Here is a 121,896-nt window from a genome sequence, read left to right on the forward strand (position 1 = left end):
AGTTGTAGGTTTGTGTGTTGGAAAGTCCAAATTAATTAAGGCCAATTGTAGCCCCAGCAATTCTGGGTAGGGTTTAGCCAGGGATGCAAAGCAAACAATGCAGGGGCCAGCCAGGCGTGCTCACCTCTGCAGCAGTGCAGAAGAAAGGACTTGGCATCTGGGAACTGGCTTTTAAAAACGGCCAGGGTGCACTCGCTACAATGATCCACCGAAACAACAGCCGTCTAAAAATAAGGTTGTTTTCTGTACTAAGCTCCTTTTAACTTCGTTAGTCATCACCATCTCCCAAAATAAGCTGCGTGTAACAGTCTCTCCTAGTAGCAGCTGTAAACAAACTTGGGGAGGCGGGAAGGAGGCGCAGGGGAATGGGAAGAGCAGCAGCGGGCGGAGGCGGGGCGGCGGCGGGCGGCCCCAGGGCGGCAGAGCGGGGCGACGGGGTTGGAGAAGCGGCGGGGCCGGGACCGGGACCGGGACCGGGGCTGGGGCTGGGGGCGAGGGGCGGCCGCGGGCCCCGCGCTGCGCCGCCGCCGCCGCCGCCGTCTGCCTGTGCCGGCTGGCGGGGCCTTGGAGCGGCGCCACGGTGGTCCGGGCAACGGCATTAAACAGGAGGAAACAGACGGGGGATTCCGTCATTTCAGCGGGGAGCGGGGGGGCGGGCAGGAAAGGAGAGTCCCGCCGGGGGGAGCGCGGCTCCCGCCCGCCCGCCCCGCGCCTCACCCCCACTCCGGCCTCCCGGGAAGGTGCCGGGATCTCCCCCGCCCCCAACCTCCGTCGGGTCGCGGGAAACGGCCCCGCGCAACCCCCGCCCCGCCGGTAGCGCCGAGCGCCGCCGCGCCGCACCGGGGCCGCGCCGTCGGGGGGGGGCGCTGCTGTGCCGCCCCGCGCCCGCCCCGCCCCGCAGCGCCCCCTGGCGGAGCCCGGGCCCATCCCTTTCCGCGACGACGGTCGCTCCGCGTTCGCCACGTCCAGGCGCGCCTTCCCCTGGTGCCTTAGGGGAGGCTTCAAGGTTGGGGACGATAGCGCTGGGGGCTGAGGGGTTTTCCCTCTTCTTTCCCACTCGATTTTCCTTGAAGGAAAAGCATCTCCCTTTTGGTTTTGGTTTTTCCCCACCCGAAGGAGCGGCAGGGTCCGGCAGCGTCGGGGGAATGGCTGAGCTCCTGGCTAAGTGCACTCTTTGGTGAGGACTGTCTTCCACCATGATTTAGTGGAGGAGCTCACCCCGAAGAATCAACCGCGGCCTCCTGTTCCCCAGGAGCAGACAGTATTTCGTTTATATTGGGTTTATTTTCAACCACATATGGGTGTCAGGCACTAGATTTATGATTTTATTATTTTTTTCTTCATACACACCAGATACGCAGAAACCCACCCCAGCGCTCCGCACGCCGCCGTCCAATTCCAACAGGAAAACACGGTCCCCTCCTGCTAGCTGTGGGGGCAGAGGGACGGCGAACAGGGAGCGCAGGGAATAAGGCTCGAAGCGGCGAGGCCCCTCCAGCATCCTTCACCCGGGCGGTTCCGGCCCGTGCCGGGGTGTCACGGCCGCGGCGGGGGCCGGGACGGGGCATCCCGGAGGTGGGAGGCGGGAGGAGGAGCCGCTGTGGGTTGGAAACCTCTCCTTTCCCCCGCTACGAAGTGATGAGATACAAGTGGGTTGCTGAGATATTTACAGAATAATAATAAATAAAACAATAATAATAAATCTGGAGCGACTGAAACCGAGTCCACCGGGTCTGTTAGTAATTTAGCGGAATGGGATTTTCCTTTCTCTCGCCTGCCAGTTGATGCTCTTTTCCAAATTTCCACAGCGGGGGAAGCCTGCGATTTTTTACATAATGATTTCAGCATGCGAGGCTGCCTCGCTTTTCTTTTTTTTTCCCTCCTTCCCTCCCTGCCTCCCTCTCCCCCCCGTCTCCCCTCCATTCCCTCCTTCACTTCACGACCCCGGCGCGCCGCCCGCTCCCCCGCAGGAGGGCACCCGGCTCCCGCGGGCTGCGGGGACCCCGCAGGCGGCGGCGGGGCCGGGACCGGGGCTGGGCGGGCCGGGGGCCGGGCGGCCGCCGTGTCCCCACGGAGAGGCGGGTGGCGCGGCGTCCGGGACCCGTCGGTGCCCGCCGGTGCCCGCCTCCCGCTGGCCGCCAGCCGGCGGCGGGGCCGGGGCCCAGCTGACATCACGGGGCCTGGGCGGGGAGAGGGGCCGGGAGGGGAAGGGAGGTGGGGGGGTGTTTTCCAGCTTTAAAAAGGCGGCGCCGGGCGCGCAGCCCTGCGTCAGAGCGAGACTTCCCCGCTCCGCACACTCACTCACCCCCGTCCCCCGCCTGCGGCACCCGGCGGGCGGGCAGCGCCCGCCGCCCCGTCCCGCCGCCGCGGCGCGGGCAGTGCCTCCGAAGTCCCCACGCACACCCGCCCTCCTCTCCATGCCCCGGCCCCGGGGGGGCGGCGGCGGCGAGCTCCTGTGCCTCCGCGGGCGCGGCTAGCACGCCGGGGGCGGCGCGGCCCCGGCCCCCGGGGCGTGAAGGAGGGCGGGGGGGAGCGGGTGCGGGGCGAGGCGGCGAGGGGTCGGCAGCTGCCCGGGACGCGGCGCCGGGGTTCCGCCGCCCCGCCGGGTGAATGCCAAGCGCTGCCCCGCCGGCTGCCGCCGCGCCGCCGTCGCGGGACCCAGGCAGCGGGAGAGAGAGGCCGGCGGCGGCCCCGCAGCGCGGAGCCCGCCCGCTCGGCAGCACCATGAAGGCGGCGGAGGAAGGTAACGGGTGGCGCTGCGGGCGGGTGGCGGGCGGGCGGCGGGCGGGCGGCGGTGTCCCCCGGTGTTTCCCCGCGGCGGCCGGAGGTTTGCTGGCGGCCGGTTGCCAATAGGTGTCTCCTTCGCCTCTCGCACGGCGCCGCGTCGGCCGCGCCGCCGCTCCCGGCAGACTCCCGCCGGGCCCGGGCCCGCTCCCGATACAGATGCCGGTGCCAGCCCGGTCCGGCCCAGCGGGGCAGCGCGGCGGCGGCGTGGCATCGCTCCTCGCCGCCAGCGCGGGGCTGCGAGGAAGCCTGGGGTCCGGTCAGGGGGAATCTCTGGGAGCCGGCTCGGGGATTCCCTCCGCAGCCCCGGGTTTCATTTTGGAGGAGGTCAGAAGACACCCTGTAACTGCAGCCATCCCTGGCTCTTGAGAAATGAGGGAGCCTCCTAAAAAAAGCCGGTCCCGGGCAGTGCTAGGCGCTGTACCAGCGGCCAGCCCTCCCCAGCGCACCGAAACAGGAGGGCACGCCGCGGCTGTATTGCAGAGCTCCGCCGCCCCGTGTCCCCCGCACCCCTGGGGGACCGGAGGAGCGATTGCTCCGCCACCCCGGCTGCCCGTAACGACTTCTTTCGATGCCCCCTAGTAATCCTGCTGCGAAAAGTGCCCTGAAAACACAGCGGCAAAGTTTACAGAGAGAAAGAAGGTGGCGGGCGCGGGACTTGGGAAGCGCTTTGCGGGTTCCAGACTGAGCTTGGTCCTGCCAGGGGCAGCATTTGGCGTTTGGAGCCGGGGCCGGCTTCAGCCTCTCGTATGCCAGTCGGGACAGTTTTCTGTCCCCGGAGCATCGTTTCCCAGCACCGCTGTGCCCACCGGCGAAACTTTCGCTCTTCGCTTTCCCTTTCGGCAGCACCGCGCCCCGGGAGCGGGACCCCGGAGGCGGCTGCCCCGTATCACCTCCGCGCCGCTGCTTCAGGTGCGGGGCAGCTCCCGGCCCCCGCTGCGGGATCGGGGGGCACCCCCTAGCCTTCCTCTTCCCTCCCCCCACCGACCCCCCTTCCGGCTGCTCCCGGGGTCCCAAGTTTCCTTCCGATGTGGCGGTGCCGCCGCTTTGGTCCTGCTGCTGGTGGTGATGTAGAGCGAGTTTTGGGACACCAGTAGGGCTACCATGGCCTGCCGGGCTCGGGCAGGACACAGCGAGCCCCCACAGCGCGGAAGGAGGAAGGCGTGAAGAAGTGGGGCGGGGGTCGCGTCCATGTCCGCGGTGTTTGTTCCGCAGCGTGGGACAACGGGCTCCCTTCCCTGGGTTTGTCCCCGGAAAGCTGGACGGGCGCTCAGGACCATCTTTTAACACAGATGTTTCCATTCCAGGGGTTCATTTCAGTTGACAGGACCCTGACAGTGCAAAAGCTACAAGCGCGGCTGTGAGTGCGGCTCCGCTTTTGAAGCACGCGAGCGCCTTTTGGGATGAAAGTTAATTAAGTTTTATTTAATAGCATTGGCTTGCGTGCCTTTCGCACGCTCGGACCTCCGAGGGCTGCACGCACGGTGTTTCCAGCGCTCTGGGCTTCAAGGGCACTGAATGCACTAACTTGTAAAAATTACACCCAGAGGCAGCTGACACAAAAAGAGTGCGGGAGCCTTTTGTCAAAAGGGGGGGAGGGAATCCCCCCTCTTCTGTGGCATTTCTGATGCCCGTGTTAAAATGTCGCCAGCCCTCGTCGATAGTTCTCTTCCCTGTTGATGTATTTTGTAAGAGACTAAGAAAATGAGGCCAGCCAGAAAGTGTGACCCAATCCAGGAAACACGTAGGGGAGCCCTGCAAGTCAGGATTGCTGCCTGCAAATTAAGGTGCCCCTTGATTGCCAAACTACGACAATCAAAGAAAATACTCCATTGCTTGCTGAACCTGGGAAGACATTATTACAAAGCGTCCCGGAGGGAGGACCCCGCTTTCATCCATGGGTCGTAGTGAGGTGCAGAATCCTTTGCCTCTGAGAATACACGTTCGAGTTAAATTCTCCCTCAGGCTGCTAGGTCCCTCGTCGGACCTCTGTGGCGACCAGGAGATCCGGGCAACTCAGGTTAACCACGGGGTTGGCTGGTGGGTCTATCAGTGGGTAGCACAAGAGCACCTGGAGGCACAGGGATGGACTCGTCGGGGTACATCCCCTTCCTCCCCACCCCACTCTTTTCGCTTTCCACAGTTTAATGGCACTCTCCCAGTTCTAAACTGGATTATTAACTGGCGGGACGCTGATATTCCATCTCCACATGTGGCATCACTTCGGTTTTGCCTTTCCGTAGTACATCTTTCCTCTTTCTCCAAGGGAAGGGTGCCAGTCGAAATATTTCATTGACAGCACTAACATTTATAGCCCTGGCAAATCAAGCTGTCCGTAAATAGTTTGGACAATTCGTCCCTCTCGCAGGTACCAGACGCGGGAGAGGCAAAGGAGCGAGAGCACGGGGTATCAGGGAGCTCCTCCTCACCTCCCCGCTGAGGTGCCCCGGCAGGAGATGGGGAGCAGAGAGCAGTCCAGCGCGGAGGGGTCGAAGGGGAGTGACCCCGCTGCAACTGGGGGTCCCGAGGTCCGGGGCGAGGCGGCTGTCCCTCCCGCAGGCCCGGGCAGGCAGCGGGAGGCGCAGCAGTCCCCGCCGTCGGGGCAGAGCGTGCGGGCGAACCGGGATGCTCGGCCTCTCTCCGAGGCCGGGGCGGGCCGCCGCTGGCCTGCTCCGGCATCCCGGGCGGGCAGGGCCCCGGCAGTCACATGCGGAGGGGTTTCACTGCTGCCAAGGCCTTTCGCACACTATGGTGACTCTGCGCCGGCACATCGGGGAAGCGGCTGCGAGCGGGGGACCGAGGGCAGCCCCACGGGTGCCTCACCGCCGCCACAAAGCAGACCCGGTCCCCGCCGGGGCAGCACCTCGGGGTCGAGCGGTCCTGCGTGCCTCGGGGCTGCCCCGTCGGCCCCGGGCGCTGCCGGTGCCCGCCGGCTCCTGCGGGAGGCGAGACTGCAGCGTGCCTCGTCCCGGCGAGGGCGGGGGGGGGGAACGCATAACGGGCTCTGATGGAAAAAAAATGTGTTTTCCTGGCACTTTGTAACGGAGATTTCAGCCATACGCCTGGAAAATGGTATTCCCTGAGTTTATAAGGGAATACCGTTTCCATAACCGCTTAAAAAACCCCTATTCCTTTTGAAATATGGCCTGAAGCTCAGGGAGCTCAAGGTCGAGGCGAGGAGCTCCTTTGCCTGGCAAACACTTTCAAAGCTGGCAGAAGTGCTTTTCTGAACAGAAACAGAGTCCAATTTAGTTTTTCCTAATTTACTTTTAACCTGTAAAAGCGGGACAGGCAGCGGGCCAGGGGAGCACGGTGCCAGCCCCGTCGCATCTCACTGTCCGCAGGGCCCTTTGGAACCCCCCCGTCCTCGGTGTGCGGCCTCGGCCCGAAGACCTTTCGCTCCCCGGCACACGGAGGCAGCCGGTAACGTTACGAGTCCCACTTTAATGCGCTTTTTATAGCAGCTGGCACTAGTGGGTGCTGCAACTAAATAAAATAAATAATAAATGAAAGCGAAGCCTCCTGGCTCGCAGACGCGGCGCGGTGGGTAGCCCCGGAGGAAGCCTTAGCAGCCCTCAGCGAAGAGGGGGGACAAGCCGGTGCCCCGGCCGGGCGGGCAGAGCCCCTCCCCTCCCTTTCCCCTTCGAAGCCCCCAGGCCGAGGGCGGAAAGAGGCGCTCCTGCCCCGCTCCGTTTAGCGGGAGCCGGGCACCTGCGGCAGTTAGTTACCACTGGGCAGGAGCAGGTGAAGTCCCACTGCCCGACTACCCCCGGCCTCCCCATCCCCACCTCGGCGAGCCAGCGGTCCGGGGTCCCCCCCGGTGGTGCCCCCCCCGTCTCGGAGGGGCTCCCCGAGGCGCGCAGGCTGCGCTGCAAGGTCAGAGCCCAACGGGAGGGTGCGGGGCGGGGGGGGCCGGGCACCGCGGTTGTTTGCATCGACCCGGAAACATCAACAGCGGCAGGGAGGGCGGATCAGAGGCGGCGGCGGCGGCGAGATAGGCCGCCCGTCGGGGCCGGGGTCACGTTACCGCCCGCAGCGGCCGCCGTCCTGCGCCTTGCTGGGGCTTGGCAGCCCGCCGCCGCCGCCGAGGGGGAGCTCGGCCCGGCCCTCCGGCAGCAGGTGTCCGGGCGCGACGGGGCGGACCCGACGGGGTGGGTCGGGGGCTGCGCCGCCGCCTGAGTGCCAGAGTGTGGCGGGGGTCGCGGCGGGCGGCGGGAGCCATGACGGGCGTGGAGGCCGAGCAGGAGTTTGACTTCGATTTCCTCTTCGAGTTCAAACACAGCGATGAGGGCAGCAGCGGAGGTGGGTCGCGGCGCGGCATGCGGGGCACCTCCGGGGATGCTGGCGGAGGGATTCCGTGCGCAGCCCGGTTCGGGACGGGGAGGGTTATCGCCCCTGCTGGGGCGGGGGAGCTGGCAGTCCCGCCCGGCCCGGCCCCGGGCGGCGCTTGTCTTCGCCGCCGCGCTGGGAAGCGGCGAGCGGGATCGCGGCGGCCGGCGCTGTCTCCCGCGGTGCTCTGGCAGCACCCGGGCGAGCCTTCAAGAGAGAACAACTCCGGAGGCGGCCGGTGCCTGATCTGTGAAACTTGAGGACTGTTTGAGCTCTTCTAACCCCCGCGATGCCCGCTCGCAGGGCGGCCCGGCTGCCGGACGCTGGCGGCGGGCGAACCCCTCGCACCGTCCTCACCACTCCCCGAACCCCGGAGGGGTGGACGGGAGGTTCTGGGTCGTGCCCGTTACAGAGATGGGCCAGTTCAAACACCACTTCTCCCCCCCTTCCCGTTCCCCCGGGAGCTGGAGCTAGTTAGGCTCCAGGGTTTAGCTTGAAGGTCATCCATAAATAAAAATAACGGGCCTGGAAACGAGTCAAACCGTTTCCAACTCTGGTGTCTCGTCCCGGCTGCCTTTTTTTTTTCTCTTTTTTATGACTTTTAAGAGTACTTGAGGTGGGAATGAGGCACACAAGTCTGGAATTGACACACACACATAGAAAGTTGTTTCCTGGCACCAGGTTGTGTGCTACAGCGTCGGAGATAGCTGCTCACCATAAAAAGCTCTCATACAAGTATGTGATTTAACACAGCCTCAGAGCAAGCCTCCCTCTGTGTCTGTGCTTTATTCTTTGACTAAATCGAAGCAGGTTCCCAAATCCTTGCTTGTGTACCGCAGAATGCCAGGATGCAGGTGAAGGCGTAGTGCCCCCCTTGGAAATGCTCCCCAATTGCCCAGCTTTCTGGCATGTTGTCAGTGTCCAGATAGTTGTTAGGAGCTTCCCGGGTTTCAGAAAAATGCTGTTTTAAGAGTTTCGCACCAAGCTTCTCAGGTGAGTGTCTTGGTAATTAGACACCTGGAAAGTGGAGGAGCCTAAGCAAATTGAGTGTCAAAGTCCTAGTGAGAAAGGTACCAAACTCCATTAGGCAATTTTGAAAGCATGAATTTAACACAGACCTGGATGTGCCTTCATCTTTAGAAATGTAAAGTAGCCCTCCCCTTTTCTGAAGCCCCTCTGAGCTGCAGGTGTTCAGCATTCCTATTTAAAGAATGTAAATAAAAGTTGATGGTGCCCCGTGCCTTGCAGGATCAGCCCTTTAATGATAGAAAGGAGTAAAACCTTTGTTCTGTGAAATTAACTAGAGGAAAAAAAAAAGTCTGAATTTTTCATGTTGTCACAAAGTGAAATGTAATATGTGAAGAGGTGCTCACAAATCAAGGGGTCCAATTTCCTGTCCTAGTTATACTTAATGTAAGAGGATTTGTTGGAACAGAACTGTTGCAGGCCTCTACCAGTCTAACTGATAGTGGGGTTTGGCTCAAGATATCAACATACACTGTTGAAAGTGCCTTGGTAGTAAGTGCACTGATCCTGGGGGCTTCTATGGGTCATGGTCATGACAGCAACTCCATGTTACATTACATCCTTTTGTCCCTATCAGCACTGTTGAAATTCCTTACACAGCTGCATTATGTGATGCAGTTTCATGCCTTTGTAGCCACCTCCATCTCCCATCCATCAAGATGGGCATTTTATTTTTACAAGTCTAATTCACCCTGGTGAGGAAAAGATCAGCATGTAACGAATGCTGACCATGAATGTGCGTTGGATGAATTTTGTATATCTGGAGATTTTGGAGAAGAATATGCTTTTTCAGAAATTGTAGCTGGTGTTTTTTAGCTCACAAACCAAGGACTCAGTCCTGTTCCTAGTTCTGGCTTTAGGGCTTTTATATTTGGTGGGCATACTTTTTACATGCTGCCTGAAAATTTAAGATAGCTAAATATATTTGCAGGGCTTTGGATCTTGCTTCTTTCAGTGTTGAGTACAATTGTGTGAGAAGTTGTATCACATGTTATTTTTCTTGGCCCTTTAAAAGTTGACTTTTTGAAAATACGCATAATAGTTCTAAAAGAGGCTATTCCTTAACATGTGCATTAGGCAGACTTGCTGCTTGGAGCACTTGAGGCTGTCTTTTAATTTAATTTTTTCAAACTGGATTCTGAATGCTGGTTTTCAGCCTTTATACTGCCTCTTCAGCCTGGGCTGCAGATGTCCAGCAGACTTCAGTGTTTGAATTTCACCCTAGTCGTGCATTAGATTTTAAGAGAACTGCTATGTTCACAGTACTTTTCACACAGGTAATAATTACCCCTATTTATTTTTAATAAAAGATCTAAAGACACTGGTGCTGCAGTCAGCAGATGCTGCTGTTGCACCCGTCGGCAAAGCCTACCTGATGGGCACAGAGCCGGGGCAGCCTGTGGAGCCTGTGGTCCCCGTGCAAAGGATGTCTGGCTCCGTGGTGGGGACAGGCTGGGGGCAGCACCCGGCTGTGCTGTGTCACCAGTGCCATCCCCTACATGCCAGGCCAGCAGGCAGTGGAAGGGCCCATGGGGCATCCGTGGAAGAGCCTGGCCAGGCAGCAGTGCGGTGCCAGAGACATCATCTTCGTTTAGAGCTGGAGGAGCAGAGAAGAGGTTGAAGCTGCCTTGAAAGTGCTGCTTAGACCCTTTCTCTGAGCTAATTTCTGAAACAGAGGAGGTCTTACCATGGTTGTACCACTTCGGGTTTTTGTTTCCATGAAAAGTGAAAGAGAATGAAGTGACTCCATGTAGAGTGTCACTACAAACACCACATGGTGGTGGTTGTAGTGACACTGAGCGGAGTGGCCTTGTGGCAGGGCAGCAATGAAAGGGGACTAATTTTGGAAGGAGGGGGACTCTGATTCCCCAGGCAGGTCTGTGCCTTGCTGTGACCACCACTGTCAGATTATTCTTGTCAAAGTATCACCTCTTTCTCCATAGTTCCTGCCTGCCTTGGTGCTGGAATAGAGTGTGAAGCTGCAGCATGTTTTGAATAATCCAGTTTTATTTTTGGCACACTCTGGTGTAATTTAATGACCCTTCTTCAGTAAACGGCTGGTCTCTGAAGGCAGACTATAGAGTGAGTTCAAAAGGTGGTGTTGCTCATCGTTCCTGACTGTTACCTGACATGACATACATCAGCTGGAACATTGCAGAGTTGCTGTGGAACTGCGACAGCACATTAATTTTTCCTAAGTACCGTTTGCCTTGGAGTTGTTGCCAGCGAGAAAGGCATCGCTGGAGGATGACACCAGAGAGGGCTGAGCTGATAAACAAAAGAAAGAGAATAGCCGGCTGGGCTAGCATTGCCAGCTCAGAGGCTCGTTTGCATTTGCAGCACCCGTTGGGAATAACAGCTGCAGTAATTACCACAGCTTTTCCTTATCTCCCTGGGGAAGGTGGGCAAGAGTGACTGACAAGGGAGCTTGCCTCCTGGGAGGGAAGGGGACTGGCTGTGGGCAGGGGGTATGCAGAGTTTCCCTCTGTCCTGCAGGAAAAGTGCCACTGCTGTGATAAACCTGAGGGAAGGCTGATGCGCTGCAAGCACAGCTTGGGGCTGGAGTTGGGTGCATTTCCAACCTTCTGAGAGGAACCTGCAGAACAGCATTACCCACACTCAAAAGTTCAGTGGCTGTTGTCCCTGGTAGAAAGGTTTTGCTCTCTTTCCTCAGTAAGGCTTTTTTGGAAAAAAAGTCTTCATTATGAGAGTGATGAGGCACTGGCACAGGTTGTCCAGAGAAGTTGTGAATGCCTCATGCAGGAAGTATTCAAGCCCAGGTTGGATGGGGCTTGGAGCAACCTTGTCTCATGGTTGGAGCTAGATGATTGAGCAACCATGGCAGGGTGGTTGGAACCGGATGATCATTAAGGTCTCTTCCAGCCCAAACCATTCTATGATTTTATGACTAGGGCCTCATGCTCATGTGTGCTGGTGATGCATCCATATCTCAGAAAGCATGGGTTGGATGACGACTCATCCCACCACTGCTCAGAGCGCCAGAGATGTTGCCCTGGTTGAGGGCTGCCCGTCTGCTTGCACGTGGCCCACTGTTGTCTCCAGGTGGCAGAGAGACACATACGCAGCCCTCTGGAGGGGGAGCAGAGCTGAAGGAATCCCTTCAGCAGGCCAGCAGTGAGGCAAGGCAGCAAATATCAGCTTCGAGATGCTGGTCCCCGCAGCGCAGCAGGGGTGGAGGCATGCAAAGGTGGGGTTGTTCCCCTGCGCTGGGTCAAGGACCCCATCAGCACAAGTCTGTGTGTGATCCGTCACCTTCCAGGTTTTCCACGCTGGCTGTGCAGCTCTGCTATTGATTTTATATATACCTGCAGCTGTTAAATGGTTAGACCATTGGCCAAGAGCGCGCTGCTGGCAGCACTCAACATGGTGTGTGCAGTAACCAGCAATTTCAGTGGAATTTCGGCTGTCGTGGAGTAGTGAGACATCCGTGTTTATCCTTCACCTGGCCTCTGCCAGTTGGGCTGGAGGATAAGTGGTCCCAGAAACCAGAGCAGGTCAATAGATCCATCTTGTTCCAAAATCCTAGTTAACTGGAACCAGTTGGAAACTTGCTGTAATGGAAATTTTGGTTGTGTATAATTTTTGTAACAAAATGCAGTTGATCGTGATTTTTGCTTTAGTCTGCCTCCACTTTCGTGTTTTGTTGGCTGTTTTTTGTGTATTCCAACTTTTCAGGGAGGAAATTAGGCTCACTTACATAAAAGCACATCTCTTGGGCAGCGTTGCAGTCTCTGAATGCTGAAACAATGTTGTCTGAAGAATCAATTTTTTGCTCTGAAGATTCACATAAGAAGAGTGTCCTTGAGACAAATTCGGTCCGTGTACATCCTATTCCCAAGATAGCTTGTCTTGCATGGTTCAATTAGTGGCATTTTCAAGGAAGCTAGTCTGTAGCTTCTCCCCGGCATAGCATGACTGTGGGCTGGGTTGTTAAGGAGAGCTGTGCTTTTGTGTGTTGTGACATGTCCCTCCATTCCAGCTGGGTATACTAAGTATACAGCTGGTTACTAAGTGACTGTATTTGTGCAGCACCTCATATCATTCTTGTTTGTTTGTTTGTTTTTTTCCAGAACACTATAATTATACATCTTCAAATGTAAATGCTGTCATGCCTCTAAATGTGGCACATTCTTCATTGTCAACTCCATGTCATGGCCTTCAGACATCAAATCCCGTCATTTCAGTTGTCCCATCGACAAACCATCCTTCCGGATATGGAGGACACATCGACAGTGGGGCCTCCGACTATTACCTGCCACCAAACATCAGACCTAATGGAGCTCCAGCGCTGGAGAGCCCTAGAATTGAGATCACTTCTTACATGGGACTTCACCATAACAACAACCAGTTTTTCCATGATGAGGTTGAGGAGGCCATCCCAAACGCCAAGCGGTCACCTTCCACTGCCACTTTGAACTTACCAAACATTGAGGCATACAGAGACCCATCCTGCCTGAGTCCAGCGAGTAGCTTGTCTTCCAGAAGCTGCAACTCTGAAGCGTCTTCCTACGAGTCCAACTACTCATATCCATACACTTCACCCCAGACCTCTCCATGGCAGTCCCCGTGTGTCTCTCCGAAGACCACCGACACAGAGGAGGGCTACCAGCGCAGCATGGTGGCCTGCACCTTGCTCAGTTCCCCAAGGCACTCTCCGTCAACGTCTCCCAGGACCAGCATCACAGAGGAGAACTGGCTAGGGGCTCGCAACTCCAGGCCTCCGTCTCCCTGCAACAAGAGAAAGTACAGCCTCAACGGCCGGCAGACCTCCTACTCCCCGCACCACTCCCCAACACCTTCTCCGCAGAACTCACCGCGGGTGAGCGTCACGGATGAGACATGGCTGGGGAACACCAACCAGTACACCAGCTCTGCCATCGTCGCCGCCATCAACGCCCTCACCACCGACAGCACCATCGACATGAACGATGGGATTCCCATCAAGTCGAGGAAGACCGCCATTGACCACACCCCATCCATGACTCTCAAAACTGAACCGGCTGGCGAGGATCACGGGACCATATCGCCAACTGCCGATTTGTCACCAGAAGACTTCTCCAGCTTTCAGCACATCAGGAAAGGAAACTTCTGCGAGCAGTACCTGTCTGTGCCACAGCATCCCTACCAGTGGGCCAAACCAAAGTCTCTGTCTCCGACATCCTACTTGAGGTAAGGAACCCCGACTTAGAGGGCAATCCTGATAGTATCTTTATTGCATGCTTTTTTTTTTCTCCTCCTTCCCCTTCCTGTCTCTGCTTCCTGCCAAATCTGCCCATCCACTCATTCCGCTTAGCCATATCTTGTGACTTTGCCTCTGTTGTTGGTGTGGTGTGACCATGAGTAAAGCCTTGAAGGATTAAAGAGGCTGTTCTAGGAGCTGGCCGTGCATGGGTTGTAACTGGTTACTGCTTCCCAGGGGATGAGCCACAGTCCTGGCGGTCTGGAGATGGGGTATTCAGAAACTCATCAGGTGGCAGGATAACTCAGTGCCATCAAACCTGGGGCTTTGCTTAAATGGTTCGTCATATCTTGGTATGTTTTTCTTGCAGAAGAAGGAGATGGTTTCATTATTGTGGCTGTTAGAGGGTCTTTTACATTTACGCTTTATAGATAGTGAATACAAACAAAATAGGAATATGGTTCTTTTGTGAACTATTTCAGCTTTTACTTCACTTCATCTAAAAGCTTCTTATCAGTCTTCTTTTCCTATCTGTGTTGGACAGTGATTTTCTTTTTTCTCCCTTCCCCACGATTTTTATGTTTGAAATAGAAAACCTTATTTGTCATCTGATAATACTCAATATAATGGTCACATTTGTTTGTCACAAGAGGACGATGGGTAGGAAGCACCACAGAATAGCCAGAATTTGAGTTACATCATTGCTTTTTTCTTTCAGTCTCAGTTATGGTCTTTATTTTGAAGTCTCCTGAAGGCTGGATACACAGAAGCATATGGTGCATGAAAAGAGTTTGGCTTTCCAAAAGTTTGCAGGCTGTTCCCAGACCCTGTCTGTGATGGCCACCCCCTCTCCTCTTCTACCTCAAAAGCACACTTGGCTTCTTGCTTTTGACAGCAAAGCTGTCTTTCTCAAAATGGAATAAGTGGGCACCGAGCTGAAATGTTTTAATTATTGGTAACATTCCCTGGCTCTCAACTTGCCGGTCTCACTTTTCTCCAGCCAGCACTTCTCTGCCACGTGCCATCTCCTAAAACTGAGATTGAGCAGTGCATGGCCCTTCGTGTCATGTAGTGCTGTGGTCCCCTTCCTCATCCTTCAGAGCCTTCCTGCATCCTTAAAAAAGCCTTTTATGTTCTCCCACTGAAGCGCCGAGTAGCCCGCGTTCGTCAGAGAGGCCAGCCGTTGGCTTTTGAGTCACAGGGGGGTTGCTTTTTGCCGAAGACTTCAAGGGCAATAATAGGAGAGTTTGACCAAACAGGCTTTTATCTTTCCATTGCAGCGAGCGGCCCATAGGCACTCTGCTGCAGTCCGTCAGGAGGCACCCGGCATGTCTGTGTGCTAACACAAACAAGAAAGGTGAAGCGTACAAAACGGAGCCCCTCTACGTTGTGTATTTAACACTTTTTTCCACTGTTTTGGTCTTGTATAAAATATGTTTCCTGGTTCACAATATGTTTCCATGTGATCTCATTAACTTGTGCTCTGGGGCAGTTGGAAGTAACTGTTGAAACGTGATTTTAAGTTATTTTACCAATCAGATACACTGACCGTGCTTCCTTCCACCAAAAATACCTCTCGTTTTATGTATATGAAAGTGCTGGGCAAATGAGCACGGACGTCAACAGGATCACAGCCTACGCAACAGAAACTGTTATTTTAAATCTTTCCAAAAAAATTGGTTAAGAATTTGTCACAACAGAGCTGGATTTTTTTCCTGTTATGTTACACATCTGTTCTATTTCAAACACGAGGGCTGGAGGGGTGGATTCCAACAAACAACTCGGGCTCCAAAATCTACCCGGTCATAATGATTTCGAGATAACCAGATTTGATTACCTCCTCTGTCTCTTCCTGAATATGTGGTTCAATTTTCGTCAAAAGCCAGCGTGCCTTGGAAAATCACTGAAACCTTTCCCTCCCTCTCTTGCATTCCCATCTCTTTGGGGGCAGGGGGAGGAGGCTCAGGCAGGCCATCGGCTGCGTGCTATCTCTCTTCCTGGGGTTTTATAGCAGGCATCACCCTAAAAGGGAAACTACCTTTTTGTGTTGTTTCTAAAATTGATGATGTTTTTCATTTGTTGTAATTAAAGTATAATCTGCTTTAGGGTTTTCAAGTCCCAGAGCAAGGGAATGAGTATATATAATGATATATATTATATATACTATTTATATAATAAAAGTATGATGATGCCTGCTTTAAAAGAAACACAGTCTTTCTGTGCCTCATGCTTCTCTTGGTTACTCGTGAGGATTGTGAGCTCAGAGCCTCAGCCTGGTCCCCAGGCTGTGGGCTCCTTGGAGCAGGTTTGGGCTCACACATCCCCCTCAAGGGCTATGAACAAGTGGCTCTATTCCTGAATGGGACTCATGGGACGAGTGTGGGAGAGTAGAACCTGACCCCGCAGCCGCGGCTGAGGCTGCACAGGGTAACCCAGGGCTGCTGGGGATTTGTCTGTGGTGCTTCGGTAGCAGCCCAGGGCCTCGCGTCAAATCTTTGGATGTAGAAAATACCTAGAGAACAAGCAGAGATTTCCAGGGGAAGCTTTGGAACAAACGCTGAGGTAGCAATGGGAATCATACCTTTCCAGACCAAAACGAGTTACCTAAATACGCCGATCTACCTCAAAAACTACTGAAGGTAAATCATTATGCAGAGAGTCAAGCAATGGTCTTTGTGAAATTCTGCTTTAGCTTTTAGCTCTGAGGTGTTTTATTTTTATTACAGTATTTATGCATTGCGCTCAAAATGCAAATGCAAGAAGTTTCCATCTTAGTCCCTCTTTTACAATTAATGTAGCTAATAGTTCAAAAAGAAGCATTCTACCAGGCAGTTACTGTACAAGCAGGTGATGCTCTGTGTTCTCAAGCTCTTGCTGCCTCAGTTGTGTTCCTTTCTGTGACATTTCTCCATTGTTCCTCAGTGCTGTGTAATGCACAATCTCCCATGGGCAAAAATGTCAAAGATAAAATGGAAGTACAAGACATCTGCCCTCGGTATGGAGGCAGGATTAGTGACTATTCCCAAAACTAAAATCCCATTTTTATTTTTTACCCACTCATTAGCGTGTCCCAAATCATCCTATATTACAACAAAAAGTATAGGCACCCACAAAAGTGAGGGATTTCTGAGTATCTTGCACATTTTTTAAGACTTCCTCTTTAACTGCTGTATTTGACTAAATACAACCTGAAATTTCCTGGAGACGTTTCCTTACTCATTGAAAAGTAACACACTGTAGTTATTTCAGGTGTCATCAGTTTAATCCAAGAAGTATGTTTGCTTGTAACACTTGAGTTTACATTAAATGTAGTGTTTTTTGGAGAGGAGGAGGAAGAGAAATGATTGGGTTTGTTGGTCAGGCATATGGCATGTATGAGGTCTACCACACCAAAAGGAGCTTCCAGGAATAGACACCCAGTCCCAGGTGGCTTATAAAAGCTCTCTACTGTATATTCTTGTATAGTTTGTTTTTTTTTAACCGTCAAAAGCCACATTTTCTTTAGCTGCAGTCTCTTCAACCTCAAAAATATAAATGTATGTTCTTGACCTCACAGGTGAGGGTTCATGTAGTTTTACACATAGAGGCTGTAGTTTTCACCTAGAGTATGTATGGCTGGATACCTGTCTACTCGTTGCAAAAGCACATTTGGCTTTTACCTGCATCAGTGGGCTAGTTTATTTTTTGTGGATTTTTTGGATTCCACTTTTGTGACTGTGACAGTATTAAACTCAAGCATGCAAAAATTGTTCATTGAGGCCCTGAAACATATGATTTCCTTTAAAATTGTGATTTTAAAATGTTGCACACTTTTTCTTCTTTCTTTTGATTTGTGGACCTTCCAGATGCTCTGATGCTCTTGATGCCTTTTTTTTTTCTTTTTTTTTTTTTTAATAATTAAATAGATGTTTTGTTCCAGATCATGACATAGAGGACAGCCTTACCTGGGAGAAGTTGGTTTCTCGAGAAATGGGGGTTTTCTGAAGGTGGAAAAAGGCACCAGCTATCTTAAGATGAGATAGTCACCAGCTCAGCAGCACCGGATTTGCTGACCTGTGCGTTCATGGCAAACTTGTGTGTTTATGGCAAGCCAGAGGAAGTTCCTCAGACAAAGCAAAGGCAGGACTGTCTGAGCAAGACCCAGTGAAATGGGGACTTGTGGCTTTGTGTCGGTGACCATCTCCTGAGACTTGTTAGTGTTAACTGGGGGGCATGGGGAGGAAGAGTCTGCAATGCCTCTAACCTTTTTCTCTCTCCTGCTATATTTATGCTGGATGGGAATATTTAGATACTTCAACAGGTTTAGTTCACCACCACATAGCAGCAGCTTTTGATTACGTTAGGTTGCTGTACCATAAGGCTGAACACTGCTTGGAAGCCTGTCTCAGTTATCTGATTTGTTTGTTTGTTTGATTGATTTAATCCTCCCCACGCTTTGTCCTGCCTGTTTTCCAGTTCATTCATATGCCCCTGTGAGCATGTTATTAATGGCCTTCCTTCACCAGCTTGTTTTAGCACCATGTGATTCTAAATTCAGAGTGAGCAGAGATGCGATGCCAGCTGCTTGTTATCTCCATTCCCACACCAATAGTTCCTTGTTCTCTCTCTGAGCTAACAAACACAAAATTTCCCATGCAAATCAATCTCTGAATGTGAAATTTTCGGACAGTGGTGTTAAGTATTATCTGGGAGTATGATGACGACTCACGTTTTCAAGACTTCAACGTGAGGAATTCCAGTGCACTGCATGCACTCCATAGAGGAGCTACTTGCTCGGCATGCCAGCAAAATACAGCCAAGTCTGGGGTGGGATGCAGCATCAATTTTAACAGCTCACAGCCAGATTGCTCAATTGTCATACAGGAAATTAAAATAAGAAAAAAGAAGAGAGCAAAATCTCTATGAGTTAACTCATAGGTGAAATATAAAACAGGTATATTTTTTCTGACCACTGTCAAGTTGGTGGACATGTAGGTATCATCGTTGTTTTCTTACTCTTCCAAAAAACACACAAGGATCTTTAACAGGCATCCGCTTCAATGTGAGACATGGGTGATAAATAATAAATTATAATCGTATTTGCATTTGGCACACAGTTGGGCAGGGGCAAGCTAGCACCCTAGTAAAAGTTTCAGCAGCCCTGTGGTTTCTCTAGTTTATGTTTTTGTTTCTAAAGGAACACTCCCTCATAGAAATAATAAGTTCAGTGCAGGGCACCCAGTCTCAGCCACACTCCTTCTAAGTTGCTTGCTTTACTTTGAGTGCTGAAGCACACTTACCGTCCTGCTCTTCCAGGCAGTGGCTTATGCCGCTGTCAGGCAGCTATCTGGGGTACATGACCCCATGCTGTGGTAGTTGGCCAACGAGCAGGGTTAGTCCCTGTGTGAGACTGGCACTTGTTCTGACACCTTTTGCACAGCAGCCTAGCTAAGGACACAGATACTTGCAAATCTCTTTTTCAAGTGGCCTTGGCTGTCTGGTAGCTTAGAAAGTGTAATGGTAGTTTAATTCCCAGATGCATAGCAGTCACGTGAAAATGGGGCTTAAACACCTTTGCAAAGTTTAGTAGAAATGTTTGGCTTTGTTTCCTCCCTGTCTATTTTCCAGTGTGCTGCTTAGTGTCTTTCTTTTTCTTTTTTTTTTTTTTGGTAACTTGATAAATCTTTCTGCTAAAGGCAGAAGTCAGCCAGACTGGATAATCTGTTTTTGATTTAATCATATTGTGTATCTGGTGTATGCAAAATAATCACTATTCATCTGGTTTGTAATCTGATTTACATAGGGCAGAGGAGTTACATTGAGCGAGTTTCCTATAGCCTAACACCAGGTTTTGTGAACCCACCTTGAAACAACCAACCCTCACTACGGCATTTAGGAAGACTGCAGTTAGATTTATTATGGTGTTGAAAGGAATGGGACAGGTTTTCAGTCGGTGGAAAATTTGATCTGAGGGAAATACACCGATGTATATTTGATAGGAAGACTGCGTGAAGACCTTTTTATTTCTCTTCTTGACCCCTGTGGAGGGGCTCTTCTCCCCTCTCTGTGATGCTGGCTAGATGAGGTAGTTTGGGCCTTTTCAAATTGATAAGGCTTATTTGCAGCAACCAGATTTGATTTTGCCACTACACCATTTGCTTGGTGACTTTTTCCTTTAACCACGTTTAGCTGCAGGAAATTAAGTGCATGATGAAGATAACCGAACATAGGAAATAGCTCTGACAGCCACAGCCCGTGACACTGTTAAATGCATCACTCTGCTTCCTTTATCAGGAAAACTGCCATTAATTGTCAATTTATAATTGGGCAGGTGGTATTTTGGAATTTCAATAATAGATTGCAAGCTAACAGCAAATCGTATTTTTATTTACAGGCTTTATTTGAGAACATGAATTTTACAACACAACTACACTGACATTTTCAGGTTCTGATTTGAAAGAATTTTGGTTTTGGTTTGGTTTGGTTTGGGTCTTTTTTAAGGAGATATAATTAGTTATGAAACTCCTACTTGCTTCCATGTGTCCTAAAAAAAAAAAATCCCTCTTCACTTAAGGGCTACATGCTGCTGGTCAGAGTTGTCCTGTTTAATTAGGTTTTTAAAATTTCTAATCTGATAGATGTTGTGTCCTCAGAAAAAAAAAGAGATCCATCAAGTGAAAATTTACTTAAAACCAGAAACATATGTTTAAAAATGTGTGCCGATCATCACCAGGGGAGACACAGCTGTTTTGCTCTGCTCTTTGTCATTTATCATCAGTCAAATTTGGTTTATCCAGATTTTTTTTTTTGCTTTGACTTTTTCAGACCAGAGTATGTGTACCTAACATGCTAAGCAAAGAATAGTGGCTATATACAATGTCCAGTTGCCTGTAGTTTTTTTCGCCATCCCTTCATTCTTTATTGTGTCTAGTAGTGGAATAGCTTCTCCTTGCCCCCTGGGCGGGTGCTGGCCATTTTTGGGGAAAGGCTTTCACAGGAGCTCAGAACATGTAGCTTCCTGCCTGTAGCAAAGACTGGGGCTCCCGTGCTTGAGGGGGGCTGCAGACAAATTCATATTTGTCCCTGGCAAGATCTTGCCTCTACAGAGAGTGCCCCACTGGCTCCTGCTGGATCCAGATGTTCATGGGAGCTGGGAGCCCTCACAGAGGCAACATCTTTCTTTTGCATGAGCTCACATTTGGGCTGAGCTGGGAGCTATATGGCTACTTTCTTCTCTCTCCCTATTATTTTTGAGGGTGCTCCATGTCCTGAGGACCGTAGAGTGGAGTAGTTGGAAGTTTGGATCCTGTGACACGCCAGCAAGCTGTGCTGGGGTAGCAATGGGTGCCCAGGCAGTGAGGGTGGCCCTGGTCCTCACCCAGGGCTGGGACTTAGTGGCTGCAGCTGATCTCTGTAATGCATGTAGTGTGTGTCCGTAGGTGTTCAAATCACATGGCTCAGATTTTTAAGCAGTGAAGAAAGATAATGTAGAGAAACTTGGCACCACCTGAAGTTGCATCAGCGTACATGCACATGTGCAGTTGGCAGATATGAGTTAAATATTCAATGATAAAGGGCAGGATAAGCACTTAGAAGAAAAACAAAACCAAAAGTCCCCGCTGGTGCAAGTGGTTAAAGTCTCCGTCCTGCAGTGGGAGATAGCAAGGATGCTTTGGGGAATGTGAGAACTGTAATACCTGAGGAGCTACAAGAGTGCTGGGTTAGCGTGTGGATCACTGGGATATTAAAATGAAGTATCAATTCTCCAGCTGAATATGTGCTTGTAATATACTCATCCAGTGTGGAAGCTCTTGTGCATCCTTTCCCTCCCAGCCACCTCATTTCAGCTGTAATTCACACTGCTCAGGCTGTCCTTGCACCAGTGCTATAGCAGTGAGGAGGAGAACTAGTAAATCCCCAGTGGCCAGCCTCCTTGCAGTCTGGGCAAGAGCTAATTAGCTCTTCAGCTTCATCTGCATGCTGCAGGTAGCCCTGGTCTGTAGCGACAACAAAGGGCCAGAGACCCTTACTTGCTGGTTGTCTTCTCTGGGTTGATGGGAGAGAGAATAAAGTTTGATGTAAGAAGGCAGGGTAGTATGTTGCGGTTGTGCCATTTAACTACTTGTAAAGGCTTTTGAAGGACACCTGGTGAGGAGAATCCACCAAAGTAAAGAATATACACTAGACATAAAATCAGTCTTTTCATCTTGAAGCTTTTTGCTTCGATTTGAAGATCAATAAATTTGTCTGTTTCTACAGTCCTTTTTTCCTTTTTCTGCTTTTTTCAACCCAAAGCATCAACTTGGCATTTCTTACAGCTGAGCTCTCCTGACTGTTTTCAAGTGTGGTTTTACACTGGAAGCGGGTTTCTAAGAATGACACTTCCCCACCATCGCATGCTGTCAGGCCTGCTTGCTTGTGTGATGGTAATGAGTCCTTAATATTTCAGTTAATTGCAGAGTCAATACAGGGCCGGAAGAGTGAGCTGGATTTTCTTCAGGCTTGTGCGTCATCGTTAGTAGGATTTGTAAGCAAGTTCTGACTTCAGAGCTTGCTCCCTTGTAGCGCATGAACCAGAAGGAGATCGGCTTCGCTTTGAGACTGACGTGTTTTGTGTTGGGAAGGAAGCTGGGTAAAAGCTTTTTTTCTTCTTCCCGCCCCCTGTAAACTGAGCAGATTTGTTGAAACCCATTAAATTCATTAAATGCAGAACTCCCCCAGAGCTGGTTTGGCATTCAATTTCACAGCAGAAATCCTCTTCCTTAAATTCCTCTGCATCTTTCCTGCCTATCTTTCTCCTTTTGGTTCACAAATCAATATATTAAGATATTTCTAAGCTGTGTCTTAACATTTTTCCATTTTGGTTACAAATTGGATAGCATCTGGGCCATCAGATATGCTCGACCCATAAATCTTCATAAAATAACCATTACCTTCTGAATTACTTATGTCATGGCGTTATCCACATTGATGAAATTTTAAATGTAAGATGGTGAAGGATGAACTGTGGAACACGGTCTCTAAAGTAATAGCGCTGGATGCTTGTGGTTTGTGATAGTGTACTTGATGTTAATTTTTAATATGTTTTCCTTTCCCTTATAGCCCATCCCTGCCTGCCCTTGATTGGCAGCTGCCATCTCACTCAGGACCTTATGAACTGCGTATTGAAGTGCAGCCGAAATCCCACCACCGAGCTCATTATGAGACAGAAGGCAGTCGAGGGGCTGTGAAGGCATCTGCGGGGGGCCACCCTATTGTGCAGGTACCAAAATGTGTAACGAGCAGCATAAGTTGTTTATCTCAGCGCTCTGTGGTGAGCAACCTTTCTTCTCCAGAAGTGGGAAGTATCAGGAGATTTTTCCTCAAAGATTCCTGTGCGTGAGTGTGCCTTGGAGCATATTTAAAACCAGATGGACCAAGCCTTTATTAAAAACAAGGCAAGAGCATCCACTTGCTCTTAGCAATGTGAATATGGCGCAAGTGGGTTGCTGCTCTGTCCGTGTACAACTAAGCAAGTGTTCAGCTGGCAAGCTGGCAAGCAGTGACCGTGGACCTATCTGTGCAGTCAGATTCCAGACATGCAGTTTATACTGAAATCAGCTGGGGACGTGCCTCAGTACATTTAGTCCTTAACTTGCAGTTGGATCTAATCAGAGCTGTGAACGCATGTTGGAGGGCAGAGCTGTAGCAGTAATGTGGAAGTATGTTGCTGGTTTGGATGTTGCAGTGAATGCTGAGCAAAGCGAGGCTTTTTGGGTTTCTTCTGTTTAGTTCTGTAAACCCTTCCAGCCGCTCTGGAAAGCATCTGAGGTCTGAATCTAGTTTCATGAATTCTACTGAACTCTTCAGTTACTGTATAGAAAGCATTTTAATTTAATAACACTGTAAACTGACCCTTAATTCATTTATATGACTAGTCTCATTTATCTTTAAAGGACTTTTCTAGGGAGTGGGAAGAACAAGATTTAGTTGTTTAAAACAAAGCTGTAGTAGGAGAGAGCCAACTGTGCCTGTCCCTCAGCTACTTCTTTCTAACCTAGAAGTTAAAGTTTAAGTGGCTTTTGTCAGGGTGGTGACACCCTGTGCAGTGCAGCCCAGGTTTTATCAGTGCCTGGACGCCACAGCACCCATGGGTGTCAGGGCACAGTCTGTGGGAAGAAGGCAGGCGCTGCCGCCCCACTCACACTGCTTGGGTTTATGCCACAATTCTTCCCATAGGAGCAGCGGCTTGTCCAAAATCTGGATGGCTGAAGATGATGTACAGGCCACACGTGCAGGGCTCATGTATGTTTGTTTATTTGCTGTAAAACCCTGTTAGCAAACATGTCGTTTGAAGGAACGATGTGAGTCTGAGATGACACTGGGCAGGGAATGCTGCTACAGAGTTTGTGTGTTCCTGCGGCAGCTGAAAAAGGAAAGTGAGGGGAGTTGTCAGCAGCAAACGGTTTGCTCTTCAGCTCTGCCAAAGCTCATCAGTGACATAGGACTGTGGAAGTCATCTGCTGAAAGACTAAAGGTTTTAGCAGAATGTTTGTGAACAATATTAAAGAGGGATCTGTGGCAGACACACTTGATGACAATTCATACCTACTCTGTTTGTGGCTAAATGCAAGAAAATGTAAATGGGGATGCATTAATTCGCAGTGGCCAGCCTGGTGTTTAAAGTTTCCTACGTGCTTTTTGGAAAGACTGAATGTAATGCCAGCATTTAATTGGACTAAATGTGTCCAGACGTTTCCCTTCTCATCCCCTGTTGGGATTGAGCGTGCTGCTTCCAAATACAAACAAGTGTCAGAAAAGAGGAGAGGAAACTGCGGAAAGGCATGAAGGGAAAGGGGAGGAAGCAGCCAGTCCTAGTCCTGTCAGTTGGCTCTACCGGTTTAATAAGGATTAATGTATTTTTCAGTCCTTTTATTACAAGCTGAACATCCTTTTCTTCCAAAAGAACCAAAGAACAGAAACATAAAGGGCCAGAAAAAGCTTCTCCATGCTGACATTGCCATCCCAGGCAGAGTTATCTGAGGAAATACTTGAGAGCTTCTGACTTCGACCAGAGATGGGAGGATGGCTGGATGGATGGGTGGATGGATGGCTGAATGGGCAGATGGGGGAAAAGTACTTCCAAAAAGAAAGAAAGTACTTAAAAATACTTTTCATAAAAGAAATACTAAGTATTTATAAATAAAGAACTTAAAAACTAAGAGTACTTATGAATAAATGAAAGGAGGAGGAGGAAATCTAGGGAGTAACTTCTGATAAATTGGTGGCTGACGAAAGCTGTAAAGTGCACCTCTGAACCAACATATTTCCAGATGTTGCAGGTCTTTGAGTCAGGTTTGATTCAGTCCACTATGTTGCATAGAAAGAAGCCCAAGCTTCAAAGTTCACACCCAGATGTAGGCTTGAATAGTATCTGAGTGTCTCCAGGTGAGAAATTTTAGCTCAAGCTTTTCCCTCTAATATGTCTCTGTTTTCAATTGTGTTGACTCAGGGAAACCTGTCATAAAACTGCTCTGACCTCTTTCACTACCCTTTTGTGTAGTGTTATTTTTTTGCCCCATGTGGGCAGTCAGGTCTTTCCTATGTCATTGCTTTGGGAGAGCTTGTTAAAACTCTTACCTTTTACCTTCAACAAGAGGAGAATGAAGAGCAGGTCTCTTCCTCCCTTCTCCATTTCAACCCTCCTCTTACAGCGTCCTGCTTTCTAAGCCAGGAGATTTTCTTACACTAATACCTCCACATATCTGTAGGGCATGCTAAGGCAGAGGAGAAGTAAATCCAAACATCATACACGGCTCATGGCACGGTTCCCCAGGAAAATTGCCAGGAGGTTACCTTCTCTGCAGCTGGAGTCTGTTTATCTTTTTGTTCCAGGCAACATCAGCTTCTTTGCTGCTGCTCCATGTCCTCTGGTAGGAGGTGGAAGGTCTGAGAATCAAAGGTTTCCGAGGCAAGCATGCTGGATGAGGAGAGCAGTGGTGTAGGAGGGCAGGAGTCTCTTGTGGGTGTGACGTAAGTCCAGGGTTGGAGGCTAATTTTTTCCTTGGCTCTAGCAGCTCCTCCAGGCTGGTGGCTTTTCTCTGGAGCTGGAGAGGGACACATGGAAAGCTGAAGAGCTTTGCACTGGGGCCCAGGAGCATGCTGAATGCCACTCGTGTACAAGATTCCTCTCTTCTTCCAAACCTAACCCTGGGAAAGGGCAGGCAGTGCTGAGTGTGGCAGGCTACTGGGGTGGTTTATGCTGATGTGTGGAAGGGGCAAACCTGGTGGGTACTGACAGCTGCCCACAGCAGCAGAGTCTTGCCCCACCTCGGTGCTGGAAGGTGCCACTCGTTCCTTATGATCTCTCCATCATCTGCATGGGGCTTGCTCACTGGAGGCTCCTGCAGGCTGCCTCCCAGGAGTATTTCATGCCAGAAGGATTTCCTATGGATTTTCTTCTGTGGGATGGCTGCACCTTCCCTTCTGCACTTGGGAACAATACAGTTTCGAGCGCTTCAGGTTGCCAGTGAGGGCTGATGAGCCTGGTAACGTAATATTCCTCTCTCTTGCATTTTGCCTTTGCCTGTTTGGGTGTTTGGCTGCTATGCAAGCCCCAAGCCATTGCTGTTCTCGATTGCTAAACCCATTGCTCACTCCAGTTGAGAGTGGGATGAGCTGGCACACCTAGCGAGCTAAAAATGCTGCAGAAGATTGGCAAGCGAGCGGTGCTGGGGAGTGGTGCTGGTGAGCTCACGGCTGGCACTGGCTTTTACCCCTTGGCTTGGGGAAGTATTTTCTGAGTTGTCGTTGCCTTTGGTGATTTCAGACCAGGATACTCCTGCCTCTGAGTCAGAATGGGGCCAGTGCCCCAGATGGCATTGGGTGTTAAGAAGCTGCATGCCCTGCCAGGTGAGAGTGAAACCTGTGACCACTTCGGGGAGCAAAATCATGCCTGTTAGTTTCCTGCTAGCACAGCCGTGTTTGCAGGGGTTCGCAACTAGGGTGAGGATTCCTCTGAATGAAGCAGGATGAAGTGAATAGGGACTTTAGAAGACTCATGGAGTTGGATAGCCGCAGCCATATTTTAAGTGAAGTGAATTTAATTCAAAGGGTTTACATCTTTAAAAAGGTCCTCCTTTTGTACCTATCTCCCATTCTTCATTTTGAGAGTGGTGGTGGTGAGTTGCACAAGATGGGGTTTACATTCCAGCCAGTAATGGCTCTTTTTCAGCTGCAGGTAAGTAATCTGGCAGATAAAAGTTTGGGCTCCCTGGGGAAGGATGGCACCAGGTTATAAATATATGGTCTGTAGATATTCTAATTAATAACTCATCTTTGGAATAAGTCAAGCACTTTGGCTGACTGAGATGGAATTTTTACAAGCAGGGTGCGGTGTATGTGTGAGATAAAATCCAAATACTCAAGAATGTTTAATTAAAGGGTATGATGTACTCCCATAGAAGGCTGGACTAAATGGTGAAAGTAAATAGTCAAATACACAGAATAGTCTAGCAAGCACTTTAGAAAGTCACGATTATTACTCATTCTTTTTACGCAAAATATGCTAGGAATTTTCTTTTAAGATCACTCTTAATGTGAGGTAGACAAATTGGTTAGGAAAAGGGAAGAAAAGAGTTTGTAGGGGTTTTCTGTTTTTATGTAGGTAACTGGTACTAGCCAGAGTTTGTTTTCCTCTTGGAAAAATAAGTTAATATTGAAGAAGTGAATGCTGCTTTGCCTTTCACAGTATCACTTTACGGTGAGGTGTAGAGGTTGTGTGTGGCTTGTGTGCACCAATAGAGAATTTGATCTGAGCCTCTAAACAGATGAATAGTCTGAACTCTCTCATTTTGCAGGCAAAACACAATGATTTGTCTGCTGCTGATTTACATAGCCAAAGTGTTGTCTGTGCCAGCAGACTTGCTCACAAGAGTTGGTTGTGTCGTACTTGACAAGATCTCAAGTACGCTCTTTGGGTCTGATTGTCAAAGGCCTTGAGGCATATGTTGGGATTTTAAAATCCCCTTATGACTAACAAGGTTCAAACTCTTCTCTAAAGCAATTGTTTTCTCAGTATTTTTGTACATCTCCACATCACCATAATTTGGCACCAACATGCCTCTGAGCTATTTGTGCACCCCGGTAACACATGTTATCATTTGCTTCCCATGAATCAGCTGGTTTTGTTGCTTTTGGATAACAAACTCAAGTAGTCTACATCCAGGTGCTGGGCACTGCAGGTACCTATCAGAGTCCTTTCTCTTTTCATCATCTGGACTCGAGAGCTGTGAATACTTTTGCAAACCCCCCAGGGAATAGAAACCCTTGCGATCAAACTATTGTAACTTCAGGGGCAGCAGGCAGTACAGCAAGCTGCAAATGCGTTCAGGTTGGGGCTTTATGTTTTACATCACAGCCTCATATAGCACTTCTCATATAGCACTTCTCATACACCTGGCTTCACAAACAGTTAACAGTGTGAGGTAGTAAGGTCGTGCAGTTAGACAGAAGGCAAGATGGGAAGAAATGGAGAGCTAAAGGAAAAGACTGGAAAGAGGTGTTCACCATTGATGACAGGAAGGAGATGAAAAGGTAACGAAGCTGAGAGGAAGGCTCTTCCAGACAGAGTAGGGCAAGTCCTTCACAGCAATGCTCTGGTGCTTCACAACAAGAGTGAACCCATGATTAATTTAAGTACATAGTATGGGACTTCTCGTATACGTGCAGTGTGTGCATAAGTGTTTTTCTTGGTAGGGGTCCCCCAGTGCTGCTAGTTTGTTTTAAACAATGGCTGCCATCATTGCTAAGTGAGTCAAGGGAACTGGAAGGAAAACAGTCCTTAGTGGGTCCAGCTCATAGCCAAATGACACCTGACACAGCAAGAGGAGTGAATGTGGTAAAAATCATGTTAGCCACTTTCCCCTTATCTCTCTGGGTCTATCAGAGCTGAGAAAAGAGCATATTCTTGTTAGTAAGCAGTGATTCAGTTTGTCATGCTGTAGTGGGCTTCCACTCTGTGCTGCTCTCAAGTTCTTTGACAGCATCATCCTTTTATCCAGATGGAAATATAATCCTTTCTTATGGTGAGGTTATTAAGACATTGGCAAGCACCTGTTAGCCAGGTTGCAATTCATAGCACAAAGTCATGCAACCATACAACAAACCAGACAGGGAGCCTACATTTTATAGCTTGTTTTAGACAGCCTGTACTTCTTAAGAATAAATCTAAGCTGAATGGCTTTCTCACTTCTTGCATCTGTATAGTTAAAGCTAACCTCAAACTAACAGACAGATAATCAAAACTGAAAAGTAGAATGATTTGGCAGATGTTTTAAGGCTGCTATTGCTTCTATAAATCCAACAAATGGAACAAAGCCCATTGAAAGCTTTTTATCACAGTTTTTCATCATTAGAAAATTGTATTTTGGGAAGGGGAGAGTTTCTCTGTTTTGGTATTTCACATAAGTTGGTCCCACAGGGTAGCTCCACAAGCACAGCCATATAGGTAGCTTATGGCTTCCCTGAGAAGGGTCAAGTCCAGAAGGGAGCCATTCTGGAAAGTGTACTGCTGTCAGATGGTGAAGATTTCATGACCCTGAAACGCAACTTCATCTCTGACCTATGAGCAGTCCTGGGGACAGGCCTCTGCTGTTTGGCGCAACAGCCGTCTCCAAATGAAAAATGAATATTCCACCAGCCAGCGCTTGGGGGATGCACTCTGCACTCCTTTAAAAGTGATACCTCTCCCACGCTCAGCCTGACGGATGCTACAGTACAGATCCCGGCTGTTAGGATGCTGAGATACTCAATCTGGCTTTCCAGCCTGAAGGATTTAGCCCAACACCCTAGCTTTCCCTTCAGTTTGGACTTGCTGGCTGCTGGCAAAGCAGAAGTTAGTGGTGGCCTTGAGGGACAAGGGAATGGAAACTGTTCCCACTCCACCACTGTTGCTGTCTCTGTTCCCTTGGGAAAGGGGATGATGATATCAGCTCCTCACTTTCCCTTTCCTTGGCCTCTCGTGGTTTCGTTTCTGCTGCGTCCTTTGCCACAAGGTAGTTGGTGGCATTGCTCTCACTCTGTGAGGTATCTTCTAGCTGTCCTCTGGTGGTGGTGGATAAGGCAAAGACCTTCTAGGTTAGACCTAGGAAGGAAGCAAAGGAATCCTTCACTGCTCGCAGAGACATCTTTCTGCTTCCCTTGTTGGGCTGGTTTTGGTGACTAGCAGCACATGCACCCTGAGTGTCTTGAAACAACATGATGGAAGTCTCTGCAAGACCCAGAAAGACAGAACATACATGTAGAAGCCTTTTTTCTCTTATTCCTCATTTACTTTGTCCTCAGGTCTCATGCTGCATCCTATACTTGGTGAACTGTTTGCAGTGTGGACAGAATTTTTTCTGTACATTGTCTAAAAGGGCGATTCATCATTATTTTGGAAGTGTACCTCGGAAATGTGTATCACTGCTCTACAGGGAGGAATCAGGACTCATTCTTGAGTGTTTGATTGCCATGCTTTTTTTGTTTTTTCCATGGCTTTTGTTCCCTGCTTAATAATGCATCACCTCTGCTAAAAGTTGCAGATGCCATGTCTCTTGCTCTGTCTCTAAATTTTCTTTCTAGAAGTTGCCATTCCCCTATCCTCCAAGCAAGATAAGACAAATGCTTCTTTCCTTGTTTTTTCTACTTAACTAAATAAAGTGCAAGTGTATCTGTGGGCCTGGGGAGTATCTGTCAGTGGATGGTGTTCAGTGAAGATGGAAACAACAAAATTAATGTAATCAGCAGTTGAAATGGGTGATTTCTTTGCAGTGGTGTGCTAGGAAAATACCTGCACAAGCCGCAGCAGCCCAGCAAAGGCATTTGTGGTACTGCTAGTGAGGCTGCTGCAGATGTGGTTATGGAGCTGAATGTCCCCAGTTCCTTCCTTTATACTCTCTGTCAAGATCTGCTAGAGCTCAGGAACCTGTAGTGTGATCTGTTCTCTCTTATAATTCTTTTTTAAAAAGGTATTAGAAAGAAACAGTTCAGCTTAAGTGATACAAGAAGAGAAGTAACAACAGCCACTGAGATTCCTTAGGTTTTGGCACATTTGAGAGCTTAAAAAATTGTCATAATGTAAAAACAAAACCTGGCAGTTGCTTATTCATGCTCTAATAGATCTTTGTCTTTTGGAACATTATTCAAATGCCTGATCTAGTCATGTTAAAAAGTGGCCCTTCGGCTGCATAGTGATTGCTTCTCTCACAAGGACAATTGGTGGTAGTGGTGGTTTTTTTCTCAGTAAATCTGTGATAGAAGTACACTTCCACTGAAAATGCACACATCAGGGGTGATGAGAGGTGGTGAGAGTCACAGAATCAGAAGACCTCAGTTCTGCAGACCTCTCTGAGCTTAAGGACCTCTTCTTCCTCCCTCCCAGTGTTTGAGAAGGAGCTGCAGATGCTTCTGGTTAGCCAAAAGAGGCTACCAGTAGTGCTACAAATGGGTACTCATTTTTCTAAGGAAAAATACAACATGGGTAGACCTTTTGTTTGCCTCAAATTACGAGACCTCAGTTACAGAAAAAACCCAACGCCAAGCCAAACCACATTCAAAGCAGTATTGGGGTGCTCCTGAAGTCAGTGAGCTTAGTCTGTTTAATTCAAGCACACTCTGAGGAGTTTGTTGACTCTTTGTCAATTTAGCTGTTTTCAAGAAAAGAAGATGGGTAATATGTTGAGGACTGGGTTCAAAAGGGATTGATAGGAAGGTTCACATGATAAGTGAGGCTGTGGTCTGGGCATGAACCACGGTTGTTACTTGAGTTAGTTTTGGTTGCAGTTGAGAAGACCTACTCCAAAGTTACCAATCAGCAAATCTGCCCCAGACTTGTCAGATTATTACACGTTGACATGCACCCAAAAGCTGAAATGAAACATGGTTAAAATTAAAATGCAGCTTTACCAGAAGCCAGATGCTTCATTATGAGCTGAGCTAACCTACCTGCCAAATACTGCTAACCTGCATGAGGCAGGTGATTAATTTTTTACAAGTCTGCTTTGGCAAATAGACATCTGTCCTCTATTCCTAAAAGTAATATCTCAAGGCAAATGATTTTTTTTTTTTCCTTCTTGGTAGTCCAAATTGCATAAAACATACATAGCATGAAAATGATATCGTGTGCATTCTGTATGAAGATATACTGGGGATTAGTTCATATTTCAGATCACTTTCACGTCACTAACTCCATTGGAATAATTTCTGGTTTTATACTTTATAATTTTTATGTGTAAGAAGAGTAAAAAATTACATCCGTAACATACCTTGTAATCTGGAATGTCAGTATACGTGGTTATAGTATAGATTTTCCATTTTAATCAGTCATTGTTCCAACTAACAGGCTGAATCAGTGGAAAATATGGCGTCAAATTACTCAGTTGCTCTCTTGAAGTACGTTGCAGCTTTCATTATGAGCAGGGCTTTATCATTTCTTTCCTTGTGAAGAATAGCTCGAGATCTTCTTTGATATGTGCCGCAAAAGGGAGATGATCCCTTAACAGCATCTGCTATATACATACACATAAGTAAAATATGTTTCATGCTGTCAGTGCAGTGAAATCAAATAAACTTTCTCCTCCCTCCACATGTTTAAGAAATAATTTAGCAGGAGTTGCATATTTTCACTGAAACAGTTGAAGCATGCTAGTGATCAATTTACTCGCACATGGTAAAAATAATACAGGTTGCAGACAGATTTTTAATACAGTTTTTAAACACCTGTTTTTAATGTTTCAGTACCCAATAAAGTAGAGGAACTCCTGCTTTTGGTTTGCATGCAGACATTAGGTACATTATGTACATTGGGATTTAAAAGTCTACTGCCTAGGTTTCAAATGCAGCCCTGTTCAAAGCAGTAAACAACACTTGCAGGCACAGTGTGAGTATGTTCTTGGGAGTTCCTCGGCACTTCAGTTACAGACACCAAAGTCCCCCTCAATGAGTTTTGCCCTTTGAGACACTGATAACACGGTGTTAATGCCAAGTGTGAATCCTGGCAAAAAACCCCTCATCCTCACCAGAAAGGGAGTTCTTCCTCTTGCCACTTGCAATCCTACTTGTGTAAAAATATTGCTGGTCTAGTTCTGTATAATGTAAGGGGAAAAACATAAAAGAGATTGAGAAAAGTGATCTATTACAGTGCAGCAGAGCACTTAAGTACGTCTTTAAATTTTCATAAAGTGGGACTAAATATTGAACATGTGCTTAAGTTTTCTACCAAGCAAGGATACATTGATCAACTGGCAATTTATTGTGTCACTTACTGTCTCTCAGGTTACTCAGCTGCAAAATCTGGATTAAGACACTTTCACTGCCTTGCACGGGTGTTATAAGAGATTGGGTGTCACACGTGAGCATGTGGGGCTGCCAGCTGCTCAAAAATAGCATGAAGAAGGGGAGCAAGTAGCAAAATCTGTGCTCTGTTCTTGTAGGCCTCATTACAGCTTTTCAGGAGATCCATTAAGTTTTCCATCTTGAAAATCTGATGCACTTTGGGCATTGGCTGCAGGTTGCCCATGTGTTGCTGCTTCCTTCTGATGGTTTTTAGATGAATGCTGTTAACTGGATCCTCCTTTGCCTCTGCCTTCTGTCCCTTTGGTTTTGGGATCCCTTAAGATGACTGCGTGTTCTTTTTGTCCCGTCACCATTATGCATGCCTACATCTAATGGGAATGAAGTCCCTGTGTCTCTGAAACTTTTACTGGATGTCTTGGTAGCAAGTCGAGTGTAACGATACTAGAGCCAAGCTTCCCATCACCATCCGAAATCCTCTCATTACTTTCCTCTTTCTTTGGGCAAACTGTACCTTTCTTCATGTCATTTAGATCTGCAATTTAGACCGGTCACTGAAGTCTGCTATATTTAGCTGATTCCTGTGCCTGCATCAAAATAGCAGTATCAGCATATCATGTGTGTTCTGTGTAGGACATGGATACCCATATTTGCTGTACTTAATGAGGTGCACATTCCCGTCTCCTTGGCTCTCTGTCTGTGAAAGGACAGTGGCTAGTGTTTGGGAAGCCCACAGCACATCATGGCTATACAGACAGACAAAGAGCTAGAAGGGAGTGGATTGGAAGAGAGATCACGTTTTGTTTCTGGAGAGCTGCTCAGAGCTGAGCTGTGCATGAAACCTGGGCATAGCTTGGACACAAAGGGTTAGTCCCGAGTTTTCATCCCCCTCTTAGCGTCTTCAGTGAGGCCACTGCTTGCTTTAGCACTGCAAGGAGAGAGACCTGAGCCCGAGGTGATTGCAACATGTCAGGATAAAGAAGCTTGAGCAGGTCTTGTACAAGGCTGCCTGTGCTTGCTTGGGGCCAGGACTACCAGCCCCATGGCTCTCCCGTGTGTGTGCACTGGGATGTAATGCTTTGCTCATGAGCACAGGGCAGAGAAGGGATGCAAGTGCCTGTTTCGGATGAGGCCAACAGTTGCCAAAGCGAGCACCAGTGCATGGGGCACTGGATACAGCTGTGGGGTGCTGGATATGGGCATGCTCCCACCATCACCTCAGATCCTGCAGATCCTGGCCTGGCATGTTGTTGTTGTGATTGCTATGGAAATAATTTCAATATGTTTTGTACTTTTGAGATGCTGTGTCTTGCATTGTTTGGCTGGAAAGCTGCTTGACTGGTTTTAGAGGGTGGCTGTACATGCACAAACACTAGCTGATTTTTTTTTTGTGGTGGAAAGTAGGAGATTCACAGCATGGTTTTAATTAGAATCGCTCATTTAGTCTTTCACTGCAGTGTGTTCTTTAGTTGAAAGATAATTTAATTTTCTTTGTTTTGGAAGATTTTCGTGCTTGTCTGTGTGAAATGTCTTTATTTACTGTGCCTCATTGTGCTTTGTGCATAGCTTTGATTGTGAGGAGAGTCAAAAACAAAAACTTCCCTGGGCTGTATTATTTTCCACCTGCTGTGGCTTTTAATACAGTCTCACTGCTATATATGTACCAAATGCCTGCATTTCTAGGAGAAAAACACCAGAGAAAATTGGCGAAGCATGCAGGGTTAGATTTAGCCGTAAAACTCATTGACTTGAAGAGGAATAGAATGTGTGGAAATGTGAAGTGCTGACGAACTGTAATTGATATGGGTCAGTTTGGATTTTAGTCTTGGAGAAGTCCACAGATAACACTCGTTGAAAAAAAGGCAAAACTCCCAAAAATCGTGCTGTTCTTCACAGAACTCTCTATTAGGATCTTGTAACACCTCCTGTGCTATGGAGAGTATTTTATCTGGTTGAAACACAAAGCAGCATGGGGAAGTCGTGTTTGTATGTATAAAAACACCTAGGTAGTGCTCGTCAAATCAGAATTAAAAAAACCTACATCAAATGTGTAAATCTCTCTCCCCATATATGCAGGAATTCATAAAATGGCTTGAAATGTGCAGGTTTTTTTTTTTTTTTTTAAAAGTACAGATGGCGTTTATTCATCAATAATCGTTAATAATCATGCAATAATTTTCCAAACGGCTTTCAAATTAATTTCCACTTCACTTGTAATGATGTTGTTTTCATTATGTGGGCCTTATAGCTCTTACTGTGCAGTAATACAGTATTCCTCAATAGAGATTCAAATATTGTTACTGAATATAGATTATAGAGTATTATTGACTACAAAATGTAGTTACAGAATTTTACACAAACTCCATCCATAGCTGCAAACATGAGCTGCCAGGGACAAACAAATTTAGACCACAACTTGCAGGCACATGTGCTAGCATCTAGGTACACAAGTAATCTCAAGCACATGTCCTGAACACATCAAAGCCTCATTTTCTAATCCCTCCCGGTTGTGAGGAAAACCTTAAAATATGTGAACTGACATAGCCCCACTGCTGGCTGCAAGAGACCTAGTTGAAATGGAGGCAAGTTGGAGAGGTTTTGCAAAGAGCAACACAGTACAGTGGCAATGCTGGCGCTGGGCTATGGCTCTGCAGTTCTGCTAACATAAATGAAGCCCCTGAAACTCTCAGCCCAAATAGATTTTACACTGGTAGTCGCTCTAATCACAGGGCAGCATTAATCTAGAAGCCATAATAGCAGATGTTTTTAGGAAAATCATCTGATAAATAAAAGCATTCTTTGGTTCCTCCAGTGTGGAGTAAAATAGTGTAATTTATTTATAAAGAAAAATGTGATGGAATTTGGCCTTTAGTCTTTCATATCTCCAGTTATTAGTGGGTGCTCTTTTCTCTTTTTGTGTTACAAAAGTATGCAGTACATGTTTGAATTTAATACAGAAATGAACATTAGCAGGAATAGTGCTTAGGATTGTATTTTTATTACAGTTTTAACTTGCACTTAAATTTTGAAAGAACAGCGACAGCAGTGCCATCAAACATGTACCTGATGCTGCTCCAGAATTTCCAGTGTGCTCCAGAGCTGTGGTCTGGAGTGCGGCTGGGACCGGGGTGCGTTGCTGCAGTCTTTGCATGTCAGTGAGTTGCTCCTTACTGCACCTCTCTTCTGAGGGAGGGAAGGGATTTTAATCCCATTTCAGGCATCAGGAGGAAGGCTGCAAGTGGAGCTGGTTAAGTGTCTGCCTCCCAGCTGTGACCACCGCTGCCCACCCTGGGATGGGGCTGGCTCTAGGTCCAGGGTACAGGAGGCCCCCAAAATCAGGGTAGAGAAGCTGAAGCACTGAAGTTAAGCACTGGTAGAATTGGCTTTGACCTCTCCCTCTAGGAGAGAAAAGGGCTGCAAATTACAGCCGCTGAGGTTGATGGTCTCGTACCCCTGCTGTGAAAAGCTGTGAGTGACTGCCCAAAATGCATGATGGTGAAGTGCAAAACATGGTGCCTGTAGTGGGTTCTGCCACGGTGGGGGGCTTCTGACGGAAGCACTGCTCTGTGCCTCTTCAGTGAAGTGCAATGTGCCTTTCTTGCAGCACTGCCCTGGGTTTGTGGAACACTCATGCTTTGAACTGTGGCCTGTGCTGGTTACAGGGACAAGTCTACCTTTTAAGTTTATTTGGCTAACCATAGATGCCTGCAACTGAACTAGTTGCCTTAGTTTCTCTCTGTAATCAGGGGAAGGCTTGTTGGTATAGCATTTGGGGAGCTATTAATTTTATTCTGATGTGAACATCTGAAGCAGCTCAGGTAAGTCACACCTTCAGAGTGCATGTCTCATTTTGCTGGCTGTGAAAACAGCCAAGGTGACTAGACCCTGTTGTTGCCCAGCCTGCATGTGTTAAAGTTAGGTGGTGTGAATCACTTGGCTTTTCCTTGTTTCTTTTTGACTTGATGTGTTGTGTGTAATTATGTGTAACTGGGGCCATCAGGCTTTAAGATCTTACCAGTTCACCAGGACCAAGGTTTACTTCTTAGGCTAGATACCCAAGTAAGGCTTGAGTATGATGGCGAGGAGCCGTGCCCTTTAAGACTTTAGCGTTCCTATCTCTGGCTTGGGACTTGACCCATGCCAGGCCCTTGTGTTTGAAGTCAGCAGGTTGATACAGATGCTGTCTTGATTTGGGTGTAAAAACACAGGTCTTGATCACCGGTACTCATTGTACCTCCCTTAGGAGAAAGTGTTGCCCTCAGTGTCCTCCTCAAATCATGCACTGACATCCTGCTACACTGGCCACAGCAAGGCATCATTCGTTTGCAGCAGCAGATAAGCTACTCTATAAAGCTTTTATTGGCAAGTTCTGCCATTAGTATTTGCAACATTTTATTTGGCTTTAAACGGTGTTGTGGTATTAGCTCGTCAGTATTTGGATGGAATTCTAGTGCAACAGCTGTTGCTAAATAATGTTACTCAACATGACAATATTTAGAATAATTAATTGAAAATAGTGCATATATGTTGAGAAAGTTTATCTAAGAGTCTTTCCTGCTTATTTTATTTAGTTGCTGTTGGAGATCACAGATCTTTCTGTTGATTTTAGCCATTGTAGCCTGTTATGCTCCTTGGTCAGAGAGTCTGGTCTGTTGCATCTGTTTTATTTTGGTAAAACAAGTGACATCAACCAGTGTGGAATTGAGGCTCTCTGGATTTTTCACAGGTTAATCAGACTGTCTTGGAGGTTAGAAGCTTGAAGTTGAGCTATCAGATATACCTGACCTATTTTTATTGCTGCATTAAGATGCTTTCCGTGGCAGGCATGCTCTCAGATAAAACTGCAGCATAATCAGAGCTGTAGGACCAGGTGGATCAAAGGTGGCTTGTGGAGGGAGAGCAGGACCAGAAGTGTGTAGTGACTTAGCAAAACAACACTACCCTTTTCTGCTCTGACACAGGAGGCACAAATAGCATGTTTATGAATCTTGTGCATGTGATGACAACACTTTTTGGGTGTTGAAAAATGGAAGCAGAAACTGTCCTGAGGAACATACCCATGTAGACAGCACATTCTGACTCTGAAGAGCAAGGGGCTTGCATTAATCTGCTTTAATCTGGGGGTTGGAACTAGATGATCTTAAGGTCCTTTCCAACCCTAACTATTCTATAATTCTATGATTCCCAAAAGAACGTGGATGTAAATCACATGAGGATTGGAAGCAGAGGGCTGGGCAGCGCTGCATTTTCCATAGTGAAGAAAGGGTTACCCAGCCACATGACATGGTTACTGGCTTTTATTTTATAAGAAGACTGAAGCACAAATTGATTAAACATAGAGCAGGCTGGAAGTACGTAAAAACTTGTTATGAAATTTTCTCTGCTCTAATCAAGTCATGTATCTGTGATGAAGCAAAAACTATCTGGCAGAGCTAGAGATGGGAACTCGATCACCCTGTGCTCAGCTTGCTGCTCCTTCAGCCGCAAAGCCATCCTTGCTCTACGCTTTTATAAAATGCCTTCAAATGCATTCCTTTTAATTCATTTCTACATTAAAAAAAAAACCCCAAAAGACAGAGGTACTGTGAAATTTGGAAGCCATCAGTACTCATGTGACCTGAAAAAGAAGCAAGAAGGTTTATTTCAGACCCTCAGACAGCCTTCCCTCCTGCTCCCTCTTTCCCAAACAGAAAGCAGTCAGAGCTTGACTCATGGACTCTCTGATTATAATAAGTCCCACTTGGGATACACAGCTATATAGCATGCTAGCGCAGTACGTGCTTTGTCTGCCTCTGTCATTTCATTTTCAGTTCCTGCTCTGTGATGTGACCTTTGACTCCAATGGCTAATTAAATAGCAAGATGTCCTACATAAGAATTTTTTTGTCTTTTTTAAGGGGTTCTTGGCAAAGAAAAATCAGAGAAATTAAGAATTGGAAGTGTATTTATAGCAATTTTCATGGCAACAGAACAGTAAGTCCAATATTCATGTTGTGAATACGGCTCAGTATTTATAGCTCTCCAAATATTTACAGAGATAAAGCCTTTAAACATAGCCTCAGCTTTCTGTCTTCAGTAGCAGTTTACATAAATGTCATTTGGATAGGAGTTAAAATTTAGGGGGAAAGCGAACATTTCTGATCTAATACTGTCTCAATGGTGCCTACAAACCCCAGAGGAATTTTGCCTGGAACTGTGTTGCCCCAGTCCCGTGTGAGCCAGTGTTCATATTCATGTGCAGGAAAAGCATCTCAACAGCATTGCCCCTAAGCAGGTAACCCCTGGACATAGCTGAGCACCCCATTGCCCTTGAATTTGCAGGGGTGGGAATTTACAGTCATGCAGTTACTGCAGTAGTGAATCTGCATGCAGTAATGAGCCAGCGAGTGATAATGCAGCATGTGGGGCCGGGGGGCATCTCAGTTTGGGGAAGTTGCCGATCGATACTGGCAGTGGTGCTGTGCTGTGGGTGGGATGGGCATGGGGAGGGCATCACGCCCATCCTGCTTGCGCTGATGGCACCTGACACACACCTGAGAATCCCGGGCCAGCCTGTGCTTACCCACAAATGGGAGCTTGCTGGGTGCAAGCAGTGCGTCAGTGGCATGACGAAAGGCAGGATCACAAGTATAAGCTTGCCCAGGGTATCTGCCTAAGAATACGTAGTAAATTCCTGTTGCAGTGCTGCTGTGATTTTTTTTTTTTTTTAACTCTTACGTGTCCATGGATATGACTGCCCAAACTGAAAGCTGTTATGGATGCTGAAGGCAACTGTTCGAGTGGAAACTGAGTAGATTGAGGGGTTAGGTAGTAGGTTGGTGGTAGGGAGGGCACTATTGCATTGGATTTACCCCCAGACCTGGATTTTTAATCTGCAGTTTACAGACCCCCTCTCTCCATTGTCAGCCTCCATTTACTCAACAGCAATTTGAAAGCCTCCCGTGCTTCAGCTTCATATTGCTAGGGATCCCATCCAAATGCAGGCTGCTAGGGTGGAGAACCCCAAAAGGTCACCCATAGTGGCCATGCTGTAGGACAAGCTATGCAGGGGAAAGGTGGTCCTACCACATGAGGGTCAGTGGTGACCCCCCTGGGAGAAGTGTGGGGCTGTTCACAAAGAGGAGAATTTCATTTCATGAGCAGACTGCCTCGTGTGGGTGCTGTCTTCGTCCTTCTATAGGGGAATGACTCTCACCATCCCTGTCCTGCAAGAAGGTATTGGAAGCTCCCATGGCTGTACTTTTAGAGATGGGCCGTTCTGCGGAGAGGGCTGGCTGCCTCTGGTCACCTGAAAGTGGGGTTAAGGAGTGTGATGAGGAAACAAGGATTAGGGGAAGGACATCCCTTTGGTCTCATGGTAAAAGATGGCACAAGAGCAGTAATGATTTCCCAGTGAAATAAGGTCCCAGTGAATAAGGTGCCCAGGACCTACAAATTCATTCTGTTAGTAACTCCGTTTCTGATGGGCATCCCTCTTGTGAGACTAACAGTTTTAGGAGGAATGTGACTTGGGTTGGTTTCTAGGTACGTGTATTTTTGGGGAGGAAAATCCTTCCTAGAAATAGGGAGCAGCGTCTTGCGGCTGTTTAGACAAGGAGATTTCATGGCTCTGCTGAGAGCCAACAGCCACGAAGGCTGTTTTTCCCTGGATAGAAACTGAAATTACTTGTGAGCCAGTGACTGAGTGTCCAGCATCATTATTACATTAAGATTAATAATTCCTCACAGCGTATTTGCAGCTGGAAGTTTTATATAGATCTTTATTCATCATGATGTGAACAGCTGCTCTTTTGCTGCACTGTTGAGTTAAAGTCCAAGTGGCAGCACTGGAAAGTGCCACATAAAACACACTCCTGCTGTTTTCCATTCACTCCTTCTCCTGTCCGGCTCTCACCCTCCGCCCACATTTAGCCTTTTGCAGGAGCAAGCCATCTTATTTTTATTTGTGGACCAGCTCTGACTACATTTGAATCTTAAAACAGAGTTTGAGTGAATCCAAGGAAAATTAGTTCTAGAAAGGAAAAATAAATCTTGAAAGTAGCACAGAAAAACATAGGAATTCCTGTTACATTTTTATTGGAAATAAGTGAAGGACTAAAGGGTAGTAGCATGTACGTTAAGTTGCATGGGGCATAAATTATACACTTTTTTTTGTTAACTGTGTCAGATAGAATTTAGCAAAATCTGTCACAGCCAGAGGGGCACCTCAGCTCCTGAAGAGGTGTTTTATTTTCTAGGGTTTTGTTTGTTTGTTTTTGGTGGGTTTTTTGTGTGTTTTGTTGTTGCTGCTGTTGTTAGTTGGCTCGGTTTTGTTTGTTCCGGTATTATTTATTTACCTGTCCATTTATTTATTTATTAATTCTGAAGTCTCCTCTGCTGTTTTGAATAGGACGCTCCATGGTTTTTTTGGTTTGTGCTTTCACCAGAGAACAGATTGTACAGGAGCATCCCAGTGGCCCACATTTAGCACCTCTGTTTTGAATCCACACTGACAAGTGGTCTAGAGCTGAGCTTTGCACTTCATCCAAAAACTGGCATCCCCTATTGCATGCCTTGTTGCTGGCAAAGGGAAGAGGTACCAGGTCAGGATGATGTGCCTCTCACAGTCCTAGGTACGCTGTGGACTGCAGAAGCTTCCATCCTTAGAGGTCAGAGACCTAAAAAGCACAAAGGGCATGTGGGTAGTACAGCAGTGGCTGAAACGTGTACAGCTGCAGAGTGTGATGCTGAAGGAGAGAGGAACAGGTGGAAAGAGACAGGGATGCTGCAAGACCAGGCAGCGAGGTGGGTGCTGCAAACAAGTAGTTTGAGCCATGATTAGTCAATAAGCACTTGGTGTTAAGTCCTTTGTTTTGGGAGAGGAGGCTGAGTGGAGAGCTTTTACAATGCCTTATCTGAGTATCCCTGAGGTGTGTTTTTCCCTCAAGCCTCCCATAGCAAAGGAGTTCAGAGCCAAAATGGGGTGATATAGGTGGAGGGAATTTTGTGATGAGGGGTGCAGACTTTTCATGGAATCATAGAATGGTTTGGGTTGGAAGGAAACTTAAAGATCATCCAAGTCCAACCCCCTGCCATGACACCTTCCACTAGACCAGGTTGCTCAAAGCCCCATCCAACCTGGCCTTGAACACTGCCAGGGCTGGGGCAGCCACAGCTTCTCTGGGCAACCTGTTTCAGGGCCTCACCACCCTCACAGGGAAGAACGTCCTCATATCTAATGTAAATCTCTCCTCTGTCAGTTTAAAAGCCATTCCCCCTTGTCCTGTCACTACACGTCCTTGTAAAAAGTCCCTCTCCAGATTTCTCAGTTTCTTTTTGTGTCTTTTTTTTGCAGAGCCATAGGTTGCAGGCTCCCTGAACCTTCAGCAGCAGGTCTCTGGGCATTTTCAGCCCAGAGGCACAGAGGCAGGGAAGTTCAATGGCTGCGCAGGCAAAGGTCAGCCTCTGATCTTTGCAGTGCACTCGAGGATAGATGCCCGGGTCTCCTGACCTCTCTCCCAGTACCTTCACTTCACATGACAGTCATAGCCCACAAGACCAACTTTTCCCCCTTCCCATTTAAACCCATGGTGCAATGGCTTACATCTCCCAGTGCTTCTACCTGGTAACTAAAAGTAAATTCTTCTTGTTAAAAATCAGATTGATGACCCTATTTTTATGCACGCTTGGTGCTTGCAGCTAAAATCGATACCCAAAATGTTTGTGCACTTTCTTTATAGTTTGATCTTCAATTTGTTTTTAATAAATCAGGACACTGAGCACTCACTGATGTTACTTTTTGAGTCTGTATATTAGTTACATTTTTAAAACATGGTAATTTGTTTCATTTTGTCATTCACCATGAACAGTTACTGTAACAAGAAAAAAGACCTACTGCTTGAGAAAGTTCGCAGTAAAGCTGTTTGGTGTGTAGCTCCTCAGTCTCTGGCTTAAAGAGACAAACAGCAATTACTGTAAAAAGTTCACTATTTTATAGGTTTTATCCTGTTTGACATTTTCGAAAGCACTGGAATTACATTCCAAAACACTAATGGGAAAAAAAGGGAAAGAAGCCCCCTTTTCCCAGACTGGGTGTTTGGCCTCGTTAATGATTCTTTCCAGACTGACTCAGGCTATTCCGTGAACAGTTCTAGAAATGCAAGTGGGACAGACAGTTGCATGTTTGGGTGAGAAAATGTAGATATTGTTCTTAGTATTTTTAGAGGAATAAATGGGTGTATTTACTTGTTTTCTTTATTATGCACTGAACATACGAAGAGCAGGCACACACACTTGTAAATGCATCACTGACATGGACATTACCTATGGTTGTTTTCGCACATCATTATTGGTAAGGATGCAGCCCATAGTAGCCTGCAGAGTCTCAGGCACAAACTGCTGATGAATTTAGAGGATGAATATTAAGTCCCTGGAAGTGCCCCAGTTTGCTATTAGTGGGAGCTCTGTCCTGAATGCACTGGGACAGGCTAAGCCCTAAATCAGCCACTATGGTCATTTAACATATTTACAGAGTCAGTGTCTGGAAGAATGCACAGCTGTAGAGTTTTCTCAGTCTTTTCCTGGAACTCCCAATAAGTACATTTAAAAGCTATTAGGTGGTGTAGCTCCCTTTTTTCCTGATGGCACGGGTGGTACCTGGCTGCTGTGTTCTGTCAGAACAGGACCATTCTTTCAGTGGCCTCCAGGAGCCTCTCCAGGCACAGAGGGCTCCTTGTTATGACAGGTAGCTTTCTGAGCATTTCAACAGATACTTTGGCATGCCAAAAGCATAAAGCGCTTGGAAGGGAGCATCCAGAATATTTCAGCTGCATTTCTTAAAATAAATGCTGTGGCTTAAATAATAGAAGTTTTCCTCACAGACTCTAGAATAACCACCAATGCTGAAACAGTGTTTGAATTACTGGATGTGTCATTTGCAAAAATTCCTCAAAATCTGGTAATTATAGTGGAGGTTTGGGGAGGTTTTGCTTCCCCCCGCTCCCCAATGCTCTTCTTAAAAGCACCTCACCTGCTTCTGCTCATCGTTTTTTAAGTTTGTTTAATTCTGATTGCCAAATTTCATAGATATGCACCAGGTGTGTGGTTGGAATCCGGGCAGGCTGTGTATACTCAAATCTGTGATAAACCTCAGGTTATTGTTGCCGTGGGACTGAATTAGTACCTGGCAGTTGGACGTTGGCTGTGAGGGGTGAAACAGCGCTGTTTCTCTTACGCTTTGCTGACCACCAGAGGAATCATAGAATAGTTTGGGTTTGAAGGGATCTTTTAGGGCATCTAGTCCAGCCCCCCTGCAATGAGCAGGGACATCTTCAACTAGATCAGGTTGCTGAGAACCACATCCAGCCTGGCCTTGAATGTCTCCAGGGATGGCGCATCCACCACCTCTCCGGGCAACCCGTGCCGGTGTTTTACCACCCTCATTGTAAAAAAAAATCTTCCTCACATCCAGCCTGAATCTCCCCTATTTTACTTTGAAACCATTACCCTGTGTCCTGTCACAACAGATCCTGCTAAAAAGTGTCTCCCTGTATTTCTTACAGGCCCCTTTTAGGTACTGAAAGGCCGCCATAAGGTCTTCACAGACCCTTCTCTTCTCCAGGCTGAACAAGCCCAACTCTCTCAGCCTTTCCTCATAGGAGAGGTGCTCCAGCCCTCTAATTTATTGTGACCTTCCTCTGGACCCTCTCCAACAGGCCCATGTTTTTACTGTAGTGAGGACTCCAGAGCTGGACACAGTACTGCAGGTGTGGTCTCACCAGAGCAGAAGACGCCTGGTGTTCAGTGCTGCAGCATCTGGATGCCCAAAAACATTCAGCCCCAGTGCATGGTGCACAGCACATCTCCCCAGGGAAAGGCTGGGATTTGCTTTGGCACCCTGTGCTGAGATGAGCAGGAATCTACTGGTGAGAATCAGGACATGTTGGTGGGAGAGAGCGTTGTGAAAGCGATGACAGAGAGGTGTAGGAATCCCAGGGTAAGCTTGGTGCAGTGAGAAGTCACCTGGCCGGTGCAGTTTTTCCCTCGCACTTGCGTAAGATGATGTAAGGTGACACAGAGCTTAACTGTGATCGGTCCTGTTCTGGTGTTAATTACCAGTGACTGCATCGCTTTTGATAGAATTAGAGGAGTGTAAAACAGGCCCACAATTAAGTCTGATTTTGATCTTAGCAGCTTCAAACAATATAAATGCAAATATCATTTGAGACCAGTTCGAGTATTTTTAACAGTGTTGCTCAAAAAGGAGAGCAGAGTAGTCAGTGGTCAGTCAGAACAAGAGAATATGACCTACTTTCATTTCAAAACCAAAACACTGGTCACAGAGGTCTTACTGCATACTTAAGTTTAGTCTGCATCTTTCCTTTGTACTAAATCAGGTGACTGCTGTATCCTCACCTTTATTTGGGAAGGAAAACTCATGCACCTGATCCTTATTTGAAGCTAAATCCTTTTGCACTTTCACAGCAGGGGAAAGTACAGCTCTTTCCACTTGGATCTACCTATTGCCAAGCAAAGCATTGCTTGATAGGAAAGGCATATCGTTTATTATAAAGGTTGTAGCGAAGAGCAGCCTTTGTCACCCGCACTCAGCCACTGAGTTATTAAGAGAACTTCGGACTGTGTTACACAGAGAAAAAGATAAAAATAGGGTGTCTGACGCATGCATCCCATGTCACATGCCAGGAAACGGAATCATTATACCACCAAGTACAGTATTCCAGAGCATTCGTGGAAAATACGCATGGATGTGAATGTGCAAGATCTTTCCTCACCAAGAAAAATACTCAGTTCCCCTTTCCACCTGTCCCATTTTACGTGTCTTGCTGGATATTCCCCTTAACTTGTTGACAAGTCAACAGCCTAGAGTACCGCAGCTCTGCCTTTACTGCCACTGCTCCCCTCATCTTGCTGAACAATGTGACAGCAATACCACTGTCCTATATTTTGAGGGAGCCACAGAATATTCTTGATGTTCCAGCTGAGTGTAAGCAAAAACATGTTTTCCAGACACCTACAGCATGCTGAAAACTCCCAAGGCTCAACACTGTCTGTCACAGAAATCGTGGGCTGGGTGCATATTCTAAAATCAGTCATCCACAGTAGGTGCCCCTTTAAATGGTAATCCTTGCATCGTTTTCTTTTATTGCTTCTGTTGGCATACCTGATTATGTGACACAATATAAAAGTAAATAGTGTAATGCAATGGGTAAAAGTGAAAGGGAAATACATGTCAGAAATCAGATACCTCCTACTGCAGAATGCAACATAAAACTTGAGGTGATATGAATGTGGATTTTGCCTGTTTTGAGGGTGGTAAAAGCCACCATATAGTGATTACATTAGTCTTTCTGGACGTTTTTGACAGTTCCCAGCTCTTGAAAACTCATGTTTGTTCAGTGCTGTAGTCACTACTTGTCTTCAGGCGCAGAAGTAGCTGTCAGGGAGTAACTGTGCACAATGGATCCAAAGCAAAGCCCAGCACAACTGTATCATAGAATCGTAGACCGGTTTGGGTTGGAAGGGACCTAAAGCTCATCCAGTTCCAACCCCCTGCTACGGGCAGGGGCACCTTCCACCACACCAGGTTGTTCAAAGCCCCGTCCAACCTGGCCTTGTATGTATGCCAAGGCCTTTAAAAAAAAAACAAACATGAATTTAGTTTAAAGATCACAGCCCTTAAAAACCAATGCAAAACATGCATCTAAGATCTTAGTATTTATTTTCCAGCATGTGAACACTAATCGTGGAAGGGCAGGTGTGCAAAGCAGAGGACTTTGGGTGTTCGATTGCCTCCTGGTAGGAAACCTGTGGGAAAAGCACAAGCTGAGACTCAATAGTAGGTTATGAGATACAGCAGCAGCTGAGTTCAGATTTAAAGATAAAGCCTGAAATAGCAGAACCCAATGCAAGACCAACATTTATTGACCCCTTTGCCTGGATTCAGTAAAACATATGGGTACCTCGGTGTGCAATTTTGCGTTTGCTGAATTGGGGTTTGAGTTACTCGCTAGTCTATTTTTACTTTTTAAGCAGCCTTGTAATTCAATATGTGTTTTTTTTAATTTTACACTCTCCATAAAAAGCACCGTCCATGACAAGTTGGAGAAGTGACCGCTGTTAATACATAGAAATTTAATCGTCTGGTGTGTCACACTGTCTTACTTTTCCCCCCTGCAAACCTGCATGCCGCCCTCGATCAAAAATACCCCACGATACCTTGTGTCTTCTCCATCACCTCAGCTTTGCCATTGAGGGTATGGAGATGCCAAGGCGGACTGAGATCAGCCCAGGCTGAATCCAGGTCACTTCGCCAACCCCCAGGGCTGCGAGGGTGGGGGGACAGGGTGGTGACGAGTAGGACAGTGGCTTCCCTGTGCTGCTGGCTGTGCCAGGAGTGCGCCTGTGATCACCCACCGGCTGTGATCACCCTATGGGGGTTAAAACCAGAAAACCCTCTTTTTGCAGCGTAGCGCTGATGTTGGTGCCAAGGGTCATAGGAGGCAGCTGTTCTGCGTGGGGCTGAACTGAGGCGTGCAGCCCACAGCACCCTGCTGAAGGCAGCGTGCACGCTTGGCTCTGCTTTTCTCTCCCCACTGTTTTGCCAATACTGCAGATTTTCAAATTGCCTCTAATGTGTTTCAAATTTGACAATGCTGATTTGGAACACACACACCCCACCCCCCATATCATATCACAACCCCCGGGCTCTGAGCTGCCTTCGTGTGGTAGCTCAGCAATGCAGAGCTGATAAAATGCTGTAGTGCTGGAAATGAGCCTCCTCTTTCTGTCCCTGCATCCTGCCAGCATCCATGTGCTCTACGTAAGGACGTAAAACTTGCTACACCAAATCAAACAAATTAAATCACTTCTGTTTTTCTCCCTGCTGTTCTGACCAAGGTGTGGGGTGAAAAATCTGCCGTGTGCCCAATTAGTGATGGAAGATGTGTCTACATCCTTCCTTGCTCATTCATTGGTCACTGTGGTACCTGAAACATTGCCTTTAGGCATTCCTGTTGCCATCAGCATGTTTGATAGCAGTGGGAAGGCTTCGTGCCTGTGTTTGCACTCACCAGAATCTTGCAGTGCTCAAGGAGCAAAAGTGACTTGAGATTTTTTTTGATGTCAGATGGTAGAACACCCTGGACAGATAGTTCTTAAGTTACTATGAAGCCACAAATTACTTTATAAGATTTAAGGAGAGTGAAAGCAAGCAAAACGCAAATGCCAACAGCATATGATATGGGTTTCACCACTTGCTTTCAGCTTTATTTAGCTTTGAACTTGCATGCACCATAAATCAAAAATGTTGCTCCTCATCAAATTATGGTCAGTGGTCTAATTTTGATCTATCAGATTTAGTGATGGTGCAGCGATAGTGGTTAACTCATGCCCAAATCCATGTGAACTATTCACAAACTAAGCCTGCAACACAGTGAGCAGGTTTGCTATATGATGGTGCATCTGCTGGGACAGACACTGTTCCTGTGCTCCCCTCTCCTGTAGCTGCTGCATCCTCCCTTCCCTTCCCTTGAGATGAGGCTTTGTAGCTAACTATTGCAAGATAACTGTTTCCGTGAGACTCATTTCCCAGCGTCAGACAGCAGCGTTAAGCAGAGGTTGGAGCTGTCCCCAGACAACTCCACCCGTGGTCTCCTTTGCAGCAGCGTGAACCCAGAGCAGCTTCTTCAGAAGATCGTGGGGATGAGGTCAGACTCTGCTACTGCTCCATCCCCAGCCTGTGGCAGAAATAACTCTTGTTGTCATCAGCACGGTCACTGTAACATGGATGAGGTTCAAGTCAGGCCCAGTAGCTTCAATGAGATTTTTGTGCGACTATAACAAGAATTTGACACACATGGTGAGCTACTAGTTGTGTATATGTGATCTGTCTCTACACTGTCCCAGGAGGTATTTACCAGCATAAAAATCAGTTAATGAGGGGACGTGTCATGAGCAGCAGCCTGGTGCTACATGAGGGATGACCCAGGAAGCTCGGGGGTGGATGAGCTGTGTGTCCTTTCCACTTGCAAACTCCGTTGGTTTTGCGACCCTTGGTACCGGGAGGGAACATAGAGTTCATTGTGGTTTTTGTGCTGAACACCACAGCAGAATTTATGCGGAGTGTTCTGTGGATGTGGCAGGAATGCTCACAAGCTCACCCCATCTAAAATGCCTCAGGTCCTTTAGGATAATGAGACATTTTCTGAGTGCGCCTTTTTATTGTACCAATATTACATTACAGGAAAAATGGGAGGGGGGAACTTAACACATAGCACCTGTCACAAGTTCTCTCCTTGAATTAGGCTCTCCTGCTTATAAAAATTTAATTGATTCCTAGCAGTTTATGTGCATGGTGCTCAGTGGGCGTTTTCTGTTCTCTTGCCAGCTACATGGTTACTTAGAGAGCGAGCCGCTCACGCTACAGCTGTTCATTGGGACTGCAGACGACCGCCTGCTGCGACCCCATGCTTTCTACCAGGTTCATCGAATCACCGGGAAGACCGTTTCCACCACCAGCCACGAAACAATACTTTCCAACACCAAAGTCCTGGAAATTCCTCTTCTTCCAGAGAACAACATGAGAGCAATGTAAGACCCAGGCACCGTATCTGACTCCTAGCAGTTTTCTCTTGGTCGCCTCACTTGACTTCTTCTGTGTTGTTTTGAGGTTTTTTGTACACAGTTTTCCTTTTCCTATAATTTTTTATTTATTTTTTAAAGTTCTTTCATTAATAGTAGGTTTTCACAACTTTGCCAGGACAAATTGCCCCTAATCAGCTTAACAACTAAAAGAAGTTCACAAATATTTATGACAACTGATTGCTTTCATTCTAAAGTTTCAGCCAATGTGCCTATTTGCCATTTAAAATAAGTATCTCAGTTACCAAGCTGTAAATATCTTCTACCTCAGCTCCTGCATTTGGTTTCTAAATATGACACCTCTTGCTCCTATGCGCACTAGCACAAGGAACAGGGCCTATTAAAATTTATCTTTGGATGTCAGAGGAAACTCTTAGAGAGCATTTCCAAATACCCTAGAGTATTTGTTTAGACTAATAAATCCCCTCTTATTTCTTACGTAATAAAAATCAGCAGTATTTTTCATTACATCTGTTTAGAAGCAAAGTTTCTAGAACTAAGAAGACGAGTAAAGGTGATTCATTTTATGGACTGAAGTTATTAAACTGGGGTAAGTTTAGTCCTATGCAGAAAAACAGGCAGGGATGTCTTAGGATCTCTGAATTAGTAGGAGTCTGAATGATAGTAAGGGTCCTGTAGATCCATTACACACAGGTATTTTTCATTATAGGATTGTGTATAAAGGTTCAAATATCCCTCTGTGTATATGACATACATGAAACCCTCCACATTGTTTAATCCCATCCTTTCTGCCTGCTTTGTTCAGATGCTCACAGCCCTTATCTGAGTTGTCTTCCCCCTCACTGAAATGATCCTAATGCTTATCTGAGGTGTCCACCTTGGGAGGAATTTGCATGTGCTTGAATGCATGTATGACTCTCAGTGCATGTATAAATGGGAATGTATTCATACTTATATATAGATACATTCACCTTTGTGTGCATATATAGGGAGATAGAAAGATAAGTAGGCAGATAGACAGAAGGCAAGCAAGAAATTCTGGCCCCACGAAACCGAATACCACAGGAAAATCCCAGGGAGCTTGCTAAAATCACAATTTCACTCCTTGTTATTCATACAGTTTTCCACACCTTAACGAAGTGAAAAATGGTGTCAGACACCTGAAGTCCTTCCACACATAGTGGTTATTAGAAGCTGGTTTGCAGTGTCATGTACGACATGCCCTGGAGCGCCTCATGTAAACGGAAGAGCTGTGTTTAGCTGCATTGCCAGCTGGGCTTAGGGTGATCACTCAAGACCAGAGGACCTCTTGTCAGTGCATTGTGTTAAAAGTCATGACAAGCCTGCAGAATTATTGGCCTCATTTGTTGTTATTGTAAGCTGGCACAACTCTATTGAGGTTATTGAAATTTCACTAATTTGTACCCACGCAATATTTATTTGTCCTTTTTATTTATCCAGTTTGAATCACATTTTTGGCCATCTAGGAACTTTATTACTGGTTCAATCATTTTTCTCCCTAGAATAAAGGTAGTTACACAGTTTGGGAGCCAAGCTGAATATTTTTGTGATATGCGTGCCAGATCGTAGTAGAGCTCTCTCAAGAACCACAAACAATGCTTTGGCATATATAAGCCTTACACGTCAGTAGTCTAAAACCTCGTGTAGCACTAACAATGAATTGAAATTTGGAGCCAAGGACTTTTCTCACGCATGCTTTGTGTATTCAGGCCTTGATTCAGTGAAACACTGAAGCTCGTCTGCACATTTAAACCTTTGTACATTTAGCTACTCCCATTGACTTTAGATTTTAATGTCCATGACTTTACAAGCCTGAATTTAAATGCTCCTTCTCTTCTGAACTTTACTGGCTCTGAACTAGTTGTCATTAAGTATTTTTTTTATTTTACAAGTGTTGCTATGGGAGAGACAGCATTGAGAAGCACACTGTCTATTCCGTATGTTATGGATCCTTGCATAGAATTTTGACATGGGTACCAGTATTTCATAATTCTTACAGCTTCACCTGCTAGTATGTTTTTTTGAGAAGCTTTAATACTTTCATTAGTTTCTTTGATCGTATCAGCAAGGGCCTTTTTGTTATTCTGAAATCCATACTTCAGAAAAAATACAGATCAAAACCGTGCTGCCATAGTTCTTGTTTGCAGTTTGCTTCAGAACAGTGCTTCAAAGGTCTGGAGGGGGAATTAAACTCTTTGAATGCAAAATAAAATTAAACTATGCATATTCAGTGTAATAAAATGCATGCCAGAGACCAGTACCAAGAAGAAATTGCCATGTAGGCTTTGTAGTCGCGGCCAAAGCAGAGGTATTTTTGCAGTGGGTTTTTGAGTGTGTATGTTTATGTATCTTTGTTCTGGGAACTTCCTCTATTGAAATTTGCGTTGACAAAAATCCTGACTTGTAAACTCACCCAGGAGAAAACCATAGTTAAAAGAAAGGAGAGGTCAGAAATAGTAATAGTTCTAGCTGATGAAAAGCATGTTTTTCCCCTAATGTGGAGGGAGGACTCTAAGTTTAGGGTTTTTTTCAAGCAGAGCTTCAGCTCGTCACTCAGCTTGGGAGTATTTCCAACTTATTCAAATACAAACAAATTGACAGTAGAACTGACCGCAGAAGGAGCTGTGCTCATTAATAAGCATTTTCAGGACTTTGCCCTAGAATAAAAATCATGTCAGATTTTTCTCCAAATTAGCTGTAACAAGTGAAATTATAAGTAAGCCTGTGTTTTAGGTTAGTAACACTTTGTGTGGCTCCATCTCATCCCATCAACTTTCTAGTCTTGCTGTTTCTTTGGGCTTTGGTTAATCTGTAGGCTCCATTCTTACAGGAGGAAGGATCTTTTAGATTTTCTTCCTCTGCGAGCTGAAGTAATATCCTAAATTTGTGTGCCTAACAGCAGCCACTACCTTTTACTACAGATAACCCCAGCTTAGATACCTGTGGATGCAAGATCTAGGCTTAACAAAGTCTGATGTGTTCAGCCTGGTCCTTGTGTCATGTCTGACTCAGATTTTTAAAGAATGTACGTAAGAGAGGGAAGATACTGCAGGTTCGTATCTTCCTGAAGTCTGCTTGAAGTGAAATTAATTGCTCTGTGTTTCCTCTTGGATAGCATTGACTGTGCTGGGATATTAAAGCTCCGAAACTCTGACATCGAGCTGCGCAAGGGAGAGACAGACATTGGTCGGAAGAACACGCGCGTGCGGCTGGTCTTCAGGGTTCATATTCCACAAGCCAATGGCAGGACCCTCTCCTTGCAAGTAGCCTCCAACCCCATCGAGTGCTGTAAGTAGCAACAAACATCCTTCTCGTTCTTGGTATTGTGCCACCCCCCATGCAGTCTTTGTCCACTGGCATGCTATACATTGATTTTGCTTTACCTGTCTGGTCAGTAAACCTGAATTTGCCTTCCAAAAGCACATGGATTATGTTGAAGAGAAAATACCTATGTCTTAGAACAAAAAGCTTAGCTTTTTGCATTGATTTCTATAGGAAATGATGCACTTACTTAAAACAAAAGTAGAGTGCACTTAAATTAATAGTAGACCTGGGAGTGACAAGGCTCTTTTTTTTCTTTGTTTTTGGTGACTCCCTGTCATGTAGGCAACTGCTGTAGGAGTTTTGGAAAACAGCTATCATGTCCTGTTCATTCTCTGTGTCCCCATAATAAAGCAAAAACCAGCAAACGAAACCCCAACCCCTTTGATGAGGAGCTAGCAGTATACTAAAGCTGACACACTGGTACAAGCTGCCTGCAGCTTCAGAAAACCTCCAGAAACAAGGTTTCCACACTGGGGTCTCTTTGATGAACAGATTGCTTTTCATCAGACACTGGGGCACCCTCCAAAGACACATAGATCATGCTTGCTTCATAAGTCTCCCACACACAAAATAAAACCTGTTTGCTTTGTGCAGCTTTAACGCTCCAGCATAAATGGTGAAAACTGAGTTTCAGTCTAACTCCTAATGTTAATTTGGTCAGCTGGATGGACTGAAACAGTTTTTTAAGGTTTTGTTGGATTACATAAAGCGGACCTTTCTGATGCCAGCAGGGTGGGGAGTAACTTAAGATCTGGCATGTATGTTGGGACTGAGCTCTGGGCGGGAGAGCAGAGTGCATGGGAAGGAAGGCTTGAACATCCCTATCTCCACACATGCTGGAGGGTTGTGTCCTCACTTGTCCACACATCATTGCCAGGCTAGAGTCCCACACAACGTGTCTGGCAGGTCCTCGAGCATGTCAGTATTTGATGTCTTGGAGACGCATGTCACTATTTGATTTCTTGGAGACATGGGTCATTAATAGTGAGGCTGCAGGAAAGAGCATCCCTGCTTACCTCTTGCAAAAGCAGTGGCATTGGTGACTTACTTTTAGACCAGTGACAGTAGTCCTTCCTTTTGCTTGGGGTAGCATCACTGCCCCTCTAGTAGTCTGAGTCTGCAAGAGAGGCAGAAGTCATAGGAAAGGGTAGTGCTGTTAGACCAACAGTGATAGCTTCTCCCCTTCACTGAAATTAATTTAAATAAACAAATGAGCATTGACAATGGAAAGGGACTTAACATTAATATAAGCCTAGTTATTTATGAAGAATGGTAGAGCCTTCTTACCTGTAGCAGGTAGACTGGCAGAAAGCCTGTCTTCTGTCCAGGATATCTATAAAATGAATAATTTCCCCTTTGTTTCTTGTTCAAGGGCAAGTTCTAGGCTAACAGGCAAAGCAAAAATGTGTGATGAGTCATGGTTTCATCCTGGTCCTGTTGAAGTTGATGAGAGCTTTTCAGTTGCTATATAGCAGGATAAGGCACAAATTGAATACATCCTGAACTCGTCTTTGCAAGAGTGCCAAGCTCAGGAAGACACTAAATATGAAGTCGATTGGATTTGTATCAGTGAACTGCAGTTCTGAGGGTTGTGTAACAAGCAAAAGCATGGTACATTCCTCCCGAAAGGAGCGGAAAACAGGAGAAAAAATAAGGGCTAGTGTTATTTCCAGTGCAGAATGTGGAATAAGCTGATGCCAAAAACTTCATGCATCTCTTAGTGCATGTGACACCAGGAGGAACCATGTAATCTGGATAAAATGTCACATCATCTCTTGAAGCACAGCCACGCTCACTCTGTGTCCCAGTTGGGGGGGATAAAATATATGCCATGAGAATACCGGATCCTGTTTGCATGGATCCACGTGTGCTTTGGCACTCAGGTTCTGATGGAAATACTCTCTCTAAACTGTGAGCTGCTGCTGGATTGTGACGCTCATGACTGCTCCAGCTGCTACAAGACAGTTTGCAGAATTGACAATACAGTGTATAGTGACTGGAACACACTTTGGACATGGATGGTCCATCTTGTCATGTGTGCCTTGTAAACACACGGCATATATGTTGTAGATAAGAGAAAATTATTTAAAAGAAACGAATTTCATTAAAAATACACTTTTTGGTAAATTACAGATGAAGCTAAGTTTTAAAACACCTTTGTGAGCCTTTTTAATCTGTAGTGCTATGTTTGATAACCCTATTGTTTACGACCAAGGCGCTTGAAAACCAACCGTGTTTCCTTCAAACCTCTGACCTTTCTTTGTTTCTATATCAAACTGAGGTTATCTTGTGAGGGTAAGCATTAAGTTACTTAATAATGCAGTATTTACTTATTTGTGTGTGTGTTTGTGTTTGCTTTTTTATTTTTTTTTTTAATCTTCTTTATAACTCTCCAGCTCAGAGATCTGCCCAAGAACTGCCTCTAGTGGAGAAGCAAAGTACAGACAGCTTTCCTGTTATTGGAGGGAAAAAAATGATACTGACTGGCCATAACTTTCTGCAAGATTCCAAAGTCATCTTTGTGGAGAAAGCACCAGGTATGTCTTTTCAATCTAGATTCCTGTCTGCCTTTTTTCCTTGGTTTTAAAATCTCTGCCAAGTGATGAAAGCATAAATACGGTAATGACATTTTCTTCTGCACGTAATATGTTTTCCATGTCACAGGGCAAAGCTGTGAAAGCGATCTAAGCCGTGCCTAATGCTGAGGTTTCACACTATGGCAGGTGTAGTTACAGGTAGTCAATAGCGACATTCAAAGTCAATGTTTGGCATTTGTTTTTGTAGCAAACCATGGTTGTACCTGGTAGGATCTGTGAAAGGAGTTCAAAGCCTCTGGTGGCATTTCCTCATAAAACCTGCAAGATGGTGCATCATGCTGAATTTGTGGAAGAGGGAGCGGTGCTGCTGGTCGTGGGGTGTGTGTGTGTACCTGTGTTTCCTTCTGTGGCATTCAAGACTGGTGGCATTTACAAGCTGCTGGCTGAGGAGGGTTTGCAATGCACATGCATTCCTTTGAAGGATGTTTCTGGCTTACTTTGAGGGCTGGAGGAGGACTGGACACAACTGATACCTCCTCACCTGGTGCTGCTTCTGTAGTGCATTGGTGTTGGGGCTGTTTCTCCTAGGAAAGGGTCCCAGGCCGGGCTGAAGCAGGGCAAGCAGCATGGGGTAGGAGCTGGGGCTGGAGCAGGAGGTGTCTGCAGGAGTGGTGGGATGTGTGCGGGAGCAGTGGGTCATAGGGTGAAAGTGCATAACAGACGCGAATGCCCCTGTGGGAAAAGGTGGTGGGAGCAGAGCTGTGAGTCGAAGTCAGGCTCTGAAACGAGATCGTTACGCGTAGTTTTGAGTCTTGTTTTGGAAAGGGTTTCCGTGGCGCTGGCACAAGCCATGGATTCCTCAGCTGCCAGCTGAAACCCCCCTGAACTTTAAACAGTCTTGGGAGCTCCTCAGGCCGTCAGCATTGGCTTTGACACTGAGCCCATTTAACCCTCCCTGTCCACAAGGTTCCCACACCATTCTCCTCCCGATGGCTCCCACCAGCAGCACAGGAAGCAGAAAAGGATGCCAGGGTGAGCAGGGGAGGTTATGGAGGCAAAGACATCTGAGTCTTTGAGCTCAGTGGGCTCAGGGGAGGAGCAGAATAGTTCCCTGAAGCAGAGTTCTGTGCTGGTGAGGTTTCAGTCACCAAAAACGCACATGGGGCAGAGGTAATGCCCCGGCTCCTCAGCAAGAGCCAGTCAGCACCATTCCTGTGAGCCCCAAGTACCACATGGTTGGGCTGTGGCCGTGAGATCAGCAGAATGCTATTTTTGTTTCTTATAAAGTTAAAAAAAAAAAAAAAGGAAAGAAGATGGCATTGCAATTAAAATAATCTGAACTCTGCATGGCATGAGGGGAGGGAAAAATGTGACTGTCTACTTTATATTTAAACTTCCTTTGCTGCACAGAAGTGGGTTAGTGTGACATATCAGGAGCAAAGTCCTCGATCTGTTGTATTACAGGAAGGAAACCATGTTAAGGGGTGCTTTCCCTGATACATACTTTCTCTCCTCTTCCTTTGTTGAGTTGGACAAATTTTGAAGTATTGCATCCCACAGGATTATGATGGTGATGCTACTCACCCACCAGCAGGTACCACAGTGTGGATTTGAACAGTGTCTCCCTTAGCATTAACTACACCAAAAGCACAATGTTCACTGTATAGTCTTAAATTACAAGAAAGCAAAATGAGGCCAGCCTTGTACTTCTTAACCAGACGGGTACCTCCCTTGAACAAAAGTAATTCGAAGCTGCACAAAGACAGCATAAAGATAGAAAATAATTAATATGTGACATTTTCTTAACATTGTGAGAGTTAGAGTGTACTGCTGCACACACTGAGTGTAGTGATGAGGAAGAAAGTGGTTGAAAGGCCTTGCCTGTCACCCTGGGAAACTCTTGGGTATATGGGTCGGCAGGATGGACCAGAAGTCAGTCAGTGAGCTTCTATCATTAAAGAGTAATCAAAATCATTAAGCCAATATTGAAAGATCTGATTTGAAACTGTCCTGCCTGGTTTTAGTAGTCTCACGGTAGATTTGTTGCAGTTGCCGGGCAATACTGACTCATGGAGGTACACTGCAGGAGCTGAGCCTTTACAGTCGAGAGTGTTCAGCGTCTGCAGGAGCTGCAGTTGTGTCACTAGGAATGGCACACAAAAAGCTAAGTTGCTGGCTGATCCAGGTTGAGCAATTTCTAGGGCTTCTGTGATGAGTTATGTGCTACACTGGCAGACACAGCTCAATGCATTGAAAACAACCGAGCATGATGCATCGCTGTCTTAGTAGCAGACTGCTCCAGCTCCATTTTTGAGCAGGGTATTTAATGTCAAATGAGCAAGCATTAGCAGCCTTCACTTTTGTAAATCAGCACAGTGTTTCTTTTTCTTTCAGCTCTTGCACATCTATTAAAGTAGGTCAAGAGGGGCAACACCAGCATAGTTTCTCTTTCTCTTAGAAAGCTGGTTATGAACTTTTGTGATTAGCTGGAGACATTCATTAGTTTTGCTGCTTTTGTTTTTGATTTCGAAATGTTAATCACGTTCCTAGTGGGTAGCAGCCAAACACAGCTATTACAAAGTAATAGATCATAGGAATCACTGCACTCAGAACATATCTTTTATATAAAATTTCAATATTATACTGAATGAGCTCATGTCTTCAGTCCTCACTCAGGCAGAGTCCCCAAACTGGGTGGGAGTCTCCAGAAGCTCATCTAATTCATGCTAGTCTGCATAGTTAATTGGTTAATGCAGAGAGTTTGAGAACACCTTTTTTTTTGTTTTTCCCCCCCTCTCCCTCCTGTCTGAATAATTTCTTTAAGTCTGCTGAGTGCATTGTGCTCGGCTGAATGTTTTTCCAAGCACAAGTCCCAAGCTCTCCATCTTCAGGGCTAGCCCTCAGCTGTGTAGTCTCTGGAGGAATGGCATTATCCTGGCCTCCTTGCGTGGGGAGTCAGTCTGAGCAGTGACTCATACGAAAGGGAATCCCTGAAGAATGATCAAATCAATCCTTCAGCGGGGAGGCAGCAGCTTGGTGCTTTCATCTTAACCCCTTACTGCCTGCTTTTTAGCAAAGAAGCATATGAAACAGAGCAAAACATAAGGTTGCAGCCCTGCGACTCTGCACCTTACAGAAGAGGAATGAGGCAGCCGAGGGATGAAGACACTGAAAAGACCATGGGAGGAGCACTGTGAGGACCTCCTCTGAAAGGAGAACCCTTCACAGTGTGGTCCAGCGCTCAGGCAGAGGGCACCCTTTTGGATAAATAACGAGTCTGTTCAGAAGTGGACTAAAATTTGCTCAGGCCTTTTACAATACCATAAAAAAGTTCTCATGTGTTGAAATGAGTTCTTATTTTACAGGATTTGGTCAATGTTTTATTGCTTGCACATCAGACCATATTTTCCAGTGATGAACGATGGTATAAAACGACTGTCCAAGAAACCTAGTGGTAGTAAAAATGTCAATGCTGAAAGTGCTTTGAGAGGTTCACTGTCTTAAATTCAGGATTTCCTTAGACTGGGGAGTTCCACGATGACTCTCTTACAAATTACACTAATAATTGTTTTTCTTCTTTCACTTTCTGTCTCTCTTTGTAGTCATGCATTTCTCTTCCTGAGTTTCAAAAGGGTTTTGTGAGATTGCGTGTCATGGTTTTTGGGTGGTAGGTTTAGGATGTCCAGTACTAATCTGTTTTTCATCAGAAAAAATTAGTACTTTCTAAAATATATAAAAGTCTACAACTTCTTACTAGCAAGGGCCCTTGATGTCCGTATGCTGTAGAGGCAAGGTGTGCATTTTAGTTACAAAAGTAGATGAAGTGAAGCTGATGTTTGTTAGCTGTGGGAGGAGATGTTGGGCTAGGAGGGACAAAATGTTTCCTTTCTAACACACGCATCTGCAAGAGCACAGATCATAATCTGGAATTCTAATAAAAGACACTGATTTATTTACTCATCTTTTTAAAACTTCTTATTTTGTCTCTAGATTATAAATGTACCAGGCAATAAAAATCTTGAGGGAAGTTCAGAAAATGCAGAGGTATTTGGAGAGTATGTTTGAGGGACTATATATCTGTCAGCTACCTTTTTTTGGTAACAGCTTCTGCAAACTGTGTATGGTTTTCAAAGCTAGTTTTTCAAAGGTAATATGAGTTACTGAACACAAAGCAGCACAAAAGCCTAACAGAAATGACCAGACTTCTGGTTCCTAGTGTATCAGATTATGATTAGTGATCTATAAAACTGAGTGTGGTGAAAAAACCCTAGTTTCACTCAGTTCACAAAGTGTTTCCTGTAACTGAAGAGTGAAAGCTTACTGATAAGACACAAAGCAAATATCCCAAGCACCAAAGCACAGGAACATTGTGGATATGTCTTGCTGGCATGCTGCAGGATGCTGCAGAGTTGCCCAGGATCTTTTGGGATTTAGTCTCACACTAAGATTTGAAAGAGTTAATCTACCCCGAAAATCATTCCTTGCTCAAAAATTGCTTCTTGCTTCTATAGCTAGAATGGTTTTGGCACTGGAACTAGCTCAAGTATTTCTGAACTTCATGGATTTGGCGAAGTCTAGACATACCTAAGAGATCAGGTTAAACTGACTGAAATTTTCATTATTAGCAAGTTGCAAGAACTTTCTATGGGAAGAAATGGCTATTTAGTGTGTTATTATTAATTATCATTCATTTGAATTTCCACTAGTTAAGTTAGAGCTCCAAACCCAGTTCTCTGGTTTTGTGCTTAGTGACCAGAGGTCAAGATGAAGTTTTAAAGAGCAAAAAGGCAGAGATGTAATATCCAACTTCACTACAGGATTAGCTTCTCGAATAACACTGACTTTGAAATTCTGATTCTGGGTCGTTGAAGTTGAGGGCCATTTTGTCCTGGTCAAAGACCTGCCTTTGAGCTTGCTTGTGAAAAATGCCCCTCCCTCAAGATGCGTCGTTGTCTTTCATGGATGTTAATAGAGTTCATGATTTGTCATGCTGTATCTCTGAGTAACTCCAGGCTTACAGACTTCAGGGGTTTTGAACATATTGTTAATTACTCAACCTTCAAATCAACAGTGATCCTAACACCTACACGCTCTGTAACCTAACTGCATAATATCATCAGCTATTGCGTCCAAAGCATTTGAAACTGAAGTTCCTGACAGGCAGAGAAGTAAACAACACCTAAGCAACATATCCTCAAGGGATTTTTCTCTTTTTTAATACTGTCGAACAGAGTTTTTAAGATTTAGTTACTGCTTCAAACTGTTCATTCTGCTGTTTTTATTTTGTTAAATGGATTTTTGTATCAAAACTGTTCCTTTTCTCTGCTGGAACAAGTGTTGCTTTTAGAACATGAAGGTGCTGATGTGGCATGATAATAGTTATACTAGAGCAGATGAAAGATAGCTGGGTGAAATCACTAAATTTTTTGGTGTTTATGCCAAAGGTAATCACTCTTTTCTGTAAGTATTTCAGATGGGAAAACTTACCGTTTGCCTCCCATTAGACGTGTGGTCAAGAGTGGTCAGCCAGATGTTTGCTCAAAGTAAATACGATATGGAAAAGAAGGAAGCTGGACGAATTTAAGTGTTTCACAGGTTTTTTTGTTCCTCTCAGATTTCACTGTCTCTGGCAAAGATTACTATGAGTTGCTGCTTTAAGGTACAAATGTCAGTCTGAGAAACTCAGTTTTGTTTCTCCCATGTTGTGTGAGCAAAAGTTACCTTGCTGCATATAGCAGGTAGCTCAAATGCAGTATTTTAGCTTCAGGAAAACTTATAAAAAGTTCTGGAAAATGATATGTTCATGAAACATTTGAATGGCATGTGGATGGAACAGATGCATTAGGGGAGCATGTGGGCTTCTTGGTTTGACTCAGCTACACTTTGGAGCTCAGGGTTTGGAGTCTGTTTTGACGTGATGTGATGTGATGGGGAGATGGGTGACCTGAGCCTTGGCAGAGCTCCATTTGGTAAAAGATCTTACATTCTCAGAGATCTTTCCATTGCTCTTTCCATTGCCAGTAGCAGTCACAGTTTGGGGGGCAACTGGCCAAAAAGGGGTCATGTTTCACACTGGTAATCATACTGTAGCTCACATAATAAATAAGCAAGTGGCAGAACTCCCTTTCCCCCTCTAGTCAGATGGACAGATACTACATAATTTTGTCTTTATCTGTCTGTTTATCCAAGTTCAGGACACACGTTCCAGTTGGCAGTGAGCAGTTGCACGCTGACTCATGCGCAGTGAGGCTAAAAATTCTGGAAACTAGATAAACTGGAAACTTCAAAGGCGTACAAGTTGGGAGCATGGAGTTCACGTGAAGGTCACTTGAACCTATTTCCTAGAGATGTATTGATAGCTGAAGGGGTTTCTGGCCACTGCCCAGAAATAGATATCCTTGGGCAAATAATGTCATCAAATGGTGGAGTCATTTGATGGTGGAACCCTTTCACACGCATGCAGGAGGAGTGATGTAGCTTGTAGGAAATGTCAGCACATTTCAGTTTTTCCTGGCTGTTTAGTCTAGGGAATGGTGAAGACAGAACGGGACAGCAGCCATACGCATGAAGTGGTATCAGTGGCAACAAGCCTCATCCAGGGTGTTGCTCTCACAGTGAAGAATGAGATCAATCAATCACAGATACTTACTGTGGACAACAGAGAAATAAGGAATAACCATATGGTCTCTAGTTAAAAGTCACTTGTCTGAGTAATCCTGTAAATTTTTAATTACAGAAACTGTGACTGAATGCTTGAAGTTTGTCCTTTCATGTCTTTGCCAGACTAAGTGGCTTCAAGCAGCTGTATCTGTGCAATCAAAGCTTTGTCTCTGAACTTTAACTAGCACAAGTTTTCAGATAGTTTTTACTGTTACTGTTCCAGTAGAACCCTCTGTCCAAACACACAGGAATTCACAGCCCTTCAGCAGAACGCTGAGAGTCTAACGAAGCAATCAGTGCCTAAAGACAGGAGGGGAGAGGAGTGAGTTGACCTTGTCTGGCTGCCAGGTACCCACCAAGCTGCTTGCTCACTCACCCTCCTCAACAGGACAGGGGGAAGAAAATAGGATGAAAAAGCTCATGGGTCAAGATAAAGACAGGGTGATTGCTTACTGCTTACTGTCACAGGCAAAATAGACTCTGCTTGGGGAAAATAATTTATTACCAATTAAAAATAGAATAGTGAGAAACAAAGGCAAAACTAACACCCACCTTTACCCCTTCCTCCCTTCTCAAGCCAAACTTCACTCCTTCATTTCCAACTTGTACCTCCTCCTTGAGCGGTGCTCAGGGAGCAGGGAATGGGGCTGCAGTCAGTCCATAACAGCTCCTCTCTGCTGCTCCTTCGTCCCTACACTCTTCCCCTGCTCCAGCATGGGACCCTCCTGTGGGTGACAGTCCTTCATGAACCACTCCAGTGTGAGTCCTCTCCATGACATTCAGTCCTTCAGGAACAGACTGCTCTGGTGTGGGTCCCCATGTCCATAGTTCACGCCAGAAAACCTACTTCTGCATGGGATCTTCTTCACAGGTCACAGCCCCTGCCAGGAGCCTGCTCCAGGAGCATTGGCTTTGCACAGGCTGCAGAGTGGATGTCTAGTCTGGTGTGGTTGTCTCCATGCGCTGCAGGAGGAGAACCTGCTTCACCATGGTCTTCTCCACAGGCTGCAGGGGAATCTCTGCTCCAGTGCCTGGAGCACCTCCTCCCCCTCCTTCTTCACTGACCTTGGAGCAAGAACACTTGCAGGGCTGTCCCTCTCACAACATTCTCACTTCTCTCACAGCTGCTATGCAATGTTTTTACCCCTTCTTAAATACGTTTTCAGAGGAACACCACCAGATTTGCTGATGGGCTCAGGTTTGACCAGCGACTGGTTCACCTTGGAGCCAGCTGGAGCTGGCTCTGTCCAACATGCAGGCAGCTTCTGGCATCTTTCCGGAGGACAGCCCTGCAGCCCCACCACTACCAAAACCTGCCACATAAATCAATACAAGGGAATACCTCCAAAGTACTTAGTTTTGGGAGGAATCGTCTATGTCTTTTGGAAATGCACAATTCATTTTCTTCTGTTACTTCTCTATCATTAAGAGTTGTTTCATGTCTCAGGTGGGCATCACAGGAAAGGTGGGGAGAGCTGGGGAAAGAGGAATGTTCATTTTAGGTCTGTTGAGGGACTAAGATTACATCTTCAAGAGCAATATGTAAGAAAGTACAATGACATTTAAGAGAGGAATAGAGAGATAAGACATTTCCAAGGTGTACCTTGTTGCAGCGAAGCTGATGCCAAGGCAGATAATGACAGGAGGAGGGACCTCTAAGATTGAGCCTGACCTTGTTGGACAAGAGAAACAAGACAAGGGACATGAGGAGGACAATGAGATGGAAAAAATAAAAATGCCTCTCAAAAGCTTATTGTTTAGTCTCTGCTAAAAAGCCATGAGGGGTTGCCATGATGGGATGTCTCTAGAAGATGTGAAGTTGTGGCCATATAGATAAAATGAAGAATTTGTGTCTTAAAAAATAATCAAGAAGGAAGAATTGAAAGCATTTGGATCAAACTTACATCTTAAGATGAGAAAGAAGTAGGAGTAGCTATACTATAGTACAGGTGGTGGTGTTGGCATCCCACACAGAAGAAGTAGAGGAAAAGAATTGTTAATGGAAGGAAAATTTGAAACTTGATTTAAACTGGCTGTGAGATTTGTTACTCCAGCAATCTCTGAGAAAATATGAGACAAATTAGACTGAAGAAGGTGGACCAGGAATATTTTACGCAGTTTCAGCTACAAAGTCACAGGTTCAGCCTACTAGAGGTTCGCAGAGCAAAGTAAAATTGTGAAGACAAGGAGATGACATGAATGTAAATAAAGACAGAGTACAGTATTGTCATGACTGCTAGTGGGTGGCTGTGCTGGGTGTGCTTGGTTCAACTTGCCTGCTATAGGGAGATTTTGCAGGGATGTCAAGCTGCAGTTTTACTTGGAAGTTGAGTATCTTAGACCTGGAATTACTGAGACTTATTAAATATAAAACCCTCAGACCAACAGTAATTTTCAATAGGGGGAGGTGCCAGAGAGCACAAATTGCATAACCAGCTTCCATTCTGCTGAAAATAGGATCTGGCAGGTCATTCCAATGGTTTTGGCTCAAAATGAACCCCGATCAGTCAGTTGTCAGCACAGCCCCTCCTTTTAATTACCTGGACTAAAATTACAGTTCATTTGCAAACACTTGATCTCAGAATAATTAAGCCTTTTAGACATACTGTGGTAAAAGCAGCTAAAAAGGCTCACCATTTACGTAAAGTGAGTCCCTCAGCTTTTGGCTTGCCCAGCTGAGCAACCAGAGAGGAAGCGCATGTCTGGCACAGATGCCAGAGTACTGCAAGATACAGTTTGTACTGGATTTTTATCACCTGATTGCTGCATGACTTTTTTATTGCTAAGTTCAGGTAAAAAAGAAAAAGTAACTTGAGAGCATCATATGCATGGCAGACATACCTACGTTTACATAATACTCAGCTCCATACTGGAAAAATGTATAGCTGAAGGAACGGACAATAATCCCTATGCTGCAAAAAATACTTAGGAGGAGACACAAACAAATATAGCAGCTTTGATGTGGAAATACAAATAGGTCAGCTATGCATGAACCCTGATGCGCATGGACTGTGGTATGCCAGAAGACATGCCAGGGACAGGGAACAACGCTATGGGAGAGGTCTCTGTAGTAGGAGAGTAGGCTGTGAGAAGGGCAGAACAACAGCTGAGGGTCTTCCTGGCGAGGAAGAGGGAAACAAAATAGGCAAAAATCAGACCAGCCACGTGGTCTCATAGCAAAAGTAGTGGAAGAGCAAAGAGGAGATCAAGATGGCTGGAGAGGCAAAAGGGGACTAGTTGCCAGGCAGCACACAGGCCGTGGCACCATCAGGAGCAGTGGTGAGAAGTGGAGCTGCTCTGCAGGTGGCTGTGGGGATAAGCACGACCAGGAGGCATCTCACTCCTCCAGCAGATCTCAGGAGAGTGAAGTGCCACTGAGGTGGTTGAAAGAAAGGTCCTGGCTATTTACATTGCAGATATTTATTCTCTGCTCTCTCTGCATTTCTGAATGTTTTCTTGCTGTCTTCTGCCCCATCTTCCCTGTACATCCCATGGCAGATGGCTTGGCTATTGGTTCATCCTTCTAGCCTTTCCCTTGTAAATGTCTTTAAAATGTACACTGGTGTGTAAACATGGGCATAGACTGCCATCCACAGATTATTGGGCTTGTTGGTGTCCAGCTGGGGAAATGTTGTTCACAGCATGATGCCTGTAAGACCAGCCTAGGAAAGTCCTCTTCGGCTCTTTTGTTGCTAGCCCAGACCCAATGTGTTCTTCACCTGGAAGCTGGTAGCATCTCTGTGCACAACTGAATGACTTGTAAGTCTGAATGGCAAAACTTTGCCTTAGTCTTCATCCTTTTCTCTGGCTGGAAATGCATCCTTTCCTTCTGGAAATATTCACAGATCAGTTGTCTCAGTGCTGTGAGTGTACTTCCCAGGGAAAAGGGGCTGGGCGCAAATTGAAAACTTGCAAATCTGTCACTCCTAAGGGATTTGAATATGCATTAATAGGGCTGAATAGGAAGGCAGACAACCTTTGCAGAACACCTCAAAATTTCACTGTATAATCATTCTGCATTGCATCTGTGCCCTGCCTGTTGTGGACATGTTAAAGTAATCTGGGATGTAGTATAGGCATTATTGTTTAGGGTGATCTCACACCGCATTAATCAAGTAGTAGGTTCCTTTGGGAGGGTAGAGCTAGTTTCACCATCTTACTTGCAATATATGAAAGTAAATACAGATTTACGGTCCAGTCAGTGCAGTCAAACTGTTGAGCCGCAGGCTGGAAGAGTATGAAATGTACACTGTATACAGGCAGTGAAATCCTAGATTATGTCTATTCTTCTCGTCTCTCAAGCGAACACAAGACTACTAAAGAATATAGACTGTTTTAACCTCTTGTAGTAAAGTGAAATCACTTAAATATATCTGTACACTCCCATTATGCCCATTTCATAGAGGCAAAGTTTAGGTGGTTGCCAGATGTTATACTCTCCTGAGTTTCCAGGCTTGGGATTTTTTGGTACTATATATTCTTTCCTTTTTGCCATCCATGGGTCTGTAGTGCAAGTTATGCTGGTGATTTGACTGTTGTGAGCTTGCAAACCCCTGGCACTACGCTTGCAGTTCCCTGGGGTAAGAAGGTAAACCCAGCCCTGGAAACCCTGTGGGAGTCCTGATGGGCATTGAGGAGGGGTCGACTGTAGAAAATTTTATTTGGAAAGTCTTTACAGGTCTTTGTGTTGCTCTTCCATGCAGAAATTCCATATGTTGTAGTCTGTTAGGCTTTATGTGTGAATAACTGAAGCTGCTAGATTTACACAACTACTTTTTAGCACTGCTTCTGTGTAAAAACAGGCCTCTACAGTGCCTTTTTATGTGGAAATCTTGTAGCTGGGTGTGGTGGGGAAGCCGTTCAGTGACTCATACTGTAGGGAATTCCCTGATGAATTAGAGTATTTTTACTTCTGGATTTGTGCGCAGTTTCCTTTAACGCTGGAGCAAGCGGCTGATAAGAGCAGACTACAAAGGCCCATTCACCGTTCAGCCACTGCATGTTGAAACAGGGTGTTTATGCTTTGCAGAACTGACAATCCACCCCACATAACACAGTAAGTTCATGGTATTTTCGTCATTAGCAATCCCTGGTGCTCCAAGTGTCACAGCGTTGCAAAAAACAAGGCTGAAGTGGTGGTGGTGAAGTGCACCCGAAGCAGGGATGGCTATAAATAACATTGATCAGTCTGTAAATGTCAGGCTTCCTGACAAAACCCCATGTCTTTGGCTGGTGGCAGCGCTGATTGCCACCTGTCAGTGCAGCACTGAGCCCGGGCACATTAGAGCCTGTGTGAAACAGGGGTTTCTGGCTCCCCAGGCACTTGCCACGCTCCTGCGCTGCCTCTTTGGAGGAGGGATTCAAGGGTCCTTCTTCCAGCCCTTGGCATGGGTCCCAGGTGAAGCCTTGGCTTTGACAGGTCAACCGCTGCTGCTGGCACCGGGGCAGCGGGGCACTCCTCCATGGGCTCTCCAGGGCTTTTGCACTGTGGTTCTGTGCAGGGCATTGTTTTGTTTTTATTTCCCTTTTGTGAAAAAAAACACAAACCAGAAACCAAAGCAAATCCAATATAATACCTTGACACAACTTTCTAGCTATATAAAGAGAGGTCTTGCTGTTCAAAATATCACACTGTAAACGCCAAAACAAAGCCAGGCATTTTGTTTGGAGAAGACACTTCTTATTACTTGGTAAAAGTAAATAGTGAAATGAAAGGGAATGAAATAAGACCTTTGGAAAAGCCGTTTTCTCCCTTCTCCCTTTTCATCCCTGCCTCCTCCTGTCCTTCCTCTCCTGCCTCCGTCTCCCCCCCTCCCTGTAAAACAACTGCCCATTTGGGTACGGTAATTCCAGAGAGTAAACTTTAACGGGAATGCCTGAAATGTGTCTGCTTCAGCTTTGTGTTATGTCTGTAATTTGAATTATTTGCATTTTGGAAAGGTATAAATTGCTCTGGTGTACTTTGGTTGGCCGGCGGCCAGGAGGGAGTTGCCTCAGGCCCCGAACCAGGCGGGCTGCTGCAGATGTGGCAGGCGTACAATGGAAACTTTTGTGGTCAAGCAGCCCTCACTCCTCCAGCACACGCTGACAGGAGGCGGCATCCCGCCTGCTCGCCAGGGTCCCCGGCGAATGGGCACTGGGGGCAAAACCGTTCTCTCCAACATAGGCAGATTGTCTTGAGGCTCTGGGCTTCCACAAACCATTGCGGAGCCATTATTCCTTTCTCTCATTTTTTTTTTTTAATTTTTTATTTTTTATTTTTATTTCAGCTGAACTGTATAAACCTGCAAAACATGTTTACTGTAAGAGGTTGACGTAGTGGTCTAAGGTTTCCCTCCTGGAGCATTTCCCAGTCCGTGGGCGTTGAGATTTCCCTCTTGGTTCACCAGACGTAATATGAGGAATTGTCTTTTTTTTTCCTTTTTTTTTTTTTTCTGTCTCTTGCTTCATAACAACTTTTCCTCCCTGTGTTTTTGTTAAATGAAATGTCACTAGCTGTTAATGAGTTGTCTATTCCCTACTTCTTGCCTCTCTTCCCCTTCCCCTCAGTTGCTGAGCAGCAATGGTCTGGACAGTCTCAAGGGAATTTCTTGGAGCAAAACCCGTATTGTTCTTATTAGCTTCCAAAGACAAGCCATGGCTCTGGATTTTTATTTTCCTAATAGTTTAGATTACAGCATTTAAAATATTTCTGAACAAACTCTCTTTGTCATCATAAAAATTTCAAAAGCGCATAAAGGCAGTGCTGCGTGAAGTAATTGAAAGATTAGCTAGAGATGGAGTCGTTTTGAATTTTACTGAAGTATTGGCAGGAAATAAAAACCAGAAACCTGAATCAGATCATTCCTCTTGCAAAGCAGAAATTAAACATAGCAAAAAAGCTGAACTTCTGGTAATCCATTTGCGAAGGCAAATTGAACACATGTTAACTTCTAGCCTGGATGTCTGTAGATTAAAAACAAAAAAAACCCCAAACCACCAACGAACCCCTTACAAAGAAGAAGAGCAAAATGTGTCAAAGTTGGTGTTATGATAGTTAGCGTTATGTTACTTTTAGCACTGATCGAATTAATTTGGGGGGATGGGGGGAAGGGGGTGAGGTGGAGCTACAGGGGCTCTATAGGGAGAGGGCTGGAGATGAAGGAGGCTGCTTCCAGACAAGGGATGTGTCCTGGCTTGCCGAATTTCGTTCAGTTTTTTTCTACTGACAGCTCGGGGAAAGCATCTGTTGGATAAATTGTGAAGTGATCGCCAGTCCTCCCGAGAAGTCTGCTTCAATTCTGGTGCTCTCCAAAGGCATCGTTAAGGAGACTTGAGCACTGTCTGGCTGCTCCTTCTCTCCCCCCAGCCGAACGTGGCAGTACTAATTAAAGGGATTCCTTTTCCAGGGTCACAATTTAAAATGTAGGAAGAAACTAAGGGTGGATCTGCTAATTGTTTCCTAAAGAGAGACCTGCCAAATCCTCTGTGCTGTTGGTGCTGCAGCTTTCATGTTGCACTTTTTTCCATACATTAAAAAGAAAGGGGTTTTGGACATTAAAACAATCGCCAGGGCTAGTCCCTCAGCAGCATTCCTTTCACAGTAGGACAGCTGTACACAAAAATATTATTTACAGACATTTGTAATAAATCAGGCAGTTCTAAATGCGTCACCTCCATCCTGGCCATGAAAGTGAAGAGAGAAGAAAAAGTGCATTCAGTCTTTTTACCTTGGCGAGAGCTGTTTTTCTAAGGCAGGTCCACATCTATGTGACGAAGTTCAAAATAACTAATATTTGCATTTGCATGTCCTGATGCCGCAATAAAGGTACAAAAGAGATGACAAGAAGTCTCATTTTCCTTTTCATTCTGGTGGCATCTGACAATGGTGCGACTCAGGAAGCTGCATGTATCCCCACTGCCCAACTTAGCAGTCTACTTGTGGCCTTCCATATATGCTTGTGTTTTTCTAGGTCTGCAGAACGGAAACCTTATGTTTTGTATAATTTTTCTGTTTTCTGTTGAGTTTTGAAGCTGCAAGGAAGAAAAAATACCTGTTATTGACCTGTGACTCCTGTATCAGTGAGGGACAGGAAAAATGACCGGACAAAACCAAAGAAAGGTCCAAAAGAAAGGTCCCAGAAAAAGTGATAGCTATGGCTTAAATCTGTGTTTGCTTGAAAACAGAAATACAGTAAATTAGGAGGACCCAACACACCACTAGAAGCAGCTACAGAAGACTGTAAGTGGGACCACTGTAGCTGAACTAAACCAACTTTAAAATGAAGTAAAAAGCTATATTTCCAAGCCTGTGGCCTTGCCTTTTGGTCCAAGAAGCAGAATTATGACAAGCCAGACTAGGAGTATGTTAAAATTAAATACTTCATGGCTGAGGAGCTTCTTTAATACTACTTGTTTTGTTTTGTTTAATATTAATGTTGAATGTGGCTTACTGCATAGGTAATGATCAAAAGGCCTCATGGGTAGCAGTGTTTTTGTCTGAAACTTTGGGAAACTAAGGTGTACAACAGTTGCGTGATTTATCTAAACTAGTGGCAGAATAAACTGGTGGCTTTCCCCCACTGCAGTTTCATGTGCTCTAGATTGTGGTTCCTGCCTTCAAAAAAGCTAAGTGGACTCCCATCGCGGGTTACCCAGATGGCATCCTGGTTGGGCAACACTTGGACAATGCGTTTTGAGAGCTGTTTTTCATATATGCAGTGCCCCTTCAAAGAGATTTTTTTTTTGCAAAACTCATTCTTTTGTTGGCTTGGGAGAGGAAAAAAGGACAGAACTAGATATCTTTTTCTTTTGTCTTTTAGATGGTCACCATGTGTGGGAAATGGAAGCCAAAACCGACAAAGAAATGTGCAAGCCAGTAAGTCTGCCTTAAATATTTTAACATCAAGATAAAAAATATATATGGCCTTCTCCAGCACTGTTGCTAAAGAGGGATTTCCAAGGCTCTGGCACTGAAACAGAACAAGTACTTAGGCCTCCCCTCCTGGAAATCTTTCTTTAATGGGAGCATGGGGTAAAAAGCCTTTGTTGGAAGCTATCCCGAAAGTAGGAGAGACCATTTGGAAAATATTTTTTCATTGTCCAGGATGGGCCAGCCCCGTCTGCTCATCTTCTGTCTTGCTGGGTCAGTTCTTCCCTTAGCTCCCAAAGCAATTTCTCATCATTTTCCTTGGCTTTTGTCTATCGTCAGCAGAAGAAATGTGAGTCCCCTCACAGGAGATCAGCCCCATGGTTGGAGAAGTGTGGCTCCTTCAGCCACGACTGTAAGTGGGAAATAAGGCCACTATTCCACCTCTGCAGGAATATGCAACAGTTTGTGAGCTGCAGACCTGCTGGAGACATGCAGGCAAACAATTCAAAGACCTAAATGCAGGCCAAATGCTAAGATGAGCGTTCCCTTTTATTCTTTCAAAAAAGTGCCAAGGGAGGTTTTGATGGTCATAGCAGATTTCACTGTGCATTTGTGTAAGCTGATGCCCTAGCAGCTAACTTGTTCTTTAGCCCCATGCTGGAGAGTTTGGGTTTTGACAGTGGAAGATCATCTACACAGTCTCCAGCCCTTACTCCTGTAGCACTAGCTGTTCTTGCAAGATCTCCCATCCACAGAAACTAGCATGTTTAGAACTTCCTGAGTTGTTACATGAAAAAAAACATTTAATTGTGGAAAATGGAAATATTTGAATAATCATATGCCTGTCCTAATTCTCCTTTCAAAGGAAGTTGTGTTAGGGTGACATATACTGGGGATATATGTCAGCCAAGCAGTTGTGCTTTCTCCTTCTGAGTTAGAGACCACAATTTGATTGTGGTCCCAGATCCTTGTCAGAGGCAGGAGGGACAGAGCTTTGTCCATATGCAGTATCATATTTGCTGTCAAAAAGGGAAGAGATGAAAGCTAGTGATTTTGAAAGACCTGAGCCATGCTAAAATCGTATTTTCCTACCTCTGGAGTCTTTGGCATGGATACTGGGGTGGTGGGAGGCCATCCCTGCCCTCAAGCCCACCACTTCTCCTGCAGAGAGTGTGTTCCCCCTTGTGAGACCAGGCACCTCCTTCTTGGGGTTAACATGTGAATCCTGTTGGTACAGCTCGAGTGCCTTAGTTGTGCCTTGACTTTCTGTTTTGTTGCTTTTGCAGAATTCGTTGGTGGTTGAGATACCACCTTTCCGCAATCAGAGAATTACCAGCCCTGTTCAGGTCAACTTCTATGTCTGCAACGGAAAGAGAAAGAGAAGCCAGTACCAGCTTTTCACCTATCTTCCTGCTAATGGTAACAAAATATATCTCTGCTAGTAAAAATAAGAGATAATAATGATTACTTAGAAAGATACGTGGTGCTGGTAATTTTTTAGTAACGAGTAATTTGAAGGTGTACCTGGTACTATGAAATGAGAGTGAGAATCAAACTGTAAGCGCTGCTTTCTCTGCTGCCCACACAAGAGACCTTCTCTTCAGATTATTTTCCTTTATAGTTGTGGCAGAGAACTGTTGGAACAAGGACTTTTTCTGGTTTGAGGAGCTGAAGAGCCCCAGCACAAGCTCACCTGTGTAGCCACAAATTGTGAATGTGCTGAGCACTCTGCTAAGTTGCTGTTAACCCTCAGTCTGACTTTGTGGCCCCAGAGGGTACACTGTGTTTGAATAATACTTATGAATTCGCACAACAATGTTATTAGCGTGATGGGCCCTAAGATGGAGGTGGTGTGGGGTTTGTCCTTCCAGTCATCGTGCCTGGCTGTCTCTCGCAGGGTGAAAATAGCACTCCAGGCTGATGCTGCTCTTGGGTAGCAATGAAAAGCACAATGTGGATGGAGATCAGAGTGCTCCATACAAAATGCTTCATGTATAGGAAATATTCAGAAACACCTGTGCCAGATTTTTTTTGGAAGCTTATATTGGTAGCTCTGAAGTGACAATAAAGTCACTCTTGTTAGTTGCATTCCAAGCAGGCTTGTATGAAGATTTTAATAGCAAGTAAATTTAGATTTCTTTAATTTGAAATGGCTCTTTTTCTGAGAACATTTTTTGGGGGAAAGTAGGAAAAAAGGCTCGTTGTTTTGTTGTGGTTGTTTTGGAAGGAAGAGAAATTAGAAAAATTATTAGCTTCATGCTTTTTTTGTAGACGTTCCAAGTGAAAATAGTCCTTCTGAGGGAAATTCCCACAAAGCAATACTTGAGTCATGTCACATGACTTGAAGAGACCTGCCAACTTTTTGCAGGTGAAATCCCATAAAATACATGTTTGGAATTTCACCCAGTTACCTTGTGTGCGCTCCAGACTTTTATCAGGGCTTTAATTAAAATAAAAGTACAGGAAACCTTACATGGACAACCAACTGCTTATTTCATATGTGCTGCATAACTATGCTTCACTGAATCAGCCTACTTATGCAAACTTCATCCCTAGTGGGTATGTCTGTATATTTAAAGTCTGTTCACCTCTCAAATTGGAAAGAAAAGAGTTGTTATTCTCTTGCACAACACTTTTCAGCAACAAAAATCTGTTGTAGAGGCCAACAGGTATTGCCTTGCCACCTACACATAAGTATTTCAGATACATGCCTGTTGTTAACTGCTGTTCATTAAGTGGCATCTTTCCTCTCCAGCCTTTACATAGGCCATTTTTTATCATTTTATTCTAAACTATGGAAATAGTTTTCACTGCTGCAGAATTGGTTTATACTACCACCATTCTCAGTTTGAAATATTTGATATTTCATTTGATGTGAAGAGATGGGAATATCTATCCAGTGAAAGGCAACAGAGAACCAGCCTAAGCTTTATTCTGCAAAGACATCTTTAATTATGGTAATTTTTGAAAACATTGGGAATCTTGCTTAGTCTGTTTTGCGGATTTAAATTCATGTGAAATCTTTTTGTTTCAGTGTAGGGAAACCTGGAAGAAAAAATGTAACGCCAGGGTAGGGTAAAGGGAAGCAGGTATTCTTAGTAAATATGCCTCTCCCCCCGACTTTCCTGTTTGGTTCTCCGCTCATGTTCTCTTAATATATATGTATATATGTATATAGGTAATTGAAAAACATCTTAGGTTCTTTGCAGACTCTGTCATAACAGTGGTAATAGTGAATGTGCTTCTGCAATCATCAGAATTAATAGTATAGTATGTTTTTATTGTGCCTGTGTTTTTTGCCCTTACATTGATGGTGGTTGTTTCCGTCGTGCCTTTCAAAGGTAAATACGATCACCTTGACTACATATTGAGAAACCATGCACAATGACTGAATCAGTCATTTACGCTGCTGTATTTCTAGGAGTCATTTTAGGATGTTCTGCTTTATTTGATTTCAGTCACAACATTCTTTTAATGTTTCAAGATATTACAGAAGACCAAAGTTTAGCTCATGAAGTAAAAAATACTTATGTCAACAACCACTGCGTGATCAGTGTGAAAAAATGTAAAGGAGATAAGCACTATTTTGGTCCAGGTAACACTCTGTCACTTGTTTAAACAAATCCCACGAACATAGAAGGTGTAGGGTTTTGACAAGCAAATGTCAGAGTGATCATCGAGTGTAAGATGTGGTTTTACACAAATCAGATGGTATCCTGTAAGCTTCTTCTCCTTCCGTGCTTTAGGACTAGTCAAAATGCTAACATTTCAGTGCCTACCATAATATTGCAGGTATTTCTGCAACGGGGATCCTTTAAAAGCTGCATCATGCACAGTAGACATTATTTTACAGTGTAACTAGATTGTGCCAAAGCAAAACTCTGTCTATAGATTAAAGCCTCAGTACTGTGTGATCCTGCTGTCCGTGCTCCTGGGGTGGATGTGGGCACATACATGCAGATGGTGCAACTGGTGGGAGAGCCATGGGCTCGCTGTGTAGCTCCCACCCTGGCCACAGAACAATAGGTTTTTTTTTTCCTGTAGCTCCTATCTCTCCTCATTCCCTAGGGGAAAACAGCCAGTGGATCCAGGGACACGTGGCCTCATTCATCCCACCTCCCGTGGATGGTCCTATAGCATCTCCATGGAGTACAGCTCTGTGACACGCAGCCAGCGCAAGCTGCCCTCTCCAGCAGAGTGTTACGGTTTCGCCGCCGTAAGGCCTCTCCAGTGCTGCAGAGATATGGCAGGATTGTACTTTTTCTCTATGTTAACTCAAGTGTTCTGCAGAGCAGGGGCTTACTTGGTGAAGATGAGTTCCTGCCTCAGAAAGAGAAAAAAATGGTGTAAAAATGAAAATCTTACTGCTCTGTAAATGAAAACTTTAAATAACAAAACAAAACAGAAAGTAGAGGCTTCACAAATGGGAGCCAAGATCTGGAAATCGGGCTTGCTTAAGTCTTTGGCTTGGGACAGACCATAAACCTAAGTACTTGTAATCCACTTTTAATTGAAATTTTTATTTACTGTTCTGCTGAATTTAAGCAATCTCAGAATCCTGTATTAGCCTATATTGTGCTAATATGGGCTAATATTTCTGTTTCATACAGAAATGACTGTAATGTAATTTTTTTTAGCATTGCTTCAATATTACGCATCACAATGCAATTGCATATCAGTTTTGTCCTGGAGCCTGCAGACTGTAGCTCTTGAGACTCCTCCCCAGACATGCCTGACACAGACATATAAGTAATTTCCATACCATTCTGGCACAGGTGAATTCCTGCAGCTCATATGGTAAGTACTGATACGTTTTGCATTGCCACATCCCATCAGAATGTGAGGAGGAAGGCACATGACCGGACACTGCAGTCAGGAGTCCGAGAAAAGCACAATGAGCAGATGCTTGGATATTTGGCTTTTAAAGTCCCTCCATTGCTGCAGCTCTGTGCAGGCATGCTCTGCAGCCCCACTATGTGCAGCAGAACAGTTTTGGAAAATCACTGGTGAACCCTGCACTTGTGGACCCTACTCTCTAGAAAAATGCTTGGTTTTCATTTCTGATTTTGAGAGTGTATCATTTTGCTTCTATGAATTTATGATACCATTGGCCCATATATGCATTTCAAAAAGGAGGAATAGTCTTCTGCAATTACTAGATGTAAGCAGTAACATTTGAGATATAAACTAATCTGGAAAGGCCGAAGAAGCACAGAAGCAACCAGACATGTATGCTGTGGTTCCAAATCCTGTGCTTTCATCTGCTAAGAAAGCTGAAGGAGTTCTCCAGTTCAGAAGACTTTAAACAACACAGTGAATGATAAGGGTTAGATCTCTGTTTATTCAGATTTCTTTTAAGTAGTTACATCAAAATAGAGGAAACATGTTCAAGAAATTATTTTTCACAGATAGGAGCAAATGCTCTCTATGATTTTTCTTATCTCATAAATATAGATACTGATATCACAAATAGTGAACATAGAAAAGTATTTTAATTTATTTAGAGAAATAGTGGTATTTGACTAAGAAAGGCTGGCTTGTCTAGGAAATATTTAGTAAGACGGAAAAAGGAAAGTTGATGTGGTTGTTTTACTGGAATGAAAAACACTATTTTGCAAAGAGTTGATGATAAAATATATCCGGTTTCTGTTTCTGTCAGGCTTCTTAATTGTCAAAGCATTATTAAAAAACATTTCACTACTTCAATTATTTATTAAAATGGTGTTAATATGCTGGGCAACTTTTCTTTTCAGGCGCGTTTCGCCATGCATAGATTTCCAAGTGTACAGCCTTCACTCACAGATAGGTTTTCTGCAGTTCCATTGCCTCCCTGCAAGCACCTGCACAAGCCCAGGGTGCTGAGCTCCTCTGAAAACCTGGCCACGTAGACAAGTGGCTTGGTGGGGATGGAGGTCCTTTGAATCTGTGGGTACAGAGCTGTGCTGAAAGCCTGCCTGTGGTGACTAGATGTGCCTCAGTATTGTTTACAGCCCGGCAGCACAACAGCGAAGCTCTTGGAGTGCTTCTGAAAGGGGTGAGCAGTGCTCACTGTGCATTGCTGTCAGCATCCTCCTAATTTCCTGCCTCTACTCTAAAATTATCTCCTGCCTGCCCTACAATCAGCAGTTTTCTAGTGATTGCGTTGAACAGCCGTGCCTGTTTCACCTCAGGTCTTCCACCCACAACTCACTTTCTAAGTTAAAAGGCGGCATCGGCCACCTTAGCAGAAAACAATAAAATGAGGATGCAAAGCGTTGCCGCTCTCATGTCATACACACAGCACACACACACATCAGCTTTTGCTGATAATCTCCTGACACCTCTCACCTCTTGAGTATTTGTTGAGTTATCATGCTCGAGGCTGGCAAAATTATTAGCCTAGCCATATCTGCAGAATAGTAGTGATTTGGGGGTGGTTGGAGAAGCAAGGCCAAATTCAGTGCCTGGGTTCTGAATGGATCCTAACCTGTGGCATATGCAACATGACCACACCAGTGCCACGGCAGGCAGCAGCTTGGCGGTACCTTGCAGCTGGCCTGGGGAGCCAGAGGAAAGGGCATGGAAGTTAATAGGAGTGCGTTACGCTCTGGCCCATCTTAGGTCAGTGCCACATTCCTGGGGCCATGTGTGAGGACACCAAGTGCAGCTGAGCCAGGCCTGAAGCCTTGGACCTGCTGGAAGTGCTTCCGTCCAGCCCAGGTTGCTGCCGGGTTGCTTCAAAGCCTGTGCAGATCAGGGCAGGGCAAAAGGAGGGATGATGGGGGTAGGTTGGCCCCAAGGGATTTTATTTTAAGTGAAAATATGAATCATAGTTGCTCACTTTTACACTATGTGCTGTTACAGTTTATTTCATTTTGGCTGCTAGGTGGCTGATTATTATTTTTGGCATCTAGCAGAATAACAAAAAGCAGGTGAGATTTTGTCAGGTTCCTGCTTCCATTTGAGAGTATCACAAAATTCATCATCACCGGGCATATCAGTCCCTCTGCTCCCTTCCAGCATCCACATGAGGTCTGTGGCGAGGCAGAGGAGATACACATTACACCTTCCAGCATCACACCCTCATGTACTTTTGCTCCCAGTTGCTTGGTCCCCACTACAGCTGCCCATGTTTCATCCAGGTGACATCTCATTTCGGCTATCAGCCAGAGCCTAGCTGGTTGCATCTGACCTGCATGTGCAATCATCTTGATCTTTAGAGGCAAAACTCTGCCTCGCTGTGTGGTACTCCATCTGGAAGGCCAAGAAGGAGCATTACCTGTGAAATGTTCTTACAACGCGCAGGGGTGGACAAGCACTGTGTAAAAACCCCTGGGTGTGTCTGACCATCAGGCTCTGTTGCACAGCAGTGATCACCCATAATAGTTAACTTCCAGTGCATAAAGTTGTCTTTTGGCAGTATCTCCCTTTTCAGATATTCCCCTTCAGATGACAAAACCCAGCCTCTAGTTTAGGTCACCAAACTCCTCTGCATGAGCATTTCGAGGACTCCCTCCCTTACTTGCCAGTGATTTCACATGCATATGTTAGCAAGCATGGGGCTTTAGGATCTTCCAATTAGCTTAAAAGCCAAAGGTAGAACTTGTATGAGGGGGAACAGGGTTTAGGATTACATGAGCTGGATTACAGGAGATGCTTATTTTTGTTCTCCTCGAGTGGCTGATCACCATAATTAAGCTAGCCCAGTGATTGATCCTAAAGGGGTCATGGTGGTGATGGCTGCTGGAGGCAAAATGTATGGATGAGGATGTTTTTTCTGGCTGTCGGAGGGTCTGCAACCATTGCTGAAGACAAAGACCAAGTTAGGGCCAAGATGGCCGAGGTCAGCCAGGTCCAAACCCCTCTCTGGAGAGGGCAGATCTGTATCGGGCTGCCCCCATGTTTCTGCCTTGTGGGACCCCTGCCTGCAGCCTCCACTTTCTTATTCTCCTCTCCTCGTTGGGAGAGCAGAAGTAATGCCAGTGCTGGCAGTGTAATGTTGTGCTGCACCATCAAACAAAAGCTCACCCCACTGAATTTTAACGTCTGATGTAGAAATCTTTGGCCAGTGCAGCCTGCAGTGTTGTGCTCATTTAAACCTCCAGATCAAGGCAGCAGTGGAGCAGGGTGCTATGCTGTGGGACCAGCAGTAGGGCAGCTCAAGCAGGCATACCACAGGACTTGATTTATCCTTTTCCACATTGTAGGATTTAATAAAGCGTTAAGATGAAAAATGCATCATGCCTTTTAAGAAATTTCTCCTCTTTTTAAAGAAAGCTAATGTTTTCTGTTGTGTTCCGTACTAACACAACCCAAATGCCCTCCACCTACCTTCCACTCCCCCTCAACTGGTTTAACAGTGTATGCACCAAGCTACCATGCATAATCTTCTGTCTGATAAATATGCATTGATTAACCTAATAGTTTAACAGCTGTTGAAAAGCATTTAGTAAATGAGTTGGATGGAAAGCACTTTCTAATCAGATAATGGCACTGTCCAAGATTATAGGCGCAAGGCTTCCGTCTACCTGGAGGCTATTCTTGTATAAAACCGTGCATATGCATCTGATCCTATAAAAATATATACCCATAAACCCGATGAGGGCAGGCAGGCGTGTGTTAGGGGTAGTCCTGCTGATGAACAGTACCCGTAGCAGTGAGTGAGTTCAGATACTTCAGTAGATAAAAGCTCCAATCGCACATTTGTGCTGCCTGCAGCTTCTTGATAGCGTGAGGCTCCCTTTGTTAGAGTCACCGTGATCTGGTTTTATTAACTAAAAACCAAAGGCTTGATAGTAGCTTGACCTTTAAAAAATGTTTTGGTTGAGTTGGTTCCTAAGGAAAAATACCCAGTTCACAGACAGCAACTGCAAAGGCCCCTGTAATGACTGTCTCACGAGATCTCTGGGGTTAAGTGCCTGTTCCTTGTCGCTGAGATTGCCCCTGCTGCAGATATGTTGGCAGGGCATTTCAGAAAGTTTTGTTCAGCCACTGCTGCTCTTGTGTTGCAAAACAGGGGGATTATAGTTTCCAAAAGCAGCCAGCCCATTGCCTCTCCCCAACACAAGACTACTCCAGAGTCAGAAGAACAAGAGGTGAGGTTCTTGCTCTGCTCAAGGCTGCTGGATCCAGCCAATGCTGCCACAGTGGCCAGAATTTTGTCTTTTCACAAATCCAGAGTGGCTGAGCTGTACATGGAGATGTGTCCACATACCTCAGTGTGTCTCTGGTCAGCCAGCAGCAGAAGTGCAGCAGCAGTTGGGATGACCTTGTGCAGCATCTTCTGAAGGAACATCTGGTTCATGGTGAAGAGGGTGTGGTGCCTGGCTCAAAACGGACAGGGCAGGATTTCGAAGGCATAAATGGCATTTCAGAGCTCAGCTCAGTAATGGAGATTTAGCCACCTAACTCCTCAGCCCTCTTTGAAAATCTCATCCCAAATTCTTACCAATCGTGGGACGTTTAGTCCAGAAGTTGAAGAAATGTGTGTGTGCACATGATGAAAAAGTAGTGTTTTGATTTTCATATGCTAACCAAAATCTGTGCACCAGTGCCAGGGAACTACATCATAGTCTGCACTGTGAAAGGTGGCTATTTTTTTTGATAGGTTCAATCAAACTTAAGGGTAAAATAAATATATTATAGTGCCATAAATGTCTGCATTGATACTACTACATGGAAATGGGAATTTGTTAGTTTAATGTTCATCAAGATAAACATCTGTTTAATTTATATGATTATATTTTCTCAGTTCACGTATTTTAATAGCAAAAAAAAAAAAGTTTAAAACCCCATCTGGATTGCTAAAGTGTAAAAGCAAACAGACTTGTTAGAATTGTCAAAAATACATATAATTTATATTTAAGCACTTTCTGACTCCCTTTACTGAATGGGCATGATTTATTATTTTTCTTCAAGGTTTGATATATTAACTTTTTACCTGCTAGAAAGGCCTTTCATTTAAATGTGGGCTTGCAGAACTGCTTGGAATATTTCTCCCAGATTCAGACCCACACAGAAGGACCATTGTCTTCCGACCAGCGCCTCGGTATGATGTCATAACTCTGGTCTCTCTGAGTAAGAAGCTTTGATTTATAGCCAGGGCTGCTGCCAATGTGTAGTTCTCAGAACTTTGTATTAAATTAGATGACATAATGACATGAATCCAGAGTCTAAAAAGGTACCGTCGAACCATTGAAAACCAATCAGCACAGATTAAGTTGCTGATCAGACTAATTTAGAATGGTGAGCTCTGTCATACTTTAATATTCAAAATTGAGGACAATTTAAAATCATGTCAGCCAACCTAATGCATTGTGAAGTAACAAGTTTAAAATTTCACCATACAAATCAAACGTACGCTCCTTTTCATGGTAAGGGTCCGTTCCTTCAGCACAGTAGGATCTCTTAAGTGAGTAACATTACTTTTGAGTCTGAGTGTATATGAAAACCGCAACATCTTTTCTGTTTACAATTTCACGAATTCTGGCTTCATTGCTGCTATTTATTATTAGCATTTATTATTATCTCAGTGTATGGCAAATTCAGCCACAATTTTTCATTTTAGCCAGCTGAGAGTCTGCAAGACTGGGTGTTATCTCAGCACTACGGAACAGCTTTGAGACAGACTCATAGCGTCTACTTAGAATGGTTTGGGTTGGAAGGGTCCTTAAAGATCATCCAGTTCCAACCCCCTGCTATGGCACCTTCCACTAGACCAGGTTGCTCCAAGTCCCATCTAACCTGGCATTGAACACTTCCAGGGATGGAGCAGCCACAACTTCTCTGGGCAGCCTGTGCCAGGGCCTCACCACCTTCACAGGGAAGAACTTCTTCCTAATATCTGATCTAAATCTCCCCTCTTTAAAGTCAGTTTAAAGCCATTCCCCCTTGTCCTGTCCCTACCTGCCCTTGTAAAATGTCCCTCTCCAGATTTCTTGTCAGCCCTTTCAGGCACTGGAAGCTGCTCTAAGGTCTCCCTGAAGCCTTCTGTCTCCAGATTGAACAAGTCCAGCTCTCTCAGCCTGTCTTCATAGCAGAGGTGCTCCAGCCCTCTGATCATATTCACGTTCCTTCTCTGAACTTGCTCAAGCAAGTCCATGTTCCTCTTGTGTTGGGGACCCCAGAGCTGATCACATTACTTCAGGGGAGTATCACCAGAATGGAGTAGAGGGGGAGAATCCCCTTCCTTGACCTACTGATCATGCTTCTTTTGATACAACCCAGGACACAGTTAGCTTTGTGGGCTGCAAGCGCACACTGCTGGGTCATGTTGAGCTTCTCATCAACCAACACCCCCAAGTTCTTCTCCTTAGGGTTGCTCTCAATCCAGTCTCCACCCAGCCTGTATTTGCTTGTTGCTATTTGATAAGGCTCTGCTGAATTTAAGAAATACTCCGGTTTCTGCTAGAAGTGCTTGTAGATTCTGAACTGCTGTAGGGCTTGCCAGTGAATTGCCAGTCCAGGCCGGCTGTGTGACTAGGAGTGTGTCTTTCAGCTGACAGGTTTCTACTAGGTCATTTAAGAGTTGAAATATTTTAGCTGGAGTTAGTCAGACTAATACTGTTCTCTGTTAAACATTAATCCTGAGAAAATGAACTGTACTCTTGTGTATCACATCGCATCTCCCTGTGTGAAATACTTGTGCAAGTGAGCGATGGTGGGGATGCGTATGTGTTATGGCAGCTAGCTTACCATGCCTCCACAGGGATGTATTTGAGAACGAAACCCCTTTTTCTAGCTCAGGCCTGTAAAGATTTGCCATTAATCAAGCATGAGTCAACGGGTAAGCAGTAGCGCCAGTCGACAACTGGCCAGAGATCAGCCCTGACAGCTCTGGAGGAACCCACTGGGTTCCTCCCTAGGAGAAAATTGTGAAGGTGGGCATGCTAAGGTTTGCGCTGCAGCTGTTCACCTCAGTGGAGGGTCTCAGCCCCCCAAAAGTCAGTGAGACAGAGGGTAGGGTGTGTTAGGAACTGGTAGCCTTATTATATGCAAGTATTTAAACTCGTTTGAGTAATGCCATAGACACTGCGATGGTAAGTGGCTAGCCAGTGAGCATACAGGTACAGGTGGTTCCTGCATTGGTTTTGAAAGGTGTGCCTTGAAATACTCACAGCTCCTGCCTTGGGCCTTCTGCACTACTTTGCAAAGTGCAAGTAAGTGATTGCCCTTTTAAAGAAAGAATATAAGGCGATTTACACCAACTTTTGACACATTCAAGTGTTTTCAGAATGACCAGGAGCTCAGACCCACAGCTCAGTTGAGTCGAGTTTAGAATTTCAAACATTAGCAAAGATTTTTGGCCTTTTGTTACTCCATTTGGTGAAGTTACGTAGGTTGGGGAGAAGCAGATACAGGATAAAGTGTCATAAATAAACTGTTAGCTGGTGTAAGGTAGCAATTTCTGGTATATCTGTCCTTCACAAGTCAAGTAATGTAGTTATTCAGATAAAATACAGAAGCTGAGGTCTAGCCAGCAAGGGAAGTGTTAATGTCTTAGGTTTCTGCTGACATGCTCAGCTTTGCAGGTCTGATTCCAGATCATCTGGGTCATTGGTAATCATTTCTCCAGGAAAAAAAAATTAAAAATAAATCCTACAGCGCTTCCTTCTCCAAACTGGTGCCCTGTAAAGACATTTACACTTTTTTAAAGGGCACTGAGTGTCTGCATCCCAGCTTGGTAAGATCCAAACATTCAATCTGCACAGTGTTAAATGGCTATACTAATGCAAAGCATTGAGAAGTCACAAAAATCCCTTCACCGTTTCAGCATTAACACTTTTTCTGTATTTCAGTGTGATGCCCATTCTAATGATGAGATTAGCATACAAACAAAATTTATGATACTTAGCAAGGGGATACTTTTTTACTGTGTTGAAAAAACACATCAAAAAAGGTAATGGAGACAATTCAGTTGAACAAGTTCAGACACCTGTAAGCCTAAGTGCAGGTAGTGTCTGTCCATTTAAGGACAATTTGTTTCCCATTACATGAAATAACTGATGCTCAGGAGTATCAATTCAGAGCAATACAAGGAAATTATATAGACAGATGCCAAATAAAATGGAGATGCCACTTAATCTCATAACCCTCCTTCTCATTTCCCTCTCTGGCTACCAGCCTGCCATCAGCAAACAAGATACTATGACTTACCCTGACTAGTCCTGTAATTAACGCCAGTCTCTATTTTCCCTCTGAACTCCGAAGTTACGGGCAGCCAGGAGTGTCCTGGGTTGCTTTCACCATCTCCAAGAGAGTTTTTGGACTAACTGGGCTGGACTAGAGTCCCTTCCACCCATCAGTCCTTTGCCCAGGGCAGAACAGGACTTATTGGTTATCCTCTGTTGGTTGCAGCAGGTATATTTCAGTGTAGCAACATATGAAAACAGATTCCCAATGTTCAAGGCCACTAATCAGATCTCCAAATAGACCCCATGGCATTGCTTTTGTAAAGAAAAAATAAGTGACAAAAAGTGTCTGGTAAACCAAGTGGCAAAGATGTGCTATAGAAGAGCTACAATGAAAAATCAGTGTGAGATCAGGAACCTGCCTTCTTTAAAGCCTCCAGCCTGCCTGCCACCAGGGCTATAACCCTTCCCTAGGTTATAACAAGTCAGACAATTCCAGAGTTTATTGGAGTTGAATTGCCAGTGGTTGAGCTTGGAATTATTTAGCACAGGTGTTTCTATAACAGTGATATATTGGGAAAATTCAGTGTTCAACAACCATCATATTTCCAGCTGTGCTGTGGTTAGTGCTAGTACAGTGAACCTAATATAAAACATGTGAGAATATTTGCTAGCTCAGGAACTTGTTAAAGGTATTTTCTTACAATATCTGAGCTGCTATGTTTATCTAGGTGCATTTCTTTGGTCTTGCATTTTCATAAAGGGTGTGATATTGGTTTTACAAAGCTGTCACTGAACCTGGAATCTGCTTCTCTGCAACCAAGTGCATTAGTAGCCCTGCTAGCCAGTGTGCAGCACACGAGCAGGTGAAAATAAGATTATGAGGAATCCAATGACAGTCCTTTATCCTTAGCACATTTGTCTTGGGCAGCACCTGTGCATCTGTTACATATATAGCCATATTTTTACTAGGGGTGCTAGAAATCTTGAAACAAGTGTTACAAGCATCTATATGTAAAAGAACATAAAAGGAGCAAAGTTAACAAGAGGCTAGGGGACTGTAAAGCAAAGGTAGTGAAGTGCATTCACCAGCAGCAAAATTTGTGAGTGTTAAAAGAGGTTTTATATGTACACATGCACACATGTGCATTTTTAGGGGTTCAAAAAACTTGTACACGAACATAGTAAATGGCTGGAGAATGCATAAGAATGTTTGTAAAACACATGCAAATAAATATGCAGCCAAAGACACTCATGTAACATGGATGTGCTCTGAGCTGAATTGTGCAGAGATGTTTCATTAATAACTTCTTGCCACAGTGGGTCGGTTGTTCTAGTATTCTGAAAGATACTCTCTGGTGTCATCATAAATTTCCAACAGCCCCTTCAAGCGATGGCTGCTCCTGTGGATCTCTTTTTGGGAAAGAAAATAAATGCCACTGTGCATTGATACTCAATTGTTGTATGCATTAGAGTTGCATCTGGCTAACAAAAATACATCTACAGATTATAATTTTCCTGATGGAGAAAGTGGGTGTCTTTTACCTATGCACTGAGTATGTTGTAGGAGATGCAGCAAAGGCAACTGTCTCTGAGAGAGAAAGCCAATGTCAAAAAGTCACTTTGATTTGAGGAAGGCTCTCTTCTCTGATTTGAGAAAGCATTTGTTACCACTGTTACATTTGTTATGACTGAGTTGATCCTCATAGAGAGTCATTCTGTCCATGTACTGGTGATATTTAATAACATGGCTTGACAGCTCAGTTAGAGCCTCTTTTGGGACAATGAGTATAGCAAGCAGAGGTCTAGAATAGAGTCAGTTTTTCTTGGTAGCCAGAGACTGAGTTAACATTTGTTAGGAGCTGGCATTAGCATTTTGGATCCGACTTGGAATCACTGAGAGTAGGATGGAACTTATTGAATATTTTACACCTACTGGCTGGTTAGTAAGATTAAACACAATCATGTAAAAACTAAATAAATCAAATCCCACTCTTTCAGAAATGCCCTCATAATTGAAAACTCCTTGTATATAGTAGTTTGTCTTGTATCTTTGCAATTTTACTTTCATTGAACTCTGCAAGCCTCATCTCTGCCTTATTATGCTCCGGTTTACCGAAGGTGCAGACATTTATCAAATGGGCCATCAGTAGCAGTAGAAATGCAGTAGTATATCCAAGTTAGAATTCTTGCTTTGATTACTACAAATCCATGGAGCCCTTGGGTCCAAAGCTTCTACTGAAGCACAGCTATTTGCAAATAGATTTTTATAGCACATTAGTGCTGGAGGAGAGTCCAAAGAAAATAGTCCTTTTCAATATTAGAACCAGCTGTGACTTTCTTGTGCTGATGACTCATTCATTTTTTTTTATAGGGTGGGAGAACTAGGCAAAAGACACACAGACTCTTATTCAAGACGTTGTTTGTTTTGCAAAGGGTATCCTAGCCACAAGCCAACTTGATCATACCAATACGCAACTCATGTTTATTTAAAACTTTTTTCTTTTAACAGTTCCAATTATAAAAACAGAACCCACAGATGACTATGAGCCTGCTCAAACCTGTGGACCAATGAACCAAGGCTTAAGCCCTCTCTCTAAACCATACTACAGCCAGCAGATCATGATGCCCCCTGATCCTGGTTCGTGCCTCGTGGCTGGCTTTGCCTCCTGTCAGCAGAGAAATGCCGTGATGTCACCTTCTCCCAACGCAAGCCCCAAGCTGCACGACCTTTCGTCCTCTCCGTACAAGTGCATCCCCAACCCGGGCCACAGTCACCTCGGACTTCAGCAGCCCGCTGGAGGTGTCCCCACCATACAGGAAGTGCCAAGGTCTATAGTTGTGCACCCAAGCTCCCCCGAGCAATCATCTCACATCATGCTGCAGCCGCAGGTGAGTCAACATCTGAGCAGTAGCTGTCCCCTTGGTTATCAACAAACACTCTATCCCAACAGTCCCTCTTCTCCAGTTCCATCTGTTACCCAAGAGCCAACCTATTTGCAGTCCTGCAGTCCAACTCACTCATCCATAATGGGTCAACAGCAGCAACAACTGCCGAAGGTTCACAGAAATGAGTCTCCAACAACCCAACCACTGTCATTGCCAGAGTTGCATGAGGAAAGTAATCATAATTTGGCCCCTATTCCTGTAACGATCAAGCGAGAACCTGAGGAATTGGACCAGATGTACCTGGATGATGGTAAGTCTTCCACAGCATAGGTTTGCATTCAACCATGTTGCTATATCAGTGAGTTCCCTTAACCTCCTCCTTCTTTTGAATCCTGGTGGAAAAAAGTTCAATTAACAGCCTGGTGGAATGGTGCAGACTTTTGCTTGGATTGTCTCTGTATGGGAAAGCGCTCTTTCATTTTGTTTGTGATAATGAAACCATATTATCTGAGCATTAAATGCTGTTCGTTACCATAGAGCTATCTGCATGACCAATAGCTGTGTTGCAATAATCTTAACCGTATGGTCTTGGCTTATGCCCCTGCCAGTGACCTGTGGAACTTCAGTGAAAACATATTTAACATTGTCCCATTCATAATGCAGTGAAATGTCTGATGTGCAAATCTGTTCACTGGTAAATGATAAACTGCTCTACTTCAGTTGAGAAGGTTCAAATTAAAAATGGAAGCACATCTTTCGGCGTAACTTTTCAGTCTTCTGTGATTTGACATTAAGACTACTTTTTCTTCTATTCTTATTGTGGCCTTGCTGCCTTTTCTTTGCTTTTGTAAGATTCTATATGTATTCTGCATGCACCACTGAAAAGTTAAAATGCTGTGATGAACTTGTCAAACTCTAGTTTCCAAAGATTTATTAGTCGAACATAGTAAAAGGGATAATGGGGAATTTGATTATGTCACCTCACTGAACTGTGATTTAGCACTTGCTGCTAAGTATCCCAATAGTATTGTGGACCTTCACCTTAAGGCAGTACGTGTGTTCCCTTCCAATAGCCGCATAACTTTATATAACCATAGCATGCTATTTGAAGAAGAAACGCCTTTGAAATGTCTGCATTGAAACTAATTGGTGCCAAGGAACATCTGAATGTGATTGTCTTTCAGGGAGGATTTAAAGACAATTCATAGCACTGTTTTTTAAAAAAAGGACATTTAGTCATTCTATTTTAAACAGCATGTTACTCACTGAATTAGGATTACAAATGAATATTTTGGAGCTTGAGTATCAGCCTTTTGCACTTCAACTCTGGGAAAATGATTTTTCTTAACAGAAGTTATTATTGGTTGCATGATAGACAGGTCTAAGGAATTTTTTCTAATTAGAAGCTCAGTTCACTAAAGTTTAGCACAACATATCTTTTGTGACAAGGTTTTCTTCATGTAGCATGCATTTTTACCACATTCCTTTGCCGTAAGAGCAAGATTTCAACAAACCAAACAAGAAGCATACACAAATCAAAACAAAAAGCCATGCCCAAACTTTGGTTTTGAGAGAAACCAGAAGTTACCTATTGAAGGAAGAGAATACAGATAAAATCTAAACCTGGTCTGTAGCTGTCTTTCTAGAAAAGCACAAGAAATGGGCAATCTTTCTGCCTTACCTCTCCAAAATCCAGCAACCACTTCTCTGACAGCACTATGAAAGCTGCCTTTGGCTGGTCTCTGCTAGAGAGATGGGACTACAGCTCAGGGTTGAAGGGTGAAGCTCCTCAGCCATTTTTACTTCAGGTTTCTCCTGGAGAAACAGAGGAACTTTGCTACCATGTGGTCTGAAAGAGAGATTTTAGGGTTTTTAGCAATGCTCATTCTCTCTGACAAAGCATAAATGATTTAGTCTTTACCCTATCTTTCTTCCGTCCCCTCTTCTGGGCACACATGCACACCAGTCCTCTGACAGGAAATCAGAAGTAACTGTAGAAGCCACCATGTACATTTACACTGATACTGACGATACCTTCAGCTAGCCAAATCCAGATATACTTCCCTTTGGCATCCAGCAGTCTATCAGAATGGTTCTATGGCTGACCACAAGAACTATAGATCAAGAAAGAATTCATAGACATAACAGTCATAGCAACAATATATAATAGAAAAAAACCTAACCTAATGTAGTTCCAAAAAATTAAACACCAGCTGTTCCCTCTAAGAGTGGCAATCAGAAGTGGTAACTAGCGGAAGTCCCTTTTCTATGTCTAAACTGGTACTTAGGTTTGTCTCAGGGGTCACACTGATTGAGCATAACCTACGTGATCTGCCCTTCCTATCTGTGCCTTATCTCACTGCCTGAGCAAAAGGTCATCTTGTCTTGCTGACAAAATGAAGCCCTTGTAGAAATTAGGCGTGAACTACTCCTGTCTTATTTGTTTCAGTATTTGGGCAGTCAAGAAAGAAAATACGTGTCAGAGGGGCTACAGGCAGGAAGCATCTCTTGTGGGACTTGTGCTGGCCACAACCCTCTCTTCGAACCATGCAGAGCCCTGGCATGCCTCAGTCACAAAGCATGAAGCCATGAGTCAGGCTTGAAGCCCATTTAGGACTATGCTATATGCATTTCATGGAGGCAACTTTGCCGCCACCAGTGCATACGTTGGTTTCATATCACATTTAATCTGATGTTGTAAGTGCAGGCTCCCATGGAAAGGGTGGCATTGATCCATCTTGCCCTTAGTCATGTGTTCTTGCTGCTTCGTTTGATTCATATCAATTGGTTATGGAGTGGCAGATCAGGCTAATGGAAAATTAACCTGCCCAAAATAGCAAACCCCACACAGTTTTCCACTGGGTCAGCTCATGGAACCTCATCCCCTGGGTCCAATAGCAGAGTCCGCCCCATGAGAGGACCAAGAAGCTTATTGCTGAAGGTCAGGGAGTGCAGTGGGACCCCTCTGGGTGACACCAGCCCACCCCTAGGCCTGAGTAAATATGACTCGAAGCTACATCTGATATTATCTTATCCTCTCCAGCAACTATCTAATCAACTCATCCTGTCTCGGTAAAAAATCCTCTTCTCATGCTCACCTATTTGTTACGGAAGGATGACATCTGGGCTGCCTCTCACAGTCTCAAAGGGCAGCTCGGCCACTATGGTGACTGCCTGGAAACCACAAGTAATTGCTCCTCGTGGAGCTCCTGGTAGGTGCTGTTCACTGAGATCTGCAATGAAAATGCAAAGCGCTTCACATATATAATGCCTCTGTGCTGATGCCATTTCATTCAGACTTCTGCCCATAACTGTGGAATAAGGGAGAATGGGTTTTGCAGAGTGGCTTATACCAAACAGGAGCAACTCATTTTATACATGGTTCAATATTTTTTTTGGTTTTTTGTTTTTGTTTTGTTTTGTTTTCTTTTTAGAATAGGAGCTTTTAAGCCATCACCATTGTTTCTTTTTAGTATCATACCCATTTTTAAGCATTTTCCTTGGAGGAGAAGTGGGTGAGATATCTGTGCTTTCTGACCATATTCTGAAAACCAGAATATTAAATCATACCCGTGAGTAAGGCCGGTTACTTTTTTTTTTTTTTTTTGCTTTTTTGACTGCTGCTTTCCTTTTTTAGAATTTGTTATCTCACTGATTCAGTTCTAATCCCTTTCTACAGCATGATTTAAACTTTTTTTCTGTATTTTTATAATGTTTGCACCTGTGAACAATATGAAAGCCAGAGGTCAAATATACTTGACTGCTTTCCTTACCTGCTACTTTGCCTGCTACTATAGGTATACCAACTCTTTCGCTCATCCCTAAAGTGATTTAAAAGTAATGAAATATTTTGATGACATTAAAAATTACATTCTCAAAGCATCACTCCATTAAAAAAGTGTATCTTCATGGTGTCGTGTAGCTATTTAATACCTCCAGTTTTACCTGAAAGTACTTATGAAGTGTGAGGTATAGACATTTAACATACTTACAGGACTATCAGACAAATAAAATACTAATTGGTTATGCCAGATTATATTTGGTAAAATTTTAGTTGATTGTTAACCACTTCGGGGAGGTTTGATTTATATATCTAATATATGTATAGCAATGGACTAAGTATAAACAGAAATCTTTTAGTTTCAGCTTATGGGATCAAAGCAATATGCATTCCTTTTGGTCTGGAGTATCTCCAAATATAGACCATCTATACTGCAGAATATAGATGGAAAAAAACAGTCAGTGAATTTATATAAATACATGTCCTATATATGACATTTTTCTGCTTTAGTAATGGTGGGCAGCTGAAGTGAGATAAAGGAAGCACACGAAGAGCCTTCCATTTTGGCACATAAGTTTTGGTCTTGGCAATCTTGTTTTAAATCAAAATCTACAGTAGCGACCTGGGCTACTCATTAAATGTGCTGTCCATTTCAGTATGTGAATATATGAGTCAACTCGTAGAATGTATTTAAAACTCACCCCGATATAAAGTGATACCTGATATATTATGGCTATGCTGTTGATATTGAGAGGTACCTGGCATGTATACCAGCACTCGTTTCAAATAATTCTGAATTCAACCTCCTAACATAGATTATGGCTGAATCCCTTTGCTGCTTTCACAGCAAGGGTTGATTAAAAGCAGTTGAAAGGTGACATTGATGCCTGGTGTTGGTCCTCTGCAGAAGCCTACGGTCCTTTGCAGCAGGAGAGGGGGTGTCTCCTGTCCTCCCTGACAGAAGCTCTTGCTGGAGCACCCTGGCAGACAACACCAGGGCTAACCTTTTGTGTATGCCACCCCTGCCCTAGACAGTGAAGGTTACGTGACATGCCCCTTTCAGATCTAACCTGGGAGTAGTGTGGGGTGCTAGGGTGGTAGAGCTCATAGAAAATCCTTAGGCAGGCTAAAGGGACCTCTTCAGTACTAGTCCATGCAGTAATTGCTTTTAAGAGAAAACCTTTTATTTGGGAATCAATGAGTCTTATGTGCTGTACAGCCCTTTGAGGCGTGAAGTGGAATTAGCATTGCCTGGAAAGGATGGCCAGTTTGTGGAAGCTACAAGCTGTTAAGGACTCCCCCTGGTCCCTTGAACCAGTTGTTCTCTCAAGGGGATGTGAAAATTTACCAGATATGTATCTCAGTTATGAACATGCTCCTCTTTCCAGGCCTCTAACTAGGGCTTGGGTCAAAGCTGTGCCAGTGTGCTCTTAAACTAATCCGGCTTCTTTTCTGCTGACCAGGGCAGCTCAGTTAATTTTTCCAAATATTAAATGCTTTTCTTAATGGTAGAAGAAACCCCAAGCCAGAGGCGGTGAAGTGTAAGTTCACACAGCTTTCAGGATGTTCAGGCAGCTGGGATCTAGCCAGGCTCACAACAGGAGATGCTGAAGGTGGCTTGAAATCACCTTCCTTATCCCCATTTCCCTTTCCTGGACCTAGTGTAGCCTGGGTGGAACACAAAATTGAGCTCCACATCTTTTATTTCTCCACGATGGAGAGAGTTCAATTAGGCGTGCTAATGCCAAGAAACATTTCTCAGGTTGTAACTGGCACTCCCATAAGCTATTAGATTTTTTACCTGCCGCAGAATGACACTCAGTTGTGAAATTACTTCCTGCCGTTAGAAACATCAAAGAAAGTAGTTTTCATTACAGATGAAAATGAAGCTGTTTCAAAAAAGCAAGGAGGAAACACATTGGTACCAACAGGAAAAAATGTATGACTTATGTTCTCAGCAGATTTCAAGGTGTACTATACATGTTGTGACCCCCTTTGTTATATTAATGCACAGAGCTTTACAAAAGTAGTTTTTAATTGGAAAGCAAAGCAGCATCCTGGACGGTTCTTTAATCAAGGTATGCTTGAGTACTGAAGTTGAAGATCTTGGCTTCTACAAGCTTTGCCTGGGTTCAGAGCTAGGCTTTTGAGATGCTGTCCCAGCCATACTGAAACCAGCAGCATACTCCCGTTGCTGGCAGCGGGGACAGGGTTCCACCCGCCATTGAAAAAACTGTTTTCCAGAACACCTTGAGTCCTGTGTTGGAGCCAGAACTGGAATAACAATATCTGAAAGACAGATCTCTTGTCTGAAGGTTTGTATATTAATTCAGCCTCCTCCTCTCCACATGGGTGCTTTCATAAAGGTCCCTATCCTGATCTTGACTTGATCAGATCTATAAATCTTTTTGTAGCGAGATGAAAATACATAGGCCATAAATGAAGGTATCTGATGTTTAGATATGTGGCTAACAGAAAGTATCGGAACCACATCATCATCTTTTTTAAAACAAGGAGGCTTTTGTTCTTGTGATTGTCTTTGCACAGCTGTGAGTTTTATAGCACTGTGCCAATGAATGCACTCATTGCAACTTTTATTTTACTCTGAAAAGGTAAATTGGGAGCATTAAGCCCCCAATAAGTATGTAAAAGTGGCAAAACCACAGGTGAAGTGTTACTGAAAGCTATAGCCCTGCCAGCCATTTCATTTTAAACATGGCTCTTTTAAAAATAACTTTTGCAGTAAAAGCTGTAACTCCTGGATGTAATATGAGCTATTGCTAATGTCATTCCCATGAATTGCTTACAGTGTTGAACTGTTAGATGTCTGACAAGTCCATATATCTCCTATACAGTATATATGAAAGTTTTTTGCCTCTAAACCATATGTTCTTTTTTTTCACTCTTCTATATTCTTCAAATGCACGTGGTTTGGTGATATAGTTTATTTGAACAGGAACCATAGCAGACAGAATTATTCTTTTGCTGAAATGTATCCTTTTTCATACATCTCAGCTTCATGATTAAAGCAATTGGCTCTCGAGGCATTAAGTTTAGTCTGCTGCTGCCACAATTATGCCTTTGAAAACTCCTGAGTGCACTCGGTGATTTCCAGTAGTCCAGATGTCATTAGAACAACACACAGGTAGTCTGCAAAGTCCAGTAACACTGTCTACACTTCGGTCTGGCTTGGGCGAGCTTTTCCCTCCCTCCCTCTTGGCCAAGCCTAGCAGCTCTGAGAGAAAACAAATAGCTTTCCTCATGGAAAGTTTTACTTCATCTGGCCTGGTGCCTGAGCCTAGACCCTCCTCATCTCTAATGATGATTGAAAGTGTACATGCTACTGTGATAAAACATGCTGAGTCGTTAACATCTGGGGCTTGGGTTGTACGTGATGAGTAAGGGAGGACTGAAGTAATGCGTTCAAGTCAGACCTTTGGTGGACTTGCATGTCTGGGTTTGAGGGGTATCCTCTTACACGAAACCCACACCCGCGGGATCAGGTTTTGCTGTTTCTAGCGGATTTGCTGAATTGGGTCTCCCTGGAAGCCCACCAGAAGAAAACCCCCAGAAGAGCAGCTGACCAAACTAGGTGTCACTCCTGGTTTTCTCCATTCCCATGTGTGCAGTTGCCCACAGAGCAGACTTGCCTACCTCTTAGCTTCAGTATGCTGTGAAATCTAGTAGCGAACTTAGCTTTCTTCTAACATCAGCACTTGGATTTCCGGGAAGGTCCTAGAGTCTCTGGCTTTCAGTCCAGTCCCTTCAGGGAAGTCGTGGGTGCCTCCATGTTCATTCAGTGATGGCAGACACTGGTGAAGGGAGCAGGAGGCCGGCCAAGTGATGGGAAAGCTGCAGAAATCAACAGGCAGTGCTTTGCAGTGTTTTGATACTCAAGAGTATTTTTAGTGTTGAAAACCCAGCATTTGCTTGACATGCATCTGCATGAGCACCATCACATGAAAACATTTTGAGTCATCAAGTGTTCAGCTGAAGCCATGTTGCACCCTCTCTTTTCAGCTAAGAGCCATCTTCACACTGCAGCCCTGCTAGTGGCCCTGCAATTAGCTGGGGAAGAAGTTGCTTCTCACTCCCATGCCTGATTCGTTCTCCTATTTCCATAGTAATGGCTGTTGGCATTGCTGTTTCAAATGGTAAAGGTTTTGTGGGTTATTTTCTGTAAGTTTTCCTTGGTGATTGGGGGAAGAAGTTGCTGTATTGGAGCCTTGGTAACATTTACATCTGCTTTTAAGCCTGGGGGAGTGCCAATGAAAATATGTGGCTTGCAGAAGCACAAGCTTCATGAGAAAGCTTTGTTCTGATGCAGTTCATTTTAGGAATATGTTGTTTGTTTGAAACAATTCTGCTGAGCTGTGCAGTGTTAGCCGGTCAGGTGTGGCCTCATGGCTTGTATATGGCTTCCGTGCTCTCATGTCCTGAACCCATCCTGGCAAAACAACTGCTGGGGAAGTTGTTGTAGAAAAGCCCTCTTCTCCAGGGAGCAGAGCATCACACAGACCCTTGCTGCCTCTCGGCAGAGCAGGGCTGAAGCAAGCTGCCGGCTCAGCCCAGCAAACACATACGTGTCAGAGGAAGCGCTCTCATGAGTAAACTCCCTGACTTCACGTACAGCGCTCTTGGCTAAGCGCTAGCAAGCTCTAGTGTTGCTCGATCGCAGAGCCATGAAGGGCTTGCCTCTGCTCTCACTTAAGTCAATAATACCATTCCCTTTGGGTTTGTTGGGAACAGGACCAAGCGTATGGCTGGTAGTTAAAGTGCATAATAGCTGCATTCATTGAAATCTGGTTGCTGATAGACAGGCAGAGAGGGAGTTTTTCTAGCAGATTTCTGCGCAGCAGAGTTGATTGTTTCATCTGCGTCTGCCGGACAACTGTGGGGCTCAGTCATGGGCCTGATAGCAGCTTGACCATCGCTGTTGAGAATGGGCTGCTTGATAACCTGGCTCCTGGTCTTTCCTCCTCTCCGAGGAACTAATGCTGATTGTAACCAAAGGGGGCACAGGCTTTCCACAACAGGCTTATCTCCAGGCTGGGAGGAAGCTTATGAAAAAAAGCAGACCGTCAAAATGTTCCCCTCCTCCTCTGTCACTGAAAATACCTGGAAACAATTGGTGAGTGAGAAATACAGTAGGAAAACCATGGTCCTGTCCCTCGCTGGCCAGCCTGGCTGGGTTTGTTTACAAACCAGAGAGCTGGACCAGCCCTCTGCCAGCCTTTACTGGCTCCGCTTTATCAGTAGGTCTTCTGCATTTTGAATACTTTGAAGCTTACTGCAACACAAATATCAGAAAGTGAAGTAAGATGGTGCTGCATGTGTATTGAAATTCCCAAACTGTACTGTCCCTGAGCACATGAATTGCAATATGAGCACTTGAACAGTGTTGAGAAGCAATGCTACAGGCTATCAAAGTCGGTAATTAGTGGATCAAATTCTTTGGTCCTTACATAGTTATAGCTCATGTTATCCAAGTATGGTGTATGCACAAGAACATTCCTCACTTGCCTTTGCACAACCAAAGGATTATTTTTCTACTTAATTTTGTCCCTTTTGCTGCCATATGAGACTGCAGAAGAGAAGGTTTGACTCATTACGTCTGTGCTGTCCAGATTGCTTTTGATGTTAGATTTCTGTGGGAGCTAGGGCTGAAGATTTGTTCCATTCATAACTCTTGTGATGCCTTTGGGGTTGCAGAACAGGTGTTGCAGTAGGTATTGCAAATCAATTTTGATACCCTGGGAGCAGCAGTCAGTTCTTTTTCTAGTGCTTCAAGGAAAATATGTGTTTCATTGCCACCTCATAAGCAAAATCTTCCACAAATTACTTAGGAAGAAAAAAAAAAAAAGCTATTTTGGGTCAGAAGAGAAGCCTCCAAAAATACAAAACTGAAGAATATTTATTTTAACTTCTATTTCTATCATGTATATGCAATTCCATACACACATAAAGTATCTGTGTGCATATATATGTGGTGGGCAAGAGTGATGTTAAGTCTCTTCTACTCATGACTGACTTATCCAAAAATGCTGCAGGTGCCTGTTGAGTAAAACCTTTTAGAAACATGAGGTCAGGAGGAGAAGTCCATCCTGAGGACTTTCTGTTGTGCACAGTTAGTTTCTGAACTGAAATGCCTGTTGCAGCTCTGAAATCTGGCTCCATGCTGCTGCATGCCTCTGAGCTGCCGTTGTCACTGCTGCTATATCTTTCTCAGGCATCTGAGCTTTTACTATCCAGATTTTTTTTTTTTTTTTTTGAAAGCTGAAGCAACTGGTAAAGATGATCTTCTTGCTATTAGTTGCTCTTTTTTTCCCCCTGTAATAGCTATGTTCCACCATGCTCCAGGCTGCACTTGAACTCAGCTATTCACTTAAGGACTTTCACCTCAGAGCATCTGCATGAGCCATTGACAACTTCTGCAGTCGTCTTCTCCTTATAGTAATATGTCTCTGGGTCAGAAGTACTGGGAGGTTCAAATGTTCTTCTCAGTCTAAAATGACTATGTGTGAAATTGTCATATTGAAAGAGGTTAGTAGAGAAACTGGCCCTGATTTATTTTCAATTAAGCACATTCTTGTTTGTTTTCTTTCTTCTGAGAAATTTCCTCAACTCATAAACTGTTAACCATTGCACGAGACGATACAGAGCTGTCCCTTGGGCCCTAGTAGTCAAAGGCTAGAACTTCCTGAAGTTGCTAGAATTGACGCAGTGCAAATTCAGGGTTTGCAGAAAGATTTAATGCGTCCAAGCTCTGGCTAGATGTACCTCACCCAGGCACAGCACGAGGTCTCCTTGAAAGGGGGCCCTGGAAGGGCTGCCAGTGGTGGAGATGACTGCTCTACTCCAGTCCCTGAGTTCCTAGGTAACTTTGAAAGAGTTCTCAGGGATTTTTGCTGATATTTTTCTTCCACGTAAAGAGTATGTGACCTCACTGCAAAAGAAAAAGGAGCAAAGCTGATTCCTAGGCAGAAATTGCCATCAACCACAGGCAGACTAAGCTTTTTGCATCAGTGAACAACATGGCAGCAATGTCTGCTTCAGAGAACTTCACAGGAATTCTCTCACTGTTTTTAGAAACCCAGGCCGGACCTTTACAGGCCAGACAATCACCACTACAGTCCATTTAAACCACAGACTCACAATTGGATATTCTGTGTCAGATCACCACTTGGTAGGACCCTGCAAACCTCCGTTGTTGCCAGGCAAACTGATGATTTCTGCCCTATTCAGCATATAGCTAGAATTGTAGGGATAAAGATGACCATCTCCTTTGCAGAAGGTTTAGACTTACCTTTTACAATCCAGTATTCCAGATATTTTAGATTATTTCAACAGTAAACTAAAGTCCTAAAGAGGAACCAGCACTGCTGAAGTCAAGGAAAGGTTTGCTCAAAGGAACACTAATATGAAAGCAGCTTCTTGCTCTATTTTAGTATCCATCTTACAAGTTCAGAGATATCTGCAGCCCTCAGTTGAGTTGGTGCACACTTGCTGGCAGAGTCTCATCTGTGTGACAGCATTCCAGGACCCCCCGTTGAAGCAGTGGCTCTGCATGGGGCTGCTCCCTGGCAAGGATTCAGCACAGTTGAGGAATTGGGGCCTATTGTGACAAGTGCAAGCAAGTACATGTGTGTATATACATTTATTCTCTTTGGGAAACATACTAAAAAAGCAGAAGACTTCTCTTTTTTTTTGATGCTGTAGCATGGTTAGCAAGCATTTTAAAGTTTCAGACTGGCTGTGAAACTACCTGGTGGTGTACTTAGAGTAAAAGAAGGCTTGAGAAAAAGAGAAATGAGAGGAAGGTTAAATATAACATCCCCATTAAAAAAAAGAAAAAAAAAAAAAAAGAAAGATGAGCAAAGGTGAATTTTGGAAGAAGAGGGGAAAGGGTGAGCGTGGGTGTGTGAGAGAGGAGTTTGTCTAAAACTGAAATGGTACAAATGAGTAGTAATAGCCTAGGAATTGACTGCCATGGAAAAGTGTATCTAAAGAATACGTCACTTTGCCCCAAATTAATTTAAATATAGAGAAAAATGAGAGGGGATGATGGAACAAGCAGTGTGCTCATTAAACTTATGTATATCTGAGGAGAGAGTATATCTGAGGAGTAAGCTCAAGCCAGAGGAGCCCATCTCTCTGTTTGATTTGCAGTGAGATGGCTGCACGGAGTGGTGGTAGGAGGTTTTGGTGGCCCAGGTCCACTGGGCAGGACACTCACCCTCAGAGTTATTTCCATGGTCTATTGCCAGGTGTTCTACGGAGCAAGGAAAGAGCTTCAGTGCCACCACTGGGTGGAGAAAGCTCCAATACGGAGCCCAAAACCCCCTCAGAAATATGGTAGAAAAGAAGGGGTGGGAAGTGCTCTTTGAGTAAATATAATCACGTCACCTGAACTTGGTGAGAAATCTTTAGATGAGACTTCTCTTGCAAGCTAACAGGGCATTTAATAAAAATGAGAAAAATCAGAAAATATTATCCATCGGCTTTTCCCCAGTTAGAAATTACCCAGCAAAAATACTGCTAGAAGGAGTAGAAGTGGTAAGACGTTGACAAGGCAGAGGAGGATTTGTAAAAGCTCATTTTCAAGGCTATATGATTGAAGAGTAAAACAGGAAATCCCCTTACTTTGCAACTTTCAAAAGATGGCATTCAGATACATTTAGGATATGATCCAAATGCCATGAAAAAAAATTTCTGTCAACTTCGATGGATGTTCTAAAACAGGATGTGTTAAATCAGGGGAAATAATAACAGAGTTGCAAGTAAATTAACAGAAGATTCACAACACATTATGAATCACTGTATTAAAGAATCAATTAGAGTCAGCTATTTAAATAAAGGCAGAGTAGTAACAAAAAAAAAAAATAAAAAATTTGAACTAGTAAAAATCAGAACATCTGCTGAAGTTTCCAAAGCTATATTTAATATTAACTTGGGAAAAGCACCTGGACTGAGTGGTGTCTCATCAAAAATTTTTAAGTGTTTCCAGACCAACATCACTTGGATACTTCTTTTAAAAAAAATCATCTGCTCAACTAGAAGAGCAAATTCTTCTCTAAACCCTTCCCTAACACTGAATTTTGTTATGGGGAATATCACCATCTTAAACCAGAGAAGCAACAAAAGGCAAATATTTCTGTGTGATCCAGGTTTTTGTTGACTGTTAAGATCTAGTACCACAGTCTCTGCCCTGCTGGCTGCTGCACACAAGCTGTACCTTCTGCCTGGGTGAACTGGTGAGCTGGAACAGGGCCTGCCTTTGTCTAACAGTACAATTAGCTAACAGTGGGGTAGACTTTATCATTATAAAGAATATTTTGGATTCAAGCACTCAGCACGGAGGAGAGTATGAAAAGTGAGCAGACTTTTGGTAGAGATGCCATATTTCCTTCCAAGAAATCTACAAATGGATGGGCCATTTATTTGGTTGTTATGTGAATATTCAGGGAGAAAAAAAATCTGATCTTGAATTTGAATCCAACTTACTGTCTTTTTTTATTTAGTCAGGAAGGTGGTAGGAGGCAGGACTGCTTATGTCTCATCATGTGAGTTGTGACCCTAGAAATGTTTGATCAGCCACGTAGAGATCGGCCAGCTGTATACCTGATATTCCATTGGCCATATTTATGGCTTCTCTGATGATGAAATCTAGATTTCTGCAACGACCAACATAATTTCTCTGCTGTCAGTTAAGACCTTGTTTCAGGAAGGAGCTGGCAGATGCTTGTGACGCTAAACGAGGCTGTATCATGCTTTCTGTTGTGCACGGTCCCCTGAGCAATGGGGGCCACTGCCTTGCTGTGCCTATTTTCTGAAAAATGTCACTGTTCAGAATGTTGTCTGAAGACAGATTCAAATTTCGTATGAAAAACATTCATCGAGGGGAAGCACCACTGCAGGGGGAAAACCCCACACCTTGACACAGTAGAATGATTACAAGAATTCTTCTTTTAGATGTCTACATAGGAATATTTCTTATAACATGGAAAAGGCATTTAGATTTTACATTGCTGCTGCAAAATGAAAATCTTAGAGTGGGAGAACTTACCTTTAGTTATTCCTGATAGAGATGAGAGTAAGTGAGCATAGATCCATCTAGAGGTATCGCAGCTGCACTGATTTCTACCTGATCAGACCCTAAATCCACTTATTTAAGAATGAGTGTACTAGCTGCAGGGACAGTTCTTCTAGCTACATCCTTACTTGACATAGCCCCACTTTTAAGTACAGACATTCTGTGTATCTTTTTTCTTTCCCTTTACAGACTTTTATTTGTATTATGTATCTGTATCTCACATGCCAATGGAAATCAGGAAAGGAAATTAATTTGTGTGAATGGACTTCATAAATTTCATGATTTACCAGTAATGAAATCCTGGTTTGCAGAATGAGAAATAATAGGGCTTTTCCAAAATATCTTAATCCTTGGCTATGATTAGTGCATAAAATGAACCATTCTTTCCTATGTGTCTAAAGTCCAAGTTGTGCTCCATGTAGCTATGTGATATTCTTTCCAGTCCCATGTCAGTAAATAATTGCAGTGCTGCTCTTTATTCTGTCTCTGACCTTCGCTATGCTTGCCTTTCTTGAACAAAAGCTAAGAATTGTGACAGATTGATCTCCTTTTGTGATCTGATCTAGTCTGGTGTGAAAGGAAAGTTTATTAATCCTACTCCCAAATTCCTTAACCAGTTTACCATAAATGTACTACTCCATAAGGATATGTAATACAGCACAGCCATAACAGTGCTTAAAACAGGATTAGGCAATACCTCCGATTTTCTAACTACTTCTTCTTTTGCAGAAATACAAATTCACTTTCTTTATATTGTCAAGGGTGATCTTCTTGTAAAAACAAAATATTTTAACTAGTTTAGGTTTTATGAGTTTAGGCTAGAATATTGTCTAGTCTGTCTAAACTTGGCCACTTTGTGTAATTTTAGTTGTTATTACCTGAACACAAACCAAAGATGATTTGAGTTTTAAGGAGCCTCTTTTGGGGATGGGAAGAACCACACAGCTTAACATCATCTTGTTTTAACAATTAGAAGTTGCCAGCTGACCTGTGTACTCAAGCAAAGGAAGGACGTTTAGGCCTGGAGAAATGGTTTAGGATCTAGAAAAGAAAAACCATATGTTACTAAAACCCTGTGTATGGTTTTCCACTATTCCCTAGAAAGTGGGTAGGGCTCTAGGATCAAACTGTACCCACACACCATATGCATTAAAGCAAACACACTGAAGTAAACACATAAGTGTAATTGACCTCTTTGAGTGGTAGGAATCAGAAGTAAGTCTGCTGACATCAGAGAAGTTGTGCATGCTTCGAAATTCCGGCAAAATAAGAGAACAGATCTACTTGTCTTTTTTGCATGTCAGCATGAAAACATTTCAAATAATCTTTAGGGAATGATCAAAATAGGGTGTTTACAGTTCAGTGACTGATTCTTTCCTGCTAAGCCGTCAGAACTGTACCTTGTGCATTTGTAGACCACCTTTAACTATCTGCCTGTGTTTAATAAGGACTCGATGCAAAGCCCATTGAAGTGAATAAGAATTCTTCTGTTGTCTTCTGCACTCCTTGGATTAGGCTCCATCTTACAATCATATGAGAACCTATCACTTAATTCTCTTCCAAGAAGTCCTGTGTTTAAAAAAAATGCATGAAAATATCTTATACTGGATGAAAATTTAAGGGCCTAAAGGTTGATGCAGACACAAGTTATAGTTCCCAAAGTAACTGTAAAAGATTATATTACATTAAAACGTAAAGGTTAATGACACATACAGTAATCTCATATTCTGCCTGTATTGCATATACAGTGTGACTGACTTGCAGGATTTTAAGAACCCGCACTTCTGTTGTTTGGTTGTGCTGATATTTAAAGCAACATTTGTGTTGGTTACAAGGCCTATGCCAAAGTGACCTCAAGAAGCCCTACATTCTTGTATATTGAATAGTGGATAAGTATATTTTATGTGAATGCACCACTGTACCTGCTTCTGTCCCCCTTTTATGCCAGTTGGAAAAAGAAATTTCTCTCCTGGAGTAGTTGTTGTACAGGTATGTAAGGTCCCTTTCTGCCATTTTGGAGGTTTCTTGAGTTGCTGTACTCTTTCCTGTGGTCTGTAACAAGACGATGATAACACTGCACCATGCATTCTTCATGGAAAATGGGATAATTTCAACAATTTTCCATTTTCTGTAGTGTTTTTCTCTGAAGCAGGGGTCCTTCTCTATGTGTGCGAAGTGTTCTGTTGCAACTCTGCATAGATAGCCATGACAAAGAGAAAGCATGAAAGCTTCTAGGGCAGAACATTCATCCTCGCTTATCTGGCCCTTGGAGACATTAGCTAATCGAGCCATGATACTCCATACAATAGGACAAGTGCTGTAAAGCTGCGCTTGTTATCCCAGCAAACGTGGACACTTATCATTCCCATGGCCATTTTATAGTATTTGTTTTTTTCTGACAACAACATCCACAGCCTATGGTGCTATCGACTCCAACAATGAATCTGATGCTGGCTCTCTGTGTTATCAGCTCTCTAATAACTGTCTTTTCTTTTTTTCCCTTTTTTTTTTCTTTCCCACCCCATTTGTGAGAATTTGTCCCCTGGAGCTCTTCTCTATCAGGCCCCTGCAGCTGCTGTTATTTTAGATATGGCAGGAAGTAGGTACCGGAAAACAGCAAGAGCTCGCAGCACTCAGAAAAATCTAGAAATTCCTCTGATTTGCCCCAGGCTCTGGCTCCAATCAAAGTCGGTTGCAAAAAGGGAAAAAAAGAAGAGGGAGAAGGAGAGGGGAGGGTGTTGGCAGGGGGAAAGGCCCTAGCAGACAACTGTGTCTGGGCTGTGTGTATCAGGAAGGAGAGTTTCAGCCATCACCTCCTGCAGGGTACTGGGAAGATGCTCCAGGCATTCATGCCATCGGTGCAGCAGAGCTGGGGCCAGCACCCTTCCTCACCAGCCAAGAAAACCCCCTCTCGCTTCCCCAGGGACCTGTGTTTCTAAAAGCTCATCCCTTTTTTACGGTCTTCCCTCGTGTCCAGTGTGCGCCTAAAGCAGATCAGCTTAGCCGTTCATACGGCGGGCTCCCATAAATGCTTTTAGCACTACTTAGCAGCCAAAGCCAGCCAAGGGCACTGGTGGAAAGTCACTGGAGCAAGAAGCTTACATCACTACTACTATTACTATTATTGTCATTATTATTATTATTATAGTTATTGCTATTATTATTTTACAGCTCAGACAGGATACTTCTTAATCTGCTAAGCAAAGACATTTTCAGCCACTTTGAACACCTTTTAAATCAGGCCAACTCTGGCATTGACTTCTAAAAGAAAAGAAAAAAAGAAGAAATGATAAAGAAAAACACCTCCAAAGCTTTCAGTTTGGCAAACAGTTTAGAAAACAAAGACACCACCCCCATACACAAAGGCATACACAGAAAAGATACTACCTTTAGAAATGGTTTGAATAAAGAAATCTTCCTCTTTGACACAGCAGATAAGAAGATGTCCACCCACAGGCATCTCACACCATTAGCAATCTAGTTAACATCTGTAAATGTTTTAGGGAAAGAAATTACACTTTGAGACATTTCTTTTTTAATTACAGGCTCCAGATGAGATTTGTTAGAGCAGGGAAATGTATCCCATAGCGACTGATGTCAATAGCAAGCAGTCCCTAAAGCCAGCCAGGATTGGGAAAGCCATGCTGTTTGCTGCTCTTGGCACTGCTCCCTGCTTTCACAATGTCAAACTTAGAACCGCCTTTATATGCACTTTCCATTTTTTTTTCCACAGTAGCTTTGCCAGCAAGCTGTAAACTACCGTATATCACTCAGATTTAAGAACCTAAACTTTAAAACAAATTAAACTCTTGTTGACATTGTAGTAAAAATCAGAATCGAACTGAACAGCTCAGTAAAACTGCACTTCAATTATTTTATGGATTTAAGATTGTTTTCTAGGATTCCCAGACTCCCAATACAGCAAAGTTATTTCCTCTTGGCAGATGTCTGGAAAAAAAAATTCATTGAATGGATAAAATTATGTGGCAGACACTAGGTTGAAGCCTAAAGGGAGGAAATGGTGTCTCCCCAGCACCTGTAAATATTTGCTCAGTGTCTTGACCAGAAAAGCCTTTCGTCCATACAAAAAAAAAATCAGGGTATTTATTTTGTAAGTTTTTAAGAAAACAGAATCTTCATCTGTCAAAACCTGGTTCCTAACTAGGTGTTTATGTGGTTTTGAACAAGAACGGCAAATATAGGTCTGACCCACCCTTCAGAACCATGTCCAAACGCAGGTGAATGCATGCCACACATGAGTGCTCCTAGTGGCTGGCCTCTGCTTATCTTTCATCTCCGTACTTAACAGTTAATGTTGGGTATTCTTTTTATGATTCTTTTTTTTCCTATTCTGTAAAATGGAAACAGAGGTTTCCATCTGATTAATTGCCAGGTTTCCATTCTTTATAATGTTTCCTCTCAAAACAGTTTGGAATGAAAGTATTTCAGAAATGTGTGTAGACGGAAGCTACTGGAGATAATAATTTGTTTCATGTAACTGTGTTTTACAAAAGGTGTGGTGCAGGAGGAAGGCTGTTGCATGGAGCAAACAACAATCAGCTTGTGCAGCCTTTCATCAAAACCTTTGTTGCACTTAATTTTTCCCTTTCATCACATCAGTGAAATGTCCTTTACGTTCCTAAGGCCCCAGCCTGAAAAGTGTTGCATTCCCAGGGTCTTTGGCAAGAGCTGATCCTTGCTGGGTTGCTTCTGTCTCAAGGATGCTTCTGAAGATTGAGCCAGATGTTGCACTTCTGCATGCCTGCAGCTAGGTCCTGGGGTCTGCGTGTTCTGGCTGTATGCCCCCAGGGAGTGGGGAGCCTCCTGTCCCTTGAGCAATGAGTAGTGTGGATTTTCCAAAGCTGCTGTGTTAGGCTCCATGCATTCACCTCCCGATCTGAGTTGGCTGACTTGACTTGACCGAATCTCATGTAAGCAGCCAGCTTTCTTCATTGTAGCATTAATAAATTTTTTAAAGCTGCTCTTGAATTACTGTTAAAGTTCTTCCACTCATTTTGTTGCCTGGAGCACCTCTCAAAGTGAAAGCCAAATTCCTAGTGGAGTTTGGATGTGCTGCCAGATCACAGCCTGGGCTGTGGAAGCACCCTGTCATTTCTCAGCTATCAAGAAGTGAGGGTTTTTTTGAGCCCAAGTACTCAAAAAGAGGCAGAAGTCTGTCACACGTAGCGAGTGGTTGTTTGGGAAGTGTAATACAAACATTTTGAATAAAATTTCAGGTCCTTAAGTGTGCTTGAGAGATGAGTGTTGTATGCTTCTATTTCTCAAGTGCCTTTTTCCTAGTTCTCTAGTGCTGGCCACAGGTTTGCCTGCAGGCTCCATTCTTGGGGCACAATGAATTTCCTCTTTAGAGGAGAGCACTGAGCTTCAGTTCGGTTCTTACGTCAAGCGCTGAGCTGCCAGGGGAAGGTTTTCTACTTCCCTGTGAGCCTGGCTGTGATTCTTACTGAACTTTTGCAGCCATATCTGGTGTTTTCTCTGTTGACATTGCTCTGTCAGTCCAGCCTCAGGAGCCATTCTGCAGCTTAACACAGCATGTGGGAGGGGGAAGAAGAGGAAAAGACATTTTGCCATGTTGCAGTTCTGTTGCACTGGGACCATGTACAAATAAGAGTATTCTTCCAGCCTCTCTAATTTGAGAGACTTGCATCCTCAGGTGGGTTTAGCCTGTGAGGAGTGCTGGAGTCCCGCAGCTGTCGGGATGCGGTGGTTTTCACAGCTACATCTTTTGTGCTGGGAAGAGCACCTAATAACACCCAGCTGTTGGTTTTCCCACCATGGCCCAGCTTGCATTGATATGTCTCCAGTGTGGCTCCACTAAATCAGCCTTTGGATCAAGCCTTCAGAGCCAAACTATATGGGAGTTTTGTCATGGAAAGGTCCTTATCTAGTGTAGTTAGTGTGGTGAAAAAGCAATGCAAGAGTATAATTAACCACTGCCAGTGCTCTTCTCCAAGGAGCTGCGGCCGAGAGGACATGCATTTGTCTTTGAACTGCAGTGTTCTTCAGTAACCAATGCTGCTGTGGTTGAAATAAAATCCTGTGGCATTACGTACAGCTCACATTATGGTGGTGGCCAGATCATCATGGCACAAGCAAATTGATTGCATGACAATTTGCCTGCATCATGTTTTTTCACAGGCTGTTTGCAGCCACCAGTGCAGATTCCCAGAGCTAGCCCTGCTTCTGTGCCCACTGCTTAGCAGCTGTGTTCCATCACCTAAGGATTTCCCCCAGCTAGCGCAACCTTTCCCAGCCTAGACCCCAGCAGGCTTATAGGTGGATTTCTTTTCTCTTACCAAACACAATAGCCCCATATCTCTTTTCATCGAGCAGCATGTGACCACTCAGTGAGTCATCTCATGGCCATCATTTTGTCTGCCTAGAGCAAACCCCCTGTGAATTAGGCATCAGCAAATAAAGCTCAGCCTTCTCCGCAGCCTTGGTGGGAATGTGGCCCAACAGTGGTCACCCCACAAAGCAGCACATAGGCACATCATGTTTGTATATGCAGCAGCATCCTACTGTTGTCCCTGCCTGGGTGCCCTCTTTGCTAGATGATGTGAATAATAGCATTGATCTTTTCTGTTTAGCACGCACTCTGAGGTTTGCTGATGAAAAGGGCTATAATGGAAAGAGGTGCGGATGATGATGGTAATAGGGCAAGTAGGGTACATTTGAAAAAACAACCCTTCTTGCTCAGAAAACCTATCTCTAGGACACTTTTAGTGTTGAGGCCCAATGTTACTCCTACTGAAGTCCATCACACTTTGAGGCTGGTTGAGTGGAAGAAGAGCTGAGTCTCTTGGCTGTTCTCTGCTGTAGGAAGAAAAAGGCACACAGCAAATGCTCCTGTGTGACCCAGGGTGCTTTTTCCTTTCATCCATTCATTATTTCTTGGCTTTATTTGATATTCTCAACTGCACATGAGCTGTTTTTTTTATGAACAGCAGCAAAAGGTGGCTAATTTTGGAGGATTCCAGATGATCACTAGGGGCCACACTATTATTACATAAAGTCAATTAAAGAGTATACATGCACATCCCATTGATTTGATTTAGAACTAACAAAAGCTTCAGTAATGTGCAATTACAAGAAACTTAATGACCCCTTTATATTGAATGCAACTTCTGTGGCACCTAATATGCTTTGATGAATTGCTCATTATGTGCAATGTTGGAAAAGCTTCTAAAAAGATTAATAATTGTATAATCGATGGAGAAATTCAGTCTTATTTGGCTTTTTTAAAACTCTGAAATCAGTAAGTCATAGAGATTATGGATTCTCTTTTTGCTTTTTCCTTCTGTACCCCCAGAACTTTATATTTTTTTTAAAAGCTAATCTGTCACTTTTCTAGCATGTGGAGAAGCCCCTTCTTGTGTTATGTGGACAGGTCTGTCCTGATACAGATTACTATGTGAGGTCCAAAAGGTGGGTGCCAGCAGAAACTGACAATGCTGGATCAGTGTGCACATGGTCCTTTGGCAGGGCAGGAGGTCCCCAAGTAGCAGCCTCCAGCATTGGGCTCAGAGCTTTCCAGCATGGTTCAGACCCACTCCCCCTCTCCCATTCACTGCCTGTAAGCTTCAGGAGCTGCCAGCCCTTGGGGGCATCACAGAGGCTTTAACTTTGCTCTTCTAGCTGTGGGATGCTTTGAGAGCCTCATGTCTCAAGTGTTGCCTATGCCACGGTTGACTGCTAGTTGTGAGGTACAGCAAACCTTGTGGGACGGGATCAGAAATACGAGAGCAGAAAGGAAAAAATGAAGTTTCATTTCTTGTTGCATTCAGGTTTTAATAAATACTGCCAGAGACGTCTGGAGGCTAAAAACCAGGCAAAGGTAGAATTGCGTTAACTTTGTTTCAATTTTGAATCTGCATTTGTCGTGCTTCAGGGCATTATTTTTGAATGTCGGGGTCTGACAGTGCTATTTTACTGTTGGGCGCTAAAATGGAAAGTAAAACTGATCACCAGGGTCAGTTTGTATTATCGTATTTCTTACGGCAGGAGCAAATTGCTGTTGTCTCTAGCAAAGCAGTGCATGCTCTTCCTTATTCCTTTCTGACTGGTACCCACAGAGCTTCCAGCAGTACCGACCTCAGGTTTTAGGTAGCATTTGCGTAGTTCTTCTGTCATGTGGAAATTTTGTGTAAAATGTAAAATACATCTGTTTTGTTTCCCTTACAGATGCTCTTAGGAACGTAAACACATAATTTTGGTTAAAATGTGGTTTATTTCTCTGTTGCCCAGCCCTGCTCTCACGCGTGTGTGTATGTGTGTGTCAAACGTGGCTTGCATCATGCTGGGGCAGATCCTGCAGCCATTGTACAGCCCAAACCCCAGCTGCTCCAGGCAAGGCTGGCCTTAGTAAGGGCTACTGAAAATTTCTGTTGACTCTCTGATTCTTTGGTATAAAAGCTAAACCAGGTTGAGCACATCCACCCTCAAATTGAGAGTAAAAATGAGCTAAAGTTTAGACCCCAGTGTGTTGGGAATCACTGTGGCTCTGCTGATTCCTGCACTAATTCCCAGCAGTTGGGGAATTCATCCCTAAGTGTTTGCAGAGCAAGAGACATAGGGCGTTTTCTAGGGTTGCATATGGAAGGGATGAAAAAAATCCGAACCCAGGAGTTTTGGTGCGATAGGATGGGACTAATTTAGTCTGGGCACCTAGTCAAGACCCCCAGTTAAATTACTGCCACACGGTGCTGTCATCACACTACAGCAAGGAACCGTTTCCATTAACCCTCCACAGCGCAGCCACTGTGGGAGATTTCATATTTATTTGGAGTTGTTGAGCTCAGTAAGGCAGAGAGTAGAGCAGGTAGGAAAACGATTCCATGTTAATGGCTGTCGTGCACAACAATACCATCCATCCTGCCAAGCCAATGTTCATATTGGTGGGATCATGTTTTATTAAAACCTGCTACTTGTTGTCACTCACTTGCTCCACTGTCCTATTCACTGTCTCCAAAAATAGCATGCCCTGTGGTGGTGGCTTATTATGATTAAACAGATAAAAATAAGTTTAAGGTTTAAACACATCCAGGACACCTGAGGTAATACAAGATCTGACTTCTTTATGGAACGTGTGAAGTTATATTTTCCATTGCTTCACAAGACTTGTTTTCTTTGGTTTTTAATTCACTAAGCTTTAATGTGATCTATAGTTTCGCATTACATGCTGGCACCTCACGAATTTGTATAATTTTCTGATTTGTTTTTTTATTCACAGGACAATACTTACTAGCTTTGGAAAAAGCATTTCTCTAAGACAGCCCTATTTCTTTTCAGTAATTTTGTTTGTTGCAGCTTTCATATGTCAGAAAGGACAGAAGTCAGGAAGTAGGTACCTTGATAAAAAGTGTAGGATTTTACTCATGGGATGGAATTTATACCAGGAGCTTTATTTCTTTACTCGCTGTATATGTGACTATATTTAACCATTTTTCTCTTTAAATAAAATCTGTACATGGAGATAAGAGGAAACTTTTATTTCCTCCCGCATTTCTGCTTCCTCTACATTCATTTGTAACATTGAATTCCTATTCAGTGATGCTAACGTGTGGAATTTCATCTGAAATGAAGGGCATACAAGAACACAAGAGCCTGATGGAGCAAGATGTGGCATCGCTGGTGGAAAAATGTGAGGGCAGTAATTATAGACAGCAAAGCAAACGTCATATTATGAAGCATTACTACAGGTAGTGTGGTGTTAGCGTCAAACTTGTAGACTCACTCCAGAGTTATGTTTCCCTGTTCATATACTGAATGGTGACCACATGGTCAGAGCTGTACCCAATGGAGAGGAGAACACAATCCCTACTCCATAATGCTTGTGACCAGTGAGCTGTTGCCAACAATGGAAATTCAGAGCACTTAGGGGTATGTCCATGCTGTGTAATGAAGTATTGGAGAGATCCCTGACCTGGGTGTGGCTGTAGTTGTACTAATGTAAGGCTTGACTAGTGAATTCTGTTGGAAGACAAAAGTGATGAACCAAACCAAGGCAGTTTTTCTTCCAAGATTGCTACTCATTTCCAGAGATTGCTCAAACGTGACACCTAGCTGTGCAGTTTGACCAGCGTCAAACATGGTCCAAACGTGGTATCCAAATGTGGCACTGCATTGCTTGGGCAGTTACACTGATCTGAAAGATGAAGCATTGTTGTCCGAACGCAGCAGAATCCAGGCGTAATTTCACACAGGCTTTTCACACATGTGTCTTGAATGATGCAGCTGGCATTACTTGTATTTTCCATGACACATGCACCGGTCACAGTAGGTTACTTTTGTTCATCTTTGGTGAGAGAGCATTATGGCATCTGAATCTCCTGAACTTCAGTTCTGCTCCATCGTAGAGATGATGGCGCCCATAGGTCACAGGTAAAAATGAAGTAACAAGCAAAGGTTGGTTAATCAGCTGTGGAAAAAAGCTTGATGTGACCCCGAAGGCCTAGATGTCTTGGGACATGCCATGCGGCTCTTCTGTTGATAAGGAAACCAAAAACCATCCCGAAGGAACCGAGCTGATGCTGTTGCTATTTATGCAGGAACACGGACATGTACACATCCAGTAAATCACAAGATGTCAGCTCCGTGCAAAACCTCTCGGTGCCCTTTGGCTTCAAGTCTATTACATCCCTTAAAGAAGAGTGGAGTGCAGAGCCACGGAGCTCACATATGAAAGGGTTGAAAGGGGAGCAGCAGTAAACACAACCCACAGTTCCACTTCTCAGTCTGCTTGTACAAGCCTTTCTGGGCTGCTGCTGAAGTGGATTGAAGTCAATGGAAGGATGGTCGCTAACTTCCACAGCCTTTGGTGTGTGATGTGTAAAGAGGTAGCGGCTTAACCCAGACAGAAATTGGACCCTTAATGTTACCACTAACAAAGTGAACGGAGATGGGATATGTTTTCAGTTTATTCCTTCCCAACACTGTTGAATTGTGGGTTTGACCATGGCTCTCAGCTCACCTTCCATTTTTTTCAGATTCTTGGGAACATTCACCCCTAGGAGTATGAAGTCTTCCAAGCTTTTGTATTTGTAGCCCCAAAGAGCTCCCACATTGTGGAAACCCGCTGCATGTGCCTTCTCCCCACTCCCCGCATCACTGACCTTGTAGCTTCTTTGAGTGAGATCAGTATCTGAGCAGAAAGGCAGAATCTCAGAACAATGGGTATTTTATTAAAACAAAAGGCCACAATGTTATCCGTATTAGTAGTCAGATACAAGGAAAGCAGAAATCTGCAGAAATTTAAAGTTTTGCCAGTTGATGGAATCCATGTACAGCCACCAAATGTTAAAAATATTCCATTTCCTATGAAGTTCACATCTATATATGGAACCCACATTTGTTCAGATATATCTGGTTGTCCTGTTCCATGCAAGAACCCAAACTGTTGCATCGGTAAGACACTGATTTTGCTAATTAGTAAAGCAAAAATTTCCATTGCAAGGGCATTTTAAAGCAAAATTAAAATACAAGAAGAAAAAACTCCTTATTAAACTAAAATGTGGTGTAACAGCTCACCACATCCTGCTACTGTGGCATCTGCTGTTTAGCAAAGGAAAGGTTCCTCTTTCAGACGCCTTGACAGGTAGAGAGGTCACGTGTTACTTGCATTTCTCAGCACTATTAGTTTTTTTACTTTTTGTCAGTGGAAAAGCTGAACATGACGATGGAAAATATCGGTTGAGGGAAGGCATTGTGGGGAACTGTAGGTGTTAGCTATAAAAGCGACAGTGGCCCCCCTCCCCAAAGCCAGCAGAAAAACAGTGAAAAAAATCTGATGACAAAGGTGCTGTAAATCATTGTACTCAGCTGTTTGATCTGATAGGGATTAACCTGTTGCTTTAAGGGACGTATTGTGCTAATCTAGGCATTGAAAATTAAACATCTTGCATGCTGTTCCAGATCTGCTGCGAAGCTGTATGTAGGGCCTTCAGCAAGACAGGTAATACTTTGGATCTCATCTGTTCTGTCTGTAAAATGGGTCTTTTTGAGTGAGTACGCAGGTTATGTTGTTTTAAAAACGAGTGTGAAGCCTTTGCAGCCTTTCTTTGAAAAATGTTGAGCTCATTCAAAACACAACTGCTCCTGGAATGGTACTTAGACGTGAATGGATGCGTATCCAAGCAGCAGCAGAATCAAAGACCAGCATTTGCTATAGGAATGAAACTCAAAACCAGTCCAAAATACCGCTTGCACTGAATACTGCTGTTTCTGTGGAGCACTCACAATCTTCTTGTAGTAATGGGTTTGTAAGCCAAAACTTGAGCATTCAAGACAGCAACCAGCTGACTCTCCTCAAAAATAAATTAAATATTTTGTTAGAAAGGTGGGAACTAAGAGAAAAATACTGGTTATTTTCTCTCTGCGAGTAGTATATCTTATCTCTGTGTGCGAGTTCGGCAGTGGTCCTACAGGACCGAGTGGAGCCCTGAGGATACCAAGGGGAAGGAGTGTGATGGATGGCAAAAGAGATGGTGAACAGGGAACAGTCAGGTCATTCACATGATGCATGAATGAAATTATCAAGAAGCAAATTTAAAACAAGAAGAATGTACTTTTTCTACCAGCACATTCTTAAACTGTAGAACCTGTTGCTGCAGGAAACCGTGAAGGCCAAAACAGGTTCAGAAAGTTATTAGAAAACTTCATGGAAGAAAGTTCATCAAAGTTCACTAGAAACGAGCATGCAGAATTTCCTCTTGTCACAAAGCCCTCCAGCAGAGTAAAGGTGACTAGAGAAAGCATCACTGGAGGTGTACCTGGTTCCTATGCTCTTTCCCAAAGAATTGGCTGCTGCCCATTGTGGTAGATGTGACACTGGTTCAGACAGACATACAGGATGCTTCGGATGGAAGAGCCGTACTTCAGTAACAGAATTTTGATTTGGTGTTGGGAAGGACAATCTTGGCTCAACCTACAACAAGCATATTTGATGTTTTCTTGCCAAAAGGAAAAAAAAACCACATCAGTTTTGGGTTGAACAAAACATTCCAAAAAATTCCATTTGATCCAAAATAAAACATTCCCTAACATGTAACAAAAACATTAATACGTTTTTGACTATTAAAAGAAGCAAATTTTCCAGAAATTTGAAATAAAAAATGTTGATGCCAAAGACTTTTGAAACTATTTAAAAAATGTTATCTGTATTTTCATGTCATTCTGACTGACCCAAAACCACATTTTTCCCCAGCAAGTTTTCCCTCAACATTTGTTTCTCAGCCCTGGATGGAGAAAGGAGTGTCTTCACAGGAGTGCTAGACAATGCAGCTGGAGGTGGTGAAGAGCATCCTTCTAGCCGAATCCACCAAGTGTCACTCAGCGCACTTCACGTGCGCTTGCCACCTGGTTTCACCAAGTCCCCACCCGCCAGAGGGTTTTCCTTCCAGCCTGAGGTGCCTTGGCGGGTGGCATGGGAAAGCCCACTCTCAGCACACTTCCCCTTTCAGCTCTCATGTTTAGTGCTCTCTGCTAGCAGTCTGCCTCTACAAGATCAGCTGCTTTGCCGAATCACGTATTGCCCCACCTGGGCCTTCTTCGTGCACCCTTGTCCCTCTCTGTAGGTTTTTTCCACTGCGTTATTGGGAATTTTTGCATTTTCAACACTGTGGTGGGTAAAGGGGAACAAGCAACAGTAAAATAAAGAGACCAGTGTCTGAGCCATGCTCTCCGTGGGCCACCATGAATGAGAGAGATGATGAACATCCTCTTGGCGTTTTTTGCCCCTGTTTTACTGTGAGGTCTGGTGGCAACAGGTCCTCTTTGGTTGAGGTTCGGTTTTCTCTCAAGTCCACACTGAGATCATCTAGTGACTGCTAGTGACTGTTGTTGAACAGGTCTCAGATGTTGTTACACAAGGCCTCCAGACTTGACTGCTACTCATCAAGGTATCAGAAGTCCACCTCTGTTAAGAAATTGACGTATAAAAATGAGGAATAAAGCTGAAGGTCTAAACTGTATCCTGTTGGAGTCAATAACAAAATTACGAGTTATTTCAGCTGGCACAGATTGGTTTGGCTGCTGAGATCTAGAGAGAATGCAAGCGAAGGACCACGGTGGTCTTATGGGCTGAGACAAGGCATGTGGGCTTCCAGCTGAAATGAAATGTCATCTCTAGGGTAAGCCATGTGTCCTACAGTGCTTGAGTGATGGAGGATTCAGGTGAGGGTATCTAGTGTGGCTGGAAAAGGCAGTCTCTGAGTGCCTAAGCCAATTTTGGAGATGAACCTTTGGCTCTTAGGCCCTCATGTCATCAAGTTTCTTCTGAAATACTTTTACTAAATGCTTTAACGGGAAAACATGGGCTGGTGGATGTTACTTTTGAAAGTTTTACAGAGTGAATTGAGCAAGAGTACCTCAGTGTGTGCTGTAGCTTTAGTTTGAGATTTGAGTGCTAATCCTGACTGAGATGGGGAACTTCTTTGCTTTTCCACCTCCCTGTCCCCATCTGCAAAATACCAATGATACTTATGTTCACATTTTACAGAAGCGCTTTGAATTCTGTACAAAGACTGAGGATAGCCTTGAGCAGTATCTTAGTTTTATTTGATTGTAACAGAAACTTTGAGAGAAAGTTAGCAAAACTGTGACACTGTCTGGCCCATATGAGGATTTGTTTTCATTGTGCTCAACACCAAGGTGTCACTGTGTGGTTTTGCTGTATACCCAGTATTACTTTTAGAAGTTTATCAGAGAAGCTATCTTCACAAAAGCATCATGGAAAAATCATCCTACAGATGTCTGCTGTTTGCATTCGAGGCAGAGGCTTGATCCTGAAAGCTGTCCTGAGTCTTGCAGCATGTAAACGGGGTAGCACTTCTTGCTTTGTTCGGAGGCATGCAAGGCAGTCTTTGACACAGAGCAGGGATTGCTGCTTGAGTTTGTTTCCATTGTTTGCTAATATTAAAGATGAACTCCATGGCACTCTCAAGAGAAAGAAATGCTTTGTCTTCACATCTCATTTCCATACCACTCTTAGTGTGCTGCCATAAATAGGTAGTTGCAAATAAAACTGATGTTTCCTTTCTGAACTATGGTGTGTGTATCCATTGGTAGAAGTGGTTTCAGTGGCCAGGACCTGTGACACAAATCCTGCCTGATTCATGTGCTGCAATTACTAAACGGGCAATGGGTCTGGAAGGGGAAAAAAAAAAAAAGGAAAAAAAGAGAAGAAACAAAACCCCAAACCAACTAATTGCTTCAGGAAGTTGTTTTTAGACAGGCTTGGTCTTTTCCAGTAAATACAAGAAGTTATCTGGATAGCTGTGAACAGCAGCCCACGAGGAAAGGAAAACATGGGCTTTTCTGTGGTGCTTCCATGACGTGGGCATGTGTTTCCCGCTCCCAGCAATGTCAGGGAAACTCAGAAGCGGTGATAGCCCTACTGATGGCATTTTGTCTATCTTCATGTAAATCAGGTGGTGGCAGTCACTGCAGGGAGGTGGAGTGGAAATAAAAGGGATGTTGTGTAGTCCACTGTAGATGGCCTTTGCCAGGTTCAGTCATTTCCTGTCCATCTGCCAAAAATCACAAGCTGATAAATGGACATAATTGGAGTGTGGGAAACTGTATTGCTTGATGATCTGCAGGGGAGGGGGAAAAGAATGAAAGAAGACTCGTGAATAAAGAAAACAACACTTTATCAGTGGAGATGCAGCCTGACTGGCTGATGCTGAGATAGTGGACCTTGTTTATTCTTTCCTCTGACTCTTGCCAAGGGTTTTAACTTGCTCGTCCCTCCCATCTGTCTGTGTGGATAGGAGCAAAGACTGCATGTCCACGTGCATTGGCCGCCGTGAAAGGAGAGTATATATTTATATGTGTTACAAGCTCTAGGGACTGGGCAAGCATGCAGCAGTTTCTTCTCTCCTGTTTGTTTTGTGGTTGTTTTTTTAGCTAATACCATCCTACAGTGGAAAAAATCAGCACGTGAAGTTGTATTCTATCTAGGCATTGCAGCTGCACATACCCAGGTTCAGTGGCTGGCAGCTTTCTGCCATCAGTACCTACCATGGCTAACATACTTTCCAAATGGGTTTTTTTTATGGAAGCAGTAGATTATTCTAAGATTTCCTGTGGTTCTCTTTGCTTTACATTTCTGAGCCAGTTCTAGAGCAAATGAAATATTTTTTCTGTAACTGATTTGAAATGTTAAACATGTTGGATGCAATCAAGGATCCAGGATGCTGCTGTTCTTGTGATGCCTGGTTTTACACAGTATTTAGCATGTTAATAACCTTGGTTAATCCTGCTGGTTTGCACTTTGGTCAGTGTGTACAAGCTATCTTGTGATGTTACGCTTCCTGTTTGGAGCTATACTGAAGCTGTTAAGAACAGATGCAAATCTGGAGGGACTCTATGCTGAAGAGAGCTGTCTGCACCAGTGGGATGCTAATTAATTCTTTTTCTCTTGTCTTCTTTCTTTGCAGTAAATGAAATTATAAGGAATGACCTTTCCAGTACCAATGTCCATTCATAGCTTTCAGTACAGGCCTACTATGAAATCTACGCACACTTTTGACTCAGCTGGCATGTCAGCTCAAGTAGAGAGATACCGAATAGACTGAAGACATTGCCTGGTACCACTCTGATCTTCCACCTTACTGAATGTCAGGAACTGAAGATTTACCTCTTGCTTACAAAGAAGTAGCTCCTCAACTTCAACTGATGAAACAGCTTCTTTAAAGAAAATCATCTCAAAAGAAAGAGGAGGGGCGCATTTCATGGGACAAAACTAGGAAACTCAGCAAAATTGGAGTGCTTCTTCCCAGTGCTGATCTTTTTGGCATGGCACCGCTGGAATACAGCCCTGGAAGTGCCTTATTTTACCAGGTTGTGGCATCAGGGCATTTTTAATAAGCTTTGAATTTGCTACCATTAAAAGTGTTGGTAGGTGCAGGAACTACAGAGCTCGCATTCTGGAGAGTGATATTGGAAAAAAGTGTAGGACTCTGCAGCAAAGGAGGGAGAGCAATCCCTACTCCAGTAAGATGCGTTTATGAATTCCAGAATTTCTTCAGCTTTTCCTCTGCTGTAATGTACAGCCTATTGCCTTATTCTCAGTGCATTTCAAAAGCCTCCTGATTTGTCATCATCTCAGCTTTCTTTTGCATATTGTCTTTATTATGTGCTAATGAATCATAGGGTTGTTAGCAGTAGCATGTTAAGGTTTTGATTTTAATCCGGCTTCAGTCATAGCACAAGTGAGTTGAATAGCACAAAATAAAAAAGGTTGATGGACAAAAAATTGAAATCTATCTTTTACATGATAGATGAATGTGTATGCATGTACATACATACTAGTATATATGCATATATTTATATATGACAAATAATATAGATGATTGCCTAGTGAGGGCACTGAATTTAGCAATAATTTCAATTTCTGAGAATGCATTTCAGATCTACAACAAATATTTCAGCTACTTCATTTGAGGGTTTGTTGCACCTAAAGCAGGTATGCATTTTCTTTCCTCATGCAGTTAAGCAAGCACTTTAGATAGGCAAGAAGGATGCATACAAGATACATGTTATTTACCAAATGGCAAAATACGAGTTGTAGTAACTGTAAATACCATTATGGAAGAGTGTAAAATATTTGTTCAGTTATAATGTTATTATTCCGCAGAAGCCTTATAACTCTCTGCAACATGTATGAAAAAGAATATTACCAAAAACCCACAAAGGTTTAATATGCAGCGCTGTATAGTGTGTTTTCAGATTAGCTAATGTTTCTGGAGCTACAGGTAGGCATGTAGTGTAGCCTTTAACATTGTATTTTTTACAATCAACCGCTTATTATATAACTACAAACAACCTATTATTTCATATAACCAAAAAAAAAATTAAAAACAAAACTAAAACAAAATAGCATGACTTAAATTAAAAATGTTTAACATTAATATTGTGCCTTAGGAATCTCTGCCCCCTTCTGGAAATACACCTGAACTACACCTCCGTGCTGGGGTGGCTCCTTAACCCTAATGCAATGAAGATTGAACAGGTTTCACAAAAAGGTGAAATCCTCCTAAGCGTTTTAAAACATTATTCTGTATAATTATGTCTTACTTTCTTTATGAAAAAAAATTAAAGCCATATTTGTCACATTTGCACATTACTGTGAAGACATGAGAATATAATATGGCTATATGTACATACTATGCTGTTATTGGTTCTTACAATAGTCTGTTATTCCTCACCTGTTTAATCCCAGTTATTTACCCTGTATTTAGTGTTGTAGACGTTGCATGAAACATTTCTTATAGACTGCCATATGAAAAGTTAAAAAGCTTGACAGATGTCAGCTTGACTTGTAGCTAGAAAATAGATCCAATAAAGCAAAATGTTTTGCTGGAAGCTAGTCTTAGAGTGGTTCATTTTATGTTATCGTGACAAATCTTCCTTTCTCATATAAAATAAGCATTTTTACATTATATACATATATATAAATATATATCTCCATCTCTTCTATTTGAAGCTGTTTGCATCCTGCTGCATCCTGCTAATATAACTGTCAGTATGGAAGTAAAGTCTCTTGTCAACAGACTCTTCTTCATTTCCCCCCTGCATTTAAAGACATTGCTGCCAAGGAGAGAAAATGATATATGATATAATTCTCAAATTTTATTCTCCCAGTATATCAGAAATGTCAATAAAATGTGCATGGAGGAATCTCTGGTTATGCCAAAGCATTTTTTTATTCATATGCATCAATACCTTGGGTGAGGCTTTTAACAACACAGGACAATACACACACACGCAGACACACCCTTCACATGTTCACATTTCAGGAGTAATTTTAGCAAGGTTTTCAACTGTATGGTTTGGATATGTTGCACCTCCTTCATCCTTATTTTTATTTTCCTCTTCAAGCTATTTTGGAAAAAAACGCAAACAAAACCAACTTGTTACTTTTAAGCCTGGATAATGGAAGATTATGCATCTCTTGTATATGTATTCATAAAATAAAAACAAAAGCAGCAATATTTTCCGTATGAGACTGCTATCTTGTTTTTGTACGTGTGTTATGGTCGTTGCTATCAGTTTACGAAAATGGTTTTCATCAGCCCTTTTTGAAAACAAAGCAAAACCAAAAAGCCACAATGCTCTGAACTTAGAGCATAGTCCTTATAGGTATGTTCAAAAAGACTTGTGCCAGGGATGATTCTGGCTATTAAAAAAGCCCTCTGGATGAATTTTAAGTGGTGAAACAAACTTATGTTTTTAATCATGCAACAAAGTACTTGCATCTGGATATATTGCTTGGACAACGGTTTCTTTCGCTCTCCCTGGAACTATTCCTGAAATGCGTGGGTTATAAGGGTAGGCTTCGGATCTGTGGTCTTCAGTGCGGTAGGTACAAGAGACAGTTTTGTTAGGCTGGAGGCTTTTGTAGCCCTGCAAGGGGAGGGCTGCCCACACATTGGCAGAAGGGGATGGCTTGCCATGAGCTGCACATGTGTGGTGGATCTGTATGATGGGTCCTACTCCTGAATCCCTCTGCTGCTGTGCCCTGAAGGAGAAGGAGCAACCATGATGGTGTCAGCTTGATCAAAACTGGCCTGAACACGAGTCTGGGTTTCTAGTCACCTAATCAGGTGGTGCATTTGTATGTACAAACAGGTGACACCTGATGGGACAAATCATACAGAAACGCTGGAAAAATGTGAGCTGCTTCAATTTTTCTAGACGAAAGGCAAGTTAATGAAGTATATAAGCACAACAGCATGCCTACCACAGCGGTCCAGATTTCAGTAAGCATTTAAACACATTTCTGAAAGTCCTCAAGAAGAAGGAGACACAAATATGCATTTAAGCCTTTGTTGAATGACGACCTTTCTCTGCCTTAGGTTTTTCTTCCTGTGAGTAGAGGGTGACACATTCTGCTCACTCACACCTGGTTTCCCTGGGGCTGCTATACCAAATCCCTCACAATTTAAGGAGAGGCAGATGCTCCAAACCCATTAAAACCCAGATACAGCCCAGCTCTTTAGAGGTCAGTCAAAATGCTCTTTCTCTGCTTCTTTCTCTGAGGGTGGAAGTGGTGATATTTACACCTCATGGACAGCGTGAGCCGTATTGTTGGTGAGGTTCCTGGAAAAAGGAAAATGCTGAAAACTCATTCACAAATTCCCTGTATTTCCTGGAGACTGTGGCATCATTTTGTATCAAAGCAAAATGTCTGGTCACATACCGAATTCATCTGAGCAACATACTTAGTTTATTGTGCTACCTGGCTTCCTTTGAGCTTCCTTTCCCTCTCATTTCCACACAACCCCTCCTCAAAGCATAGCAGACCTGAGCATTAACCACATCTTGACCAGACTTCTTTAAGCAAAAATAGCCTTTTGCAACCCCCTAGCTGGCTACTTTCATTCATAACCAAAGCAGAAGGTGAATCCCACACATCCATCTGGCACTGTTTGACTGAATAGCCTTGCTGGAGTAGTGCCTTTGAGATTTTTTCCTTTCCCGCTGAAAATGGCAAATTTGAAGGAGTTAAGTTTCTTGGACAGAGCTGTACTGCCTTGAAGCTAAGCTTTCCTTCACAATGTGTGTAATTTTATTGCATTCATAACTGTCAATCTGTTGAATTTGTATCAGTAAAAATAAAAATCCTTCTCATCAAGTATATTACAGAGAAGTGTTAAGGTCAGTGGCATAAGATCTTACTGGTTTCTGTAGCTCTTTTTTGAACAAATGGTCTAATTTTATGTCAGAAGCTGTGATTGGATTGTTCATCAAACTAAAGTGAGTCCCATCTTCTCCACCTTTGCACATGCCCAGTATGGAGGTCAAGCACGTGCCCATCTTAATTTGCCCATATTGTTTCCTCTTTCTCAGCAAGTTAATGTTTTTCTTCTTTGAGCCTCCTTCAAAAATACTAAAAAGGTTTTGATTCTCTTCTTTTCAGGTAGCCAAATAATTTGCTCAGAGCAGATCAGTTACAGACTCTCATACTGTTGGCTTTAATTACAAGCTGTTCTTGATTCCAAAACCAGCTTTATTTTTGCCAAAGAGGCTATATTTTTATACTGTGCAAACTCATGGAACTTTAACAATTCAAATGGTTGCATTCTAAGGATTTAAGGCACTGGTAGTATACCTGGCAGTTGCCGTCACCCATGGGCACATTAGCTTTTGTCATTTAAACTGAAAAGTTGCTGACTGCAGCGCTTCCTTAGCTACTTTCAGGGGCAGGCAACCCACAAGCCACTCTCTGCAGATGTGGCAAATTCATTTTCAGTTGTTTTAGGAAATCCCTTTTTTTTTTCTTTTTTTTTTCATCTTGGGGGAAGAGTTTCCAAAAATGCCGTCAGCATCAGTTTCCAGCGCCTCTTCCGCAGCCTCTGTACTCAGCCCGTTTCCAGTGC

General features: G+C 44.3%; 1 protein-coding gene across 3 annotated transcripts; it reads left to right on the plus strand.

Annotated features, from left to right (window-relative positions):
• The first annotated feature begins 2,610 nt into the window (after window positions 1–2,610).
• Window positions 2,611–119,508, plus strand: NFATC1 (nuclear factor of activated T cells 1). 3 transcript variants are annotated; one of them, XM_030505222.1, is made up of 10 exons: window positions 2,611–2,743; window positions 12,231–13,329; window positions 22,421–22,580; window positions 49,013–49,215; window positions 52,364–52,536; window positions 54,969–55,109; window positions 70,571–70,626; window positions 71,907–72,039; window positions 86,242–86,928; window positions 116,953–119,508. In XM_030505222.1, the coding sequence occupies exons 1-10, from the start codon at window positions 2,611–2,613 to the stop codon at window positions 117,000–117,002; spliced, it is 2,835 nt and encodes a 944-aa protein (XP_030361082.1). In that variant the 3' UTR covers window positions 117,003–119,508. The 3 variants fall into 3 exon arrangements, with proteins under 3 accessions (XP_030361082.1, XP_030361085.1, XP_030361091.1); XM_030505225.1 differs by having other exon boundaries at window positions 2,645–2,743; window positions 86,242–86,621; XM_030505231.1 differs by lacking the exons at window positions 86,242–86,928; window positions 116,953–119,508 and adding an exon at window positions 74,689–76,273 and having other exon boundaries at window positions 2,645–2,743.
• The last annotated feature ends 2,388 nt before the right edge of the window (window positions 119,509–121,896 follow it).

This window comes from Strigops habroptila, chromosome 1 (genome assembly GCF_004027225.2).
Source record: "Strigops habroptila isolate Jane chromosome 1, bStrHab1.2.pri, whole genome shotgun sequence".
Lineage (NCBI taxonomy): Eukaryota > Metazoa > Chordata > Aves > Psittaciformes > Psittacidae > Strigops > Strigops habroptila.

Bases quoted from the DNA above. Each gene is read 5' to 3' on its own strand.
- NFATC1 (XM_030505222.1), top strand. From the start codon at position 2,611: ATGCCAAGCGCTGCCCCGCCGGCTGCCGCCGCGCCGCCGTCGCGGGAC. The intron at 49,216-52,363 runs GTAAGACCCAGG...CCTCTTGGATAG, and splicing joins GAGAACAACATGAGAGCAAT to CATTGACTGTGCTGGGATAT. The intron at 52,537-54,968 runs GTAAGTAGCAAC...ATAACTCTCCAG, and splicing joins CTCCAACCCCATCGAGTGCT to CTCAGAGATCTGCCCAAGAA.